Below are 141,795 nucleotides of genomic sequence, written 5' to 3'. Positions count from 1 at the left end.
ATTATCACCTACAACCGCAATTGTTGACTTTGCTATACACTCATTCCTTAATCTCCGTGCCGAAAAGGAAATGTGTGAGTAGTCCGGGACGGAGGGAGTATAATAATAAATTGCAATACACTGGAGCGCCCCCCCCCCCACACAAAAAAAAAGACGAGCTGTAATTGATGAATTGGAAAATGAAATCACATTTTTTTTTTAATAATTTATCTTGGTGGTTGGTTTTAGACGTTCCCATAGTCCTTGGAGGTTTGGACCATTAGAATATTTATGTGTCAATGTCTAAGTTAAATTTTGCGTGGTTTTAGTAGGATATGACTCAGCTCAACAATGAGAATCGAATATCATTGGCTTCTTAATTCTTACTCCCTCTATCCCACTAGCATTTCTTTCTGGCCGTGTTTTTGCGAAGGTAATAATAAATAGTTAAAATAGAGAAAAATTAAAATAAGAGAGAATAATACTCCCCCCGTCCCACGTTACTTGAGGCGTTTCTTTTTTGCACGGGATTTAAGAAAATTGTGTTTAGTGAGTTAAATAAAGTAGATGAGAGAATAAAATAAGAGAAGGAAAAGAGAGTAAAGTAAAAGAAAGAATAAAGTAGGTGAGATAAAATGTTTTGTTTTTAGTCAAAAAAAGAAATGACTCAAGTAATTTGGGACAACCCAAAAAGGAATACGACTCAAATAACTTGGGACGGAGGGAGTATAGAAGAGAGTCATTCATACATTATTATCTTAATTACTTTACTCTATCTATACTCTAACTATTTATTATCATTTTTGCAAAACAACGTCCGATTTGGAGCGCCTCAAAACGTCCGATTTGGAGTATGATTCATTGAACGTTCCACGATAGTATTAGATTTTAAAATATTTATTACGAAACAATTTATTTATTTATAAAATACACACATGCATCAGTGATCTCATCGTATGATTAAAACGAGATAATAAATTAAGTTCTACATTTTATAACTGATCAACTGCCTTAATTTTGTTTTAATTAGTGAGTTGTGACAACTTATTAATTTTGATTAGAAGAAAAGGAAAAAAAGAACTAAATATGACATAATAATCTGTATATATCAATAATATTCTTATGGAAGTAGAGTCAAGAATGGCCCATGGCGCATGGCCAATGCTATATTATTCATTTAAAATAATTAATTAGTGGAAAATATTCTAATAGGAAGATGGAAAATTGATAAAGAAAAAAGAAAATGAAGTGTGCAACTCTTTATTTACGAGGAATAGCATTTGAAGAATCCAGAATATATACGTATTATTGGAATAAAGGTGTAATTCCCTCATGAAATAAGTGAATTGATATATGAAATATTCTAGTTATATTTTATGTTACACAAGAATAACATATTTTTTCAAATATAAATGTAATAATGTCAAATATCAATACTGATTCTATATTGAAAATTCCACTCATATGTAATCTTAATTCTATTAAGAAGTGATATCAGTCTCACGAGTTCTCAAACAAATTTTAATATAGTAAACTAGTACTAGAATTTAGTTCAATAAAAAGTACTCTTGATTTCTCTTTTTTTTTTCAAGGAAGAGTTTATTAGTCCCTTTCTCTGTCCCTACAACAGATATAATTAATTTACATACACAACATCAATATTGCGACACCCCACTTAAAATATTAGTAAAAAAGTTATTTGATCATAAGAGAGGGAATTTTTTTACTAAATTATACTACAACCTAAGTTATGGAGTAGGAGACAATCATTTTTTATTCTTCAAAAAGTATTTTGCCCCATATTTTACAACTCAATGAGATGGAGTAACTATATATCCGTTTGATTGGATCACAATTATATTTTAATTATCTATAGTCTAAAGTTATGCATTTACTACCACCACGGTTCGTCATCCTTTTGAATTTGATGTGTTTTAACACACAAAAAAAAACATGATTTTCTTGGTAATTTTACCGACACAGGAAATTAGAAGTCTACTGTTTTATTTTTGGGTGAAGGGAGGGGGATAACGTAGAAATTTACTTCGAAACTATATATACGTAACTTGTAACAAAATTTCTTAATTTAACTCACTTTAAATAGGAGGTAGTATAATCTACTTAAAATCTTTCTTCATACTTAAATTACTTTTGCAAAACGTGATTTTGTCTATTGATTGATTTTGAAGAACAGATCCTAAATCTTGTTTGCCACATTAATTATTACACACCTACAGAAGAACCCATGCAATTTCAAAATACTACTTACTAAATTTTGCAAATTCCTCTGAAAAAATATGAGAGAACATATTGATTCGATCTATAAACATCATATATATTGTACTCCTCAATCGATATTGGAAACAAGTAAGTATATAGTAGTAACAAAGACATACTACTATTTTTTTAAATACAAATATCATGTTAATGTTTTCAACATAAATAGTAAACTGTACCAGCTATATATACTAGTGTACTTTGATTATTTTTATATGCAACTATACATATTACCTCTATTACCTCAAGGCTTAGATAGATATGACTCCTTCGTCTTTGTCTTAGTATAATCGAGTTATATTCTCATTTTAGTGGTCTCAATAATGTATTTGAATAATTTTCCTTTAAGACAAATAGTAATATTTTAATATTTTTAATTTAATTTATTTTTCTATTAACTTATACAACACTCAATTTTTAATTTTCGTAGAAAAATATATTCGACTAGGATCGAATTGTTTATTTTAAAAATTTATTATTGCATACAAATTTTTGAAAAGAAGTTTATTGGGCTGGGTTGTCATTTCAGGATAATCTAAATTTTCTCTAACCGTTTGGACCTAGTGTTTGTTCTCATGAATTATTCCAAATATTTGCCGCTTTCATTAACATAAACAAACACATTTTAAAGAATCAGATTCTGCCTATTGTCTAAGATACCCCATGAAAAATAAACTATCGATAGTAAATAACTACGATTTTAATTATATCGAACATGTTAAATATGTAAGTAAGTAGTATATACCTAAGTGATGTAGGAAAAAAAATAAAAAACGACAAGGTAAAAGAACCAAAAATAATTTCTCCACGTATATAAAACCCTATGTCCCATCGACCTAGAAAGAAAAAGAATAGACTATGGAGCCATCTTATGTCTAGCTACAGACTGTTTCAACACAAATTAATGGATTTATCTATGATTCTTTATTCAATTTTAACTAATTTTACTGTTTTACTCTTATAGTGATAAAATACAGGTTTGTATATAAATTTAATGATTTTAATACTAGTAATTAGTGTACAACTTAAGTTTAAATTTTGAAAAAAAAACGAGGCACAAATGAGGCTAATGGAGAAAAAAAAACAAAAAATAAGGTCAAGGGTATATAAGTCGTTTTAGTTTGTCTATTAACTCTTTATTTAATCTTGTGTGGGTAGCCATAATGTGACATTTAGCACCACTCTATTTGCTCGATTGTTCTCTCTCATTGACATTGTCACGCCACAAACAAGTAATTAAGGATTGTATATGACTCGAGAGGAATCGATTAGTATGAACTTGATTTCTAGGTTAACGGATTTAGAATAAAGGGAGTCAATTTAACCTTAAAAAAAGTATGCCAATGAACAATCTAAATAGTAACTTGGCAAACCGAACTCCTACTAACTTTTAGCAAGCCTAGACAAATATTTTTGTGACATTAAATTTGCAATCTTGATGAATATAGAGAAGTGAAAAAAGCCAAGCAATGCATTTGAATTTCTATACTACTACATCACTATAACTGGTGTGACACCCTACTGCAATGAGGCATGAGTGCCTTGGATGATGTCGCAAGACCAGCCTTGGAGGCGCAAGGCTCGGTAAACGACGACGCCGGCGATTGCTCCAACCGTCGGGGCTACAAGATACACCCATAATCTATCAAATCTCCATGTAACAAGTGCTGGTCCTAGTGATCTTGCTGGGTTCATTGATCCTCCTGAGACAGGCCTATGCAATAAATTAGTCCAAATTTTTTGTACTTGTCAAACTTCATGATTTTTCCAACTAGAGTTAAAGATGTTATACCCCGAGACAAGGACTCCCAAACATATAGCCCCTCCAGCAACAAATCCAGACACATATTTGAGCTGCAAAAATGGCTTGTTAGGACAAAATCCCAAGAAATAAATGACAATGTTGGCCTTACAGATTGCAGTTCATTGAACAATGAAGTAGTCATGAAGAGCACGATGAACGTCGCGACAAGCTCCACCAAGAAGGCGTCGATCCACCCCCGACGGGCTGGCGTCGTCAGCATCAGCTCTGGCTTGATGTCGTACACGAACTGCCCAGCATACGTCGCCAAAACGGACCCCCCTACTTGTGCAATAACATAAAACGGAACCTTAAAACACACAAACATTATACATCAAGTTAGTTATTCTTATGATATTTTAGTCTTACCTTATCATCATATCATGTTACGTACCAAAACAAGAGAACTCATCCCAAAAAAACAGACTATCAGAATAAAGGCAGAGAAAGTTCATTTGGTATTATAATTAAACCTAACATCTGTTGTCTTACACAACCGACGTGGGACAAGTTTCCTTGCACTGGCAAGTGAAGTTCGCGTTAACCTTAGACCAAGGGAAGGGGCCGGCCGTTGCAAAAGCGATGGTGACGGCAGGGTTGATATGAGCCCCGGAAATGGGGCCTATCGAGAAGACGATCACCACCACAGTAAGACCTGCGGTCGCTGCATATTCCATAAGCCCCGTTTGAATCCCCATCGAATGCAGGTTTCCGATTATCCCACAAATGCAGAACATCAACACAAACGTCCCCACAGCCTCTGCTGCCACCTGCAGTAAATATAGTAGTATAACTTAGCTAACTGTTTTTACACGGTACAAAACACTCAAGCCAAAAAGATGACGACGAGCTTTTACCATACGGACAACAAGGCTGAGATTTGTGGGAGCATCGGATGAAGGCATTTTTTATTATCTAAATTGGAGTTGGGGGCGAAGGTGATCGGATCTACAACATATTTTTTTTTCTAGATTTAGGGAGATTGAAGTTTTGGTGTGGATCAGTTTTTTTGTTGATACATTGTATTTGTTAGGATTTTAACTCAGAAAAATGGCACGCAATTCTTGTGTTGCTCCCATAATATAACTTTTCCCCTCTAAAAATGACTCATGCTTCTTGAATGTCACATTTAAACAAAACCAACCTTCTAAGTTCTAACTGCTCCTTATCGTTCACCAACTCGGGTGGCGGTTTAGGTCGATGACGAATCCAAAAGACAACTCCTCGTGCGATTGACACGATGAAGATATTAGTCGAAAATGTTAGAAGGCAAAAACAATGCGATGGGATCAATCAACACCTCCGACTCCACTTGATCTGCCATTGGTTTAGATATCGTAACGTCGCCTCCGAATCCCGACGTGTGTTGGCCTGGCCTAATTAATCATCTTGTAGCTACATATACCTATGAACTTGAAATGTAAAATTCAAAACTTGTGATTTGAAAGACATAATTCACACACTAGTGATTATGACCCCATTTCATATAACAAAACTCTAGATCTCCCATGATTTCCTCTAGCTACTCCAAAACTCCAGATAGTTGTTACATACTACATCAAGAATACATGTAACATCACACAAAAGAAGGAAACCTATAAATGTAAAATTGAAAACCTCACAAGATTAGAACTACAATCCATAACTATGCAAATCATTAGACCAAAAATGAGTCCCCTCTCCTAAACAAAGCATCACAAGATCTCCCTATCCATTGAAGATGTTTCAAAATCAGAGCACTTGTTCTCTTCCAAAACAAGATCAACAATTGGAACATTCTCCATATGTTTTGAACCAAAACACACTTCAAATGGAGCCACGGGTGGCACTAGACTCAGATACATGGAGATTGCAGCACTAACATAGGACTCAACAAGTGGGACATTTTGCGTGTGTGACATTTGCGAATTATATTTCTGAAATTATATTAATATTAGACGAATTATATTTCTGAAATTCATTATTTATTCTGGTAAAGAAAACTAGTGGGACATTTGCGATATTTTCCATGAATACCATCTCTGTTATCACGGTTTTCACATGATTATGTCATGTTAAGTTGTAAACGCTTATTTTGTCGAAAATAGGACGGATGTAAATTACTATAGTTGTAAAAATTAACATATTTTGTGATTTATAATTCAATTTTTGAATTTCTTAAAAAATTAAAAATATTTGATGAACTACTGTGCGAGAGATAAATAATTACTACTGCAATACTCCACTAATATAATTTTAATTAATATTTTTTTTATATTTAAAATTTAATTTTATAAAATTAAATCTAATATTGAAATAAAGAAACAAAGTGAAGGATGACGAAAGGGAAGAAGAATGATAATTTTGAAATAATATCATATTTAATACGTCACTGAAAGAATATCAGATTTAAAATGTTAAAAGTATAAAAAGACCAAATTGCTCAAACCCTCAAAATGGTATTTTCGTATCAAAAAATGGCAAAATGACCAATTTCGAGATAAACCCTTAGTCTAGGGATATCTGACGATATTTTTAAAGTCCAGGGACTATGGGCGAGATAAACCCATAGTCCAGAGACCATTTTTGTAGTTCACTCTTGAATTAATTCAATTTCAAACAATTTGAATGAAGACCACGTAAAATTATGTTTCGTTTTGAAAAGATTTTTTTATATCTAACTACCAAGTTTAATTCATTAAATGTTTGAAAAAATTAGGTTGCTTAATACACCCTCATTCTTTATATAATAGTCTCAATTTTTTTAAATTTTGATTCATATCATAAAATTAGTCTACTTCTATTTTTGACAAGTTGTAGTACTTTATTGAATATCGGGTATAGCCGATCAAGTGTTGGATTACTTGATACCCAGGTACTTTTTTTTCAATAACTGCATCCATCATATTTCCCTGATTATGTCGGTGATGATTTAGCGAATTTTTGATGGGAATAAATGCAAGTAATAAATGAAGATCACAACACTGAAAATTACGTGGTTCGATTTACTGAGGTAAATCTACGTCCACGGGAAGAATAGAGGGCAAATTTGTATTGCTTGATCTAGCTTACAGATTACAATACTGATTTGCTATATGAGATTCAGGATCTAGAGAACTTAACCCTGGTCTATCTGATCTAAGTTCTATTTATACATTCGAACTAAGATCGTGGTTTGCAGCCCTGGTAGGGGGGTTGATAACTGCTTAATACCACTAAATAGATCGTGGGAGTAATGGAGGTCGTGGAGATCCTGCATGGGTCCACTATCTCCTTGTTCGGTCGAATACTGAGACCGAACTGCTGAACTTTGCCGATCAGCTTTTGCCGATCTGAGAGTTGAGCTCGATTGGTCGGCTTTTACCGAGCTATAGGCTGTGACCGAACTCTTTGGTTGTGCCGAACTGATACTCTTTCTTGGGTTTTGGGCTGATGGGCCGTCACTGCTATTGGGCTCGCAATTATTGTTTAGTTGTTTAGTTCGTATCCCATCACCACCCCCCCCGAAAAGCGAAGTGAATCACTTCGGCATTTTGGATAAGTGTAAGGGGGAGGCTGACGTCAGGGGACGTGCTCTGCACGTGTCTGCATTAAATGTGACAGCAAATCCGGCCAGAGAATCCAGAAAAAGTAGAATTTGAAACGGTGCGACGAATTTGAAACGCCTCTGCGAATCTGATAAATATTTCCTTTCTTCATCATTGGAAAACTTTTGCGATTATTTCTTCTGCATTCTCTCTCTTTTTCGTAAAATTTTCTTCCGCTTCTTCAAGAATTTCTTCAGAGACTTTCGACCATCAAAGAGTAAGAATCATGTCTTCTTCTTCTGAAACTGTTTCTGAATCAGGTAGTGGTAGGAAGGGGGGTAAGGGATCTTCTGGCCGGAAAAAGTCCGGGGAGAAGACGGTAGAATATTTTCACAGCATTTTGAGTAAGGATACTGTGATATCCTTACACACAAAATATTTTCTTCCTGGGGGGTTAGTGGTGATTCCCGACGACACTCATAGGGCTAACTCGCCGCCGGAGGGTTATGCCACCGTTTACGAAGCCTGCTTAGAATGCGGGCTTCGTTTCCCTCTTCCCCCCGCCTTTGTAGAGCTTCTTGATTTTTTCCAACTTCCTTTAGGTCAGGTGACTCCAAATTCTTGGAGGCACTTATCGGCCTTTGCTGCCGAGCTGCGTAGACTAGAAAAGGATCTGTCTCTGAGGGCAATCCTTAATTTCTTTCAGTTTAAGAGAAAGGGATCCTGGTTTTACTTGATCCCTTTACAGCCCTTTAGAGCCTTCTGTAAAACCAAATGGCCGATGTGGAAAAATCGCTTCTTTTTTTACAATAGGACAGCGGCTCCGGACTTTTCCTGGAGAGGGCTGAAGTCCGTAATTCCTCATCCTCGGGTAGAACCGTTGGACGAGCTCGAGGGCGGGCTCAATAAGATTCCCATGATTAGGAAACAGTATTTGGAATCTGAGCTCGTCAAGGGTGACTTCGTGTTCGACTCCTCGTCTTCGGACGAAGAGACTGAGGGTGAGGATTTCTTTTTTATGCTTTACTGCTTTAGCGGCGAAAACTAACTTTGTTTTCTTGCTTTTTGGTAGTGAACATGCTAATCAAGCTTGGTCGCAAATCCTCCGAATCAAAGGAGCCGGAGAAACAGAAAACCACCAGCTCGGCGTCTGATGCCGAGAAGAATCCGAAGAGGCAGAAGACCTCTTCGAGTCAGTCTTCGGATCCAAAAAAGCCGGGATCGACCTCGGCAAGGGGGAAGGCGAAGACTCAGAAACCCCCAAAAGCGCCAGAGAGAGACATTGTCCAGGGGGGTTATGGATCAGGAGTGGTTACGGCCACTTCGGAACATATCTCTGAGCCCTTTTTATGGCCAAAGGACTTTGTAGAGGTGAATTTTCTTCTTGATTTTCTGGCTTTGCTTCTTTCCTATATTTTTTTTTTGTGGCCCCTCTGTTGACTTTTTCCTTTTTTCATTTTCAGAGGAACAATATGCTCTGCAAACTCGTCACAGTTGAACTCTCTAAAGCGTCCAGCGATTATGATGAGATGCAGAGGAATTTGAATGCTGCTCGTCACCAGGCCGAACAGGCTCGGGCAGACTTTGAGAGGGCAAGGGCCGCTATGATCTCGGCTCAGGATGAAGCCCAGCGTGCCAAAGACCAGCTCATCATCCAGAGAGAGCGGTCGAAACAGAGGGAGGCGGCTGCCGTGGTTGCTCAGGGGGAGGCTCTCCGTGTTTACACGGAGAAACTCTTTTTGAGCAATCAATTTTCGGCCCTTATCGGTGATCTGCTGAAATTGATGACCGATAATGTTGAGCAGGAACCCGAAGTCGTCTTGCCGCTGTATGGCCGAGAGATTGCAGCGCGTCTCCAGAGTCTGCCGCTCCTTGAGGAGCTTGCGTCTTCATCGGTCCTGCTTTCTGTTGAACGAGTCCGTAATTGCCGTGCTGACCGTGACGAGAACATGGAGGCCATCTTTGCCTCCTTGGGGCCTGTTTCACCCGCTTCAATTTTCAAAGAAGAGGGTGAGCAGGAAAATGAGGCCGGCAAGGAGACCGAGCAGAAGGATCAGCAGACCGGCGACGGGCACGCCGAGCAAGAGGTGCAGCAGATCGGCGATGGGGGCGCCGAGCAGGAGGGAGGGAGGAGGGAGGCCGAGGCTGAGACCGAGGTCGACAAGGAGAAAGAAGCTGAAACCCACAGGGAAGCCGGAGACGAAACTGGCGGAGTATGATTTCGTCTCCCTTCTCTTAGTTTAGTTTCTTTCTTTCTATTTGTAAAATGGCCTTGAAGCCCTCCTTGTGTAAATTTTTTCTTGTGAATGAAAAAAATTCTTCTTTCTACACTCGTGTCTTCCTTATAGCTTTTCTTAATCTCTTTTACTCCTATTGTGGTTTACTGCCTGCTCGGTAAACTGAAATGCCGAACTGACATAGCTGCTTCGTATTCTTAACTCTAAGGAGCTGGAGGTACTTCACTGGAAGCGGCTATACTCTTTGGCTTTAAATGAAGCTGAGAAAAAAGCTATAGATGACCAGATGAAGTATGATGAACTCTTGGCTCGTTTAGTGGAGCTGGAGTCCAACAATAAGGACTTAGAGTGCATAAAGAAAGATCTGGAGGCCGAGCTGAATACTGTCATCGCTGAGAGGACTGCATATGAAGATTTCATCTGCGGGCGCGGGGGAATGACTATATCTGAAGTTCAGAATCAAGTTGATGAACTGTGGGAGAAGCTTCATGTACTCCGGAAGAACAATGTGCTGGAGAGCTCGGCTTGCCAACAAGTTGTGAAATCATTGCGGCGCTTGGCTTCTCTGTACGACATCATTCTTTCCCGGCGTCCCTCAATCGAGAGATTCCTTAGCCGTTTCCCGCTAACAGATGCTCACACTCCAACTCAAACCTCTAATCCACTTACTCAAAATTCTACTCCAAATCAGCAACGGACTCAGGAGCAACCGGAAACGTCAAGACAAGAACGCCCTGAAGTTCGTAGAGGAGTTGTGAATATGAGTGAGCAAGATCAGCGAATGCTTCGTGAAGAGACTCTTCGCCGCCGAGGTGCTAGAACTTCCCGGACTCAGGGAAGAGGCGGTAGGTCGATCAGAGCATCTCGTCCACCTACTTATTCTTCAACTGCTCGGAACGCCCGAACTCAGCATCATGAGGATTTTTCGGATAGGTGGCTCAACTTTAGCAATCGTAGACAGTAGAATAGTCCTTTGTAATGGTGTAACGCATTCTCGTAGGGCAGCGGAATTGTATGCCCAACAAGACTTAGTAAATGAAATTTTTTCATTTCGCTTCTATCACTGCGTATTTACAGTTCAGCGATTTTTTATTTCATTTATTGTACTCGTCCTCGGTCTTATGAAGTAAACTCTTCTTTGACCGGACTTAGTTAGTGTCCTTATTTGGCGAGTTTTATCGCTTGGATTGGACTTTCCCTAGTTAACCGGAGTGGTTTTCGGCTTATTGCAGTTCGTTTCAGACGAATTGCTTGTTTCTTAAGCTGAATTGTGGAATCTTGTATCTTCCTTAGAAGCTTGGACTCACAATTGTCTTTAATACATGATCTAAAAAAAAGGGGATCAGCCTTTAAGGAACAATATACCTCAGTAACATTTATAAGAGACAAAACGCACATAGAGAGACAAATAAAAAGGACGAAAAAGATTTTAATCTTTTAAAAAACGACAAGTATAAAGAACAATAAAAATATGAAAGCACATAACCCTAGGACCGAACTAGACACAAGACTGACCGGACCTTGTCTCTTACAAATAGAACTTCTTGAGGTTGGAAATATGCATGTTCGGGGTACTTGTTCTCCTGACATGTGAGTTAATTTATAAGACCCTTTTCCCAGGACTTCTGACACCCGATACGGACCTTCCCATGTGGGTTCAAGTTTGCCCAGCTTTTCTGCTCGGCTTACTTCATTGTTTCTCAATACGAGATCTCCCACTTGAAACTGCAGCTTTTTCACCCTTTGGTTATAATACCGGGTTACTTGCTCCTTGTACTTGGCTTCTTTTATGAAGGCCAATTCTCTTCCTTCTTCGGCAAGATCTAGTTCGGCTCTCAGTCCGTCGTCATTCAGTTCTGTTGAGAAATTAAGGGTTCGGGGGCTGGGTATGCCGATCTCAACCGGAATTACGGCTTCAGTGCCGTACACTAGACTGTACGGAGTTTCACCGTTGGAGGTTTTTGGTGTAGTTCGGTAAGACCATAGGACTTGAGGAAGATTTTCTACCCATTGTCCTTTGGCTTGTTCTAACCGAGTTTTTAATCCTTTCACCAAAGTACGGTTTGTTACTTCCGTTTGTCCGTTTGCTTGTGGGTGAGAGACTGAAGTGAACCGCTGTTGAATATTCAACTCTTGGCACCAATTCTTGAATGTTTTGTCAGTAAACTGAGTCCCATTATCTGAAATGAGGATATGGGGTATGCCAAATCGGCAAACTATGTTCTTCCAGACAAAATCTAATGCCTTTGAGCTTGTTATCGTAGCTAATGGTTCAGCCTCCACCCACTTTGTGAAGTAATCCACGGCAACGATCAAGAATTTCATTTGCCGGGGAGCTTGTGGTAGTGGTCCTACTATGTCTATGCCCCATTGCATAAAAGGCCAAGGGCTTTGCATAGCACATAGATCAGTCTGCGGCGTCCTTGGGATATTTGCATGGATTTGGCATTTCGTACATTTCTTAACTAGTTGTACTGCTTCTTGTACCAAAGTTGGCCAATAATATCCCCATCTCAGAACTTTTTTAGCTAATGCTCTAGCTCCGATGTGGCTACCGCAAGATTCTTCATGAACTTCTCTAAGGATGTAATCCGTCTCTTCTGGTCCTACACATCGCAATAACGGTTGAAGGTAGGACTTTCTATATAGGACTCCTTCATGAAGTTCATACCGACGTGCTCGGCATGTGATTTTCCTTGCTTCTCTCTTATCCTCGGGCAGTTGTCCTTGATCTAGATACTTTAATATTGGCGTCATCCAGTTTGGTGAACTGGTTACCTAGTGTACTTCAGCTTCATCAATGCTTCTGTGCGGTAATTCCTCCACCTTTGAGCTCGGATATGAGGCCAACTTACTTAAAGTATCTGCTCGGCTAATTCCCGCTCTGGGAATGCGGATTATCCGAAAATAAGAGAAATTTCGGCTAATACTTTGCGCTTTGTCCAAGTATTTTTTCATCCTTTCACCACGGGCTTCACTTGTACCCAGCATGTGATTCACTATGACTTGTGAATCACAATGAATTTTGAGAGATTTGACAAGTAGACGTTGCGCTAACTGAAGTCCGGCAAGAAGGGCTTCGTATTCGGCTTCGTTATTAGTGGTTGGGAATAAGAACCGAAGTGAATAAGTTACTTCGTGTCCGTCGGGAGCGATAAGTAGAATACCAGCTCCACTTCCTGTCTTATTCGAAGCTCCATCTACGAATCCAATCCAACAGTCCGGCGGCTCTACTTCGGGTTTCTGGGGCTGTGTTAGTTCATCATTGGTAGGATTTTTCTGTTCGGCAATAATAGGGATTGCCTGATCGAACTTTGCCTCTACAAGAAAATCTGCCAAGGCTTGTCCCTTGATGGCTTTCCGAGGTAGATATTCTATTGAATGTTCTCCCAACTCTATGGCCCACTTGGCAATTCTGCCTGATGCTTCTGGCTTAGTCAAAACTTGCCGAAGTGGAAGATCGGTTAAGACGCATACTTTGTGAGCATAGAAATATGGCCGCAGTCTCCTTGCTGCATTTACTAATGCCAGAGCAATTTTTTCCAGAGGTTGATACCTTGTTTCGGGACCTCTTAATGCTCGGCTTGTAAAGTAGATAGGACGCTGTTTTAGGCCTTCTTCTCGTACAAGCACCGCGCTAATGGTTTGATCTGATGCTGCTAAATATAAGAATATCACTTCGGCATCTGTTGGAGCAGAGAGAGTAGGAAGTTCGGTTAAATAACTTTTGAGTTCGTCAAAAGCCTTTTTCTGTTCGGCTCCCCACTCAAACTTTGGTGCCTTCTTCAAAACATTGAAGAATGGCATTTGCTTTTCGGCTGCTTGGGAAAGGAATCTATTCAGTGCGGCTAGACATCCAGTTAGCCTTTGCACATCATGTATGGACTTCGGCATTGCCATGTTCTGAACAACTTGAACCTTTAGGGGATTTGCCTTGAGTCCTTCCTTTGAAACCCAACAACCCAGAAATTTTCCCGAATCTACCAAAAAGGTACATTTTTGGGGATTGAGTTTGAGGTTGGCTTTTTTGAGCGCGTCGAGAGTGGATTTGAGATTGTTTTCGTACTCCGAAGTGCTTCTGCATTTAACAACTATGTCGTCAACATATACTTCAACCTCTTTTCCGATCAGGTGCCGAAATAGCTTATCTACCATCCTTTGATATGTGGCTCCGGCATTCTTTAAACCAAATGGCATCTTTTTATAAGCAAAAATACCGAAGTCAGTAATGAAAGCCGTTTTTGAAGCATCATTCTCATCCATTAAAACTTGGTGGTATCCTTTATACAAATCAAGAAAACAGAAAATTTCGAAGCCTATCAGAGCTTCTACTTTTTTATCTATGTTGGGAAGGGGGTAGCAATCTTTAGGACAGTGCTTATTTAGATCCGTAAAATCTATGCACATCCGCCATCCTCATTCTTTTTTCTTGATCATCACAGGATTGGCCACCCAAGAAGGGTATTTTACTTCAAATAATACATCCGCTTTCAGTAATTGGCGGACTTCGTCATGGATGACTTGATTTCTTTCTGCCGCAAAGAGTCTTTGCTTCTGTTTTATAGGCCGGACTGAAGGATCAATATTTAACCGATGTGTAATTACCTCGGGAGACACTCCAGTCATGTCCAACGGAGACCACGCAAAGACATCTTTGTACTCTTTGAGGAGCTGGATGGTCTTTTCCCGGAGTAGAGGTGTTCCCGCGAAACCGATCTTGACCGTTCTGGATGGATCATCTTCGTATAACTGAACTTTCATCGAGTTCGGCTCCGGTGTGACTTCGTTCATTTCGCCTGCCTCTGACTCCGGCTGCTGTGATTGCTATGCTTGATGGTGCCGATCTGATTGTTCGGCACTTTTAAGCGCAATCTGCAACATTCTTTTGCTCTCTTTTGATCACCTCGGATGACTGCTATCCCTCCTTTAGTGGGGATCTTGATTGTGAGGTGATAAGTAGAGCAAATGGCCCGAACTGTGTTGAGCCAGTCTCTTCCCAGTATAATGTTATACGGGGATCGAGCTTTTACCACAAAAAACTCGATCACCGTACTGGAGCTAGTAGGCGCTCTTCCTACCGTAATCGGAAGGCTGATAATACCTTCAGGGCGGGTGTCCTCCTGGGCGAAACTTTTCAGAGGAAGTGGGGCCGGACTGAGCCGAGCTGGATCCACTTCCAGTTTATCAAAACATTCTTTAAAAAGAATGCTAACCGACGCTCCTGTATCCACAAACACTCTGTGGATCAGTTTGTTTGCCACTCCAGCTTGAATGACAATAGCGTCTTGATGAGGAGAAATGGCCGGGACGGGATCTGCATCTGAAAATGTAATTACTTCCTCCTTCTTCAGCCTTTTATGTGTTGGCTCCTCTCGATTGAAGCCTCTGCGCTCTGATTTTAGAGACGATTTAGTCTTCCCGGCTGGGAGAGCGTCAATAGTCTGGATTACTCCATCATATTGCGGCTCGTCATCGTCTTCGGGATCCTGTTGCCTTTTAGGATCCTGAGGAGCGCAGTTCGCACTTCTCTGTTTCTTATTCTTTTTCGGCGGCTTGCTTTGGTATTTTTTTAACGTCCCTGCTTTCACAAGAACATCAATATCTGCTGCCAAATTTCGGCACTCCTCGGTATCGTGACCGTGGTCTTGATGGAAGGAGCAATATTTATCCTGACTTCGGCGCGTGGCCGATTTCGTCATCGGCTTTGGTTTTTCGAACATATCAGAATGCAGTTCGAAAATTTCCGCTCTCGACTTGTTCAATGGTACGAACTGAGCGGGTGGTTTCTCAGGATTGAGACGTGGTCCCAATCTGTCTTGTACCGGTGCCCTTTGAATTCTTTCAAAAGGAGTTCGGCGAGGATGTCCCTGATCGCTATGATCGGGCTTCCTCTTGTCTCCTCTGGAAGAGCTGTCTAAAGACCGTTTTCGACGGTCTGCCTCATCAGCACGAGAAAACTGGTCCGCAATGTCCCACATCTCTTGAGCTGTTTGCGGACTGCATTCAACGAGCTTTCTGTAGAGAGCTCCTGGCAGAATTCCATTTTGGAATGCCGAAATGACAAGTAGATCATTGAGATCATCTACTTGTAGGCATTCCTTGTGGAATCTTGTCATGAAGTCGCTAATCTTTTCATCACGACCTTGACGTATAGAAAGCAGCTGAGCCGAAGTGATTCGGATTTCAGCTTTCTGGAAGAACCTCCTATGAAAAGCATCCATTAGATCTCTGTAAGATCTAATGCTGCCTTGAGGGAGGCTATCAAACCACCTTCTTGCGTTCCCGATGAGCAGCTCGGGAAACAGCTTACACATATGAACCTCATTGAGACCTTGGTTCGCCATATTATACTGATAGCGTCCCAGGAAATCATGAGGATCCACTAACCCGTCATAAGTCACTGACGGAGTTCGGTAATTCTGTGGCAACGGAGTTCTGGTGATATCATCCGAAAATGGAGTCTTCAGCGCTCCATACATAGCGAATCCGACATCTCTACGGTATGGTGGAGATGGAGTTCTCCTGTGATTTCGGTAACAAGGAGGAGAAGGAACATATCGGTGGTGAGGATTCTTTCTCCTGGAAGATACGACACTACTGCGGTAGTGACTTTCATGTCTGGAGGGGGAGGGAGAATCCGCCGTTTTCTTCTCCGGCTTCTGGCTCTTTTGCAGGAATGTTAAGAACTCATCCTGCTTCTCAGCCAAGAACAACTTGACAGCCTCATTCAAATCGAGCTGCTGGGGAGGCTCGGTGCGATGACTTTTTGAGTGGTTTGTTCTTTCACCGTGAGAACTGGAGGCAGACTTCTCCAGAGGCTGTTTTCCAGACCTACGGGCTGGACTAGCTTCCTCACGTTCATCACGGACGGAAGTATGGGTATTATGTGATCTGGTACGCATTTTTTGGTGGAAGAGGATCAAAAACTCGCTTTTATCACAGTTTTGGTTTTCTGTGTTCCCACAGACGGCGCCAGTGATGATTTAGCGAATTTTTGATGGGAATAAATGCAAGTAATAAATGAAGATCACAACACTGAAAATTACGTGGTTCGATTTACTGAGGTAAATCTACGTCCACGGGAAGAATAGAGGGCAAATTTGTATTGCTTGATCTAGCTTACAGATTACAATACTGATTTGCTATATGAGATTCAGGATCTAGAGAACTTAACCCTGGTCTATCTGATCTAAGTTCTATTTATACATTCGAACTAAGATCGTGGTTTGCAGCCCTGGTAGGGGGGTTGATAACTGCTTAATACCACTAAATAGATCGTGGGTGTAATGGAGGTCGTGGAGATCCTGCATGGGTCCACTATCTCCTTGTTCGGTCGAATACTGAGACCGAACTGCTGAACTTTGCCGATCAGCTTTTGCCGATCTGAGAGTTGAGCTCGATTGGTCGGCTTTTACCGAGCTATAGGCTGTGACCGAACTCTTTGGTTGTGCCGAACTGATACTCTTTCTTGGGTTTTGGGCTGATGGGCCGTCACTGCTATTGGGCTCGCAATTATTGTTTAGTTGTTTAGTTCGTATCCCATCAGTCGGATAGCGGATACTTATTATTTGTCAACTGTACAAGGGATTATCATTTTTGATTGACAACATATACATGGAATAGTTTTAACATACGACGAAGATATGCCTAATAAGACCATCTCCAACCATTTACACCATACTCAAATTCATTTTTGAGTATACGTCACACCAAAAGTAATTTTATTCCAATCATTTACACAAAATTCAAAATTTATACAATTTTTGAGTTTTTGTTTCACAAATTTTTTGCAGTAAAAATGGGTTTGCATTTAGTGTATGGTTGGAGAATATTTCTACACCCAAAACTTATTTTTGGAGTATGGTTGGAGATGGTGTAATACGAGCATATCCACTCCTTTCTTTAATATATTGGATTTCACTAAGATGCACATCACCACATCAGCATATTGTACGTCCTCCATAATACAACTGATTCAGTATGCTGATTTTATACTCCCATCTTTTTAAGTGATGTTCGATTTTATAAATTAGATAATATTGAAAATTGTTATAACGCCACCAATTTTCAAATTACTTAAAAATGGAATCTCAATTAGTTCTTTTACCCATAATTTCAAATTATACTAGAGATTATAAAATGGGTATCGGCTTGGGTTTTGCCATATTAGATTAGTCCAAGTTCCAAGTATACTTATGAAATGGGCTTTGCTTGAATATGGGCTTGGGCTTTTGTGAACTTGAATAATTATGAGGAAAAATATCGACTTGATCTAGATTGAAATTTGAAAGTGTAGCCTCTCCAGCATTGAATGTTGGCATTCTTATTAAAACAAAATTAAATTAATGTAAAATTGAGCCTAACAATCTAATCAAGCAATTAATGAATTAATAGTAGAGCTAAAAATCATCGTTAATATTGAAATAAAAATAAAAGTAGCTGAAAACTGCACAGCGCAATCACCATATATCCAGATACTTGACTTGACTGCTTCACATCACTGCGGATTCTCTGTCTCATAGAAGAAGGAAGAAGACATCTTTTTTCTCATACGAGATTCCCATTATTTCCTTCCATTCAAACTTCAAAGGGTTCGTGATCCGCTCTCAACTCATAGCTTTTAATCTCTACTGTTCATTGCGTCAGTGATTCGAATTCTTCTTTAATTCGACTATTTCAGCCCCTTTTCTTTGAGGGAAAACCAATTCTGCTCTTTCCCTCTCTGTGCGCGATCTCCTTCCTCTGATTTCCGAATGGGGCTCTTTATAGATTGATGATTATTTTGTGATAACACTCTGTTTTGTTGCTGTTGCCCTTAATATGCATTCAAACCCCATTTTCTCATCACATTTACGCTTCTGTATGTGTGTGTGCATATAGCTTTATTGTGTCATTGTTTAATTTCTTAAGCATTAGCTTTATTAGCCGATAATTTGATCAAACTATCGAATAACGAGATAGAGCCTTTTCGGATTAAATTTTGAAACGGAAGGAGGTTGAGTTTTAGATGGAATATGATAAAATCTTTAATCTCCGATGCAACACAGGTTCATCTCGGAAGGCGACAAAAGTACTGCAGAAATTTCCTTACTAGCAATGGCTGGTGATGCATATAAGGAACATGTTGCAGGACTATTGAAAGTCATCCGAGCTTCGAAAATTGTCAAAGAGGACAGCATTCCTTGCCTAATTGAAGATGTATTCGCATCTGAGATCGTTTAATGATGTTTTGTTTCCAACTAGTCTGATTTTTTCTACCTCTCGTGCAGGGCCTTTTCTTAGGATCTCTTGGAGCTGCCAATAATAAAACTGCTCTGAAAGCGTTGAACGTCACACACATATTGACCGTCGCCCATTCGCTGATCCCTTCTCACCCTAACGATTTTGTTTACAAAATTATCCAAGGCAGGTTTTCCAAGATGATTTTGCGCTTTTCATTTTTCACTGCTTGGTTTATTTTGAAATCAGTTGTGTTGTGTGATTGTGAATCTGTGGATTTTCCATCACAGTGGAGAGAACTTTGATGTTACAAACATAAGATCAATGCTTTTATTTCAAGGCATTTGTACTACATATTTTTATTATGTTAAATCAATATGCCCAGATTGTTGCCTGTAAGGTATTCGACTCGAGGAAATAATCGAAATGTCATTTTGATTTGGAACAGTTCGCGACACAGAAGATGCCAAACTATCTCAGTACTTCGACGAGTGTTTTGCATTTATAGATGAAGCTAAGGTGTCAGGAGGTGGTGTACTGGTTCACTGCTTTCTTGGACGATCAAGAAGGTATCTTTTTTGATTTCTAGTTGACAGAAGTGTGTCTTAATAAATGAGCTGATCCGTTAATGGAGATTTGGATTTTGAACTTTAAAAGGCAATTGCGTTAATATGTTACGTATTTTTTTCTGATATGAAACTAATTATCATATACCTGTTGAGATCCATTACATGTCTCTACTCTTTCATAACCAAATAAATAAATTCCTGAGTTTTAGTGTATTGTAGATGTTATTGTGCCGTCGCCCGTCAGTGCCAAAATAAACAATGTTGTTAATTTCATATGCCAAAGCTTGTTTAATTCCCTTGTGTATTAGCTGTTACGCTATAGAAAATTTCGATACTCTCTGTTGTACAGATTATTCTAAACCATGGCATCATCGAACATGATCATGGTACTATACAGGGTGGCTTGCTTTAGACTCTCAGGAAAGCATCTTAGGTACCTTTCAATAAAACAAAATCTTCAATGCTGGTTACAACATCTAAAGTTTGTTACGATCAGCAACGTTGGCATCTATTTTCTTAAAACACTATCTCTGTAAAGCAGGCACATATCTTTATAACTTCAGTAAACATGTAATTAGCTGAAATACTTTCAAACTAAAATCAAGACATTATGATTCAGAAAGAAAACTATGCCACTAAATTATTCTCTCTGCAGATAAATATAAAGAAAACTCAAAGGGTAGGGCAGTTCATCCCTTTGTGTTTGTTTGTTTGTTGTTCTGAATTTGATTTATTGATGTCCAATGCAGTGTTACCGTCGTTGTTGCTTATCTTATGTTTAAACACGGTATGAGCTTATCTGAAGCTGTGGACCACGTGAGGGTGAAAAGACCAATGATGTGTCCCAACCAAGGATTCATTTCACAACTCGAGGAGTATGCGAAATATCTTCAAGGTGATCTCTCCTCTCATATAGTTCTGATAGATATTTAAACAATGTTTAGACAACTTTCAGCATTTCCATTTGCCGGTAGATGCAAAAAACAAGGACAGAGCAGCACACGAGCCTGAAAAGTCGGGTAGCTCAGTATAGTTACAAAGACATCTCCAATGGTTACCGATGTATATATACAGAAGCATTCTTATCGCTCCTTGTTGCCTCTGTTTCCGAAGCAGCGGCAAAGTATAGACATCAAGGCTCGTTCATTTCTCTCTTTTTCCACATGGATTACGATGGACCAAACTCATTCTGTCTGAAGCAGCTCAAACAAGTAGTTGAGCTAATTCTAATCTAATCATGCCTGTATTTAGAATTTTAGCTTCTGTAATAATAACTGTTTCGTGCTCTGTTTATTTCAAATCAAAGTCACCAACAGATTATGCTGTTGTTTTCATTTTGGGTGCTGAAATGAAAATGATAGATTGCATTGTCTAAAGTATTTCGGATCTTTTGCCTTAATCATCTTCAAATAGTGTTCAATTTCTTTCTGCATTTCTAATGTGGCCAACCAAACCGGCCCTAATACTACTAACTATAAATTTAAAAACCCACCTAGCTAGTAATAAAACTAGTACCCAAATTAGTACTACTATAATCTGATGAAGCTAGGTAGCTTGATTATGAAAAGTCTTTTGATGTCTTAGGTTTTGCCACATCAAGAGTCGAATTTTTTTGTACATCCAATATACACGTAGACATGACAATGAATGAATCTAGGTAGGCTTTGGTGTAGAGCGTGGCATGCATGAGAGCACCCATCTTTCATGACTAAACATCCATAGTTTAATCATACCCTCTACCCTTCTTTATTTTATCTCACGCGTACAACGTAATTATCCCAACTTCATAAACGTGATGTATAATACTACTCTACACACATACACACATACATACATACTACACAACCATACACAATTAAAAGTGATACTCCTATATAGAGAGAAGTAAAAGAGAGTGTAAAGAGTAAAATCTCTATAAATTAACCTCACGAGAGTGTAACACATCGCATTTATTGACCAACCCTAGTTGCCATTCCCACCTACACACGACGTCGTACCTATTTAATCTAGCTACCTCTTTCTCTCTATAAATACCCTTAACTTAAACCACATTTTCCAACACACACATTACAAAATCAATCGATCGTGATACATCGTTGTCGTCGAGTTCTTGATCCAATGTCTCACATCGCCGTCGAGAGAAACCGCCGCAAGCAGATGAACGACCACCTCAAAGTCCTACGTTCCTTAACCCCGTGTTTCTACATCAAACGGGTCCGATTTTTCAACATAATCATCTTAACGATATTACAAATATGCCACTGAATACGAGTTTTCGCTCGAGTCAGACAGTCTGACACAAGTTTTTTTGCGTGTGTTTTTAGGGTGATCAAGCCTCGATTATTGGCGGAGTGATCGAGTTCATAAAGGAGTTGCATCAAGTGGTGCAGTCGTTGGAGACGAAGAAGAGGAGGAAGAGCCTGAGCCCCAGCCCGGTGCCCAGCCCTAGGCAGTTCAGGCTCAGTCCTCCTCAGCCAGAAACCCCCTTTTTTGGGGATTTCAAGGAGTTGGGAGCTTGCTGCAACTCACCGGTTGCTGATGTGGAGGCGAAGATCTCGGGCTCCAATGTGATTCTAAGAACTATATCTAAACGAATCCCGGGGCAGATCGTGAGGATCGTTGGTGTCTTGGAGAGGCTTTCCTTTGAGATTCTTCACTTGAACATTAGCACCATGGAAGATACTGTTCTTTACTCCTTTGTCGTCAAGGTATAATTTATGTGTGTCTTTAATTTGATCACACTAATTAAGAAACAATTTTGATCACATGATTGTATAGCTAGGGATACTAATTAAATCCAATAAAAACATATAAAATGTTATTCAAGAATCACAATGCAAAAATGCTTTTGATGTGTGTGTGTGTGTGTGAATTTATAGTAGTTTTTTTGTGATGACAGATAGGGTTGGAGTGCCAAGTGAGTGTGGAGGAGCTAGCATTTGAAGTTCAGCAAAGTTTCTGCTCTCAACAAGTCTACATTAGGGAACATGCACAAATTTTGTCATGAAAAATTAACAAATTAAACTTTTATGTAGTCATCAATGTAACCCTAAACCCTAAAACCTGAACCCTACATATATATATTGAGTTTGTGTGTGTGTGTTAACTAGGTTTCTCCTTATGTATGAAGGGAAAGAAAGTGAGAATATTCACTACATATGTATTGTTACTATCTAAATGTATTACAGTTTTGGGGTTACACGAGATGGAGTACTTGGTTCTTTTCTTGTACATCTTCCTCATTTTTATTAGTACTACATATTAAATTGTGGTATTTATTACGTTATCTCATTCCTTTTCAAGAATTATAAAGATCATTGAATTAGAATGAGCAAGTTTATTATCGAGCTTAAACGAGCGTTGTTAAGGTTATATAACTTATATAAGTTTTCTAAAAATTTATAAAAATATAAATCAAATATCGAATTAATATTTTATTTATTTATTTTTGAGTTAGCGCACGTCTTTACATTAACTGGTCTTACTAATTAAACAAACTTGAGTAACCTTAATTGGGTTTTAAATAGAATAATATGAAAATTACATACACAATCAAATATTTACAAAGTTTATATCATATTACGAACAAATATTTACGACTTTAATATGAAGGCCCAATATATAACGACTTTAATTCTTGGTGTATTATCAAAATTGAAGAGAGGATAAAAGCCCAGTTTAAATATTGGGCTTCTCATACTAAGAAATAAATATGGCCCAATTTAATTATTTTTCAACTAATTGTCTGAACTTGGGCTTCAGAAAATACCAAGCCCATACTTTTAAATAGAAAAATTAATTTCCCAACTCGAGACAACAAGAAACACAAGTCTTATAGAAAAAGGAACTTTTGTTTGTGAAAATTGTGCTAATTTATTACTTTTATTATGGCCCACAAAATGCAATATCCACATATAAAAATATAGTAATATTTAAATTATAATTTACAATAACTTACCCAATGAAATGATGCATATATTATTTACTTGAATATTGCACATCAATATGATTGCTGTGTCACATGAAATAGCACTGAATTGTACTATGCATCTTTGTCAATGTCCATCACATGCAAGACTATTATTTATATTTTCTTCAAATATCTGTGTGGAAACAGTTCAAAATCCCCTTTCTAAATATCAAAAATATATATTTTCTCTCATATTTTCGTGTGTGAAATAACTGTGTCTACTTATGGATAAGGAGTGATTGACCTCTGCTACTATTCTCAATTTTGTCATTAATTATTTAGAGGTAGCAAATGACAAAATGATTTATTTGATATAGCGATATATAATTCAAAATGAGAAATCACAGTGTAATAATAGAGTGCATGTGATATGCCCATTTGTGTTATAAAATATTATCGAGTGATGAGTACAGGTGATGTAACTTGAATTTTGAATATATATTATGGTCAAACAAATGGGACAAAACAATTTTTATGGAGTAAGTTAATTTATTTCCACAACCAATCAAAGTCTAAATTATTTGAATCAAATCCAATAATGCTTGAATTGATGCTAGTTTGTGGTTGGACTAATTGTTAATGTTTATACAGTGAAATGCAATTGACAGTATATTATTAGTTAGTCAAGCACGTATCTATCTAAATAATTGTTTATAGTATATAATGTGAGAATGGTTTGATGAATGTCTTTGTCAAAACCTAATTTCATTAGATTTTAATTCTCAACAAAGAACAGGAAAATCTCTGTTACATTTGTGAGAGAGGTGTCAAATCCTTCATTTTGCTTTAATATAGTACTCCTATATACATATATCACTATGAGCAGTGAAATGAGATGCAAAAATCTCTAGTCAACTTTAGCTAGAGCTGATTTAGTTAATGTTAGGGTATTTGTAATTAAGATCCAACTGAATTAAATATTAATAAGTAGCTTTTCAATACTGAATCCGACACTTCGGCTCGAAACCGATTTGTTAGGCGGTTCAAATCCGATTCCAAAAATGGAATAGTATTTAAAAACCGTGCGATTTTATACATAAATCATGAAGGTTTTATATAATTAAAAAACAAACCGTTTTGGACCCTTCATGAGCCGATTCCAGCTTCACCTTTCGTTGAACCGGAACCGACAGTTTCAGATCCGGCCCGGCCGCAGGAGTGTGTTGCACCAAAAAAAACATAAAATAAGATATTAAGATCTTATTACCTTATCTAAAAGATTTTTGGGCCCAAACTCCTCATTTTGGACAATGAAAGTAGAGAAATGAGAAAGAGTCACGAGACCTAACTAGGTAAGGACTCCCTTTTAATATGGGCGCTGGTTTTTGTCAATGAAAAAAAAAACAAGAGAATTTCCTGATTTAATTTTCGATTTACTATTATACTACTCGTATATTTTTATTATAGGCTGTGACAATTGAATCTGAGATGTCTATAATCATACATACTGTGAAATTAAACATTTGTCATTCTTTTTGATGCATGTTAACTTTCTTTGAAATTCATTCATCTATAATTTTGATAACTCAAACTATTGCTTTATTAATCGAATGAATTAAGCTATATAAGTTATATTTTGTATCTACTCGGCTATTATTAGCAATTTGACCATCACTACCACGTGACCTCATCATTTTTATCTTTTCTTGGACATGCATATATCATCATTCTTTCTCCAATGACCAAATTTTATATAACCAAAAATTAGTTTATTTGAGAAATAAATTAGTGTTTTTGTGCATTTAATTAAAATATATGGACACATATATAGTACATGGAACCTGTATAATATTATGATCATATATTAATGATTTGTGTATAATTTTTTTACTTTTTTGGAACCATAAAATGTAATTAATGCATACTTGAATTCAAATTTGAAAAACATTAGAGAGATAATTCAAATATAAAAATAAAAAATTGAAAATGAAACCAAAGACTAATAAAGTCATTTTAACTTATCCACGAACTACATTTATTATTTGAATGTATAATTACTACATCAAAATTACTAATATAATCTTATTTTGGTTGTACAAAATTTGGTTGTTTATCATTACTCTTCTTTCTTTGGCTAATTTTATTCTTAAATCTAATTTTCCTTCCTACCATACGATAATGATACATAAATCATTGGAGGCGAGCCCCTATTTTCTTAATTTCGAGTTAACAATTTCAAAAATGCATTCTGTTACAATTCAATTTGGCGATGAGAGTTTTTTCACAATGATATAAGTACTACATAAAATGTCAATAATTTTATAAAACACAAAAATAATGGCAATTGGTACTTGGTACATTACTATATTTAGTACTATCTCCACAAATCATCATTTGAATTTTGTCATCGACAAGTGTTTTGTAATCACTTTTTCTATAAATAACTTCGCTATTGTAAATTTCATGTTAAAATAAACATTCATTTTATTTAATGAAGATTTTATATTTTCAATGCGACATTTGGGATTAATTAGTGTAATTAAAAGTGTACAAGACTAGATATTATTTATTCAATAATGGAACTGATAACATAAAACTAAAATAAAATTAATATAACTCTTTCTGTCCCATAATAGATATCGCATTTTCCTTTTTAATTATCCCATAATAGATATCACATATTTCTTTTTAGTTGTCTTATAAAATATCTCACATTTCATTTTTCAGAAAAAAAATTCTCCCTCTCATCAATATATAAAAAAAACAACATTTCCATGTCATCACCAAAATATGATATTTATTATAAGGCGAAGTAAGTAATAAAAGTCAGAATAAATTCAAAGTGTAAATTGATCAAATAAAAGTGAGGGTCAAGACATAGTCAGACAATTTCATCCGAAAAATAATGTCTAAATTTATTATTTAAAATTATAATTTAAATCTCATTTAAAATATTAAAATTAATGTATAAAATGGTATTTATATGTCAGTAATTTTTATGCTAATTATCTTTTTAAAATTCGTAGTATATAAAATAAAAGTTTGACTCTAATAAATCCTGAGAAAAATGGTTATAAAAAAATAAAAATGAAAAATGGCATAGTGGGTCCCGCAAGCACTGTTTGCATAACTTACCCGTGACAGGCAAACGGACAATTCTTGCCGTTTACTAACCCCTCCAGTCTTCCGAATTTCCCATTTCGTCCTCACTTACTCACTTATTATCATTATTGCCATTCTTATTTTCCTCGACTCGGCTTGTTTCTTGTTCGGCTTCAACCGGCTTCCAACTGGCTAGGCTACCTATTTACTCCATCCGTCCCGGACTACTAGCACATTTCCTTTTCGGCACGGAGATTAAGGAATGAGTGCATAGCAAAGTCAACAATTGCGAATGTAGGTGATAATTTTTACTAAAAATAGAAAGAGTGCAAATAACTTGGGACGCCTAGAAAGGAAATAAGTACAAGTAGTCCGGGACGGAGGGAGTATTTCTTTTTCTCACTTTGTTTTCTTTTCTTGTTCATTTTCATAATGTTTTAATAAAGAGTCCAAAAAAGAGTGAAAACAATCATGAATTTTGCACGTGAGTTTTGAGTGAAATTTCAACTTAGAATCTCTATCTTTTTTGTTTGATTCAACTTTAGCCAAAATATTAAATATTCATTTAAACTTTGTATAACAAAACAAGACTCAGAAAATAAAATTTAATGCGTGCTACCACATTCCCATCTTTTATTATTATGCATTTATTTTAGATTTCATGAGCAATCAGTGAAAATTATTTTACTTTCTTCTTACTGTAACAAATAAGTAAAAAATCTTGTAAAAGCCACATCCAATGTAATGGAAAACTGTGACAATTCTGAGATACTCCCTCCGTCCCGCACTACTCGCACTTATTTCCTTTTTGGGCGTCCCAAGTTACTTGCACTCTTTTTATTTTTAGTAAAAAATTTCACCTACAGCCGTCATTTTTGACTTTCCTATACACTCATTCCTTAATCTCCGTGCCGAAAAGGAAAGGAGCGAGTAGCCCGGGACGGAGGGAGTACTACTTTTTGTCCAGATTTTGGACCTCAAAGTCAATAAGAGAAAGAAGATGAAGTGAAAAAAAATGACCATTTCAATTTTCAACGACATACACATATATAGTACAAGGTTAAATCATTTCAGTAAAATATGATTCCACATAGAAGAGGTAGAGAATTGAATGTCCATCTCTAACTGAGAGAGAGAGAGAGAGAGTTGATAGGTTGTAAGGTCAAAGTTGAGTAACATATGGAATGGAATTTGGCAGGAAAATTTGTTCTTGTGCAGAATGAATTTTGACAATAGGGATGTAGATACAATTAAATATTAAATCCAGTTTTTTCCTAGTCATGCATTCAATAATTATTGTAAATAAATGAAAATGGGAAAGATTTTGTGCAACATTATTTAGTGCAGTTTGTGCAGGTCCTCACATGTTGCAATATAAGTGGTTGACTCCTAAGTCCTATCTGCCTCCAGTAATTATATTTCAATCATAAATACGAGACTTTTTATTGGACTATGTCACTTATTTTATGTTCTTAGAATAATTACTATGAATATGAAATTAATACTCTATAGTGTCAAACAAAAACACTCACTTCCTTGAACCGATTGCATACTCACCTAGTAATTAATTAAATGATAATTTATGCTTTAATTTACACGGTTACACCCAAAATCATCGCATTAAATAAATAATAATACTACTATAACAAGTAAGAGCGAATACTGATTTTATTCTTGAATTAAGAAAGAATGGCCACGGCGGAGAAGATGGGCGGCGGTGGCGGTGGCGGTGGCGGTGGCGGTGGCGCAACCATTTCCACACATATCCCTCGTGATATTCTGCTAAAAATAATACCTTGGAATTTGAGCTTTGAATGAATAATTCCCCTCGGAATTAACCCCATCTAACCACGCTTTTTGACTTCTATCATTCAGATTCTGAATTTAAATTATTTATTTCTTCCATTATTTATTAAATTGGGCCTATCAGTACTATAATAATTTAATAATGCTAATAGTCTTATTTGGCTTAGAATTAAAATCTAAAACTCAATTTGCGGGAAACAATAGGTATCTATACACTTATTCCAAGGCCTAATTGAGGATTTTACATGTGCATTTGTATGAAATTGAATTTAGAGCACTATTGAATCATGGAAAATGATAATGATTGTCGTCTGACTTAAATCTTTACTGGGACACTTGGGAGTTTTAGGAATTATTTAAGGCTAGTTAAGGTAAATCACCAAAATTTTATAAAGTAGTGCCATCACATCATCTCATAAATCAGATATTTATAATGTAGTTCTAATGAAATACTAATGTTTAATTATATTAATTAAGATATTTAGAAGTAAAACATGTCAAAAGTGTACAAACTCATATGGAGTACAACGTTACACGCACCGCCTAATTCAATTATAGTATTTATTTTGATTATAACACCTTAAAATTTATTACTATTATTCTTATAAATGATAGAATCTAATTTTTAGATAATTGATCAACTTAAAAATGTAATAAAAATTTTAAGATATTAGATTCAAGCCTAATATATAAATATAAATAAAAAAAATTAAGTACGTAGCACAACATTTTTTTAAACTACATTGTGCAGGTTGAATTATCCTGACTTACTGTCCAATGTATACTAATTATTTGGAACTAATATTTAAGTTTTTTAACCTATTTGTGCAGGTTGAATTATCCTGACTTAATTACTGACGATGTATACTAATTAATTGGATTTAATATTTAATAATTGCAACAACCCCCTAAGGAGTAGTTACTAGTACTTTACTAAACATCACAATTTTTTATGAATTTAAAAGAGTAAACAAGTTACGCAAATTCAGAAAAAGCTGGGATTTTACAATGTGAAGTTAAGACATCCTCTGCAGCATCCTAGCTCTCTTTATTTGCTGCTACAAAGTTGACCAATTTAACCAACATTTTACAGCATTGGTTCTTTAAAACTATACCACTAAAACTAGCATTGGTATATTCAATTACAGAATGTTTATATTTTAATAATAAGACTTGTAAGTTTGTAACTCAAATGAGACACAAAACCAACTTCATTTTAGGTTTCCACACACATTTATGTATGCATCATTTTTCCGTCCCACATAATTTAACCCAGTTTTCCATTTTGGGTCGTCCCACATAATTTGACTCATTTTACTTTTACCATTTTTGGTAGTGGACCCCACATTCCACTAACTCATTCCTACTCACATTTAATTAGTAAAACTAATATATAAAAGTAGAACCCACATTCCACTAACTTTTTCAACTCATTTTTCATTACATTTCTTAAAACTCGTGCCCGGTCAAAGTGTCCCAAATTATGTGGGACGGAGGGAGTAATATTATATCTTAAGCCTATTCTCCTAGCATGTTAAATGTTATGCTTATATGGGGTTTTCTTTTTAACCGTTTCACTATTTTTTTATTGGCGGGTTAATTTTTTTAATAATTATAATGCTTGAATGGATAATGCATGTTTTTCTTGGGTATCTACCTGATAATACGCAGTATTATTATAAATTTATAAGGTTTACTTGCTTAAAGTAATGGATAGTATATTTTTTATAGGTCCGACCTTAATTAGTCAAGATGATAAATGTGATCGCTTAGGGTGAAATATGCACAAAAAAAGAGTTTATTTTGAAAAAAGAATAAAATTGATAGCTCAATTTATAGAGTATTTCAGTTTTGGGCTTCACTATAAGGGATGGTTAGATTTTAATAAAAATGTATATTAGTCCTAATTTTTTAATGTTTTTATCGTAGTCTTTGAAGCTTTAAACCTATAAAAGTGCCAAGTGTTCAAAATAGATAATAAAAACCTTACTTTATTTCGTCTAAACCTTCTAAAATGTTAAGGGTTGGACATATATATTTAATTGGAAAACTAGAAAATAAAACAAAAGTACTAAAATTCAAGTTTTATACGTACTGTAATAGTAGTATTTTATAAGGTTGCCATCGCAGCCAAAATCGCAGTATTAAAGAAAATAAAAGAATTGTTTGTGGAATTTGCTTTTGCATATATTTATATACAAAAAACAGTTCAGTTAATCTAAACATGTTTTAGATTTTCCTTTAATTCCAACGACCCAATATTTAATCGTTGATATCATTGTATTTGGCAAAAAGAACCATGGAATGAATATTTTTAAATGGAGTCACGCACATTATTGATGGATTATGCAAATAATTAGTATAATACTATATATTTCTTTTCATTTTAAAACGACAGTGGATGATCGATCGATCTTATAATATATATCGAGATAACGATGGAAGTGTGGCAATAAAAAATGCAAGTGATCTATCCATAGCTTCGAAGCAAGCAAGGAATTCCACTCTTTGTACAGTTTAATTTATAATTTTAATTATTTTATGGGTTATCCATACATATTTAGTGGTGCATGTTTTTCTACCACTTTGGGAAACCATTATTACAAGATATCAACATTCTAGTTATAGCTAAAAAGATTCGTCCAAACATTGTCTTTAGATGTTATGCAAGAAAAGCAATAGTATCAATATAGCTCAAAATTTATGTATCGATTTGAGTAGATTAGATAAAGTAGATATTATACCTCTTACGATTAATTATTTTATAATGGAATACGGGTAGAATAAAATTTTGATACTCTCGTTCAAATTTATAAGCCGCAGTTAGTCTTTTTTATTTTATCTCAATTTAGAAGTGTCAATCTGATTTAATTATTTTTAATAACCGATTCCAACATTCAACAAACGAAAATCATGTTAATTCTAAGTGTTACTCCTATTTTTTTCCCATGAAATCACTAGTAATGAAAATCTATTAAGTTTTTACTGAATATGCCCTTTTTATCTGTATTTTCGGAATTCCCTCTCATTTTGTTATGCTTCGATTCATTCATGCACCTCTTTAATTTATATATGAACCATGACTAGTACTTCCTCCACCACAAGTCATTTGAGTTGTTTTGAGTTATTTAATTCATTTCCCTTATGACTAAAAATAAAATGTGTAATCTCATTTACTTTATTATCTATTTCATTTTGAGTTGGTCTGAGATTGTACTTTTATCCCAGGTGTTACATTATTTGTTAGTAATATATCAACGACTAAAAAAGCTGAAAAACAAAGATTCCATTCTTGTAGCAGCTGGTTTTAAACGAGATAATCATTGTTAGACAGCATGATTGGTATACTTCTCATGTACAAAAAACAAGTGAATGAGGTTACAATTTGCTTATTAAAGTTGTTTTTAGAGCAGCTTTTCTTCATCTTTCATTCAACAAGAGAGAGAAAATATAAGTGTACCATAGAATTGCCATAAAATTAACATACTTCATTGTGATAGTAAAAATTAGAAGTAAATACTTCAAAAATTATACTCCGTAAATAAGAATATTAAAGAACATAATAAAAAATTCCATATAAATAAAGGTCCTTCAGACTATATCTTCGAAATGTTTATAATATCAATGGTGTCTGGATTCAATTATTGGCCCGTCTAAAAGATCTTGAAAACGTAACTCGCCAGCTGAAAAGTTAGGTCGTCACTGATTCATCACCCAAGTTAGAAAAAGCTCCCTACTTAAAGTTAGCATGCAAAATGATTACATAGTTATCCGAATCATGAAAAATCCCCTACATGTTCTGAATCACATAGCGAAAAAAAGTGTCAGGGCAGAGACGAAACTGTCGTCGAGTCAGAGGCCTATTAGTGGAATTTTATGACGGTATTATGAGCCAGCAAGCAATAGGATTGATCGTCCGCACCTGGGTACGGGCCCGATTGCCATCTAATAACAAAGAATTCTATGGCATTTCTAGATTTTGAAACGTTAGATAGTAGTAGTATGGAACAAATGTACAAGAGGCTAAGTAATTTAATATGGTAGAGTAAATTATTTAGGGTAGCTAGCCCACAAAGGAATGAGCATGGGGATGTAGCCACCACCACTACTAAGAAATTGGGACTATTCAAGAAACCAAGTTGTGATTGGATCTGGAGTTAGCTGCTGCATTTAATTTTCACTCCAAAGGATGAGAATTAGGTATTTGATTAATAATAGGCGAAAATGGAATTTGAGTGTGACATTTCTTTTTCTTGTTCTCGTCAATTTATATAAGTATTCATGGCTGTAGGGCCATAAACTATTTACTACTAATAATTTTATTTTGGTAGATCCATGTTGCAATCAAGAAATTCTTCTGTAATTGCCTAATTGTTTCTAATTTATAGTTTTGCTATAATATGATTGGCGTATTCTTCTCGGACCTAACTATTAATTCTGATTTCTGAATCTCAACGTGTGTGTCGATCATATTCTTGTGTATTTTGTTTTCTTAACTATATAGGAAAAAATATTGAAAATCCATTATATAAGTGCCTAGTGCATGAAAACATAGCCTAATCGCAAAATGCAAAACTAACCTTAGTGCATGCTATCATAACCCAACAAATTTAAATGCACAACTATATAATTTGACTCATAAAGGGGAGATTTAAATGGTAGAACCCGAAGAATGGATAATCTATTGTTTTGAAGGTCATACTCACATATAAATGGAAAAACGTACGATATTGTGATTGAAAGGTCAAAGATGATTATAATGGAAATTTCCTCCCTAAATCAAGCTAGGTAATGAAAGGGGTATTTAATTCAACGTGGAGTATTTCTTTTTTCGGTATAAAATTATACTACTCCCTCTATCCAACTAAGTTCAATCAAAATTTCCGGGAAATGAGATTAAGAAATTGTGTTGAAAAGTAGCAGAGATAAATAAAGTAGAAAAAATAAAGAGAGAGAGTAAAGTAAGTAATTGAATACAGTATAAGTGACAGAATATTTTATTTTTTGTCAAAAAAGGAAATGACTTAACTTTGTTGGGATATCCCAAAAAGGAATTCGACTTCACTTAATTGGGACGGAGGGAGTACTATGTAATATTGCGTATTGTTAATTAAATAGAGAACAAATAAATTAGAGAGAAGAATTTTCATAATTAGAAGTGTCACAATTTGAGTCAGACAATTAAAAAAGGAAAATGTGGCATGAAGCAGTGAATATTACAAAAAATAATAAACAAAATTCTTCATAAAAAACAAAAACCATATGTACGTAAAGTTTGTGCTAATTTTATTTTTTAATTTAAAATATAAATAATTTATGCAATTTTTATTATATTTTTTAAAATATAGTTTTAAATATTTTATCAGATTAGATTGAGGTCTCAGATAGAAATTATATAAATTCAAGCTTGGATGGTGATTGTAGATGAATACTCCATCCGTACCATAGTAAATGTCACACTTGGAAGATGACGCGGAATTTTAAGAGATGTTATTTTGCGTGATAAGTGGTGAGAGAAAATATAATTTTATAATTGATCTGAGAAGGAACATTTTCCAAAAGAGGAAATGTGACATCTTTTATGGGACAAACTAAAAAGGAAAGTGTGACATCTACTGTGACACAAGAGCGAGTACTATTTAGCTAAAAGTAATTAAATAAGATTGTGATAATTGATTATCACTGACATTTTTGCTATTCCCTGCTTAGGATTTCTAAATCAAAATCATGTCAGAAATCAAGGGAGGCATGTTTTGAAAGAATAATCAGACAATAAGAATTACAGTCACAGTCACATTCAACGGACCATCCACAGCACTGTCCCTATACCGTCCCTTAAATCGTCTATTAACTACTATTTAACCACTATTTGAGGGCTCCACTGTCCTTTTTTCCTCCATCCCTTAACTAAGGGATGGAACCTGCAACGCTCCGTCTCTTAACCGTCCCTTAATTACTATTCATTCAATTTCATTTATTATTCTTTTTTACAACCCAATTAAATTTAAACAAACACAATTCATTAAAATTAAAACAACATTACAACTTAAACTTTAAAAAAAAGAAAAAAAGACATAATTAAAATTCTAAAAAAATAAAAAATGAAATAATTTAATCTTCTCCGCCAAAGTTTTCCCAAATGTGCTCAATTAGATCCTCTTGGAGTTGGGTGTGGGCGCAGAGTCGCGTGTCCTTGCCCGAATAGCCAACCGTTCTTGTATAGACGGATGCGCTCTACTTCGCGGTGGACTACTTGCGGTTGAGCTTCCGGGGGATTCGGGGTCGAACCAATTTCCCGCATCGGGTCCTTCGTCTCGGACAATCATGTTGTGCAAGATTATGCACGTATACATGATGTCGACCATGCTCTCCATGAACCACGAACGAGCCGGGGCTTTGATGATGTTGAAGCGCGCTTGGAGAACCCTGAACGCCCTCTCCACATCCTTGCGCGCAGCCTTCTGCTTCTGCGCAAAAAGAGCATGCTTTGGGTTCGCATGCCTGCTGCACGTCTTCACGAAGGTCGGCCACTTCGGGTAGATGTCGTCGGCGAGATAGTACCCCATTTTATACAGCCGGTTGTTGGCGACGAAGTTGATGACCGGCGCTTTACCATCCAAAACTTCGGTAAAGAGATCGGACTAGTGGAGCACGTTTACGTCGTTGTTCGAGCCAGGGACCCCGAAGTACGCGTGCCAGATCTAAAGCCGGTTGTCGGCAACGGCCTCGAGTACAACGGTTGGGTGGGTGCCTTTGTGGCCGCTCGTGTAGGACCCCCTCCAAGCCACCGGGCAATTCTTCCATTGCCACTGCATGCAATCGACACTGCCAAGCATCCCGGGGAATCCGTGCACTTGTTCGTGCAGGTTGAGGAGGAACTGACAATCGTCCGTGCTTGGCCTCCGGAGAAATTCGTCACTGAAGGCTGCCCGGACGCCTCTGCAGAAGATGAGCAAGCACATGCGCCCAGTGGTGTCTCCGATGTGGAGGTATTCGTCGAATATGTCGGCTGTTTGTCCAGTCGCAAGCTGACGGATGGCTGCAGTACATTTCTGCAGCGTCGTGTGGCTGGGACGGCCGACCGCGTCGAACCCTTCTCGGAAGAACTCTTCCCGGGACGCCAAAGTATTTGCTATGTGGAGAAATAGCGGTTTACTCATGCGGAAACGGCGACGGAAGTAGGTATCTCCCCAAATCGGGTTATCGCAGAAGTAGTCGCTTACTAACCGTGCGGCGGCTTCCTCCCGGTTCCGATTGATGTACTTCCGGGAGCGTCGTGGGGGTGGCGCGGCTTCCTCCACCTCTCGTCGTCGATCTTCTTCAAGTGATTGTTCCATTAATTGACGCATTTGCTCAAAAGGATCCATTTGTTTGAGTTGATTTAAGATGAAAATTGGAGTGATAGAGAGGATTTGAGAGGAATAGATGTGTGTTTGTGTGTGAAATGAGTATGAAATAGGATTATTTATAGAGTAAATAAATAAAAAAAATTAAAAAAAGAAAATAAAAATTAACGGTAACATTACCGTTTGAAAAATAAATTTTTTTTATTAAAATTCGAATTTTTTTTAAAAAAATCGAATTTAAAAAAATGAATTATTGCATCATCCGTGACGACACCCACTCGCGGGCCAGCGAGTGGGCGTCACTCATGCATCGGGGGCGCGCCATGTCGCCCGGGCGCGTGACGGGCCGGCGCGTCCCTTGTCTCGCGGATACGGGCTACGGGACGGGACGAACGTTGCAACGCGTCCCGCGGCGGAACCGTCCCTCCGGGATGGAACGCGAGCCGCGCGGGACGCGTAGTGGATGCTCTAAAACTCTTCATATCCGAGACTTGAGAGCTCAAAGACCACAGTAATAGTTTGTTGCATTCATCATTATTTATTAATTATCATCATACAATCATCTTGCACATATCAAAGTAAGTGTTGAGTAATGTAAATTCATTTTATTAGGCTATATGATGTAGTTTAATCTAATTTAAATATTACATGGATTATTTAAAATCTTTATATTAATACTAGTAGTACATTGAAATTCATTATATGATCCATAATTTTTTATTATAAATGTGAGAGAAGCACATGGGGTGGGGCCCCAAAGGGGTGTAGTATTCTCTCATTTAATCTGACAAATGAGGTCAATAGATGGGGACAGTGTACAAATAAAAGGGTGGGGGTCGCCACACTGGAACACTCTTTATGATGCTATTTCAATTGAAAAGACTGGTCACGACAATTTGGTACCCGAAAAAAATGTATACCAAGGCCGTTAATATTTAGTTACATTTACTATAAGCTGTTGTCTTTGTCAAATTTTAGATTATGGTTCCTAAAAAAACAAAATGCTAATCATATATATTCACCTACATTCTTCAACTGTATAATGTATTTTGACAGTCCAATCTAATTTGAATTTTCAGATCGCACTAACACTTCTACATTCCATTCAAATCCCAAATCATGGAGTAATAAATATCAATAGTAACATAGTTTAAGCTTCTATACCATTATGTTTTAGAAATGAAGATAAACTGGGATTGGTTTGAAGTTTGATGTAATTTGATGTGTATTTATAGACGATTTTTTTTAATATATAATTTGTATATTACAGAAAAAAGAAAGGATTGCACATCACCCTGCAATTTAGCCGCTTTCGTGATCGGGCTGCATCTCACACCCAGCCTTGCACCTCCCCCTTGTTCGCCCAACAACACATGAGATCAGACTACACAATTTTAACAATCCGATCCCACTTCTTGTATGCGTTAATGTTGCCCTTTAGAGATTAAATTTGGAAAACTATTTCATACATGTTTATTGTGGTAAAGTTAGATTCTCATCCTTGTAATAGACCTAATGTGGTATGATCAAATTTTCATAAAAATTGTTGGTGTATTAGTTACTACTATTAGTGAAGAAAAGAGTCATGCATTAGGGTTAGGGATAATGTTCACAATAAGATCATCTCCAATGGCGGACGTCCGGTCGGACGTCCGCGACGGGCGACCGGGACGTCCGCCATTGGAGCGTCGAAGGTCGGATACGGACGTCCCGTGAGGACGTCGGGTGTCCTCGGACGTGCGGGCGACGGGCGGGCGGACGTCCGCCATTGTGGAGTGGGTCGGACGTCCGGGTCGGACGTCCGGTAAATATTTTTTTTTAAAACTCTATATATACGGCTCGTTGAACTTCATTTCATTCGCACCACTTGTGTTAACAAGTTTCTCTCTCTACATCTCTAATTTCAAGTCTATCTAGAATGTCTAGTGACAGTGATAGTGAGAATGAATTGGAGGTCGCTGTGGAAGGTGCGATAGATAGGCTGCTATAGCAGAGGGCGCAGCGGCGCGGCCGACATGTTCGACGAGTACCTCCACATTGGCGAGTCGACAGCCGTCGAGTGTCTGCAGAATTTTTGCACGGGCGTGAGAGCGATATTCGGTGAGCAGTATCTTCGGAGTCCGAGCCCTGAAGACTGCCAGAGTCTGATAGATATGCATGGGTCGGTGCACGGGTTCCCTGGGATGTTGGGCAGCATAGATTGTATGCATTGGGAGTGGAAGAACTGCCCCGCCGCCTAGAAGGAGATATACACTACCGGCTTCAAAGGCAAGCATCCCACGATGATCCTTGAAGTTGTAGCTGACTACCGGCTGTGGATATGGCATGCTTATTTCGGAGTCGCCGGGTCAAACAACGACATCAACGTTCTCCAGTCGTCGCCCCTGTTCAATGCTCAGTGCAATGGCGTTGGTACCGCCATCAGTTTCGTCGCCAACGGCAACCAACACAATATGGGATACTATTTGGCGGATGGGATATACCCAAACTGGCCCGTCTTTGTGAAGACAATCAAGCATCCGCTCGGGCAAAAGAAGTCATACTTTGCGAGCCGTCAGGAAGCAGCGCGCAAGGATGTGGAGCGGGCATTTGGTGTGCTCCAGAGTCGATGAGCGGTAGTCAAGGGTCCTGCACGGCAGTGGTATATTCCCAACATCGGCGATGTCATGTACGCATGTATCATAATGCACAACATGATTGTCGAAAATGAAGGTGCGGAACTGACTCAGTGGACCAATGAAGATGATACGGGTGCAGGTCCAAATCACGGCGTGGCCACCGCGAATGTGAATATGGGGGTACCTCATGGAGATGTCGAGCAGATGCGTGCATTTGCCGACATGCGGCAAGCAGATGCCCATGTTCGACTTCAGAACGATATTATCGAAGAGGTTTGGACGCGGAGGGGTTGACGTTGATGTTATTACTTTTTATTTTATTTTATTACTATGTAATTTTTTTTTTCAAATCATGTATGTTTTTTTAATGAAGTTGATAATTTTTCCCGTTCGTATTCGTGTTGAAATTTTATTTCCGTAAACGTAAATTGTTTTATTTGTGAATTTGTGATTTTTTTTTTGCGGGAAGTCCTAGTGGGAAGGGCGATGGGAAGGGCGGATTGTGCATGGGATGTCCTAGTGACGTGGCAGTGGGATGGGAAGTCCTAGTGACATGGCAGAAGGTTTTTTCGGGATGTCCTAGTGGATGTCCGAGTGGGACATCCACCCACTGGAGATGCTCTAAGTAACAAATGTATTGCAAATGAATTAAAGTGGTGAGTCACATGGTAGAAATGATATATGAAATGATATATCGAGTACAATATATTGTGAGTTAATTTTAATAAATGAAAATAAATCAATTATAACTAAAACGACAAAAAGAGATTGTCTTCTAGTGACGAAGAAAGTATGAACAACTAATTCACGAAATACTTGTAATGTTTTGATCAATTAAACGCGTGGGTGCAAACGCTCTTGGGCTAAAATAGTAAATATATCTAATTTATGGCGCAGACAATAAATACAATATAAGGATAAAAAGTGCATATGTATTATTGACACGTACGCCCTAAAAATTGAGCATTTATTTTAAGAATGGATTATAAAAATATATTACTTTTGTCTTGTAGTATAAGCATGGGCGGACCCAAGTGAGGAGGGGAGGGGCTTAGAGCATCCACAACCGTGCTCTTGCCAGCGGCACGGTTGTGGGCCCGGGCGGTACTATTCATGCCTGCTCTCTGGCAAGAGCACAACACCCACAACTGTGCTCTTCCGCAAGGACGAGCACAATTAATATAAAATTCAATTAAACAATAACATTTCTATAATATTAAAATCCATTTAAATCCATAATAAATATTACAAATTACAAATAAAATTAAAAAATACATAATTAAAATCCTAAAAATAAAAAATTACATAATTAAACTCCTTAAAATTAAAAATTACATAATTAAAATCCTAAAAATTAAAAATTACATAATTAAACTCCTAATAAGACTACGCATCCGGCGGGATCAACCCCAATTGTTTTTGGAGACCTTTTATCATGGTCTCGTGTGTTTCAAGTTGCGTGGGGGTCATAGATGACCTATCGGCCATATTGAGTTGGCTTAAGAGCATCCACAGCGAGTTGTTCGGGGGTGGAGGTGGCACATAGGGAGCGGGAGCGGCTTCGGGAGTGGCTTCGAGAGTCGAGCCGCGACGACGGTTGGCCGCCGCCTTCTTCCTTCCTTGGGGGCGGCGTTGGGAACCGCTCGGTCCGGCGTCGGGGCTACCCAAGTTAGCTCCGGCGAGTTGGCTAGCCACTTCTTCCGAGCCGGAGTCGGATAGGGCTACCGACCTTGATCGTTTGGAGGAGCCGCTAGAGGAGGATGTTATGCCTCCCTTATACTTCGGGTGCGTCCGCGTCTCCTGCCAAACGTTAAGATATTTGAACGACTTACCGTTCATGGATTGGTAGGTGCTCAGCGCGGCGGTGATGATGTCGACCTCGCTTCGGCCGCTCCCGACATTCCGGGACTCCTGGATGAAATAGCCGTTGAACTTGCCAATTTCTTCGTTGGCTCGGCCGATGCAGTTGCGCACCATACTCTCGTTGCGCTCGATCGTTCCGGGTGGCCGGTTTGCATTGTACCGGCTAGAGACGCGCCACCAAAAGTGATCGCCGGATTGGTTCGTTCCAACCACCGCATCTTCGGAGATTTCCAAGTAGCCTTGAACAATCTTTCCATCTCCGTCGGTGAGTACGGTGTGCGGACACCGGCGCGAGATGGAGGAATCGGCATTTGGGAAGGGGCGCGATGCCTAGGCTCCGGTGTCCACCCGTAGCGCCCTTCGGAGGCACCTTGGTCGTCGATTGGGTATGGACGATAGCCACCCGGAACGGCCGAATCTTGGGTTTGAGGAGGGGCCGAATATTCCATTTCCGGACTAGGAAACGGTTGTGAACCGAACCATTCGGGGTTCCAACCGTGGGAGCCCGAAGGGTTATCGTCTTGGCCGGACATAGTGATGTTGTAGGGTATGAGAGAATGAAGATGAAAATGGATATGAGAGAATGGAGATGAGAATGGATATTGGAGAATGATGATGAGAGTTGTGTAGTTTGATGTGAATTTTTGGGGTGAAATTGAGGGTATTTATAGATGAAAGTGTGTATTTTTGGAGTAAAAAAAATAAAAAATAAAATAAAAAGGTGTAAAAAACGGTTATAAACGGATATATTTTTTTGGGGAAGTGAAATTTTTTTTTTATCGATTTTTTTAATAAAAAACCGATTTAAAAAAAAAGTTTAAACACAACGGCTATGCCGTTGACGAATGGGAGCGCGACACGTGTGCGTCCGCTGGCACGGACGTGCTCGATACATCGAGCAGCGCCGTGCCAGCGGCGCGGCTGCAGCGGCGGCGATCCTTCGCCTTGCCAACGGCGCGGACGGCGGTGGCGACTTTCGCCACCGATGCGGATGCTCTTAAGCCATCATTGATATTATTTTTTTAAACCTTTTTCTATTAATTTTTTAAAAAAATTTATTAAGATTTAGTGTAAATTATTATGTAAAAGCCCCTACAAATGATCTAATTTATTCAAAAGTATACTTTAGAATAAAATTTAGAAATTCCAGCCCCTATGGATAAATATTTCTGCGTCCGTCCCTGAGTATAAGAGAATGCGCAACGATACGTACGCTATAAGAGAAAGGGATCACAAAAGATAAATTGTCCAAATTAAGGTTTACATATGTTTATATCGTGTTATTTACTTATTTTATGTTTAAATGAGCGAATAGATTGTGATGATTGTATGTCTATTTAGACAACCATAACTAGAAATAGAAGAATGTGACATAAATGGAGAACAATCGAAATAATTTGACATGGTAGTAATAACTAATAATAAAGCAAATATTGCATAACAATCAATTAATAAATATTTTACCCTCCTAAATTTAAACACATAGGATCCATCGAAATTATAGCATCCTAACATTTATGGGAGCATGTGTAAGATAGGTTTATACGACATAAATGTTCCCATTTCCTATAACTAATTCACATGCTACATATATATACAACGTCCATCTCAATTTCACTTAAAAAGAATGCACTAAATTTCCAATAATACATATATTTGGGGGCCTCGTTGACCTATTTTTGAAGGTTTTAGGTTGTTTTGTACAACTTTGAAGGTAGTAATATTTCGTTTCCAACCCCATAAATATAATAATATTTGAATGTAGTAGCACTTACGTAGTTTTCTTTGATAAAAATAGTAACCCCTCCTTTCTTTTAATAAGTTGCCCATAACCAAAAGGGGAGCAAAATTTTGTGTATTTGTAATCAAGTACGTTTTCACATGCAATGATGCATAGATTAACTTCAAAGAACTTTAATAACCGAATTCATGTAAAACATATAATGTGACCAAATTTTAGTACTACTACTTATTTCAAGTAGACTATATTGGATGTGACCAAATTTGTAAAAAGGTCCATCGTTTGTGGGTCATTTTAGTAAAATAATTAAAACAGTAAAAAAAACGTAAAACGATATTAAATTGAAATTCGTGGATTATTATAAGCATTTTTTTTATTATGAATCATAGAAGTGAGAGAGAGATGATTTACGATCCTTTTTTATGTAGTTTACACATTTCTTTAGAAATACTAGCATGAAATAATTTAAATTTGTGCGGGTGCATTATAAATGTCTTAATATTTTTGCCATTTTTTCAAAATCATCCTGAGTTAAAAATTGTACTAACATTTTAGTACTGAAAGTTTGAAACTTTGACGTATTAAAAATGTCTTGGGTAAAATTTTTGGGACTATAAATCCGACGAGTCACACGAAAGAATACGCGAAGTCCAAATCCAAAATTCACATATAGCACATTTTAGGAGATGGATTAAAATAAAAAATTAGACTATTAGTTATGAAATGGATGTAAACTCTTATAAGAGCATTAGAGCATCCACAACCGTGCTCTTGCCAGCGACACGGTTGTGGGCCCGGCCCCACTTTTTCTGCCTGCTCTCTGGCAAGAGCACAACACCCACAGCTGTGCTCTTCCGCAAGGACGAGTACAATTCAATTTAAAATTCAATTAAACAAAAACATTTCCATAATATTAAAATTCATTAAAAAACCACAATAAATAATAGAAATTACAAATAAAATAAAAAAGACATAATTAAAATCCTAAAAATTAAAAATAACATAATTAAACTCCTAAAAATTAAAAATTACATAATTAAAATCCTAAAAATTGAGATTGAGAGAGTTGTTTAGTATATTATCATTTTTTGTGTTTGAAATGAGAGTATTTATAGATGAAAGTATGAATTTTGGGGTAAAAATGATGGAAAAAAAATTAAAAGTGTGAAAAAAATGGATATATTTTATTAGGAAGTGAGACAATATTTTTTAATTAATTTTGAAATTTTCAGATTTTTTCGATATTTTTAAAAAATAAAAAATAAAAAATGATAAATCAACGGGTCAATCAGAGCATGCCACGTCGACGCCTTGCGCTCTTGCCGCTGGCACGGCCGTGCTCTTAGCTAAGAGCACGGCAGTGCCAGCGGCAAGAGCGCAGCGGCGGCGGAGCGCGTCCTTGCCAGCGGCAAGGACGGACGAGCAACATTCCACCACCGTTGGGGATGCTCTTAGCAATGGGGCGCCCTAAGGCGCGCCATATGACGCGTCACGTCAGCAGTTTTATCCTCCTATCTCCCCACCTGCAGTGGGGCGCTCTAAGGTGCGCCCTATGGCGCGCCACATCATCATTTTATTGTTTTGTTTAATTAATTTAACTGTTTTCAAATAACAAGTAACGAGTAAATAAAAAACGGTCTAAATAACAAACGGCGAAGTTTTAATTAAAAAAAGTTACATCATTGAACTAATAAAAAAAAACTAAGTCGGACCAATTCCCAACTTCCGACGCAGCTCATCGAGTAAAGCCCGGAGATATTCGGCTTCGTCGGGGTTGGTGTCGAACGAACGATAATCGTCGGGTTCTGTACCCGGCCAATGCGCCTCTGCGCTAAACGTAGGACTATTGGGGCTTGAATTCATTTCGTAGTAATTATGTAAATGTAAGTTTCGAAAATGAAATCGCGTGAAATGAAATGTTACAAATGAACGTTATTTATAAAAAAACGAAACCGTGTGCCATCGTCCGCGGTCGATTGTCCGCGACCTCCACAATGGCGCGGACGATGGCCATCGTCCGCGACAGCCGCAATGGGGCGGAGATGGCGCTGACGATGACCATCGTCCGCGCTATCCTCCGCGACCGAAGTATAGGGCGCGACTATCGTCCGCGCCCTATGGCGCGGACCCGCAATGGGTGCGGACTATGGATGGCGTGGACGATGCACTCCATCGGGCGTGCCATCATCCGCCCATTGCGGATGCTCTAATAAACTTTCCTATGAAAGTAGTGTATTTGCAAAGGAGTACATATTCACATGCATAGATTTGGCTTTACACCAAAACCAATAATACTGAACTTAACTCTATAATGAATAGATACATTAAACTATTAGGTAACTGGGGAAGGGGGTGGGTACCCTTCATCAATTAATGGACCCCAATATGTTAAGAAATTTGTACCCTACTCTCTCTCCATAATTTCCAATCACTCTCCACATACTCTTTTAGTGGAAGGCAATTCAATAATTTCAATGGCCACCACTATACACTCTATCTGCTTCAAAACAAATAACTAGAAACTAGTCATGTACACATCTCTCTCACTTATTAAGAAAAACATACTAGTAATGAAGAAAATTCCCTCAAACTTCAATTCAAACATCCCAAAATTAATTCACAAGTGTAGAATTCAAGAAATATTCCATTTTTATGATTAGATGATCTAGTGCTATCCCACCTAGTTTTATAGATTCTGCATAGAGTGAGTTAATTATTACACTAGAGTATTATTGTATGCAACATTTTCATAAATAGATTTTTATAATTTAACAAGACGCAACTGAAACTTTTTAGTATGTAGCATGATTTCTCATCATAATTATGATACATCTAAAAGTCTTAAAGCAGTGACTCTTGCCTCTCTAACACGTTTTGTTTCTCTAGATATTATGATAAAGTAAAAGGAATTAAGAGAGAATTAAAACCCCATTTCTCTATGATTTTATTTCAGTTTCTGAAGATATAAACATGATTGATATAAACATCTCCATCATCAAAACAGCCATACAACTCAATGTCTAAGGGCTTTTTTAATATTATAATATTATTATCTATGACATAAACTTCCTATCATGAAACACTAATCTAAAATTAGGGATTCATAAGGGGGGAAATATAAATAAAAATGAAAGTAAAAATATAAAAAACCATTTGAAGGTATACTATGGCATGGCATATCAAGTCGTCATCACCACCACCATCATCATCATCCATGCCTATGAAATCAAACCACACCAGCTGCCAGACTCCGGCCATTTGGGCCGGAGCGGCCGGTGGCTCACATGATCGCGCAGCTATCGGTGTTCTCATCGCTGAACATCGAATACTGATCAGCCCGCTCGCCAGGGGGCGGTGGGTAAGGGTAGGGCGGGTAGGTTGGCATGTAGTTGACCGCAGGGGTCGTGCGGGCGTACATCATTGGCTGAAACCTCTCGTTCCCCGCGGCGCGTTGCTGGTTCATCATCATTGTCGCCATCTGTTGTTGTTGTTGTTGCTGCTGCTGATAGTAAGTGTTCCCCGCCATTTGATCCGGCCCGGGACCTCCGCCCGGAAAGTAGCCGGGAGGGGGGCCAGCGCCGCCGTTCATCGGCGGGAGGCCCGAGAAGCCTGGTTGGTTTCCCATTGAGGGCAATTTGGGCATATGGCCCACATTAGCAGCAGCACCATTCATGGGCATCATCATGTTTGATGGTGGCATGCCATGACCCCCATCATTCATTCCACCCCCTCCTGCCCCTTTCTTGGCCCCATTTGCCATGACATTGTTGACATTTCCAGCCCCACCTCCACCTCCGCCGCCACCATTCTTGTTCCCGCCCCCCATTTGCGGCTGCCCGCCACCGTTTTTCCCACCTTTCCCACCACCACCACCTTGATTCCCACCATTTCCATTCCCACCACCACCTTTCTTTCCTCCTCCACCTCCACCTCCACCACCAAGATTCATCATTTGCATTGGTATATTCCCACCACCACCACCACCACCACCACCGCCACCAGCGCCGCCGCCGGCTTCTTTCTTGGCATTGGCGGCAGCCGCGGCGGCCTTCATCATAATCATCTGCTGCTGCGGAGTCATCATGTTGGGCATCATCTGCTGCCCATTGTTCATCGCCGGCGGCGGCTGCTTCATCTTCCCCTGCGGTGGAGGGCCATCATCCAGATCATCCTCAAACTCCTCATCATCCTCCTCATCATAATCATCCTCATTGTCGTAGTCATCGTCATCAAACTCATCATCGCTGAGCCCCTCCTCCGGCAGCTTCATCCCCTTTTGATGCGGCCCGCCGCCGCCGCCCACCACCGCCGGCTTCACATCCTTCATAAACTGCGGCCCCATCTTCAGATCTTGCAACGCTTTCATCTGCTGCAGCTGCTGCAACATCTGCGGCGTCATCCCCTGCGGCATCCCGCCACCGCCTCCGCCTCCGCCTCCTTTCACCTGATTGTTCCCACCACCGCCACCCTTCTGCGGCGGCGGAGGCTGAGCCTTCTTAGCAGCAGCTTTGGCATTGTCATTCTTGGGCGGATTGTTGTTGGGTTTGGGAGCGCCCCAGATTTCGGCATGCTTTCCATTTTTGGTAAGCTTCTTGATGAGAGTGGCGGCGTCGACATTGCCGGAAACGGTAACTTTCCCCTGCTCGGAATCTATGTTGGTGGTGTAAACGCCTAATCAAAAGGGAATCAGAATCTCCGTTTCAGTATCAAAATTCAAACTTTTATTTAATTAAATCAAGAAATACCATCGATTTTCTGCAGGATTTTCTTCACTTTGTGCTTACACCCATCACAGTGAATATTGACTTTGAGCACACAAGTCTGTGAGTAAAGATCCAAACTTTATTACTCAAAAGAGCCAAACAAAAGCAAGAAACTGAATAAAAATTGAATCTTTGAGATGGGGGAGAAGAAGGTACCTGGATCTTCAAGAACTCTTCTTTACTCATCGCTGAAATGAAATACTAGAAAAATGGAACACAAACAAGAGAGATGAAAAGTAGAGAACTCTTCTCTGGTTTCCTCTATTTCAGAGAGAGAGAGAGTGACCAATGTGTGTTCTCTGTGAGAGAGAAAGCAAAACAAAGTGCAGAGTGGTGCAGAAGAAAGGGTGTCACAGTCTCACTCCCTTGGTTTCGGGGCTTTATTATTTATGCCTATTCTTTATTCAATCGCCATTGATACACAGTTTATCAAAGCTGATTTGAATACAAGCATATAATACTAGTATTAGGAGCAGTGTATAAATTTTGTGGGGGAGCTTGGCTTTATAGGGTTTCTCATTCTTGGCTTGGCTTGACTCTGATTTACAAATAACCGTGGTTAGCTGGAAAAAAAATTAAAATAAATAAAATACATTTATTACCTGGGTATATAGTGAGATTCCCACTCTTAAAAACTGGTTGCTATAATAAATTTCACTCGTTTATTGATGCCTTGTTAATGAAAAAATTACAGCCTACATCTTCAGATTTCTGAAACTTGGTCCTCTTATTTTTTCTATTGTAATTTAGCTGGAGAAATTGAACGAAAATTCATGGAATTTAGCTTTGAATATAATATTTGAAAAAATATTGCTTTTGGTTGAAGAAAATAATCTATTGTACATTCTTAGAATTGAGATAGCAACTATCAGGGAGTTTATGAAATTGACTTATAATCTACAATATCTCAAGTCACAATTACATATAGTTTAAAGCCAATTTCATGAATTTCTAGTTCAAATTTAAGAAACTGCTTGATTTTAAGATTTTGCATTTATTTAGTATTTTGTTTAAAGAATAGAATTATACTATAATTGAACTTTAATGGGTGATGAACATTCATGGAATTTGCAGATCTGGAATGATTGTGTCATCATATAGCTTATAATCAGAGAAATATTTTCTGCATTGAAATAGAAACTGAAAAATTATTAGGTAATAAAAGTTTTATAGGCAAATTATTAGGTAATAAAAGTTTTATAGACACTTTTCTTGATCGACTACCGGTTTACAAAATATAGGGTTAATATTCGATCTTATTTTGTCGTTTTAGACAAATGTCTCCTCATGAGGGTAATTGGTAAAAAAGTAGTCAATGTGTCAATCTTAGATCAATATCCGACAAAAAATCTAGAAGAAGTGTCTCAAGAATATCCCAAGACTTGAATTCCTGTCGGTGATCATCGCATTTACTGCAATTCGTCTTCCGCATTTACTGCAATTCGTCGACCTTGAATTCTTGTTGGTTAGTGTTAAATACTAAAGAATTGTTTCAATCTTAGCATTTACTGCAATTCGTTGACCTTGAAAAACCCATACCCTATTTTGTCTTCCGCAAAGTCTCACCTAACTCTCTGGTGCCTAAATTCCAATCGACGATCGTGGCGATTTTATTATTGCCTTATACTATCAAATGCAGAAGAAATAAAGGAAGCCATTGAAAGAGAAAGAAAGATGTTTGTGGGATGATATTTCTCTTCATAGGCGTTGGTGAATTTATACAAGAATACAACAAGAATTGCTCCACTAATTAAGCTACTCTATAATATTTACACGCATATAATCTTCTAAACAAGGCAGAAGATAATTATCATTAACTATGAATATTTTCCCCAATATATGGTCAAAGGGAATTGCATATATTTAGGGACCAATTCCTTAATACTCCCCCTCAAGTTGGAGAGTGGGCATCAAAGACTCCCAACTTGCTTCGAAGAAAAGTGAACTGATCTTTTCCCAATGCCTTAGTAAAGATATCTGCTAACTGTAATCTTGTCGGGACATAACTTGGCTTAACATGTCCTGCTCGTAATTTTTCACGGACTATGTGGCAATCAATCTCAATATGCTTAGTGCGTTCATGAAAAACCGGATTTGCTGCAATATGAAGAGCTGCCTGATTGTCACAATACAGAGATGAAGGTTCTTCCAAGTTAACCTTTAAGTCTTGAAGTATGTATCTCAGCCAAGTCAGCTCTAAGCAACTGTTCGCCATAGACCTATACTCTGCTTCTGCCGACGAACGTGAGACATTAGACTGTTTCTTTGATTTCCAAGAAATGAGTGATGATCCCAAGAATACACAATAACCCGAAATGGACCTTCTAGTGTCACGACAACCTGCCCAATCAGAATCACAGAAGGCCTTTAATTTCAGATTATTCTTGGATGCCATCAGAATACCTTGTCCAGGCGTGCCTTTGATATAACGAACAACACGTAAAGCTGCATCCCAATGAGGCTTTCTTGGCTTGTGCATGAACTGGCTAAGGGTACGGACTGAATACATGATGTCTGGTCGCGTGACTGTTAAGTAAATTAATCGACCAACCAACCTTCTGTATTGGGTCGGATCACGCAACACGTCACCGTCATTCAAACTCAGCTGAATATTCTGTTCCATAGGAAATGTTTCTGGTCGTGACCCAGTAAGACCTGCATCTTCCAGTATATCTATAGCATATTTCCTTTGTGACATAAATATGCCTTGTTTAGAACGGGCAAATTCAATTCCCAGAAAGTATTTCAAATTTCCCAAATCCTTGATGTGAAATTTCTTAAGCAAACATGACTTGAGGCGTTGAATTTCAACCAAATCGTTGCCTACGAGCAATATATCGTCAACATAAATAAGCACAGCAGTGATGGATGTACCTTGAATCTTAGTGAATAAAGAATGATCAGCTGGAGATTGCTTGTAGCCGGCTTCCTGTATGGCATCAGTAAAAGTAGAAAACCAATTTCGGGAAGCTTGCTTCAGTCCATACAATGATTTTTTTAACCGACACACCAAATTCTCCCCCTGTCGGTTAAGACCTGGAGGCGATATCATGTAGACAGTTTCCTCTAGAGATCCATGAAGGAAGGCATTTTGGACATCGAGCTGGTGGGTGAACCAGTCGCGAGATGCTGCCACAGCAAGCAAACAACGGAGAGTGGTTATCTTAGCTGTGGGAGAAAATGTCTCACGATAGTCCACACCTTCAACCTGTGTATAGCCTTTAGCAACGAGTCGCGCCTTGTAGCGCTCTATAGAGCCATCAGACCGGTACTTAATTTTAAAAATCCATCGGCAACCAATGGGCTTATGACCAGGGGGTAAAGGAACTAGCTCCCATGTATTATTTTTTAGTAGGGCCCTCAATTCCGTAGCTATTGCTTTTCGCCAATTAGGATCAAGGATAGCTTCATCATAAGATCTAGGCACAACCTGTGTGGTAAGCATGGCAAGATATTTGCGATATGAAGGAGTAAAGCGGGACAAAGATATATAATTTGTTAGTGGATACCTTGTGCTGAGGTTAGAACTTGGCCCAAGGTTTTGACGGTTGAGCTGGGTAGGCATGAGATAATCATTAAGCCATGCAGGAGGTCGTCTATCACGAGTGGAGCGACGAATGGAGTGATCGGGCATGTTTGATGGTTGTGTAGGAGAAGACACATGATTTGGCACTGATGAATTAGGCAGAGGAGTAGTTTCCGGAGAGTTGGAGTTTATTAAGTCTGACGAAGATGTGTTAGGTGACAGAGAAAGTGCTGGTGGTGACGGAGCTTCGTTGACTGAAGGTAGTATGGGAGGTATTTCTGTTTCGGTCACCATATTGGGAAGTAGGGGTATGGAAGGAACATCGTGAGGAGCGGAAGCAGAGGTAGAGTGTTGGAAAGGAAATGTGTCTTCATGAAAGATCACATCGCGACTGACAAAAAATTGATGAGAAGTGAGATCATAGAGTTTGTATCCTTTTTGCCCCGAAGGATATCCGACAAAAATGCATTCAGTGGCTCGTGGATCAAATTTTTTTTTTGTATGGAGTATTGTAGCATAGCATTTGCACCCAAAAATGCGTAGGTGATCAAGAGTTGGTGGACGGTTGTATAACTTTTCAAAGGGTGTGCAATTGGAAAGGAGAGGCGATGGAGTGCGATTAATTAAGTAGACTGCTGTAAGAATACTTTCACCCCAAAATGACAATGGCACATTAGCTTGAAATACAAGGGACCTGGCAACATTTAAGATGTGACGGTGCTTACGTTCTACAACCCCGTTCTGTTGGGGGGTATAAACACAAGATCTTTGCAATTCGATGCCATGTTGATTAAGAAATGGTTGAAGCGATAAGAATTCCAAGCCGTTATCAGATCTAATGGCTTTGATGGTGGTACGAAATTGGACTTGGACAAATTTGATGAATTTGGTTATAAAGGATTGTGTTTCTGATTTGTGTTTCATGAGGTAAACCCACATACATCGGGTATTGTCATCAACGATAGTTAGAAAAAAACGTGCCCCGGAATGAGTAAGTGTTTTGTGTGGTCCCCATATATCACAATGAATTAATTCAAAAGATGATTTTGTTGAAATTGAACTATTTGAAAATGGAAGTCTGGTTTGTTTTGCAAGTGGGCAAATAGGACAATGACTCAACATATCACCTTTATTTAATTTTAATGAAGGGAAAAGAACATTTAAACGGGAGATAGAGGGGTGTCCTAGGCGTGAATGCCAAAGGCTAGATGTACTAGAAAAATGAAAAGCAGATGGTGTTGGTTGTGAGGAAGGAGACATGTAGTATAGACCACCTCGTTGCCTACCCGAGCCAATCGTCTTCCTCGTGGTCAAGTCCTGTAAAACACAAAAATCAGGAAAAAGGGTTATTGAACAATTTAGATCTCGGGTTAGTTTACTGGCAGACATGAGGTTTAAGTTAAATGTTGGAACACAATATACGTTTTGGAGTTGCAAATTTGGATTAAATGTGACTGTCCCTACATGTGTGATATCGGCAGTAGAACCATTAGGGAGATTTACAATGGAATTGTGTGATTGTTGTGTAGGTGATAAAAGAGATGGGTGTGAAGTGATATGATCTGTGGCTCCACTATCCAGAATCCAACAATTGGCATCAGCAATATTAACGAAAGCATGTGATGAAGTAGACGAACCTGCTGCATTAGCATGAACATCATTATTACCAGATTGGTTATTCTTGTTTAGGGCGCTCACTGCTTGTGCCAATTGCTGTAGATATTCTGGAGAAATACCATTGATGAGAGAATTTCCAGCCCCTTGTTGTGAAGCGTCAGCCATGTGGGCTGATGGTGTGTTACCGCGATGGATACCTTGAGTATATCTGGCAGCACCTCCCCCATTTTTCAATCTGCAACGATCTTCAGTATGCCCTCTTTTATTACAGAAAGTGCAGTGATACTTTAAAGTTCGACAATCAGCAATGATATGTCCACTGCGATGGCAATGGTCACAAAGTTTCTCCTTCGAATTTTTGGATGGGAATGATTTCCCTTGAACTGTAGCAGCAATGGAGAAATTTTCAGGTGTGTCAGATGATACCTGCCTTTGCATCTCCTCTTGTATCACCAAAGAGTATGCTTGTCGGACATTGGGCAGTGGATTCATCATCAAAATATTGGATCTCGCAGCTTTGAAAACATCATTTAGACCCATGAGAAATTGCATTAGTCTGTCCTCTTCCTTTTCTTCATTGTGCAGTTTTTCTTGATTGCAAGCGACATGAGTGCGGTAAGTATCAAGTTCAGCCCATAACGCCTTGAATTTTGTATAGTAAGCAGCAACAGTGGATGAACCTTGCGTAATGGTCGCAATAGATCTTTGAACCTGATAAATGGCTGGTGCATTCTTCTGCGAGAATTGATCCCGCAGATCTTCCCAAACTTGTTGCGATGTTTTGGCGTGGATGATGCCTTCGGCAATGTCTGCCTCGACTGAATGAGTGAGCCATGACATAATCATGCTGTTGCATTGTTTCCAAAGGAAATATATTGTTGGATCTTCTACTTGGGATGGCGGTGAGATCGATCCATCAATGAAACCCACCTTCGATTTTGCTGTTAAAGCGTGCAACATAGATCGACTCCATGATTGATAGTTGGTTCCATTTAATTTAGTTGGAACAAGTAAATGGCCTGGTTGATCGGAGTGATGGACATAGTAAGGATGTGAAGGATCCAAACTAGTATTTTTGGTGTTGGAACCATCTGTGTTTGACATGATGTTTGGAGGGAATAAAAAAGAAGAGATGTTTTTCAAGGTCACCAAGATTAGTGCTCTGGTACCATATCAAATGCAGAAGAAATAAAGGAAGCCATTGAAAGAGAAAGAAAGATGTTTGTGGGATGATATTTCTCTTCATAGGCGTTGGTGAATTTATACAAGAATACAACAAGAATTGCTCCACTAATTAAGCTACTCTATAATATTTACACGCATATAATCTTCTAAACAAGGCAGAAGATAATTATCATTAACTATGAATATTTTCCCCAATATATGGTCAAAGGGAATTGCATATATTTAGGGACCAATTCCTTAATATATACTCTATAATTGCAGCGCAATTCGTTGACCTTGAAAACCCCTATTTCCCCTTCCGCAAAGAGTCATACCTAACTCGTTGATGACTGAATTCATGGCGGCAATCGTCGCGACTCTATTCTTGCCTTCAACTCCACAATTACGGCACAATTCGCTGACCTTGTAAAACCCCTACCTTATTTCATCTTCCACAAAGTCATACCTAACTCTTTGGCGCTAGAATTCCTATCAACGATCTTCACAATTCAGAAAGCCATCATTGAAACGATCAGTTGTTTTGGCTCAAGATCGAAAAAAAATAATCGAAAAATTGCGAAATCAATTAATTGTGGACTAAAACCAGAATCGCCAGTTTTCAATTAAAAAACAAAACTACGAATAAGGCTACCGATCCAAATATTGTTCCACTTTCCTTGATCCATAACCAACTACAAGACTAATTCTTACTATAAAGTTGAATAAACAGAGACCGATTTACATTGACCATTATGAAAATTGAACTTTAAAAATTTATAAGCATTTAATTATGGACCGATTTATATGGAACGTAGTTATTTGCGCGCACCTTGCACAAACTGATTAATTAAGTCGAGTAGTTATTTGCGCGCATCTTGCACACACTAATTAATTAAGTCGAGTAGTTATCTGCGCTCACCTTGCACACATTGATTAATTAAGTCGAATACACCGTGACACTGTCTTTAAAAATCCATTAATTTATTTATTAATAAAAAATTAAGTCGGTCTGAAAGTAAAATTTCCAATATGTTTAATAATATCGTGAAATAATTTAACCCTAGTTAAATTATAATGATATATACCGAGTATTCTCCTATGTTTTACCTCATTGTATAATTTGACTTTTTTAAAAGGAGATGTGTAGATAAGTGCAAGTATATCCCTAGACATCTTTTCATAAGATGGGTGACTCAAATCCTTAAGTATTATAAAACGATATTTAACTTTCAGGAAAAAGTTTTTCTAGAAGCTGTCTACAAAGGATATACATACACATGAGATACTATAGTTTGTACTACATCTATATTCGTAGGTAGTAGTATTGATTTAGTATACTATAATACTATTATTCATCATATGCAATGGGCATGATTATTTTACTAAACATAAAATCTTTAGTCTTACTTTGAAATGGTGTGTTCGTCGTTGAAGACTAAAAAGCAAAGGAAAAAAAACATTTCCAATATAATTAGTATGTACAGTATCAAAGTAATTCATCATAAATTGAATAATAGTAATTTAGGTAATTTTTTCAATTTGATAATGTACGGACCTCTTCATTTTTATAAAGGGATTGGTTCAACTTAGAACTATTTTAAAATGAAAACTTGAGAATTTATCACTTGGCAGCACAAAAAATATATCAGTTGCTCTATCGAATAAATATGTTGAAAACATAGAAAATTATAATGAGTAGAGTCCAATGAATATTGGTTGTGGGATAGCATTATTGTTGAGATAATGAAGAAATAAAGATAATTGTTGGTGCCGCACAAAAATAACAAAGTAAAGATAAATTTTAGGGAGAAAATGACGAAGTAAAGATAATTGTTGGTGTGGCTAAAAAATGACAAAGTGAAGATAATTGTTAGGGAGAAAATGACGAAGTAGAGATAATTGTTGGTGTGGCACATAGGTCTAGAATAATTGGGATAAGAATACAATCAATGAGGTATAACTTTATAGTAATTTTGACTTTTTGAATTAATTAAAGATAATTCTATCGAAATGGAGTATGGTTTTTTAAAATGCATGTAAAAACAGGGATTAAAAATTACTACTATGAAATTCAAAAGTTCCTTGACTGATTTATAGGCCATGTTTGCTTGCAACCCAATTTATTTCATGTGGGACACAACTATGATGACTAAAAATTAACGTGGACACTGTATATATATGTAACTCCAAATAATTATTCTAAAATCTGCTTAGGATCCTACTTCACTTCATAAAAGCATAATATTCTTAGCGTCGTCTGCAAATTTATTCTTTTTTTCCTTGTACCTGTATATTAGTTTCTTGAAATTAATATAAATGCCTATATAACTTTAATTCTTTTTACCAATTTGCTAATTGCTTCATTAGTATTTATGGCAATGAGGTTATTTTCATTTTTTAAAATAATTATGACATTATTATATTAATATATATTGGCATGATATTTTATAGTTGATGCACATAGTATATTGTAATGATTGATGCACCGAACTAGATATTGTGCACACATTTTCTCAGATAAAATTTGGACATTCAATTTGACACTTCAAAAAATTGCTTTTAAGGTTTTGCCAAATTTGAAAATTGGTGCACTCGAGTAAAATGCATAATTTGAGTGACCCTCTTTTGACTGAATTGAACAGCTTTCCTGTTTATCCTGAAAAGTTTATTTACCTCTTATGCAAAATGGAAAATGGCATTTAAGATTGCCTCTTTTTGCATGTTATTATACCTACAATCTTCCAAAATACAACCAAATAATTTACCTTGATTTTGTATTTCTAAATATTCACAAACTGTGTTCCAACTCATCTCATCCCAAGCGCCAATAGTGTGACACGGATTAAAGATAAACCAAAATATTTTTGACTTTTGGTTTAATGATGTAATAACGCCCATGCCTCACATTTTAAAGATAAATTGGCTAAATCATCTTCGTTTTAAGGTCCTTAATTTTTACGAATAAGTTGCATTTAAGTGTTTAAATATTGACACAGTTTAAGCTATGATTTAATTTAATTGTTGGTAGTCACATTATTCCTTTTTTTATTTTTTTTACTTTTTGTGATTTACAAATCATTAATGGGTGTGGGCTGTTTTGTTTGGGAATGCTCTTTATTATGAGATTGATTCATTTGGTGAAGGAGATAGGAATGTCTTAATAAGGCTGTGTGCTTTTTCTCTAAGTTAGTTAATTTTTGTATTTTGTTACTTTTAGCGATGTTTTTTTGGTATGTTGTTGATTTTGAATTGTTTGAATTGTCTACCCTTTTGATAGGCCCTAGTCACGGGTTTGAGCATTTTACACTAAAAAGAAAATATAATAGTTGATAACTTTTTGAAAGGTAATTAATAGTGATTTATTATTTATTTGGTGATGAATTTGAGTTTTCGAACTATTAAATAGAAGAAAAGTCTTACAATCAATAGTTGATGAATTTGTTGTTCTAATTTTCAAAATAAAATCTTGTGTATAGAGTATTGATATATAAAAAGCTAACGAATCATAAGCATAGCTGTAATTAAAATTTTGAATTTCAATAGATAAGTTCACCATTAAGACACTCTACCTTGACTATTTTTTCATTAAACTTGACTTTATCTGCAATTAATTAGCTTATTATCCCCAACACGTTTTCATACCCGTGTCAATTAAATGCACGAGCCCATTTTGTAGTTAAATATTATAATATACGATAATTAAAATATTGTAATAGATTCACCACCTTTCATTTTGTAGAACAATTAAATCCCTAATTTTTTTTATAATTCAGCAACAAATTGAAAGATAATTATAGTATAAATTAATACTACTATAACATTTTAAAATCGATTTTAGGGCATATAACAAATCGTGTTAAAATTGTGCAATGGATTAGATTTTTTTATCAAATAATGATTAACTCTTTTGGAAATTGATTAGTGTAGGCATTATGTAGTAGGTGTGATTTTTGAAAGCTTAATTCATGTTAAAAGGGTTTGTATTCTAATATTGAAATAGTGTACCCTTTGAGAGGTGGGGGATCGTGTGAGTTTTGAGCTATCAAAGAAATGCATAAATGGTTGGAAAAAAAACTCAAAAACAACTTTTTACCCTTCTATAATAATGCACTTCTACTTTTGGAAATGGTTTATTTTTCAAAAGATTTTGCTAAAATGATGCTTTCATAATTATTTTCTTTCAAATTTCTACGTTTGCTTACTATTTACTCAAAAGATTGCATCTCACACCCTCAGATATTGGTTTTGCCTTTTTCTTATCCCATATTAAAAATAAAGGGGCTTTAATTAATATTTTTTTCCTCTTTTTCTCCTTTGGGGAGTGGGGGGAGAGGGGTTGTTTGTTATTATTAATATGGTTAGTAGGTGCTTTAAAAAAGTTCAAAAGTTTAATTGGTCATTTAGGTGATATGGGTTTAATTTTTGCTGATTAAAATTTTAACTGTATATTTTTTTTATCATAATCATAACTCATACAAAAAATAATGATTCAGATTGATTTCGAGCTTAATCTAAAAAAAATCTAACTAAAATTGTTATAGCTAGAGCTAAATGGGCCTTGTTAAAGGTGTACTTACTGTGTACACGGAATGACTAGAGCGGTTTGAAACGTATTAGTAAATCAAACCAATTCATATATTTGAAATATATATTTTGATTAAAACAATAGAGTGGTATGCTAGTCTCGATTCAAATACTCAACCACCGATTTAAAAGTCCCAAGTTGTTTATATGTTTACACTAAAAGTCTAAATCTCAACTAGAAACTCTATAACAAATTGAAGGGATGAATTTACTTCAAATCGATAAGTTGTGGCATTATTGAAAATCATTAAAAGTAATTTACAATAAGGTACAAACTTAAGTTTTAACTTATAATCACCACTTTTTTTTATTTTTAATGAAATGGGACCAAGTAAATGTATAATAAGTACTCCCTCCGTCCGCCATTAGGAGTCTCATTTCTTGATGGCACAGGTTTTAAGAAATGTTAAGAAAAATAGGTGGAAAAAAAAATTAATGGAATATTATTCTCACTTATATATATTAATATTAAAGGAAATGTGAGTGAAATGAATTAGAGGAATGCGAGACCTTATTACCATTTATAGTAAAAGTGAATTGTGACTCTTATTTGTGAACTTTCACATTCATTTGTGACATTAATCATTCCATCCATGACTTCTCAAATGGTCCATGAATCTTGTTTGTGGCTTCATCCGTTCATCCTACCTTCTCTTTCACCAAAATCTTCGCATAGTCGTCATTGTTCATCAATCAACCGACGAGGATCATATTAGTCAATGTATAACCACATGAACATTTTTTTGTTTATTATGAAATTGCTTATGTAAGATTGTTTTTAACTATTTATTGTAAATACATTAATATATTTATAAGCAATTTAATAATGAAAAATTAAAATATTTGAATTTAATATGCACAAGTTTTCTTCTACTTTAAAATATTAATCAAAATGTTGTGCACAAGTATCTCGCAAAATTTGTGAGCACAAAGCCTCACAAAACCATCCACAACTTTGCAACTGGAAAGGGTATTTCACGAGCACATGACCGGTGCTTGCTGAATTTCGGGAGTACTGATTTAGCGAGCACCTCTATGCTTGGAAATGTGTTCACTAATATCATTTCTTAAGTACACTCGGTTGTCAACCGAGCATTTTGATGCTCGCAAAACACTATTTTTTTATAGCTAGTGTTTGCCATTATCTGACAATAAAACTTTCAAGTATTCACATATTGACTTTATTGATAAAAGTCATGCTCATGTGAAGGCTCATGCACTATGTACACGATGAACTCGGACTGTATACAGGTCTGACATGACCTAATTATATCATATTTTTGTACAAATAGTCGCTTACAAGTATAAGAACAATCACGTTTATTCACAACAATATCTTACTCATTACTCATTAGTTACATTTACTGATTGCCAGTGTTACTTTATAAGATGGCTAATGAGATAGTCAAGTCAAACTCGTGTTAGGTTCGGTCAGGTTTGGGCGGTGTCGAGCTCGGTTGGGCCTGCCTGGCCCCCGAGCACCATAAGGATGCACTCAAGGGAGTCTTTATCTTATACTCCATCCGTCCCACGTTACTTGAGACGTTTCTTTTCGGCACGAGATTTAAGAAAGTTGTGTTTAGTGAGTTAAATAAAGTAGATGAGTGAATAAGTAAGATAGATGAGAGAATAAAGTAAAAGAAAGAGTGATTAGATATTTTGTTTTTAGCTAAAAAGAAAAATGACTCTACTAACTTGTGACAACTCAAAATGGAATACTACTCAAGTAACGTGAAACGAAGGGAGTACTTAAGAAAGAACTTTTACATTGTTAGATTTTACATAGTACTAACAAATAATACAAAATGCTAATTATTGTAAATACGTATATACTAGTATTAAAATTTTCCTATACGAAATCATATATTACTGTGGATGTTATGAAATACTCGTAATGCATACGACTTATAGCCAGCTTAATTTGATTGCGAAAACACGTGACAATTATTATTGATTTGATTAGAATCGCATAAAGTAGTCATTATTTTCAATCTTCAAGGATTATTTACTTAAAATTGCGACTTATCGTTTTTCTATGAGAACATACCACATTAATTATAATATATGTGTGAATCCAAAAGGAATATTTAGGATACAAATTGTTAGTGTGCATAGTAAAATGAGCAAGAGTCATGGGAAACATAATTATGAATATCCACGGGCGTACGGATGTGTTTGGACCAAGAAATATCTCATCTCCCAAGTCTTAAGGTCATCCACAACGCTGTCTCTATACTGTCTCTTAACTACTATTTGAGCACTATTTGAGGGCCCCACTGTCATTTTTGCCTCCATCTCTTAACTAAGAGACGGAACCTGCAACGCTCCGTCTCTTAACAATCTCTATACCGTCTCTTAATTACTATTCATTCAATTTAATTTATAATTTTTTTAAAAACCCAATTCAATTTAAACAAACACACTTTATTAAAATTAAAACAAAATAAAAAAAACACACAAAATAAAAAAAAACACACTTTATTAAAAAATATTTATTGCGTCAGCACGTGACGACGCCCACTCGCGGGCCGGCGAGTGGGCGTCACGCACGACGCCGGGCTGCGCCACGTCGCCTAGGAGCGTGGCGAGACAGCTCGTCTCGTGGCTCGCCGAGACGAGACGCGGGACGAGACGGGACGAGACGGAGGCTGCAACGCGTCTCGCCGGGGTCTCGTCTCGCCGGGACGAGACGCGAACGCCGGCGAGACCCGTTGTGGATGGTCTAATAACTTAGTACTAGTATTTAGTTTTCATGTTATTTTAACCCCTAGTCTTCACACAAATTACTTCACCGACATAAATAATTAAACAAATCATAGTGTACTAGGTTTAAGCTGAAGTTACAACGAAACTACATTTGTGATTCTATCTTAAATGCTCCCTCGGCCCGATGTCTCATTTTAGCATTATAAAATATCAGTCATCGTATGTCTCGTTTCACTTTTATTATATTTAATAAGTAGATATTCTATTAGGCCATCCACAACGCTGTCTCTATACCGTCTCTTAAACCGTCTCTTAACTACTATTTGAGCACTATTTGAGGGCCCCACTTTCCTTTTTTCCTCCATCTCTTAACTAAGAGACGGAACCTGCAACGCTCCGTCTCTTAACCGTCTCTATACCGTCTCTTAATTACTATTCATTCAATTTAATTTATAATTTTTTTTAAAACCCAATTCAATTTAAACAAACACACTTTATTAAAATTAAAACAATATTACAACTTAACATTAAAAAAAACGAAGACATAATTAAAATTCTAAAAAAATAAAAATGACATAATTTAATCTTCTCCGCCAAAGTTTTCCCAAATGTGCTCAATTAGATCTTCTTGGAGTTGGGTGTGGGCGCTAGAGTCGCGTGTCCTTGCCCGAATAGCCAACCGTTCTTGTATAGATGGATGCGCTCCACTTCGCGGCGGACTACTTGCGGTTGAGCTTCCGGGGGATTCGGGGTCGAACCAATTTCCGGCATCGGGTCCTTCGTCTCGGACAATCATGTTGTGCAAGATTATGCACGTATACATGATGTCGACCATGCTCTCCATGAACCACGAACGAGCCGGGGCTTTGATGATGTTGAAGCGCGCTTGGAGAACCCCGAACGCCCTCTCCACATCCTTGCGCGCAGCCTCCTGCTTCTGCGCAAAAAGAGCCTGCTTTGGGTTCGCTGGCCTGCCGCACGTCTTCACGAAGGTCGGCCACTTCGGGTAGATGCCGTCGGCGAGATAGTACCCCATTTTATACCGCCGGTTGTTGGCGACGAAGTTGATGGCCGGCGCTTTACCATCCAAAACTTCGGTAAAGAGGTCGGACTGGTGGAGCACGTTTACGTCGTTGTTCGAGCCAGGGACCCCGAAGTACGCGTGCCAGATCTAAAGCCGGTAGTCGGCAACGGCCTCGAGTACAACGGTTGGGTGGGTGCCTTTGTGGCCGCTCGTGTAGGACCCCCTCCAAGCCACCGGGCAATTCTTCCATTGCCAGTGCATGCAATCGACACTGCCAAGCATCCCGGGGAATCCGTGCACTTGTTCGTGCAGGTTGAGGAGGAACTGACAATCCTCCGTGGTTGGCCTCCGGAGAAATTCGTCACTGAAGGCTGCCCGGACGCCTCTGCAGAAGTTGAGCAAGCACAAGCGCCCAGTGCTGTCTCCGATGTGCAGGTATTCGTCGAATATGTCGGCCGTTTGTCCAGTCGCAAGCTGCCGGATGGCTGCAGTACATTTCTGCAGCGTCGTGTGGCTGGGACGACCGACCGCGTCGAACCCTTCTCGGAAGAACTCCTCCCTGGCCGCCAAAGTATTCGCTATGTGGAGAAATAGCGGTTTCCGCATGCGGAAACGGCGACGGAAATAGGTATCTCCCCAAATCGGGTTATCGCAGAAGTAGTCGCGTACTAACCGTGCGGCGGCTTCCTCCCGGTTCCGATTGATGTACTTCCGGGAGCGTCGTGGGGGTGGTGCGGCTTCCTCCGCCTCTCGTCGTCGATCTTCTTCGAGTGATTGTTCCATTAATTGGCGCATTTGCTCAAAAGGATCCATTTGTTTGAGTTGATTGAAGATGGAAATTGGAGTGATAGAGAGGATTTGAGAGGAATAGATGTGTGTTTGTGTTTGAAATGAGTATGGAATAGAATTATTTATAGAGTAAAAAAATTAAAAATTTCAAAAATGAAAATAAATATTTAACGGTAATATTACCGTTTGAAAAAAAATTTTTTTTATTAAAAATCGATTTTTTTTAAAAAAAAATGAATTATTGCGTCATCAGTGACGACGCCCACTCGCGGGCCAGCGAGTGGGCGTCACGCACGCATGGGGACGTGCCACGTGTCCCTGGCGCGTGGCGAGACAGCTCGTCTCGTGTCTCTCCGAGACGAGCTACGCGACGAGACGGTCGCGAGCTGGAGACGAGATGGGCGCTGCAATGCGTCTCGCGGGGGTCTCGTCTCTCCGAGACGAGACGCGAGCCCGGCGCGAGACGCGTTGTGGATGGTCTTAACCTTTTCACCGAAACTATTATAAAGCAATATAACTCACATTTTATAGCGTAGATTGTCATTTATGTGAAGTGCACATGTTCGAAAGGTTATTGATGTATGAAAGCGTATAATCCATTGGTTATCAGCGAAATTTTATTGTCTCTCTTCTGAATAACATAATTGAATACTAGTACTATAATAAAAGCAAGAGAAGGGTAATAAACCCTAACAATTAATTAATATATTACTAAAATCCAACCGCATAACAGATAAAAATCACATATTTATAAACTAATACTAAAAACATAATTGCATAAAAACACTAGAAAATAAAAGAGTTATATTAGAAGGTAAAATGTGGGTGTGCAGAAAAGGAATCTGCAAGGACAAATTGGAAATTTGCATATAGACAGCCTAAGTGGGATGGTCCCTTTTCTAGAATGACACATTTCATCTCACATCATATACATGTCCCTTGTCAATAATATTTTGCTATATGCCAACTTTTTATGCATCATTTCAAGATTTTATTGTCTACTCATTTTGTAGATACATGTATCCATCACCATCTTATTAGTAATAAGAATGAATTTTCACCCTTCACCCTAGCTTTCTTTATCATAGAGACAGAGTAATCCAACTATGTGTTTGGTGCTAAGTTAGGGATGTCAATGTAGTCTAAAATCGAGTGAATTAGCCTAAAATGTGTGATGTCAACGTAGCCTAAAACTGAGAAATTTCCCGATAAATTCCTAGCTCAAACAGACCGACATCCTTAAGCGACATAAACCAGATATAGTATCTCGTACACATACGAGTCCGCTCAGCCGTTGGCCCGGTGCCAAAGGCCTCATAAGCAAACACACCGAAGAAACTAGAGCAATTGAAGCAATGTGGAGTAATAATGGAGGAGATAAACCATAGCAAGTAATGACAAACCATATCTATAATAATACTCAACGGTCAGACAAATTTTGTAATTTTGTGTTCAGAAAAAAACACAAGTCTCGGCCCCAACAGCAAAGAGGCCAGTTTTCTATCTGCTGTTGCTAACTTCTAAGGCAAAACACTCTTTTCCAACACACCCTTTTCGGGCTGTTTCGGAGGGGTGAGTGATTGTGGCATTATTGACAGCTATTGTTGTCCGACTACGAGTAGTAAGGCAGTTAAGCTGTTATCATGGGATGTTCCTGCACGGTTCATGACGCAGCCCCTAGTATCCAACGGTTACATCTAGATATATTCGGTTATCTAATGCCACTTCCACACATCAAATTTCCCTAAATCCTCTGTTTCTTGGCTTCTTAAGCAGGCGAGTACAGAGAAGAGTGGAACTCAAAGAACTAGCTAAAACATTATGCTTTAAAATTTCGAAACATAAATCAAACGTATCGTATGTGGAGGCAGAAAGCACAATGGATCATATTTAAGAAGATGACAAAAAAGTATAAGGCAAACTATATGAATGACTATTGAGTGTACACATATATCGATATTTCTAACAAACAAGACAGCACGGCTCTGTTGAAGAGATTTCCGATATGTATAGGATATAAATAATTCTGGATAAGAGTGCAGAGAAGAAAAATGAACCATGGATGATATTGACAGTTGCAGAAACATATATACCAAACATAGAATGGCTTGGTCGTTGGAACGCATCATCTTGTAATTACGGCCTCTCAGTGATCCAAATTATCGATCCTGATTTCAAGGACTGCCTCAATGTTTTCTCTGCAGATGGGGCATTTGTTCGACTGAAGTCTCAGTGCCTTCGCACAGTTGCTGCACATACACTGGAATATAAAGAAAAATCAATTCAAACATCGAGTATGATAAAAAAAATATGAATAAAATCTATTTTCAAGGGAAAGGGAAAGGGAAACAAGGGAGAAAGATACAAACCAGAGCACTAATACAATTAAAATCAAAATATATAATGCAAGTCTCATTTCTTAAACAACTGAATTCAGAAGAAACGAACAAAAGATTATAAGCTGACTCAGGGTTATTTCTGGAAATATAGAAATATTCAAGGGGGAGGTTTGATAAGGAGATTATTTGAGCTTGAAAACAAATAATTTAGAATTTTTTCTCACCATATGTCTGCAAGGAAGCAATGCGATATCCTTCGGTTCAGTCATGCAGACAACACATTCTTTTCCCGATCCACTATCACTGAAACCTGGGCCAGATTTTCCTAGCCCATATATCTCTCTCAATTCATAGCAATCATCATCTGTCCAGAGCAACTGCCTGACAGCTTTGGGAAAAAATTGTCCCTCATTATTTTTGGGCAGAACCACCTGAGTAACCTGCATCTGAGGCGACGTATGTGCAAAAACATAGCTTCTATCATCAACTAGGTAAGGAGTCACACAAGTATCAGCCGATATTACAATTGGAAAAACATCATGTCTGGACGACGGATGTGACAAATCATCCATTGCAAAATAATGTAAGTCGATGCCAGTTCCTGAAGGCTGACGAAATTCCTGGTGAAGTCCTTTCCTGAAAGGAATTTTTATGGGAACATATGCATCTGGAAATAAGGGGACAACTCTGCGGTCGGCTTCTTCTTTGGCGAAGTAATATATCGTGATGCTGTTATAGAAACCATGACGATTAGAAAAGCTCTCAAAATGAAAGAAAATAGGCTCATTAGAATGCACTCGTTATATATCTACGCACCAAACTAATACCCTTTAGCCTTTTAAGTCTGTGGGAAATTATGAGAGCACACAACATACCAGAATGAAGCCACTATAAAATGTCTGCGCCCGGATGGCGCAATCAAATAGACAATTAACTTTTTCATAGGTTCACCAAGAAGTGAAAGGCCACAAAGAAAGGAAGTTCATGATTCTTTATAGTATGTCTTCAGGGACAAGTAAACAACTAAAGGTAAGTTGTTGAAATGCACGGGCAATTGATTAACCAACTTCCATTTCTTTTATTATAAAGAGGGATAGTGATGAGAGATATGCTGAATGAATAATAGGATGAGAGTGTGCAACGATATGAGTAATTTCTTGTAAACATTATTGTTGAATGATGTAGAGCGTGGTATATATGAATATATGCAGACAAAATGTAAACTCATCTACAGATTCAAGTGTATACATGTTAATTTACATACAAATGCACATGTGTATTTACATATATAAATGTAGGGATGAGATTATGTTGAAACTTATCCTACTAGGAAGTAGGAACCAGGAAACATGAGATATATAATAGTACTACTTCATGATAAATTGATAATACTTCTTTATTAATAAAACAAAGCGATTTCATACTATTACATTTAAAGATCATACAAATAATCAAATATCAATGGTTCAAACTAAATGCTAGCTCCTTTTTTTGAATGGATATATAAACAGAAATTTGTAAAGGCCATGCCACGGTGGACTTCAACATGTGACCTTTGGCCTCGGGCACTAACCACTCTACAACTAGGCCAACACACACATGCACACACTAATTGCTAGTTCCTATCTATATAGAGAGAAGGTCAAATAGAAACTATCCCCTCTTAGGATGGAGAGCCAGAATGATTATATAGTACCCAAGCCTCCATTGATTTTGTTTATCCAATGGGTGGGTATTTGTGTTATTCAAACAATAAACAGATTTTTAATATTAAATACTAAAATACTACGCCTACACAAAATACATACATATTGTTAAACACAAATATGAATAATGTCAAACAAAAATATGCATAAAGTAAATTCAAACATTTTATAATTTCCTGGAACTGATCTCTACACAGAAATACAAAAATACATACTTGAAATCAGAAAAAGCATGATGTTGAGCACAAAATGCATGTGTAAATTAAACAAATTAACATTTTTTGGGTTTGTTCTCTTTTTTACTTTAACTGGGTTTTCATCGTGGAGTCGAGTATAACCATATTTCATGCTAAAGTTCAATACAAAAAATTGCAAAACAGTCAGTACACATTTTGAATAATACACATGCCAGATTTAAATAAGGAAAAAAAACAAAAGGGAGGATCCACCTGAAATGCATCTGGATCGTCCAAATTTTCACAATTAATGATCATAATCGGGCAGTACTATATATTACCTAAGGCTTGGGTATCCATGAAATGACAAAAAATTTATTTTTATAATTTCATTAATTTTCAGAGCAAATTCATCAACATGTTTCACATAGAATTCAACATTCTATAATAATTTGTAGTTTCTATTGCATAGAGTCAAAACATTGGATATTGTTACTTTTTTATGAATAGAGATGTGACTAAATAGTGATTAAATGAGGTGGCTGGGTTCTTTATAAAGGGATTCAGAATCAGCAAAAACATTTGAGATGAAAAACAAATGCATTGCACAGTCACACGGTATTCATATAATTTACTAGTATGTTCTTGAAAGTATTTTATAACAGGTCAGATTTGAAGAATTCGACCTGAAACCAAGTAACAGCGACAACAACTACTGTTCCAGTCTGAAAAGCCACCACAATGAAATGAAAGCATCAATCCAATCAGTCCCCCGACTCTTTTAACTCTATTTTTTGCACTATGTGCATAGGAATAAAAGCACACAAGAGCTGCAATGCAATGACTAAACGTTTCAAAGATTAATATGAAACCGTGAATGCCTGCTTTTCATAAGAAGCATGCTACATATCATTATAGTGCATTCAGGCACTCATGCCAATTCTACCTAACATTACAAATTGGATTAGTACAGCTCTAGGGATGCAACCACAATGTAAACAAAGCATGACTACGGAGAGAGAGCTGGGAAATCTACATCAAAGTTACACAGGCAACAAAAGTTTACAAAAAGTGAATTATTTCATATAAGAATGCCGATGATGCAACCTTCAGTTAACTAAAATTAATTTTGATGTTTGACTTTGTTGCCTAAACTGAACTTTTTTGTTAGTTGGAGGGAGGTAGGGTTGAACCGTGGTCTCTCTGCTACACATAAGTGAGAAATATGAACTTTCAAGTAGTTAAAACTTAAAAGTAAAATATCAGGAACAAGTAAAACGGAAACGAGGACAAATGTAGCAGATAGGTCACAATATGGCCATTGACATACATTAATATACTAGCTCTCACCGAGTCCCTCATTATAAGCCTTCAAGCTTCTGGAGGAATCGAATTACATGTAAAACGGTAACACGTATATTCCAAAAACTCGATTTCACTCCTACGATAGCATACTTTACTGAATCAGAACATTGACATGGAGAGTAACAAAGCCTTCACAAAAAAACAAATCGACAAATTCATCAACATTACTAATCAGACACAGCAAGCTTTCTAGTTTTTCACTTGGCTTAACAAAATGTCTGATTCCCTCCTAAGAAATCGAGCTATGCAATTCAGTCCACTGTAGAAACTTATCGAATTTCAGCATGCAAAACGCATTAGAAATCCATATCGAGATCAATTTGGCCTAACAAAACTGCACCCTCAGCAAACAAAGCAATCAAACAGCAAGAAAAGCTAAATCACAAGTTTGCAGAAGTAAAAATCTCACCTTCCATCAAGCAAAGCATCAAAGACGAAACAAACCAAGGAGCGATCCGGGTTGAGCTCATCACTCTCCAGCCTCAAGGTGTCCTTATGCACATTGACATCGCTGTTCACAACCTTGGTGGGCTTCTCCTCGCCCACAACAAGTGGCGGAGGCTGCACCTCAAAGGGGCCGAAATAGGGCTGGCCCATCGCGGCGTGGTCGCACACGGCGTAGCCGTTGGACTCGTAGTAGGGGTAGTAGACGGGGGGTGAGGAGGCAGGGTAAGCATGGGGAGGGTAAGCCGGGTAGTAGTCGGCCGGGTGGGGGTGGGGGTGGGGGTGGTGGTAGGGGTGGGTGGGGGCTCTCCGCCGAGCGGTGGCGGCGGCGGTGGTGGTGGTGGTGGTGCTGAATGAAATGCCCATTTCGCTCGATTTGGGGAAAGCGGAGAGAGACGCCTCACTTCTTCAAATTGAATGTCAAATTTCATGGTTTTTGCTCTCATAAAAATTGAGTCTTTACAATTGGAAAAAGAATCGATATTACAGGTGTCAATTTTTTAATTTTATTACTGTGAATTTTCTTTTTGTAGGAAAAGTGGATTACGGCTTTAATTGTGATGATTACTGGGGTTGATTACGATGATGTAACAAAGAGAAATAGTCATGGTAGGAAATTAAAGCGAAACTTAGTAGGTAAGTGGTTGAGTGATTAAGAGTAAATAAAAAAATTATTAATGTAAAGGTGAAATATGGGACGGTTTAAAAAAATTGAGGTACAGTTCTTATGAAGGAACGCTCATTGTATGCTCATACGACCCATGGACCCCACTCGATTGATGGCGGTGGACGAGGCAAGACATATTCCAGCGCAGAGATGATTGACTTTGAAGTGTGTATATCACATGTCCGTATATCTAATTAATGTATGAGATTGATACGAATATTTAACGGATTTAATGTATTCTCATCTTCCTATCTACATATTTTTTTTAAGATAGAGAAATGTAATAAGTTTGCTATCTTTCACACATATACTATTGAGTACATCATGTGTGTATAATTGAGTGTTAGTAATCATTTTGGCGTCAATTGACTCTGAAGGTTATTACTCATTGGTCAATAATGTTAATAGTAATACAAGATAAACAAAATATTAAGTAAACTATTATTTACTCCAAATTTTAGGTATGGTTGGAGTTAACCATAAAATAAGGTATAAGGGTGAAATATGGGACGGTCTAAAAAATTTGAGGTGCACCCCCGTGAATGTGTGCTCACTATACATCCATATGACCCATGGCTCCCCCCGATTGATGGTGATGGAAGAGGCCGGGCATATTCCAATGGTGAGATGAATCAGATGATTGATTCCACGATTTGTACAACGCATGCCCATTCAAATATTTGTCAAAGTAAATTATATTATTATATGAGTCTGATATGAATGGAATATTAACTAATTTAATTCGTTCCAATCTTTTTATCTATATATTTTTTGAAGATAGAAAGTGAGGGAATGCTCATTATACGCCCATACGACCCATGGCCCCCACTGGATTGATGGCGGTGGAGGGGTGGGGCATATTCCAGAGGAGATATGATTGATTCTGCGATGTGTACAACGCATATCCACCCGTCCAAGTATTTTTAAAAATAAATTATATTATATGAGACTGATATGAATGAAATATTTAATAGATTTAATACGTTTCAATCTTCCTATCTACAAATTTTTTGAAGATAGAAAGTGAGAAAATGCTCATTATACGCCCATACGACCCTTGACCACCACACGATTGGTGGTCGTGGAGGAGGCAAGGCATATTCCAGCGCAGAGATAATTGATTCCGCAATGCGTACAACTTATGCCCATGCAACCAAGTATTTGATAAAATAAATTAGTAATGTATATTAATATATGAGACTGGTGCGACTCAAATATTTAATAAATTCAATACGTTCCAATCTCCCTATTTACATATTTTTTAACGATAGAGAGTGAATGTAACTGATTTAATAAGTTTGCACTCTTTCACACAAACATATTGACTAGTGCTGACAATTTTCAACACGACACGATAATTCGATCGGAACACAAACGAAATCAATAGGTTAAGGTCAAGCTTTATTGGTTCAGTGTCCTTATCGAGTTGACCCGTTAGGAACCCGATAATTTCAGCTTGAGTTCAGGTTGGATATGGTTGGATTTGGCATTTGGGTAATCCATAAAAAAAATATTACTGTTTTAATTATTTATAGTCTTTTATTAAAAAAAAATTATGCATTAATTTTATTCTCTAGGTTCTTGCAAATCAGGTTTAAGTTGTGTAAATCGGATTTTTAGCGTGTAGAATATCAGGGTTTAATCGTGCAATATCAGGTTCAGGTAGTTATTGTGTCGTGTCAGCTCATACTATATTGTATCGAGCGTGGGTCGTGGTCTGGTTTGAAGGTAGAAGGTCGTGTTTGTGTTCGAGTTTATAGTTTTCTTAACAGGTCAAATTCGGTTTAAACCCTATTATATTAGGTCGTTATCAGGTTCAACCCATACGATATGTCACCCCTAACTATTGAGTACATCATGTTTTATAATTGAAGTGTTATATAATCATTTTGTTGTCAATTGGCTACGAAGGTCTTTACTCATTAGCTAATTATGTTCTTAATAATAGTACGGTTAATTGCAAATTTAGGTATTGGGTAGAGGGGTAATGGTCCCTTATCTGATTGATTATTTGTTAGTTGCAATTAGTGTATCATTTACTAAACTGCGTGTTGTGTTTGTTGGAGGGTTATTTATTTATTTTCTTGCAAAATAAGCTATATAATTATCAATTACAAACTCAAAGCAAGCTTTTGGAAAAAATAAAATAAATCTAAAGTTGGTATATATAAGTGCAATAACCCAAAATGCCAATGTACATTGAGGAAATTGTGAACAATAATTGGTAATTGGTAAGGTTAGTGGACATCTTACTTTTGTGCACCTCATAATCTCTCTCTTAAAGAAAGAATTTAATTATGGTAAATAACATTATAAAATGGAGAATTGGTGATATGCCAACATCTTTTTACCAAGTCAAATATCTCTTTCACAACCATTATCTCAGCCATCTGGAAAAAGCATCACTAACAAAGTGCTTTGTAGCAACTAATTAAGAAGATATTTTAAAGTAGGTCATACATTCTTGAAGACACTTTATTATGTTCATTCCTAGTCATGCCGCTGGGCCAAAAAACCGCAAATTCCGGTTCTGAACAGTCGGTTCTCATTAAGCAGTTGTTCTTAATGAGCTGAAACTAGCGCTTTTCCACTTTTTCCCAATTCTTAGTTTTTTTTTTTCAAATTTTGAACCGAATCGTCGGTTCATGGGTCAAAAAATTTGGAGCCAAAATCAGACCACCTAGTGCGCGGTTCTAGTTACAGTTCTAAACTAACGTTGCCCGACCCGGTCTCAGATTAACCATGCATCAATATTTATTCTGACCTCAATTAAAAACACCAATCCAACTGTTGAGATCATAAACCAAAGTTGGAGCAATTTCATCAATCTAGGCGAAAGTCGAGGAGTCGGGAACACAAGGTCAATCGATCAACGGTAGAGATTCTGACGTGGACAACAACTATAGGAAGTGAAGGTAAAAGTAGACCTGGAATAACCATGAAGTTTGATGTAGCTAAAGCTAAAGATTCCAGCTGTACAGATGAATATGAAGCATCTCATAGAGGGAGTAATTACAAATGACAACTAGGAGTAGAGAGAGTATACACGAGACGAACTAGTGTTCGTGGTTGTCTTGATCGGAATCAATCTTGATTATAAGTGGTTCGTGGAGGTTGACAGAAGGATTCGATGTGAGAGGCAACGATTGTGACATGGTATCTCCGGCTAGACATTCCCCAGTTTCAGCCAATGCCTTTTCCAATGCAGCCTTTGCAACTCTTGTGACGCATGTTATCAAAACCGCTGCAAGCATAGCAAATCGACCATATATGAATTTGACGAACAACATGATTCAAAAGCAGAGCTCGTGACATTCGAGCTTTCTGGTTATGTTTTGCAACTCCATAATTTTACTAATCGAACAACGTGATTCAAAAGCACCCCAATAACTCAAAGGCATCATATATTCTGTCATGCTTCAAATAATTCATGTGATAGCCAACATTGACAATAGGTAAGCACATGACGAACAATTAATTTTTGTAACGTAAAAAGCTGGTCTGGCAATTGGCATGTCAAATTGAAATGACTAATGAGACTAGAAACTTACCAGACATCACAAGACCGAGGAAGATAAATGCCTGCATCAAAGTAGAAGACGGAGTCAAAACAACAGAATTCGAGCAATGACCATTGCATTCCAACTCTTCAGCCATCAGCAAACATGATCGTAGTGCCCAGTGTAAAATAGATTAGACTCGCAAAACATAGTTGCTCAAATATCATATGCAAGAGTAACAAATTATTCTTACATTCTAGGAAAGCACAATGACAAGGATAAGCATAGTTTATGACCAAATTTTTGTTAGTTTTGTGAAATAGGTTCTAGAGATTAAAATTTGTGAAACATTACCAATCTGGTTCTGGAGAATTCATGCCATCCATGTGTTACATCTGAAAGATCCTTTAATGTTGTTCCAACGTAGACCAATGCAAAAGTTATAGGCTGCAAAAGGACGTGAATGGACATGAGTGAATATAGAGAAACACGCATGACATAAGTAATCGCAACAAAATGAATTAAAAGTAAAATGGAGCTGTGAATATGGAAACGCTAATGCAGATTTACATACCATCATGCCCAACCATGATGCTAGCATGTAATGAGCTATAGGTACTGGAGTCACGGATAAGAGGTAGTTCATCATATTGAAGGGAAGTAGAGGAACTAGCCGGAGCAACAACACAATCTGCAAGTGCACGTCCATTCAGTGTTATATGAATCTGTAACTATCAGATATTTACTCAAGCAAAAGAATTAAATATAACTATTGACAAGCAGGTCAAGCACTGGCTTAGGAAACCAAGAATAAGATTCTAAACAGACAATAAGCACAAACCTTGAATCCTGATCTCTCAATTGCAATGGAAACTGCTCGGAACTTGGGATAATCACCTAACTTTGAAATAACAAAGGATCTTCCTATCTGTGAAACACACAAACAGAAAAACAGTAATGAGCATCCAGTAAAGGAAGCCCCCCTCCACATTGCAAAGGTATAACATCAGAACTATAAATCTAAAGATGCATCTTACGCTTGAATGTTAAACACATAATACTAATAAACAAGATATAGTTCTAGTAGAATATAGTAGAAACTTACTGTTCGCCCAAGAAGAAATGCAGCCCCAGCACCTAATGTTGCACCAATAGAATCAGCAAAGAAACCGATAGGCAAGCCAAAGAGATATCCACCACCCAGCTGAAAAACATAATAAATTCGACAAATAGTTTTAGCTCAACCAGCAAAGCTAAGATCTAAAGAGTCACCCTGTTCCAGCATATTATGGAAGAATTAAAGCAAAAACATCTCTTTAAAAAGTTGGATGACACAAAAAAAAGTTAAAACCAAGATAGAAATAAAAAAATAAATGAGGTGCCACGAACAACAGCATTACTAACTTACTAGAACAACAGTCAACATAGTATAACGAAGTATAAATCTGTACTTCACGATACTGAAGGAATTTATAATTGGACAACAGAGAAAAGACTACTATCAGAGATGCTAATCCTCACCGTCAGTATAGAAGCTGGGACAGCCAACACCGTTAAAGGAATGTATGCAACAGCCCTGCAAATTCATAACCAATGGGAAACCCAAATCAACATGTAGATTGAAAGTTCTTAAGCATTTTTTAAGAATTTAATCAGTCCATGCCTTGTACAAATACCTATAGTAACTACAAATTTCTCCCACTATTAAAACATCAATTTTCATATCGTAAGCTATCATAGAATAGATTTAATGTTTTATGAAGGCAGCTTCTAATTATGACCAATCCATGAAAATTGCATGACATGTACTGAGGCCTAGTTAGCAATAAAGAAGACAATCATAAACAAAAATTGACTGAATCACTGAGAAGTTCAACAGTAAAAATATAAGGAAAAATATGCTAGGTTATTAAGCCTTCTTCTTAGTTATCTAACATTTAATCTCGACCTCACATTCAGTGAGGTGGTCAAAGTTAGTCTCTAGTTTTACTTGAAATGAAACATGACATTACACCACTTCAGGTCCCTGAACCACTACATCAACAATTTCTTTAATAACCAACTGGAGTAATAAATGTCAATTCAGTCATCAAGCATGTTATGTCTTCAACATACAGACAACTAGACAACAAAACAACCTAGCATCTATGTGGTGTATATGTATGTATAGATACTACATAGAAATATGATCAGATTACAATGGGTTAATGCTTTGCAACTGCAAATAACCCTAGACTGAACTAATGTAACCAGAACATTTCTTTTTAATTTGCTCTTATTCTAGTTGAATAAGCATATCTTCTGTAAGTTGTCTTGGTTATTTTAGTACTATACTAGTACATTAGAAGACAACTCACAAGCATGAAGGCAATGCCTGCATATTCAGGCACGAAATAAAAATATGCAACCGAGATGAGCAAATGAAAACAACACTTACAGCACTAGGGGCTCCCAAGGACCAAGATCTTGCTCTATCCATACTAAAAAATCTTTCAGTATCTGTTCGAAATCATCAAGTAAAACCAGTATCGATCAATAACAGATAACTTACAAATATCATACTTCCAACACACATTAGAACGAAAGGTCGCTGCTACATTTCAAAGCACACAGAAAAAAAAACAATTTGCCGCATTCCAGTTATAGAGAGTCTTTTAACTAACTGACATTGACATAGTTAGCTCAGTTCATGAAAATGACTAACAAAATCAATCAAATGTAAAGACTAAACAACATGAATTACGAAAAAGGCAACCAAGATTTCCTACATTACAACATCAATAGCAGTTGACAAACCCCCTAACCAAATAAGCATAGTCAAGCGAACTAAAATATGGTCAGATCGTTAATGTCAGATGGATATGTGAAAAAGAAGCCAACCTTATCGACGGGGAGAGTAAAACAAGCAAGTAAAATAGCCCCAATCAGCAACAGAAGTAGCGAAATCTTCCAGAGCGAAACCCAACTGAATTTGAAGGCCATAGTAATCGATTGCCGCGAAAAAAATAAGATCTTTCTGCGCCACGGCCGGCACTCTTGGTCGTCTGGGTCCACGGGTGGAGCTTGCTTAAATGCTAAGCGAGGCCGCAAATTTATTCCCCCTAAATTTGCCAGATTGATTGAATTGAGAAGAACTCAGACGATTAGGGAGTAAGAGATGTTCAGAAACGATGAAAGTGATGAGGAGTTATCCCATTTTCTGTGAAAGATCGTAGAGGTTTTACTTACACAATGGTCCTCTGATCTTTCTGCGCGGAAAATATTGGTTGTTAGCAGTTGGTGAATTGATGGCTTTGTCGTCAAACAAATTCTACACTATTCACATTATTTTAATATAAAATATATTATTTTCAATATATTAACTAATTTGTACACACAATTCTATGTCACCAATCACTTTATTTTAAGTTCTAGGTCATTGTCCACTTATTTCTGGGTTTATTTTCTATTGGGATATTGTATTCAATATTATTTGCGGCTTTGGCATAATGTTTTGTACGGTTCTTTTGGATGTTTTTATATTGTGATAAATACACCGACTGATAAATTCTGTTAGGAATCTGGTATTTAAGAGGGACAGTGTCCCCGCCAGTCTTTCCAAAGAATTTATTTGGAGAAGTAATTTTATCGAGTAGACCCCATTGGGTTAACTCTGAAATTACTGAATCGGTTCATTTCACTATTTGAGAGAAAATTACCCGGTTTTCTCAACAAGTGGTATCATAGCCAAAGGTTCGTCCTTGGTTCTATTTGTTTGTAATATTGAATACTTTATTTTGAGTCTGTAATGGCGGGTAATGATCAAGAAAACAAGGCTAGTTCTTCGTCATCGTGGTCGAGGTTTCCACTGTCAAATATGAAATTGACAGTGGAGATATTTGACGGTACTGGCCATTTTGGTATGTGGCAGGGGGAGGTTCTAGACTCTCTTTTCCAGCAGGGACTTGACATTGCCATTGAAGAAAAGAAACCAGAAGATATAGATGATAAAGATTGGAGTACCATAAATCGGTTAGCTTGCGGAACAATTCGGTCGTGTCTGTCCAGGGAGCAAAAGTATGCTGTCAAGAATGAGACTTCTGCACATATATTATGGAAGACACTGGAGGACAAATTTCTGCAGAAGAGTGGTCAGAATAAGCTCCTTATGAAGAAAAGGTTGTTACGATTTGAATACCGACCAGGTACCAATATGAATGAACACATTGCTTTGTTTAACCAATTAGTAGCAGACCTGCTAAATTTAGATGTGAAATTTGAGGATGAGGATCTGGCATTGATGTTGTTGTCGTCTCTACCTGATGAATTTGAACATCTGGAGACCACATTACTCCACAGTAAAGAGAATGTGTCTTTAGATACTGTATGTTCTGCTTTGTATAGTCATAAATTGCGAAAGGCAGATAAAATGAAAGGTAAAGCAGTTACAGATGAAGCATTAGTGGCAAGAGGTCGTCAACAAGGCCGATCAAAGGAGAGAAGATGAAGGTCCAAATCGAAAAAGCGAGCTGCCAAAGATGAGTGTGCTTTCTGTTATGAGAAAGGACATTGGAAGAAAGACTGCCCAAAGTTGAAGAAGAAAGAAAAGGCTTCGCAAGATGCAAATGTTGTTGAATGCAAAAATGATGCGGAGTCAGATTGTTCTTTGACGGTTTCACCTTCAACATCGCATCCAGACGAGTGGATATTGGATTCAGGTTGCACTTATCATATGTGTCCCATCAGGGAGTGGTTCTTTGATTTCGAAGAACTCAATGGCGGACTTATTTACATGGGGAATGACATCCATGTAAGACAGCCGGGATAGGCTCAATCAAGCTACAGAATCAGGATGGATCCACCAGAATTTTGAAGGATGTGCGGTACGTGCCCCAGTTGAAGAATAATCTCATCTCATTGGGGGCCTTAGAATCTAAAGGCCTAGTTGTGATGATGCGAGATGGAATTCTTAAAGCAACTTCAGGAGCATTGGTGATGTTGAAAGGCGTGAGGAAGAACAATTTGTATTACTATCAAGGTAGTACAGTTGTTGAGACAGTAGCAACTGCAACTTCGAGTAACAAGAAGGATGCAGAGGCGACGAAGCTTTGGCATTTGCGATTGGGACATGCTGGTGAGAGATCATTGCAAATTCTCGCCAAGCAAGGATTATTGAAAGGTACGAAGTCTTGCAAATTAGATTTTTGCGAGCATTGTGTTCTGGGAAAACAGCGAAGAGTGAAATTTGGCACTGCAATCCATAATACGAAGGGAATTCTGGATTACGTGCACTCAGATGTGTGGGGACCTGCCAAGACTCCGTCACTTGGAGGTAGACACTATTTTGTCACTTTTGTTGATAATTTTTTCAGGAGAGTTTGGGTGTACACTATGAAGAGCAAAAATGAAGTCCTTGAGATTTTTCTGAAATGGAAAGCTCAAGTTGAAAATCAGATGGGGGGAAGATCAAGGTTCTCCGCTCTGACAACGGTGGAGAATACAAGAGTGATCCTTTCCAAAATATATGCCAGGAGTGTGGCATAGTTTGGCACTTCACAGTGAGAAATACACCACAACAGAATGGAGTGTCAGAGCGTATGAATCGAACACTAGTGGAGAAAGTTCGTTGTATGCTGTCTAATGCTGGGCTAGACAGGAAATTTTGGGCTGAGGCCATCACATACGCTCAACACATTGTCAATCGTTTGTCATGTTCTGCCATTGATGGGAAGACTCCTTTAGAGGTATGGTCCGGTAAACCTTCAACTGATTATGATTCTTTGCGTATTTTTGGTTCTATTGCATATTATCATGTGACTGAGTCAAAATTGGATCCACGAGCAAAGAAGGCTTTGTTTATGGGTTTCAGTGTTGGTGTTAAAGGATATCGGTTATGGTGTTTGGAGTCTAAGAAGACGATTGTAAGTAGGGATGTTACCTTTGATGAATCTTCCATGTTGAATAAGGCCCGGGACGTGGTCACGACGGATCCCACAGTTGGTACGGATCAGACCGACATTTGCTTCTGGAAGCGCGTCCTAGCCGTGTACAACGGATTCAAACCACCAGGCACCGTGCAACGTACACACGACCAGGTCCGGAAGAAGTTCAACAGGATGACTAGAGCCCTGAAGAGGTTCACTGGCATATACAACAACCAACCCTGCACTGCTGAGAGCGGCCGCAGCGAAGCCGACATACAAGCGTTGTCGTGTCAGTTGTTCAATACACAAGGGTGGCCCAAGTTCACCTACTGGGATGAGTTCCTTGTTCAACGAGACTCCCTGAAGTTCAGGGCCATCTGCGAGGAAGAGCGTGCTCCTGGTGCGATGCGGACAAGGCTCGGCGCCGCCAGCAACTACAACAGTAGTAGCGGCTCACGCACCTTCGACCTGAACAACGATGTTTCGGATGAGCCCCCCTCGTCACTCTCCAGGCGCCCACGCCCACAGGGCCATCATGCCGCAATCCGGGAAGCTAGATCCGCCTCCCAATTCTCTGCTGCGGGCGCGTCTGCATCGCGCCCAACACCAGCCGCGGCGGCGTTGACCCATACCCTAGAGGTGCAGATGATGAAGCAACTTCAGGAGAACTTGTCCTTGTACGAGAAGTCGACCGACCCGGTCACCAAGTGCATGTACTACGATCTCATACTGAGACTGAGGTCGAAGTTGGGGATGGACGATGCGGCCGAGGCGGGGGGAAGTGGCGGCGGCGGCGACGACGAAGGTGGTGAAGAAGAAGTGCCGGATTCTGATGACGCCACCGAGTAGGCGGCAGTGGCGGTGTTTTTTTAGTGTTTTTATAAAATTTTCGTTGTATAATTTTCCGCTATCTATAATACAATGAAGATTTGGTTTGAATTTGTTTTTTTTTAATTATGCAATTTTTGAAAATTTATTATAGTCCAAAAATATTTATTCTAGTTAAATTAAAATATAAGCAAAATAATAATAATAATAATAATAATAATAATAATAATAATAATAATAATTTGTAGCTTGAGCTTGTCCACTATGTGAAAATTGTTTTTTTTGTGGCCCGGCCAAGTTTTGTGGCCTTGGCCTTGGACTTAGGACTATTTGGACTATTGTGGATGCCCTAACAAAATTTGAAGATAGAAAATTTCCCTATGGGTGTCTCTGGAATCTTCTTAATTTCTTATCTTAAGAATTGTTCTTATTCTATACCAATCAGGCAATCGTTGCTAATTTATAAAAAAAAATATCCAGTATCGAAATTATTTCTTCAAATTACAATCACATTAGTTTGTATTTCTTTTTAATGTATATATAGTATTTGAGCCACGTATATGGAATATTTAATAAAAAAAAAGACAACATTACTCCTCGTAAAATCGTAGTACAATATTCGACAACATTACTGCTCGTAAAAAGACAACATTAATCTTAAAAACTTGCAATTTAGCATCAATATTTATTGTCAAAATTTTTTAATTTAGTTATTTATTTACAACGATGTAAAATAGTTATAGTATTTTATTTTTAATTTCCATTGCCAACGCCCTCTCTCAAATTTAGACTTTTTCTGATCTGTTGAAGTAATCCTTTATCGAACTAGCCCAATTTTAAAGCTCATATATACTGTTAGAGTCGGTTATTTTTCAGTTTCAGCCCACATTCTAACTTAAAATTTTCAATTCTCTAAAATTTATAAGGATATTGTTAAAGTTTAATTGTCCAATATATTCATCAAACATAATTCTACAGGGCGAACTAATGGCTGTCAGCTGATCAAACTGAATTAAAACTAGTTTTGAATTTGATTTTGATTAATTAATTAATGTATTTATTTACTATATCCACTCACTAACAAGGGTACATATAGCAGCATAAGATAAAAAGACACAATCTGTTTTTATACTACTAGTGGAAAAGAAGTTCACATAATTAGTGGTCAAAATCAACCTTTGTTAAAGGTGGCTTAATCTTATTGCACCATTTGCAATAGTCCCTTATTGAAAAAGGAGACATTGATTTCTGTGGGAATCTTGGATTCTCATTCCATTGTCATCTGTAAAGTTTTTCGTGAATTTGTGATAATTGTGCTTTTGTTAATGGTTCTATCGTCAAGAATATAACTAATCCTAAAGTTATTTTAAATAATTTTAATCTTTTGGATTGCCATCACATGATCAATAGAGTTTCTCTAGACATTTTTCTCTGGTTTCATATAGTTTAAGGTTCTGTTAGAATTATTGAGTGCAAGAAGTAAAAGCCTTCATTCTGATCATGAGTATTGTAGAAACATTAAAAACATAATCTATAGTTCTGCAGGTTGAAAAGATCCTATTGCAATAAGTCCAATTATTATATTTTGATATTAATAATGCCTTTTTGTATCTGTTGTTTGCATAAAAATAGAGTTTCCACTTTTTAGTAAAGAGACCTGTGTACAACAAAACATGTATATATAGCTTGTGATTCTGGGATTGATGAAAAAGGAATGAATATTTGATGACAGTGAAATGAGAAGTGGAATTTTGATTTATGGTTTTTTTTTCATGATCTTCATCATGATCAATTGCTATTGTGTTTGTATTTACAAGTCAATAGGAATACTCTGAGTTTGATGAATTGATGGATATTTTTTTTTGGTGGAGATGTTTCAATGACTAGTTTCTACTAAAATCATTAAATTTTTGCAGAAATTCATTCAAACAAAAACTCATCAGATCTTGGATGAGATAGATCCAAGAGTGACACTGACACATGAATTTCCCAGAACTATTATACAAATCTTATTCAATGTACAAAATTTTGGTGCTACTCAAGATTTCCTACCACTAGCTAGATTACTCCCATTTCACTTTACAATTGAGCAACACATTCTATGCATCACATCCCCAACAAATTTGTGCTTGTGTCAGTCCTCAAAGCTCACGCCTTCGAGCTTCAACCGTATGAGAATCACCGAGCATCTCCACATGATGTGAAGGCGCGTCCTCTGCTCTTGGAAGTAGCGCGAACACTTCTCCCATGCCCGGATCTTCTGTCGCGCTAAGCCCATTAATGTTGTGAATGTAGCAACAGAGAAAAGAAATTGAATTCCACTAGTTGATCTTGATGAATGTGAGGAAATAATGAGAGGTGTGTCATGTGTGAGTGTATATATAGAGGTGAAGCAATCTTGATGGATAGTGGTGGACAGGTGGCGGGGGGCGATTGGAGCGGTGGCGAGGCCAGCTCGCCACGGGGCCCGGTTTCGTCGGGGGATGCTGCAGAGTCATCAATTTGTAGTGTGTCCCACCTGGTGCCAAACTCCAACTGAAAGGGACTCATCAAATTTCATTCTCACATGTTTGTCTCAAAGTGAGTGTGTGGGAAATGGACGTATCCGAAGCCCTTAAAATCAGGGTGGGGAGTTTGGGAGTTTGCTATTGTGTGTGTACTTGTGTTTTGATTATTCAAATTTATGATGTATGTATTGTAGGGTGATGTTGGTGATATTTTTGCATTGAATGAGTGATTTTGTTTCTTTGGCTTCATTCCCTCTATAATTCCCGTGTCATGTATACAGTTGTGTTCTTACACAGTGCAACGTGCGACACGTCTTGTAAGAACACACTGTAATTCTTTGACACAACCGTCGCACATGCTCTAAGTAGAGAATAAGATACATCGATCAGATAGTATTTAACTAATAAAACAAGAAATTAAAATGAATAATTACATAAAGGGGATGAACTAAGAATATTTGTCCCAACAAAGAAGCATAGTGACACAAACTCTAATGATATAGAATTTAGCTCTCATCTCCCTCACCATTCTTCTCCACTTCCCAAATCTCTTCCCCATTTTCTTGATATGATGATAACCACAACTTCTCCCCAATTTAATAGACTTGTTTGAACTAACTGTTTGAAAAGAACTCCAAATGTAGTTCAAATTGTAGGGACAGTTTGTACCCTCACACTACACAAACATCACGTGAACTAACCCTATCTTAATACACATTTAAACCACTTTTCCACAATTCGATTTTCTACCAAAAATTGATAATTAATCATTTGTGTTCTTTCAATGCGGAAGCCCCACCAAGTTATCTCTTCTCTTGGAGATAGTCTCTTTCACTCTGTTTCAAGTTGGTTACCATTTCCTAACTCATTTCTATCAAATTTGTTGGCAAGTGTATGCCAATCTTTGTCTAATCACAACAGATCATGCAATGTTATTTTGGAGTGAACTTCAAAAGTATATCTCAAGAAAAGTGGCTCTTACACCTAAATTATAAATTTTTCTTAAAAAAATTATATATTTTTAAATAATTTTATTGTAGTACTGATTTTCTGCCGGCAACCAATTTTCTATTTCTTTTTCCTATAAGAAATTTGATAATAATCATTTGTGATCATTTGAAAGCTTAAGCCCCACCTAACTCATTATCTTATTTTGAACATGGTTCTATTCACTTTGTTTGAAGATTAGATGAATGTTGTCCCTTAACTTTCTTGAGGCCCTACTAGTATCTTCGTCTCGTTTTCTGACTAACTTCTCAAATTCGTCGAGTACTATTCTATGATTATGATTATATGTTTTTCATTTCACTGAATATGGATTTACTGTATAGCGACTCTAGAAGAGCTAAAATTCTAACCCCTATGTCAAGTTCTACGGGGTCAAGGGACAGTCTTAGGGTAGCTAGACAAATCATTTTTTACCGTCTTCGGTGGATGAGGTTGGCGGACTTTCCCCACTTTAGGGTCGGATCCGACGAGGCATCACCTACAATAAAATTGTTGTACTACCCTAAGTTTATCAAGTATGATACCACATTTATTAAAAGTGTTGCATTAATTGACTTATGAGTCATGACCTAGCATTAGTTCAAACTTAAAATGAACTAGCTAAAGAGCGTTGCCTGTATCCTATTCCTAGTCATATCACAATTTCATTGTCACTTGCCAAACAAATGTGTCCCATTTTAGCATGGAAAAAGAGAGGCACAGTAAGAAGATTAGGCTATCTCAAGTTAAAGCAAAAGAATCAAAGATAAGATATCTCTTCAACTACTATAGGACATGATAACAGTGGACCTTATGATAAAATTAAAATTTCCCATCACATTGATTACACACATACATCCAGCTAATATAAGCTCAAATACTGCATTCTTGAAATAAATTCTCAAATTTATCATGTACACATGCTCAAACAGGAACTAGAAAGTTGTGGTTACTGTCCAAGACTAGCAACACTTGTCTTAACAACATTGGGACATTTATTTCTCCCATCTCCTGTTTTGGACTCAAGAAAAAAGATTTGAGAAAATCCAGTAGTGGTGGGGGTCTGGTTATCTGTTGCATTATCCTACAAATAAAAGTACAATAATGATTCAAGAAAAACAGTTTAGTTTATGAAGATGTGACTAACTGAAACAGCTCCATCACAATATTCCCCTTGAAGTAGCACATTGGTTGAAAGGTGGACACAAAACTTGGGGGAAATGGGGTCTTACTGTTGAAGATATTGTTGCATGTGATAAGAGCAGTGGAGTTGCTGGGAAATTGCCATATATTGAATGATAGCATCTTAGGAGTAGTATACAAGATAATAATTTATTATGGCCGGTTTGTTTGATAGAAAAGTAATGGTGTCAAAGAATATGGTATCTATAGTGACAATATATATAGTACTCTATATTAAAACAATAAATATGAAATACTATAATTTTCAGAAGAGAAATCCGAACAAACAAGTCCTAAGGAGAAACTCGTAGCCGTTATTTAGTGACATATCTAGAAAATAGAATACACGAGATTGGAAGTAGTTGGAAAGAGTGAATGGTCTCATGTGTCTTTATCCCATGCAAATGGTCTCCACTCAAAAGAGAATGTGCAATAATATTTTCTGGAAAATGATTTAGTGAGTAACGTAGCTATCTGAATTATGAAATTAAAGTAATTTTAAATATATATTCTGATCACACGCTATGAGTTCAAGACAAAGTCTTAAAAGTCGCATAACAGAAAGAGAAAAGTTAGGATATAAGAGTAAATGGCGTGAAATCGGAGGTTTTCCGACAATACTATTTTAAAATGTCCACACATGTACTATTTTTACTTTCATAATTCTAAACCAAAATCAATCTTACTTGTAAATGAGAGTTTTATGCTGTCATTGACAACTCGAAAAATTTTAATTGAATGAGAGATTTATACTAGTATTCACAACTCAAAATTTCTCTAGATTGGAAATAAGTTTTAGACTATCATTTACAACTCGAAATAGTCTTGGTTGTGAATGAGAGTTTTATGCTAATATTATTTATAATTCGAAATTCATACTGGCTGTAAATGAGATCTAAATCTATTTTTCAATACTTGAACTACTACTACTCCACTTTTTAGTATTAAGAATCAGAGATTTTAGGTTATTATTCATTGTTTAAAATACTTTAAAATGTTAATGAAATTAAATTTTATGCTATTGCTTATAACTCGAAATTTATATTAGGTGTCAATGAAAGTTCAACTAGTCTCGTCTATCTCTTTCGCATATTAGAATCAGATTCTATTCTGTCTAAGACAAATGGGAGAAGACGTTTGTGGACTTGTAGGAACTTGCTCATTTATAGACGATGCTATTTTCTAAAAATGGAGTTACATTAATTTGAAGGACAAAAGGCCATTTACATCATTGAGAAATTGAATACATGTGTATATCTTTTTGGATTATTGAACATTTTCCTAATACTAGTTGTTAAATTATCTAAATTCTGTCACACATCGACTTGGTGAAGATCCAATCTAATCTATATAAGTGTGAATAACCCCCCCTTATAAGGTCTTTTAAGGGGTGAGTGGCTCATTTCTAATATGGTATCAGAGCGGGCCCAAGTCGATGATGGTTTTCTCTTATCTCTTATCTACCTCACGAGTGGAAGACCAATGTCCTTTCCGGCCCACAGCGATGATGGTTCTCTTATCTCTTGCATTGCCTACCCACGTGATGGAAGACCATGTCCTTTACGGCCCACACGTGAGGGAGCGTGTTAAATTCTCTAAATTATGCCCCACATCGATGATTGTTCTCTTATCTCTTGCATTGCCTACCCACGTGATGGAAGACCGATGTCCTTTCCGGCCCACACGTGAGGGGGCGTGTTAAATTCTCTAAATTATGTCCCACACCCTCCCCCTTATAATGTGAAGATCCAATCTAATCTATATAAGTGTGGATAACCCTCCCCCCTTATAAGATCCATGCCTACCCACGTGATGGAAGACCGATGTCCTTTCCGGCCCACACGTGAGGGGGCATGTTAAATTCTCTAAATTATGTCCCACACCCTCCCCTTATAATGTGAAGATCCAATCTAATCTATATAAGTGTGGATAACCCTCTCATTTCTAATACTAGTACGTAGGACCTTTCCTTTGTCATCAAGAATGAACACATTTTTTTCTGCAATCGAGAAAGTTATATTTTCGTTATCTATAATTGACATGCAAATTATATTCTTTAGGTTGTAGTGTTTGTTTTTGTGTTTTATACATTTATCATCATTAACATATTTATATTTCAAATTACGAATCAGTATTAATAATTTAATCAAATGTTACTCTGATAACCAGAAAAAAAATAATGTTAGTCCATTAAAATTTAATATTATCATTTTGTTTAAAATGAGAAATTACAAATAAGCTCGAGCTTCATTTACAAAAATAGTCTTATTTTCAATGTTGATCCATTAAAATTAGTTTTATCGTCATTTTTTCTTTTACTCACTCCTATTTTACACACTTTTCTTTTTCTCTTTCATACTTTATTAATATAGGCAAAATTCATCTGTCGTCTATAAATAGGATTGTTTTTTCATGATGGAGAAGTAGAATTTTATGCTATCATTAATTAATTAATAATTTAATATCATTACTCTTGCCTAACCTCTGAGCTCGGGCATTCCCTGAAAATTGGGTCTAGTCCAGAAATGAAAGTCACATATTGTAATGAATATTTTAATGGGCCAACCCAACTCAGATTGTTGAATTTCGTTGGATCTAAAATCTATTGGGCTGAATCTAGCCCATGATTTTAATCGATACAGCTAATTTTGCCTCAGTGCTTCTGGAATTTATCATCTTGATTTACATGAGCAATTATTTAACCCAAGCATTCAAATTTGGGACAATACAGCGATAAATTGAAAATAATAGTAAAATAGTAATAAAATAATTCGAATTTTGGAAAAACAATCTGCACAAGAAAGCCTAGTTTTCAACTTGCAAGGATCGGGAGCTCGAGATTTTCACTGGCATCATCATCGTTTGATTGCATAATTGTTTGAGAAACCAATAATCAAATTCCGATGTCGTGCCTGGCATCGTGCTGTGCGTCTCTGACGTGTGGATTGTGCACATCGGTGGCGTCAGGCATCACTAAGCGCTCTGCAAGAATTGCCTACTGCGGCTTGTTTGGTGTTTCCTTGATTGTTTCTTGGATTCTCAGAGAAGTCGGCGCACCTCTCCTCAAACAATTCTCCTGTAAGAGAGCATCTTTTCTCAGATTTATTTATTTATGATGTGTGATTGGTGCTTTTAGGGTTACTACGGAATTTTGTGTTGATGTCAAAATTTCCCCTGTTTTCATGTTAGTTTGGTGTATTTTGAATGCATTTATTAATACATGAGCTCACAGGTAACCAAAATGGCTGTATTGATGTTTTCAATAAAAAACATGATAGAGATGAATAATGCTTATCCTCATTAAGGTAGACACGTTTTGCAGTTGAAATTATTTTCTTTTTCTGTTAGCTGTTTAATTCATTGATACTATATTGCTAGAGTGTGTTATGAGGCAATTGATAATGTGTAAGAACTATGCATCGAATGTAGAAGCATTCCGGATAAGAGCTAATGCTTGATGCCTAGTGATTGAACTCCATTTGTGGAACTGGTCCCAGTTCGCCTCTGAAATTTGTGAACTGACATCTTTATCTTGATTGGTTTGGTAAGTTTGTAAATTTTCTTGTTGAGATAAATGGTTTTCTCCAATTCCTCTGGTCAATGACTCAATCATAGCAGTAGCTGAGTAACTCTGTGTCGTGAATAATTTGCTAAGTTTGTAAATTTTCTTGTTGAGATAAGATAAGTGATCATCTCCACTTCCTCTGGTCAATTGTTGAGTAGCTGAAAAATCTGTTGCTCATTTGGTTTGCAGGGATAAATACTTCCGATGACCTTACAGACCAATGGTTCCAAATACAGGGAGTTCTTCGTGTCAGCATGGCGAATTTCTTGTTCTTTGGAACATTAGCTCTCATTATGATTGGTGTGAAGGATCAGAATGACAGGCGCGATTCCTGGCATCATGGTGGATGGATTGCTAAGATGATAATTTGGGCTTTGCTCACCATCCTCATGTTCTTCGTTCCTAATGTTGTCATAGACGTATATGGTCAGTCTCGTTCACGCACACGTGCATATATATGGAGTATGTTACTAAGATAAGTTTAGATCCCACAAATTGAGTATAATATTCCGTGTCTTGGTAGGGATGTTAAAGAAGCACATCTTGGTAGTTCTGAGTAGCTCCTGTCGAGAAAAATAAAATAAAAAGAAAGATAGAAAAAAATCTCTCAGCTGATTCCTTGGATTGCTTTTGAATTGTGATTTACTACCTCTAAGGTCCTTGTGCATCTAAACTGCCTAATGATTTGCAAAATCTTGATCTATGGAAGCTAAGATCACACTCATGTCTTGCTATCATATATTCCAACTAATATAGTGTCAACATGACATTCCATTGAATCCCATACCAGCCTTTTTCTGTGTGCTACGTATATAGGTGAATTTTAATAACTTGTTGGCTATGCAGGAGTGATTTCAAAGTTTGGGGCCGGGTGCTTCTTATTGGTCCAGGTTTTGATATTGTTAGATGCCACACATTCGTGGAACGATTCATGGGTTGCTAAAGATGAGCAGAAGTGGTAGGGGCTACAGCTTACGATTAATATCTCCCCCGCTCTTCATGTTGGCCAAGTTCTTGATCATGTTTTGTGGCGCTGTATTCAGGTACATTGCCTTGCTCGCTGTGTCGGTGGCGTGCTACCTTGGAGCATTTACGTTTACGGGGATTCTATTCATCTGGTTCAATCCTTCCGGGAATGACTGTGGTCTCAATGTCTTCTTCCTAGTCACGAACTTCATTCTTGCTTTTGCTTTCGCTATCATCGCGCTACATCCAAAGGTAAATGTCATTCTATTTTTGTTCGACATTTGCTGGATGTTGCAACGCTTTAATACATTATCGTGAGTGATGACTTGTGATTCGGGCAGGTTAATGGCAGCCTCTTGCCTGCTTCCGTGATATCTGTCTACTGTGCTTACGTGTGCTATACCGGTCTCTCTAGTGAGCCTCGAGATTATGCCTGCAACGGTCTTCACAAGTCGACAGCCGTCTCCACGAGCACCCTCGTACTAGGGATGCTCACAACAGTGCTGTCCGTCCTATATTCTGCAGTTCGCGCTGGATCATCGACCACTTTCTTATCCCCTCCGTCTTCCCCTCGAGCAGGTACTTGAACCGACAATTCCGAGCTTTTTTCTTACAAGTTAAATCTACACATTTCAATGCTAGATTGACATCATTTTGGGTAGCGTTTACTTTGAGTGATATGATGGATTGATAAAAATTATTCGAGAGTTTACTTTGATGGATTTATTGATTTAGAGTTCTTTACTTTACTTTGAGTGATAGAATGGATTTATAAAAAGTATTTAAGGTGGTTACTGTTTACTTTGGTGATTGTCATGAATATGGGATTATTTTAGTTGGAGGCAGTGGCTATGATTAATTATCACATTATTATCCATTTAGGGGGTGTTCGGTTTGCAAGATTGTATCCGAGATTAAATATATAGTGTGTTTGGTTCATGAAATTTAATCCCCCAACTCAATCTTAGATGATATTATTTTATCTTGGCAACCGAACACCACCTTAGGATTAAGGTGTGAGATTCAATTTCATGAACCAAACACAATACATATTTAATCTCGATATATAATCTTGCAAATCAAACAACCATTTTAATGGATTAATCATTATTGAGCTTGTTTGACCATCTTATCCTTCGAATCTGAGGAAAAGACAATAAACCCGTTTCCACACAATCGCGCAGGTGACAAGAAGCCTCTTCTCAAGTCGGAGGATGTGGAGTCCGGGGGTGCAGAAGCGCGACCGGTTAGTTACTCGTACTTTTTCTTCCATATTATATTTGCTCTGGCTAGCATGTATTCGGCCATGCTTTTGTCGGGATGGACCAGCGACTCCGAGAGCACAGATCTCATTGATGTCGGTTGGACATCGGTTTGGGTCCGAATATGCACGGAGTGGATCACGGCTGGCTTGTACATTTGGTCCCTCGTGGCTCCTATAATCTTTCCCGATCGCGAGTTCTACTAGACCAATTGCATACACGTGACATGTATGGATGATGATGTTGTAATTACTCAACTTTAAAGTTGAATCAGACTTATATATGCACTATGTCAGTATATAGTAAAATGTTACAGCCTTGGAATTTGATATGTATATTACTAATATTAGTGTTTGTATTTGTGCATCATCACACCTGAACCTTTTTATGTTTAGTTTTAATATAAAATATAATTACAATGAAATTATAGATGTGTAGTATCCTATGTTTGGACATCGACATTACAAATTGTTCCGAATATACTTACGGTGAAATCCAACCAATTTTATCACAAAAACTGTTATTAAAATATACTCTGGAACAATGTACTAGCAATCTATTTGTGTGGGTGAAATCAATGGTAATCGAATGGTAATCGAATGACCCTATCAATTACTTGTGAGGGCCAAAAAATTTCATTAAACTCGACTTTTTGAACGGTAACCAAGCTGACAGTTTTCATTGAAGTTAGGTTTTAATTTTGTTCTCCATCCATTGTCTATCGCATTGCATTTGACGACAGTGCCAATTTTCTTTAATGAATCTAAGTCAAGTAATAGTAACGCAAAAATACATTCCAAAATTAAGTTGGAGATATCTTAGTTATGGGAAATTAAGTTTGAATGGCACTCATAAAACAATTTAAATCTGATAGAAATCCCACAAAATTAGGAGGGGAAAGTGCAGGCAACAAATCTCACAAAATCAAATATATCCATTAATTAATTACAGCATAGGGTCTTTGAACTACTCCAGTAACGTACGCACTCTCCCCCCGGCTGCCGCCCCCTGCTAACATGCGCACCGCCCTCTCTTCCCCCAACTTTTCCATCTGAAATCCCTTCGCCCTCTTCCCTCCCTCCCTTTTATCACTAACATGCGCCATCTCCACCACTCCATCACCGCCATGGCCCCTTCCTCCTCCCTCAAAAAAACTCCAATTCCCAAAACCCCCGCCCCTCACCACCACCCGAATTCCCCAAATTGCCCCTCCCTCTGCCGCCACTCTCCCTCCGCCACCCTCGACCTCCTCATCTTCTTCCTCGTCCTTTTCTCCGGGGCCTTCCTAATCGTCTCCTCCTTCTCCTACCTCTTCCAGTCCCTCTCTCTCATCCTGCCCCCTTTCTCCACCGTCGCCGCGCATTTCCACCGCCATCTCGCCTCCAATCCGCAGTCGCAGCTGATCTTCTTCACGCTATTCGCCGTCTCCTTCGTCGGATTTGTGATCTTCTTCGAGATCTGCTGCGGCCACAGATCGAGAAGGTGCGAGAGGAAAGGGTGCAGAGGGCTGAAGAAGGCGATGGAGTTCGATTTGCAGCTTCAAGGCGATGAGCTGCTCCGCTCCGGCAATAAGGCAGTGAGAGATGTCAATGAGCTGCCGTGGAAAGGGAGCGTTGAGGATAACCCTGATTACGAGTGCCTGCGGGCGGAGCTGAGGAAGATGGCGCAGCCTAACGGCCGCGCTGTGCTGCTCTTCCGCGACAAATGCGGCTGCCCCGTAGCCAAGCTCGAAGGCTGGGGGCCGAAACGCGGCCGGCGCCACAAGAAGTGAGTCAATTTTAAGTGTTGATTTATGAATTGCAGGATTGGTGCATTCTATCATGGTTTAGGGATTTGTGATCGATTTTGTGAAATGAATCGATGCGATGAGCATAGACTTTTGCTTGTTTGATTTGGTAGTGTCATAGTTGTGAGCTAATGAGGGTAGTAGGGATTGTCCGCTGTATCAACTATACCAAACATGTTCAAATTTATTCGTTTCGAGTTTGAAGTTATTCTCATTGGGTGGATTTTAATAGTGTGGAACTGAATGCGAATGCCAGTTTGATTAGTTTTATGTTCTACCAATTGTGTCATGATATGTTGATGTCAGTAGTTGTTTAAGGTGAACTAGTCTTCAATTTGTTGATACTTGATAGATTAGCTTTCCGATTATTGATTTTCTGTCACGACAAGTTTCTTGCTAATCTTCCGTTGTACCCTGGTTCAGAGTTTCGATAATAGTTCAATGTGGAACTTGTTGAAGTTAATTCCTTTCTCTTTGTAGTTATGTCTAGTTATCTATGGTTGGACTTTTCAGACAATAGTTTTTGGCATGGATAAGCTGATAAGTTAGTACATTTTCAAAATGCCAAGTTGACTGATTATATGTATGATGTGGCTAGTAGTTGTCTGAGGCAGAGGGTCTTTAGTTTACCGATAAAATTAGCTTTTACAGTAATTTTTAATTTGCTGAATATATCTTGATGTTCTTCTCAATCTGGATTTGGAACCTAGTTTATCCCGAACTATTGTTATGAGTTGATGAACTTAAGTAGAGTTTTTGCAAGAAGTGTTGATTCTGTTGTCGATTTAGGGTGTGTGGGGCTTATGTTGTCTGAATCTAGTACTGGTTATAGACTGAGGTCGTAACGATCCGTAAAAGATACCTCTGATCATATAATGTCTTATGACGGAACTTGAGCCCTAACATATACAGTAGAAATTCTTGTTTCATGTGATTCTATTGAATTTATGCATCTAGGTATTTCCTATTCTCCAGTTATTGAAGCATACATATATTCATTTGGTATCTCCTTAGCAAGGTAGTATTTTGTATTTAGGATGCAGATCATCATTAGTGCATAATGTCTTATTGATTGGCTGGCTTGATTTTCATACACTTGTTAAAACACCCGATGTTTGACATGTCCATTGTTTCCGTTGTTCAAGATTGACTAGCTGGAGAGGGGGGAAGTTTGCTCATTTAAAAGTTTGCATTTGACTAGCATGTGAGGTTCTTTTATCACTATTGCTAATTCGATTGGCATATTCTAACCTGAACTGAATAATCTTGTTGAAGCTACACCAAAACTTTGGTATGTATGCTTTATTATCGACGAGAATAGACAAGTTCTTCAATCGTATGCAAATTGTAACATGATAGCATGTGCTCTACTTGTACATCTAGTACCAGTTTCCAACATATGACTTAACTCTTTATTCCTTTGTATAGTGTGTGACATTCTTCATGTTACATAATCTGCCACGTTATATGCGCGTTTAATCTCTTTTTCTCTCGATTGGTGGAAATTTACATCGCTCTTCTGCTTTTATTCGATAGGAGTCTGTCTCTTAATGCTGGAGGAGATCAAAGGTGACGGGTGAGTGCCTTGCTAGGACTCCATTTTCCATTGTAGTTGGTTTCATTATTGTTACCAGTTTACATAGAAACTGAAACCTTAAACCCACATTATTGGGGAAGTATCTCTCTTTTTTATATAACAAAGTGAAAATAAATAGACAAATAAGTTAATATATCTGCATTGATATATGTTTTGCGTTGGGTTGGGTTGGGTCGGGTCGTGATCATGTCGATACAAGTGAAAGAGGGAGGCCTAGCAAATCATGTGTTGGTTATTATGTTGATACGATAACAACATGACCCGATAAGGCCAAACCTGAATACTACACAAATACTTGTACGGATACGGGAACAAAAACGATAGCAACATGGTTTAATTTGTGTTGGCGCCATAATGATGACCCAATAACAATCAATCTCACTAAATTTATTATGTATTTTGTAAAATATCTCATCCACATCTAATTATTAATGAGCATGTTATTTTTAAAAAGTTTGTAACTTTTGATGTAGTTTTAATACAAGGCACAACCCAATTAATTTGATTGTTCACTTTATTTGAATTACTGAAATAGTAATTTGTTTGTTGAGAGAATTTTTAAATCAAACTAACACAAGTCATACGCTATATAATTTCATTTGATTTTATTTGAAATAGTCCATGATTTAAGTAAAATTAGTCCTCCGTGATAAAAAAAAAACAATTTGTTACAAGATAAAACCAAATTATTATTTTTAGTATTAAATTATATACACTACAAATGAGTGAAACTACATCACACGTTACTTAAATGATAGTGCTAATATTACTTCAAAATACAACTTACAAACTTAAAAAAATAAATAGCATAATAGTACTAATTAGGATTTAATCCAATAATTGTCTTATTTAAAAAACATTTCTTTACCTTTTAGTTTTCTAGAAATATTTTTCCGAATCTTTAGATCATGAATTAAAAAGCAAAATTCCTAGAAACTCTTTCTAACTTAGTAACAACCTTTAATACAAATTTTACAGATATTTTAAGACAAAATTTTAACTAACTAACTAATACGGAGTACTAATAAACAAACGATTAGTGTTCAAGATTAGATCTTTGTTGTTGATTTGACACATATCAAACTACAAATAGTACTAATGAAATTGTGCACTGGTTGGTTGGTAGTAGTCATAAAATTGCAACTTTTGAAATTGTAAACCTTCCATTTTCTACTTTGTACACATATTTCTGTTAAAATTAGTAACTACTTATCTCCTGTACAAAGCATTCAATTGATCTACAAAATTTCCGAAGTTAGAAAACAAAGTTACAACTCACTTTCCACAACTAGCTCAGCTGCTGAGCCCATGACCCCAACTCCACCAGCTCCAAGAAGAGCGAGGGCGAGCTCGGCCTCGTGCCAGCGCTTCAGACCCTTCGACAGCCTCCTCAGCAGCCTAGCGTCCAAGTCCTGTATCCACGTAGGCGTGCATCGCACCACCAAGCTCAGGAATCCCGACACATAGGCGCGCCAAGTAGCTCGATCACACCCTACTGATATCTTCCCGTCTAGCGCACTCGCCACGAACTCCATGTGGCACCCGAGGATCTTGGGCCGGCGTTTTGAGGCTGCTGATGATGCTGATGAGTCGACGCCCCAGATGAAAGCTCCCGACAGCGCAGCTAGATATGCCAGGGCGTAGCCTCGGAGCATTGGGAGCATTCCACCCCTCTCCCCTCCTTGGTTCATTGACATGAACCAAGATGGAAGAGTTTCCTTGATCAGCGACTGCACGAGCCCCAGTCCTCCGGTCAAAAACACGACAGAAGCACCGAGCGATGCTGCTAGCTTCACCTTTGTTAAAACTGCAGCGAGAGAAGAACGCCCGCCATGGTTCTTCCCGTTGTTAGGCCTTCCCGGGAGGCCTCCGTGGACTATATCTTGTACGGTTTGCATGAGCAGAGAAACTATCTCCTCCCTCAAGAACATGATGTCTCTGATCGAGCGATGAACTCTCAGATATAAGATCCCCGGGGCGACAGCAGAGATCCCGCCATTGAAATGAGACCCGAATCCATGGCCTAAAAGAGCTCCAATCCCGCCATTGCTTGAGATGCTGGAGCTGCTGTTGAATCCTAGGATGGCACTGAAGCAGCTCCGAAGGAGCTGAACAACAGCGTCGTTGCTGTGCAGGAAGACAGTTCGAGAAGCAGAGAAGACGAGGAAGTCACTCCAACGCTTCGCCTTTTGAGTCCACAGAGATGCAACTATCGGCATGCATGGCCACGGGCAGCCTGCAGCAAGGGACTCCAGAGCTGGTCCGGCCAGATCCAGAAAACGTTGGGAGGCTTTATCGAGCTTGTAGGTTATGGTGAGGCTCACAAATGCCGCCAGAGGCAACGGAAGTGCAGCCGGAGAACTCCCTCCTACAGAAGAAGTAATAAGTTGCCACATTTATGAAGTCTATCGCTCAAGAGAATCAAATTCCTGAAAGAAAACCTGCAGCAAGACTTGGGATATCGACACCGGTGGCTGCTAATATTTTCTTGATCTGTTCCTCGACATTGGAGAGATTAGCAGCCGGACTCGGCCAATCTGTTCCGTTCATGAAAACCGTCTTCCATACTCCTCGAGTCACTTCAGCCGAGAAGTAACTCACTATGGTAGCCAAAGTTGCCGGAAGATAATCAGCCAAATCTTTCAGCCCTGTCCAGCAAGAATGCCAACCATTAAGGTTGAGTGTCAAATATTATCGAAATTGAAAAGGCAAAAGACCTGTGCAGAGTTCGCGAGGCGACAATCTTCCATGAGCGCACGCAGTTAGAGCAGCATCAGCCACGAAGGGGACAGCTTCGAGTATATCCCAAGCAGGTAACTTAGGCCTCAGATAACCATCCTCGCTTCCCGGTCCAGACGAGCTGCTACTTCCGGATGAGACAATAGTCACAGTTTGGTTTCCTCTGTTTATATTTCGGAACATCATGTTAAGTAGTGTATCAACAGTGTGAAGAACAGGAGTCCCGTTGACGAGGCCAGTGAGAGGAGAAGCTATGCAAGACAGATGCTGTCTATACCACACTTTTAGTTTGGGGAACGAGTCCACGAATATGGGTTTGGATGATGTAGAACTGGCTACCTGAGCAAGCCTCCTCCGGTTTGGATCCTTGAGTAAGTTACCTGATGAAACTAGGTACGAATTCCGTACCAGTAACAGGTATTCGGGAGTGAGCTGGGATCCTACCGGAGGCACGTCTCCTACTCCATACTCGATGGGAGGATGATTAAATCTCCACAGCTTTAGAAGAAGGGCAAATGCATTTGAAAAAACGACATGGGCTGATATTTCTTCTCCAGTGGTCAGGGTCCATGAGATGTTCGGCACACATGAACCGAAAACCTCACATATTGTCATCAATGAACCAGCAAGCTCCGGAACCTGTCAAAGGAAAGTACAGTCCTCTTTATTGACTTCCTCAGTGTCTCAAGGCTAAACTCTCTCCTTCCTAGTTATACAATATTTGAAACAGAAATATGATCACAGCGTTACATACCAAGCCATGGATGGAGAAAATCTGAACACAGTCAACTGGTGAGATTCCGACAAGGAGAACATTGAGCATGGGAGCACAGGCTATCAAGTGGCTTTCGCTCCCAGAATAGTCGACGGGAACCGGAGGAGATAGTAATCTAGTTATAAAATAAAGAATGTGCTCCTGCACAAGGAAAAGTTCATATGCAGTTAGATATGTATCATCTTTGGTAACAAGGGCCAAATTTGAAAAGCCATAACTAGCTACGTAGGAACAAGAAAATCCCCATTACCTGAATGCTCCATCCACGAATCAACGAGGCCCCACAAAGAACAGAAGCAGCAGCTGTCCTTTCATCACTTGATCCTTTGGTTGCTATCTCAAAGATTTTTTCGATCTCTGCAAAGCTTCCATTAAATCCATGAGCTCAAATTTAGTTACTCTACTCAAAAAAATTATTGAATCAACGCTCAAGGAAAAAAAATCACTTGACAAAAAGCCATTCCACAGGTTGTAAATAAAGAATGTTTTCTTAACATTTAGTTGAGTTTCTTGTTGTCGATTAACAGGGTATGAGCAAGGCGCTGCATACCTTGAAGCAGGCGTAGAGACTAAAGCACTGATCATCATGGGAGTGAGAGGTGCCCCTTTCATAAATGATGACCACCCAACTTGAGTTGGTACATTGCGCGGTAACTGGTTGATGCGACCATTTACATAACCGGGCCACAAATAGGCAGATGTGTCCAAGAGATTTCTAGCTATGCACGACTCAACAATTAAATGGTAAAGGCTTCCAGCTGCAGCAGAAAATGTAGGTTTTCATTGTTTTCTGATGTACTATATTTGTTTCGTAATAATACTGAATAAGACGATGTGTTACTTACAGCAGTTAACCGGCATGTCCATTGTGCTGATGCACTCGAAGTATGTACTGGCGTTAATGCCAGAAACAAACATCATGGCTTTAGCAGCAGCCTGATTAGCAGAAGGTATGACTGACTGTGGTGGTGTGAGCAAGCTCTGATAATCTTGTAGATTTTGGAGACTAAATATCAAATCCTTTCTTCGTTTCCCAGGAACGTGATGCTCGGCTCCAAAACCATATCCAATCTCATCCATGGCTGCACTTTCCTCTTCCCCAACAAGATCAGCAACTATGAGGGTTGTGATTGACAGCAACATGCTCAGACGAGTATCCAGTCGAGGCACCGGTCCCTCAATGGGATCCCTCTCCTGCAAATGCAATGCAGATTCACTTATGACTTATCCACTATCTGACTATCATAGCAGAGAACTAATTAGTGAAGGATATGTTCTGTTATGTTCTCACTCTCTGAACAAGGCGAAGAGCAGCCATCCAAAGTCCGAGAAAGATCTCGTCCCAAGAGGCTGCATTAGTTGCTTGAAGAGATTTAACCAAACCTGTAGAAATGAAGTCATGAACTAGAATCTTTGGTGCATTTTGTACAGAAACTTGAGCCTCAAACATAATTCTTGTTACCTGTGATGATTTCTACGGCACTTGTAGCATTCACTTGTGAACCATCCATTGCATCTTCTAGCAGCATGTCGAGAGGAAGCCAGAGAGCAGACCGGCTAGTTCCAAGACAGAGGCCAGCATAGTTAATGAGAGGTCTGGATTGTAACCCAGGATGGAACTCCTGCACTAAGCTTGGCTTGAAGTGACGATGATTGCTTCTTTCAGTGTCTGATAGAAACTGAAGTAGAGCTTCGGGTTTAATGGTTTTCGAGTTTCTCAGAAATGAGGAGTTTTCAACAAGAAGCTCCATTCGCTGAGTGAAGGTTTTCCAATGTGTACACCTGAGAGAGAGAGAGAGAGAGAGAGACATAAATGTACTTGCTACATTGCTACAAGATACTGAAACTATCAACCAATTTTGTGAAATTATGTTTATTCCCACCAAGAATCATTCAAGGGAAAAACAAAATAATATGTGAAAAATTGAAGGGAAAAATTGGTAAAAGGGATTTGAGTTCTAACATGTTTTGGCCAGCCAAGTGAAGAATCCTTGAAGTTATTTTATTTTGCAAGAACTCCCCCAATAACTCAATGGCAAAGACAGTATTAACAGCTCTCAGTCTCTCATTATATTCTTTCCTCTTCCCTTCAAAAATGCCGGGGACATTATCAACTTCCATATCTTGAGGTTTGACAGGCCATCGAGGCTCCATCTCCACAAGTTGAAGCAGCCCTTCATCATCCAATGCTGCGTCAACCAACTGCCAAACAATAGAGAAGATGAAGAGAACCAACAGCACACTAGCTTCATTGGCTTGCAAGCCAAACAGGAAAGATAACTGGAGGATTTCATCAAGTGAAAACATGGTCCTACAAGAACAAGATTGATCAACAACGACATTTAGAGTATCTTAACTCGGGCAACACTAAAAGATAGGAAATGATATGATTCACCAGTAAATGAAGCAACATGAACATGAAGATGCTTACTTCTCATAGTTTGGCAAATCTGTGTACTCTTTCAGGGAAAAAGCGTGCCTTTTGAGGAGTTCCAGGTATAACCTAAACGCTGCTGGACAAGAACCTCGATATGGGATCACTCTGTTCACGGATAGAGAAATAAGAAACTTAAGAATTCGAGCAAAACAAAATAAATGATTTTGTAACACACTTCTCCACATATTGCAGAAGATATCCTGTTTCTATAAAGCATTGGAACGCAACTTACTGAGCTTACAATAAGCAAGAAAACTTGAGACGAACACGAGATAGAGAGCAAGTAAACTTGAGACGAACACGAGATAGAGAGCATAATCGACACACTCTTCATTTTCCACCCATGCCATAATCATAATGTAAGAACACGAAGAAGGAAAAAAGAAAGCAACTGCATATGATTGTTCAAAATATTGACATTAATTATTCTATGCATCATGAAATCAAAAGCATAATACACCAACTCTAAAAAAAAGTAAATCAAACAAACTACACAATATTATCAAATTCAACCATTTAAAACCTGCCAATATCACTGCAGCCACACCACTAAAGATCAGAACAAGAAGAATAAAAAAATACAGAAAATCACAAATTACAAAAAAAAACAAAAGGTAGGAACCTTTTGCTGGCCAAACAACACCAAGTATTTTTCAAGTAGAAAAGCAGACACGGATTTCAAAGAAACCTTTGTGAAAGCAATCCAAGAACAAGAAAGGGAGGCACAATCTTGAGAGCTAATGCCTTTTCCAAGAATTTCCAAGCAATGGGCACATTGTTTTGCCAACAAATGTGAGAAACCAAATGGTTGGCTAATTCAACACAAGGCAGAGTGATTCCAGCAGAGCTCAAATAGGAGGAGATTTGGATTGACCACAGCAATGGGTCGCTGCCCTTGTCTTGGGCCACCTTAGTTTGCAACAAAATAGTGTCCCAAATGCTGCTGCAGCTCACCTCCATTGCCATCTTCTTCCTCACAAGCTCATCATTGGTTAGAAACAAAAAAGATTCCAGTTTGCGGTTGTGGGATTAAAGAAAAGGGAGAAATTCAAGAATGCAGCAAAGTGAAAAGTGGTTGGTTTCTAATGTGAATGTCAAACCCAAGGAAGTGGGATTCCAGTGGATTATGCTTCCCCAACTACTTTTTTATTAGATTAAAATACTCTCTAAATTTCCAATCATATATGGAAACTCTTGTTACTACTCTATTTTGTTTTATTATCACTGCTTAGTAACAATGTGTTCATATACATTAAGATAAGCTCTCGTCTCTCTATCATTTATGTAATGCTATCAGATACGCGACTCAATCTTGTTATCACAACGAGATCGATTCCGGAACGAGAAGAACGAATACTTGATATGAAAATGAATAAGCAAGAAAACAATTCTTGGAGAGTCAATGGAAATCTTGTGTTTTATTTGTGTGGAAGATTACAAAACTCTTGGATGAAAAAATTTTTTCTTTTTCCACAGCTCGGCTCTATTTAACTAACACTTATCTAACAACTAGTTCAAACCTAACGGCTTTCATTTAAAGCTAACTAACTAGTCGCATCCGACGACGTGCATCAGTTAATAACAACTGTCAACTCCGAACTCGTTTAAGTTCGGCCAACACCGAGCACCAACACCGAGCACTGAGCACCGAGCTCAACACCGAACATTGAGCACCGAGCTCAACACCGAACATTGAGTTCGGTTAATCCCTGAGCACGACTACAAACTCGACCAATCACCGAGCATGATTGCAGTTCGTCAGATCACTGAACAGCATATCGGTCCCTAATCGCCGAACAGTATATTGGTAACCGAACTGAACTGATTGTGCAGTTTTGCCCCAATCCTCATAACAAATCTCCACCTTGGGACATAACTGGACAATCCATAGATTTCATCCATCTTCCACAATCACTCCAGCTGAATCAGATTCACCAAATCCATGCAATACTTCAACTTAAGTCCGGGCAACACCTTTGTTAGCATATCAGCTGCATTGTGCTCAGTAGCTACCTTTTCAATCTTCACTGAGCCCATTTCAACTTCATCCCTCACAAAATGAAGCTTAACATCCACATGCTTGCTCCTCTCATGGAATGTCTGATGTTTTGACAAACATATGGCACTATTTGAATCACATAATACAGTCACAGCTCCTTGATCAACTCCAAAATCCGAGCAGATTCCTTTCAGCCACATGCTCTCCTTTACGGCCTCAGCCATGGAAATATATTCTGCCTCAGTTGTTGAGAGTGCCACCACAGATTGCAAACTCGACTTCCAACTTACAGCAGCTCCATACATGCAGAAAACATAGCCGGATTGGGACTTCCTTGTGTCAATGTTAGTAGCAAAATCAGAATCACAATATCCCAATAGAGGCTGTGCATCAAAATTCTTACTTCCATCAAACAGTATGCCATAATCCTGAGTACCATTCAGATACCTTAGTATCCATTTTAAAGCATGCCAATGCTCCATACCTGGATCTGCCATGTATCTGCTCACAACACTTATGGCTTGGCTGATGTCTGGCCTTGTACACACCATGGTGTACATGATGCTTCCCACTATGTTTGCATATGGGATTTTATCCATCTCTCTTCTCTGACTATCATCTTTAGGGCACTGATTTACACTGAGCTTAAACTGCTGGCTCAGGGGCACACTCACTGGTTTGCTTTTATCCATCTGAAATTTCTTGATCACATTCCTGATGTAATCTTTCTGAGTTAGCCATATCCTTTTCTTGTCTCTATCCCTTATGATCTCCATTCCAAGGATCTTCTTTGCATCTCCAAGATCCTTCATATCAAATTCAGATTTCAGATCACCTTTCACTAACTCCACCTCTTCCTTATGCTCTGCAGAGATCAGCATATCATCTACATACAATAGTAGATATGCCACAGCAACTCCACCTCTTCTCTTGATGAAGACACAATGATCATACAAAGACTTCTCAAAACCGATCTTATGCATGAACTCATTGAACCTGAGATACCACTGTCTTGAACTTTGTTTTAGACCATACAGGCTTCTTTTCAGCAAACACACCTTTCCTTCATTTCCTGGTTGGACAAAACCAGGAGGCTGCTCCATGTAAATTTTCTCTTCGAGCTCTCCATGAAGAAAGGCTGTTTTGACATCGAGTTGCTGCAATTCCCAATTTCTCTGAGCAACAATGGCAAGTAGAATCCTGATGGAGCTATGCTTTACCACAGGGGAGAATATTTCATTATAATCTACTCCCTCCTTTTGTGTAAAGCCTTTGGCCACCAACCTGGCTTTAAATCTGATTTGATTGTTGTTGAAGGCCTCAATTTTCTTCTTAAAAATCCATTTACAACCAACTGTTTTCTGATCAGTTGGCCTCAACACCAAAATCCATGTGTGATTTTTGTACAAGCTATCAATCTCCTCCTGCATGGCTAATAGCCACTGATCCTTCTCCGGACTCCTTATTGCTTCCTTGTAATTTGAAGGCTCATGATAGTCCATCTCCTCAGCTATGGCCAGTGCATAGTGCATCATATCAAAATCCTGAAATCTGGAAGGGAGCTTGATCCTTCTTCTGGTTCTGTCTCTTGCAACCAGTCTCTGTGGAGTCTTGATGTTACTTTCATGTTCAGAGGATCCACCAACACTGGTTTCTTGTGAATTTCTCACAGTATCTGGTGGACTTCTTACAGCATCAGATGAGGATTCCCTCTGACCCTCCACCTCAAACTCAACAGTCTGAACTTGCTTCATGAAGAAAGGCATTTCAGATTCCCTGAAAATAACATCCCTACTGATGACAACCTTCTTATTCCCTTCCTCACAGCACCATAATCTGTAACCTTTAACTCCAACCTGATAGCCTATCATCACACATCTGAGAGCCCTTGGTTCCAGCTTTCCTTGTTTGATGTGAGCATATGCTCTACACCCAAATGGTCTTAATTTTGAATAGTCTCCATAAGATCCATACCATCTACTATCCGGAGTCTGATTTTCAATGGCAGCAGAGGGGCATTTGTTGATTAAAACAACAACTGTGGAGGCTGCTTCTGCCCAAAATGGTTTTGACATTCCAGATGCTATCAACATGCATCTTACCCTTTCAAGAATGGTTCTATTTATTCTCTCGGCGACCCCATTTTGTTGTGGGTTGTGAGGCACCGTTCTATGCCTTTTAATTCCTTTTCTCTTGCAAAACTCATCAAACTCATGGGACAAAAATTCCAGCCCATTGTCAGTTCTTAGGCATCTCAAAGGCTTCCCCTTTTCTAGCTCAACTGCAGTACACCACTCCTGAAATTTCTTGAAGGTCTCTGACTTTTCTTTCATGATCATTATCCAAACCTTTCTTGAAAAATCATCAACAAATGATAAGAAATACCTGCCTCCTCCAATGCTATTTACTGGTGCAGGACCCCATATGTCACTGTGAACATATTGGAGAGGTTGTGTTGAGTTATGTTTGCCCACTCCATATGGCAGCTTCTTGTTTTTGCCAAGAATGCATTCTTCACACGATCCAATGGCTCTTTGTATCTCTGAATCAGCCATCTGAATAATGCCTTGCTTTACCAGCTGCATCAGCCCAGTGTCCCCCACATGGCCCAGCCTAGCATGCCAATTGATGGTCTTTTGTGTGTTGTTAGCTGTTCCAGCAACTGCCTCAGCTTTCAGATAATAGAGCACATTGTTTCTGACAGCCTTCATGATCATTTGGCCATCCTTTTTGACAAGCATCTCTCCACCAAAGAGAGTCAATTCGTAGCCATTCTTCTCAAGAAGACCCAAGGATATAAGATTCCTTTTAATGGATGGGATGTATCTCACATCAGTGAGAGTTCTGAAAATTCCATTGTCCATCCTCAAACATATGCTCCCAACACCCCTTACATCACACACATGGTCATCTCCCAGCAACACCGAGCCTTCAGATTCCTTTAAATCTTGGAACCAGTCGAGATTGGAGGACATATGGAAACTGCAGCCTGAGTCCATGATCCATAGCCTTGATAATGGGCTATCCTCCACCACATTGAGAGCTCTTGCCTCTTCAATTTCCTCAGTGATAGCTGCTGTACCATCTCCTTTGTGATTTTCAGATTGCTTTTTCTTCCAAGCAAAACAATTTTGCTTGATGTGTCCTGGTTTCTTACACCAGAAGCAGCTTCTAGATTCCTTTTGATCTCCTTCCTTAGATGATCTTGGCTTCCACTTGTCAGATGGGGGTTTCTTGAATTTGAATTGTTTCTTTGAAGTTGCCTTCACATTGAGGCTTTCAGCAGCTTGATCGATTGGCTTGCTGACACATTTCTGCATTGCCTTCAGCTTTAATGCAGAAAATACCTCCTCCAAAGTCACTTTCGAATCCCTTCCAAGAAGTATTGAGTCTTTGAATTGCTCAAAACTCTGAGGCAGAGCATTCAATAACATCAAAGCTTTATCCTCATCTTTCATGGGATCATCCACACCCTCAAGATCATCTATATACTTTCGAAAATCTTCCAGCTGATCCGCCAGATTCTTGGAGTCAGAAAATCTAAAGTTGAACAATCTTTGCTTGAGATGCAACCTATTGGAGATTGACTTCTCCATATATATTTTCTCCAATTTCTCCCACACTCCCGCGGCATCATCCTCTTTCTGAACCTCCCTCAAGACTCTATCGCTGAGGCACAAGACAATCGAGCTATACGCCTTGTATTCCAGTTCTTGACATTTCGCCGCATCCATCCCTTGAATCTCTTTCTTGTCCGTCTTGGATTTCACATAATCCCAGACGCCTTGCTGCATCAGAACAGCTCTCATCTTCAATCTCCACAGGCCGAAATCATTTTCGCCGGTGAATTTCTCAACGTCGAACTTTGCGGTAGACATTGTTGAATTCGTCGTCCTTCTTCGATTCCCACAGACGGCGCCAATTTGTAATGCTATCAGATACGCGACTCAATCTTGTTATCACAACGAGATCGATTCCGGAACGAGAAGAACGAATACTTGATATGAAAATGAATAAGCAAGAAAACAATTCTTGGAGAGTCAATGGAAATCTTGTGTTTTATTTGTGTGGAAGATTACAAAACTCTTGGATGAAAAAATTTTTTCTTTTTCCACAGCTCGGCTCTATTTAACTAACACTTATCTAACAACTAGTTCAAACCTAACGGCTTTCATTTAAAGCTAACTAACTAGTCGCATCCGACGACGTGCATCAGTTAATAACAACTGTCAACTCCGAACTCGTTTAAGTTCGGCCAACACCGAGCACCAACACCGAGCACTGAGCACCGAGCTCAACACCGAACATTGAGCACCGAGCTCAACACCGAACATTGAGTTCGGTTAATCCCTGAGCACGACTACAAACTCGACCAATCACCGAGCATGATTGCAGTTCGTCAGATCACTGAACAGCATATCGGTCCCTAATCGCCGAACAGTATATTGGTAACCGAACTGAACTGATTGTGCAGTTTTGCCCCAATCCTCATAACAATTTATTTCACTCCGAAATATGAGAATTGTGGTTATCTTCTTCACCATGTAAATTCTCTTTTAACACTTGAAATTTTAGACAAGAATTTTATTTTAGAGATTGTAGTATACGTGATTCGGTTCGCTGAATTCAAACCATACACCGAGGTGGGGTAATTGTTTTATGCAATTATTTTATATAATTAATAAAAAAAATTGTGCTAGAAGTTGACTCTATAAATATTTCCACTCTAACACAATTTTTTTTAAATTGCGTGCCTAAAAGAAATGTCTCCACTACTATAAAAAGGAGGAAGTGGTAATAAACTCACTTTATGTAAGACCTAAAATTCATAGGGGAGTATCATCTAGTAAAAATTCCCTCAAGCATGGATTCAATTTGTTTGAGGAAGTAATACCATAAATAAAGCATTAGAAGTGACCATTATTCCTAAGTTAGCTCAAGAACATTAGTTTTTAATGTAAACATGTGTCGATACAAATGTTCGTATAATGTAGCATCATGGATAAAATCACTTTGTTGATGAATATTAGATTTCAAGAAATTAAATGGAATAAAATTTGATAGTGGTTAGGGGTAGGTAGCGATGAAGACAAGTTGGACATCCCTATCAAAGGTTGGCCTTTGTGATGATATTGCTTTAGGGAGTAATACAAAAAATGGGTCCTTTTTGGTTTTATTAAATGATATTTTTGCAAATGGATTTGTGTGTAATTTGTATGGTGTGGCAGCTTTATTACACGTTATAATAGTTTGGTTGGTGAGTGTGACTTGGTCATGTTCATGTTCATGTTCATGCCCATGCGTACTAGCAAGTGCAAATATGGGCCCACGCATCACATACAATATGGTAAAGATTAGTCGAGAATGATAAAAATTTTGTGGAAATTAAGAATGACACATAGATACAAATTACGAATTTATAAGTATGTTAAAATAACATAATCACTGTGCAAAGATGATATGCATAAATCGATAAATATTCTTATATGTCAAAGTATTCACAAGATTATTATGTATGGAAGTTTGTACCTTGAAAGACATCTGATTATATTGGAACGAGATAGAAAAAATTAGAACAATCACTACACAAGTATGGCGCACATTACATACACTATTCATTTTCTCCTTTCTTGTTTAGAAAATAAAATGTAAATATCGAAAACTAGTTCTTAATAGAGTGTGTAACACGCGACGTCATTGATCTAAGATTCTGCAACGATACGTGACGTTCACGCCCACAACTTTGCTACAAAACTTGTTACATATTGTATAGAAGATTCTGCAACGTTGTGTTACACCTTATACCACACACTATATGCAATTTTTATACAATATTGCATATGTCTTTAGTTATCACCTATTTGACACAAAAGTAATACTTAAACAAGCACAATGAACGTATGAAAGTTATAATTATAAATATATTAAAATCACAAAGTAAAATTAGGTGGGGTGCTTAGTTTTGGTCATCTACTTAGAAGAAACATACAAAGTACAAACTAACCTGCCCTCTAATTGAGTTGGTGGGACTTTGTGGGGTTGCATGATAATCCTAAAATTGATAATTGACATTTTATCTTTGTTTATTTAGGTTTCAACTGATTTGACTATGTTGATATCGCGTTACTACTTTTTTATTAAATTGCATCAAACAGTTATCAACGGGAATTTTTTATTTCGCACTAGATTTATGTAAAAATGTGACTTTAAGTGGGAGCAAACTAACCTTAACTAATCAATATTGCCAAAGCAAGCAACAATTATTGTTGTTCTTTTTATTATTAATATTTCCAACTAACCATAAACTTAATATCGACAAATGTGTGATTATCTATTTTGTCTCATTTCGTGAAAAAAATATTTTATTTATAGTATTCAATAAATAAATAGTAAATCAGAAAGATCTGAAATATAAGCATGGTTGAACATAGAGACCTACCAAAAATTACTTTTTCTATTACTGTATATTTTTATATAAATTAAGCATTTTTAATTTTAAATTAGTGGTGAAAGAATATTTTATTATGATTAAGTATAAGGTTTGCGGGTTTGGTGTGGGTTGGTTAAGAGTTGGGTATGGGCCGAAGGCTTAAACATTTATGATTTCTTTTCTCTCGAAAAAATTAATTATGATTATAAGTGGTGCAAACAAAAGAGTGGTCAAATAGATTTTGTACCATTTCAGCTGAATATAATCTATAAAGAAAAAAACAAAGACAAAAGTAGCATATCTCATTAAATGAATTGAGCTCAAAGAGTTCAAAACCACGGCCCAAGCCCAATAAATCATATAGGAGGAAAAGGGAATTTTGATATTAATTATTAAGTGAGGTATTTAAAATTGAAATTAAAGAAATAGAAAAAAGGCTGTTTTCAAATCATTGGCTTTTAAACAATTTAAAATTTTCTTTTAAAAAAATACTACCTCCGGCCTTGAACAATAGAAACATTTGAAACAACACATGTTTTTATACACAATTGTTAAAATAAGAGATAATAATTGGTAAAGCAAGAGAGATAAAAAAATGGATAAAGTAAGAGAGAGGAAGAGAAAAAGTCGGTGAAATAGTGTTAGTGGATTGTGGGGTCCAATTCCAAAATAGAAAATTTAGAAAAAAAAGTACATATTTTTAAAGAACGGACAAAAATGAAAATAGTTTCTATTTCTAAGTGCGGAGGTAGTACGATTTTTGGATATTGAAAAAATGTCATGTGTCGTCTACTAATTAGAAGACACTACTCGTGCGTGCTCATTTATGAGCTGATGGGCACGACGTTGCTGATGCGCTTAGCTTTAGAACGATCGGGCCGGGCCGAACCCAAACCTGGTCAAAATTAGTTAGTTGGATCATGGTCAAATCTCAAACATTTAGTCCAGCTTATGCAAGCCATGACATGAGCTTGTTTTAATGGAATATTCTTAAGCATATTATAAAATTATGAAATCCTCTAATTTATAATCTTGCACTATACTGAAACTATAGCAAAGAGAAAAGAGGAGAGCAAAAATGTTGGGGCCTCACTGCACAGAAAATCCCCCAAGTCTGAGTTCAACATGTGGAGCAGGAAATATTCAAGAAATTGGAGGCCTTCAAACTTATGTAGCAGGAGATCAAAACTCCAAGCTTGCTATTCTTCTAGCTGCTGATGCCTTTGGTAATTAACAACAACATTTTCAACCAATTTCTTCATGGATCAACAGTTGACTTTTTTTTCATTTTTTTTGAGTGTAGGATATGAAGCTCCAAAGTTGAGGTATAACTTCTAAACTTTCTTGATTGTTGAGTAATTATATCTTGATTTTGTTTTCATATTTCTTGATTGAGTCAGTCTGAAAAGTATGTTCTATCAAAATCACATTTCAAATTTTCTTGATTTCACTGTATATGCTTTTATTGTTATGCTTATCATATTCTATTAAAATATCAAGTGATTTGGTACTTTCTTCTTCAAAAAGATTAATTTGGTAGTTCAATTCAGTGATGAAGACAGGCAACATTGGACTTGGGAGGTGTTTATTTTGGGTGATGACTTAAATAGATAAAATAATTTGGGCTAATTCATCAAATATTTTGATGAACTGAATAATTTTGTGATTACATTAGTACTATTGGATCTGTCCTAACAAAGATTGTCCAAACTAAACTCCACCTCTTGTAAAATGTAGGAGCCTAGCTGACAAAATTGCAGCTCTAGGTTTCTTAGTTGTGGTTCCTGACCTCTTCAACGGCGATCCATTCAGCTTCGAGAAGCCACGAGAAGCCTGGTCGACTGCTCACACCCCGGTTCGCAATCTTGCCTTCCTTCCTTTTCTCCATCACTAGACATCTAGTTAGGCCAGTTGTGAAGTGGAAAGATGACTCTTTAGCCCGTTGGCTAATAATCGCATCATGCTATCTCCACATTTTAGGAGAAAGGGTGTGAGGATGCCAAGAATGTGGTTGAAGCTTTGAGAAGCAGAGGTGTGGTGAAAGTAGGCGCTGCCGGTTTCTGTTGGGGAGGTAGCAACACTCTCTTGACCTCATTGCCTCGGACCTTTTCGTTCTATTCCTTAACTAACATGGTTGGTGCTTGTATTGTAGGAATGGCTGTGGTGAGACTAGCAAAATATGATTGCATAGATGCTGCAGTTTTGTTGCATCCTGGCCCTATTACACAAGACCAAATAAATGGTGCAAAATTTTGATTTACCTATATTCAAGTTTGATTGATTATTGACATACTGTGTTATAACCTATGATTGAAAATTTAGAGGTGAAATGTCCAATTGCAATCTTGGGAGCAGAGATTGACAACTATGCACCACCTGAGCTGTTGAAGCAGTTAGGAGAGGTTTTAGCAGAAAAATCTGAGGCAAGAATGGTTATTCATTTCAGACAGTTATTTTAAGCCTTGTTTAATTAGCAGCTGATAATTAAGGATGTGAATGTTGTGTAGGTTGATAGCTATGTGAAGATATTTCCTGGTGTCGGGCACGGATGGAGTGTGCGGTACGAGGACAACGACGAATTTGGTGTGAAGAGTGCTGAGGAATCTCATGTGGATTTGATGAACTGGTTTACCAAATACATCAAGTAAAGATGTTGGTTCAAGTTCAAACATGTGTGTTTTTATGTTATTTTGTTTCTTGTTGAGTGGTTTTTATTGTTTTCTGAAAATCTTAAAGATGGTGTGTTTAATGTTATGGTTTATGTTCTTGTGGAAAGGTTATGCTAGAAACCTTCTTTATAATAAAAATACAATACTATATATTTATTCAACGAAGTGATTGATTTTTTATGATCAAAGTGCTCTAAATTATTCATAATTTTTATTATAAGATCAAGATGTGATTTTATTTTAGTCAAAGTGGCAATGGTGCATAAAGTAAAACGTATAGCTACAATTTTGAAAATATAAAATTCTGGTCAATTTTAAGTAAATAGATTGTTCTAATTAAATAGAGCTGTAATTACAAAAAAAAGGGTTCATGTTCATTAAAAATAAGAGGTCCACCCTTTTGATTGTTTTAAAGTATCCAATATAGTTTAAGAGACTTGACAAAAACTTAGGTGCCCTCTCTTTTAAACCTATAAATTACTTGGTTCATCTTGAAACTCAAGAATAAAAAGTAAGTACTATTCAAAACGAAAAAACCAAACTGGAGTAAATCAACCACATTAAACCTATAAATTAATTGTACTACTATATTTTAGCAAATCGTCATTCTGAGTTTGTATATCATAAGAGACATCGTTACTTTATACATTAACTTTCAAAAATTTAAATCAAAACAAACCCAAACATATATTTTGTTTTTCGGACGTCCATAAAATTAAATTTTTTTATCCATGGATATTACTATTATTAAGCAATTGATCACACCCCTTATTATTAATTACCAACTAATATGTGAATCTATTTTCATTATTTATAATATTCTTACAATATACTCACTTATAATATATTTAAAAATTTGTGTTACATTTTTCTATGAATATTTTTTATTGACGGTTAAATCAGAATTATTGATTCGATTTAAATTAGATCAGTAGTTTCAGTTTTGGAACTATAACTAATTCACATAGGTTGAACAGTATCCGCTATACATGATCTATGAATATGATTCAGATTCAAGAACTTTAAAATTGTAACTGGCTATTAATTGCCCATTTTAATCCAGGATTAAGAAAAACTGGAAAACCGAACGTTGAAAATTGAAAGGAAAATGGAACAAATCGTCTATTTTGAATTGAAACGAAATCAATTCAAAATTTAAGCTATTGATTCGTTTGTTGGGTTGGTTACTAATCTACTACCTTTTTTAAACAATAACCGTTTGATCCTAAAATAAATTGATGGTCTATATTCATAAAGCAAATTATCATGCATTACGAGTCAAAACGATCGATAAGTGGAGAAAAAATAAAATACTAGATAATTGAAGCAAAAACATATATACTTGAAAATAGAATAAAGTAAGGCATACATTATATTTACCTTTGTCTCATCACAAGTTATTTATAGTAAGTAGTATTTTTTTGCATCAATTTCTATTTTAAGCAAAAAAACCACTAATTTACTCTTTATACTTTATTCTTATTCTTATTCTTATTCTTATTCTTATTTTATTAGTAGTAGTATCATTTTCTTTTCTACTATTCTATTTTTTCTCCACTTAATACAATAAATATGAATTTTTTTAATTCTTATAGAAAAAATCCATCACTTATTATAGTAGAACAATGGAATAATTTTTTGAATAGAAAAATAATTAAAGACCAAAAAGACATACTCCAAAAACTGAGTTGTTGGATTTGCTGTTTTTGCGTAGAAAATTAATTGAAGACCAAAAAAGATATACTAGTACTCCTAAAACTGAGTTGTTGGAGTTGCTGGTATGTATATAGTCCACGTCTGCTGTCTGCCCCATCCTTTTATCCCACGATAATTATTACTCTTTTCCATTCCGATCTATCCCATAATAATTATCACACTTCATTTTTACCATAAATGGTAAGTAGGTCTCACATTCTATTAACTCATTTTACTCACATTTTATTATAAAATAAATATAAAAAAGTGGATTTCACATTCTAATAACTTTTCCAATCAATTTTTCTTTACATTTAGTAAAACCTATGCCCACAATAAGAGTGACAATTATTGTGGGATGGAGGGGTAGATAATATTTGAAATGACACAGATTTTAATACATCATTAATAAAGTAAAAAAAGATAGAAAGAAAAATGATTAGGATATTGTTAGTGAAGAATGAGATCCACCTAATTAGAGAGGAATTTTTTTTTCAAATTAAATTGAATTATTTTTACTGTACATCCCAAAATATCAAATGTAGTCTATTTTTAAGGGACAAAGGGAGTACAATTTTAGAAGAGTCATATTTAAAGATAGTACTCCACGTGTCCCAACTAAGTTGAGTCGTATTCATTTTTAGGATGATCCAACTAAGTTGAATCGTATTCATAATTTAAGTCATTTCATTTTTTGATAAGAAAACAAAACATCCAATTACTCTATCTTTATCTTTTCTATTTTATTCCTCCCTTTTACTTTCACGACAACGTTTTAATTTCCATGCCTAAATGTTTTGACTCAATTTAGGTAAAAAACAAAGAATAACTCTTTAAATAATCTTATTTTGGGAACCGACACAGTGAAAAGAATCAAGAAATCCAATATGTCGGGAGCTCAGTGTTGTGAGAATCCACCAGCTCTAAACTCAGCCAGTGGAAATGGGAAAGTTGAAGAATTTGGAGGCCTTAGCTCTTACATTTCTGGCCCTGCTAATTCCAAGGCTGCTGTCATTTTGATCTCAGATGTTTTTGGTAATAATAATAATAATAAGATACCTCTGCTTTTCTTGATTTGTAATTTTGTAAAGTTTCCATCTATTTTTCTTTTCCAATCATGTTTGTGTTGAGTCAACTAGTTTTTTTTTTTGCTATTCCACTATGCACTTTTGTGTTTTCTTGCAAGCAAACAAGATGTCCTTTATGAGGTGGTGGCTTTGTATTTTTAATTAGTTCTTTTTCAATGGGATTTTGAACTTTGGTTCTAAATATTGATTAGGTTCTTGAATAGTTAGTGGTATATTGAGAGGGATTTCATGTGTTTGGTTCCAATATTCCAACATAAGGGTTTGTGCATATCATTGAGAGAGATAACCTCTTAAGTTGAGGTTATCTACTGTGAATATGAACAAACTTAGCATTGATATTGTTTTATTTAGCTTACTCATTTGGTTGTTATGTACAGGATATGAAGCTCCACATTTGAGGTACTTTTCTAGATTTTGCATTATGTGAAATTTCCAACTTGTAACTAACTCATGATAACATGGCTATTGGCTTCTTATCTCATAATGTGGGGTATATATAGGAAGATTGCAGACAAAGTCGGGGCTGCTGGATTTCGTGGCGTGGTGCCAGATTTCTTCCACGGAGATCCCTACGTACCAGATCAGAAGCCGATCACTGAATGGCTTAAAGATCATGGACCAGTCAGTTAGTTAGCCTTTTTCTATCTAGAGCCGATCAATCTGGATTGGAATTTTATTACATAACATTACTTCCACTTTAACAGGATCAAGGGTTTGAAGATGCAAAACCAGTTATTGAAGCCCTGAAAAGCAAAGGGATCACCAAGATTGGAGGTGTTGGCTTCTGCTGGGGAGGTTACTTAATTACTACATCTTATTCAGTTGCTGCTACATCTTAATAATTATTCATATTTTGATGAATTTATGACTTCAGCCAAGGTGGTTGTGGAGCTGTCGAAGCATCCTTACATCCAAGCCGCGGTGCTCATACATCCTTCCTTCGTCTCATTAGAAGATATTCAGGGTAAATTATCTTGTGTCATAATTAACGGATGAGGAAACAGCAGTGAGCAGTCCTTCCTGTTAACCCACAATAATTCTACATTGTCGATCTCAGGAGTGAAGGTCCCATTATCTTTACTTGCAGCTGAGCTTGACGATATGTGTCCACCAGAGCTTGTCAAGCAATTCGAAGCTGCCTTAAACGCAAATCCTGAGGTGAAAATTAAAGCTCGAGTCCTTTTGCATTTCATTTGCGTTAGTGTTTCTACTCTTCTTGCAATTCCGTAACACATCAAATAAAGCCAGCCTTCTCAAACATTAAAAAATGATTATGTATGTTCATACCATGTGATCTTGATAGTGCAGGTGGATAGCTTTGTGAAGATATTCAGTGGGTGCTCACACGGGTGGACTGTGAGGTACAATGACGAAGACGAAGAGGGCGTGAAGAAGGCTGAGGAGGCTCAGAAAGACATGCTGGATTGGTTTGTTAAGTATCTCAACTGAAATTGAAATTGGTTCACCTCTCTCGATTCTTATGTACCAATGGCAATAAAACTGTGGGGCTGAGGTCTTGTGGATGAGTATTTGACTATTTGTTTATCAAATCTGGAGTATGTGTAACGCAAACAAAACCAAGTACTCCGAACCCGAACCCGAACCCGAACCCGAACCCGAACCCTATAAATAAATCGCCTATTTTTAATCAAAACGAACTATTATCAATTCAAAAATTTTAGCTATTCATTTGTTTCTTAGCCTATTTACTGTTCTACTTTTTTTTAAATGATATACTCCATATTACTCTCTCCATCCTTAATTAAGTTTAGTCACTTCTTTTGGACACCGAGATTAAGAAATAGTATCGAATGAGTTAAATGATGGAGTAATAAAATAAAAAAATAAAAGAGAGTAAAGTAGATGATGAAGCAAAATAAGAGTGATTAGATGTTTTATTTTTTATCAGAAAAGGAAATGACTCAACTTTGTTGGAACGTCATAAAAAAAATATGACTCAACTTAATTGGGACGGGGGAGTATTTTCCTCGTCTCACCACAAGTTATTTACATATTTTTTTATTATCAATTTATGTTTTTGGCATAAAAAAAAAACCACTCATTTAGTCTTTATATCCTAGTGGTATATTTTTATTCTCATGTTATTTTCATTTTCCTTTTTTGTTGTATTTTTTTCACTTAAATATTATTATTTTTAATTCTTATGATAAAAAAAATCCAGAACAATTGAATAAGTTTTTGCATAGAAAAATAACAAAAGACCAAGAAAAGATATACTCCAAAAACTGAGTAGTTGGATTTGCTGTTTTTGCATAGAAAAATAATTGAAGACCAAAAAAGATAAGATCGTAACACTGATTTGTTGAATTTGCTGGTAGATATATATTCCACGTCTACCCCTTCAAATAATTTCTTAGGGCATCCACAATAATGGACGAGAGCGACCGGCGAACCGCTCGTCCGTCGCGCTCGTCCACTATTGTAACCGTCGAGAGGCTCGCGGACGAGCTGAGCGGACGACCCCTCGTCCGTCGTATATCCCGCTCGTCCATCAGCTCGTCCGCCGTTTTGTCCGCTATTGCAAGCACCCGACGGACGAGCGCACGGACGAGCAATTTTTTTATTTAAAAAAAAAACTATATTGTATTAACGAGTTTTTCTTCTTCAACTACATTTCTCGACATCCCGAAATGGCTAGGGGTAGTGGTGGTGCGGATGGTAGTGGTGCGGGTGGCAGTGGTAGTGGTGCGGGCGGTGGTGGCTGGGATAGTGAAGCATCGCGGCAAATCCGCGAACAGATACGGGCGTATATGTCCGCTGAGATAAACCGCATGATGAGGGCGGTCTCGCAGCAGCATCAACAGCCGGCGATACCTCGCCCCATCCAGCATTGAGTTGTAGTACCGCGGGACCACGTCGCGCACACCAACGGTTGTTTGAGGATTATTTCAGCGAGCAGCCGCGGTTTGGGGACAACTTCTTCCGGCGGCGTTTTAGGATGCACCGAGATCTATTTATGCGTATCGTGAATGCTTTAGAGCGTCAGTACAAGTACTTCCGGATCAGGAGGGATGCGAGTGGCAGACCCGGACACACGCCTATACAGAAGTGCAATACTGCAATTAGGCAGTTGGCTTACGGAGGCGCGACCGACATGTTCGAACGAGTACCTCTATATCGGCGAGACCACTGCCTGCGAATGTCTCCAGTATTTTTGTCAGAGCGTCATTCAAATATTCGGGGAGACGTACCTGCGGAAGCCTACCCCCCAAGACTGTCAGGAACTGATGGATATGCACGGGACGATGCACAGGTTTCCTAGGATGTTGGGCAGTATAGATTGCATGCATTGGGAGTGGAAGAACTTCCCTACCGTCTGGAAGGGTCACTACACGACCGGCTTCAAAGGCAAGAATCCGATGATGATCCTCGAAGCCGTAGCTGACTACCGGCTTTGGATTTGGCATGCACATTTTGGGGTAGCCGGAGGGAACAACGATGTCAACGTCCTCCAGTCGTCGCCCATTTTCAACGAGCAGTGCCAGGGCGTTGGTCCGACCATCAGTTTTGTCGCCAACGACAACCAGCATCATATGGGCTACTATTTGGCTGATGAGATATACCCTTGGTGGCCCGTCTTTGTGAAGACGATCAGATGTCCACTCGAAGATAAGAAGGTCTACTTTGCGAGCCGACAGAAGGTAGTGCGCAAGGATATGGAGCGGGCATTTGGTGTGCTCCACGCTCGATGGGCAGCGGTGAAGGGTCTAACCCGTTTGTGGTATGACGACTGCATTGCTGATATCATGTACGCGTGTATTATCATGCACAACATGATTGTCGAACAAGAAGGTCCAGAACTGATTGATTGGACCAATGAAGATGCCGCCGGGCCAAGCCTCGGCGTGGCCACCGCCAATGTACGCATGAGGATACCTCATGATGACGTCGGCCGGCTCCAAGCCCATGCCGACATGCGCCAACAAGAAGCCCATATTCGACTCCAACAGGATATAATTGAAGAGTTGTGGGTGCGGAAGAATGCACATTGATATTTATGATGTAATTGTTTTTTTTAATTATATATTTTTAATGTTTTTAATTTATAATGAAATTATGATTGCATTTTCCTCCTATTCGTGTCGAATTTTGAATTTCGTATTAAATTTCGTATAAAAATGTGAAATTGTGTTGTTGGAAAGTCCCAGTGCTTGTCCTAGTGGTAGTCCAAAATTGTGCAGTGGGAAGTCCTAGTGATGTGGCAGTGGGGTGGGAAGTCCTTATAACGTAGCATGAGGTGTTTTTGAGAAGTTCTAGTGCTACTCCGTGGGGAAGTCCTTGTTATTGTGGATGCTCTTAGAGCATCTGCAATGACGGACTTCGCCGCGGAATTCCCACGGATTTGCCGGAATTCTGTGGCGGACGTCCGCCATTATGCACGAATGACGCAGATACGGAATTCAGCTGAGGACGTCGCAGTTCCGCGGCCTTCCGTGGAATTCCGCAGGGACGTCCGCCATTGCGTCGACTCCCGCGGAATTCCGATTTATTTATTTATTTTTTAATTATTGAAATGTATTTTTTTAAAAATTTGGTGAAATGTTCTTTTCTTTTTTAATGGAATTTTTTCCCTATTTGTGTCGGAATTTTAATTCCGTAACTTGTTTACTTCCGGAAATTGGTTAATTTGTGAATTTGTGATTTTTTTTAATGTGAGAATTCCGTCGGGAATTCCGCAGGGAATTTCATCACTGTGCAGTGGAAAGTCCTTATGACGTGATAGAGCAGTGGGAAGTCCTTATGATGTGGCCGTGAGAATTCTGCGGGGAAGGGCGCTGGGACATCCGCACCACTGCGGAAACCCTTAAAGATAGTTTGGAGTAACTCTTCAAATAATCATATTTTGGGAACCGATACAGTGGAAACCCTTAAAGATAGTTTGGAGTAACTCTTCAAATAATCATATTTTGGGAACCGATACAGTGAAAAGAATCTCAAGAAGTCCAATATGTCGGGAGCTCAGTGTTGTGAGAATCCACCAACTCTAAACTCAGCCAGTGGAAATGGGAAAGTTGAACAATTTGGAGGCCTTAGCTCTTACATTTCTGGCCCTGCTAATTCCATCGCTGCTGTCGTTTTGATCTCTGATGTTTATGGTAAATTCATAATAACAATATACCACTGCTTTTCTTGATTTGGGATTTTGTAAAGTTTCTATCTTTTTTTCCCAATCATGTTTGTGTTGAGTCAACGGGCTTTTTTTTTGCTATTCCACTATGCCCTTTTGTGTTTTATTGCTACCAAACATGATGTTCTTTATGATGTTTTGTTTGGGTATGTGTTGATTTAGGATTGGAGGTGAGTTTCTTGTTTAGGGCTCATTTTTTGGTTTTGGTGAATTATAGTGAGGTGGTGCTTTGAATTTTTAGCAAGTCTTTGATTCTAAATATTGATTAGGTTCTTGAATAGTTAGTGTTATTCTGTTAAATATTGAGAGGGATTTCATGTGTTTAGGTCCAACATTCTAACAAAAGGGTTTCTACATATCAATGAGAGAGATAACCCCTTACATGGTCATTTACTTAAATTGATGTTACCTACTGTGAATATTAACAAATTTCTTTTTATTAGGAAACTTAGCATTGATTTTTTATTTAGCTTACTCATTTGGTTGTTATGTGCAGGATATGAAGCTCCAAGTTTGAGGTAATCACTAATTAGTTTTGTAGATTTTGCATTATGCCAAATTTCCAACTTGTAAACAACTCATGCTTCTTTTCTTGATAACATGGTTATTGGCTTCTTATCTCTTAATGTGGCATTTCAATGATATAGGAAGATTGCAGACAAAGTCGGGGCTGCTGGATTTCGTGCCGTGGTGCCAGATTTCTTCCACGGAGATCCCTACGTACCAGATCAGAAGCCGATCACTGAATGGCTTAAAGATCATGGACCAGTCAGTTTGCTTTTTAATGTCTAGAGTCGATCGATCAGCCTTCGTTTTTTGTAGGGTTGAAATTTAATTACATAAAAAACTCTTATAGGATCAGGGATTTGAAAATGCAAAACCAGTTATTGAAGCTCTGAAAAGCAAAGGGATAACCAAGATTGGAGCTGTTGGCTTCTGCTGGGGAGGTTATTTTTTTTTACATCTTATTCATATTTTGTTGACTTTCATGAATTTATGACCCGGGATTTTGTTTCAGCCAAGGTGGTTGTGGAGCTGTCGAAGCATCCTTACATCCAAGCCGCGGTGATCATACATCCTTCCTTCGTCTCATTAGAAGATATTCAGGGTAAATTATCTTGTGTCATACTTAAAAATATTGAAGTGGCGAGTGTAACGGATGAAGAAAAAAACATGAGCAATCCCGTTAACCGACAATAATTCTACATTTTCTCAGGAGTGAAGGTCCCATTAGCTTTACTTGCATCTGAGATTGACAATATGTGTCCACCAGAGGTTGCCAAACAATTCGAAGCTGCCTTAAACGCTAAGCCTGATGTAAAAAGCTCGACTCTTTTTGCAGTTCATTTGCATTTGTGTAGTTACTCTTCTTGGAATTCCTTAAGACATAAATAGAGCCTTCTCAGACATTAAGGCTGCTGCATAAAATGGAAGGGGAGCTAATGATTATGATTTATGTATGTTCATATATTATAAATATCACAAGTTACTCACTCTGTATCCAATTGTGGTGATCTTGATTGTGCAGGTGGATAGCTTTGTGAAGATATTCGCGGGGTGTTCACACGGGTGGTCCGTGAGGTACAAAGACGAAGACGAAGGGGCCGTGAAGAGTGCTGAGGAGGCTCACAGAGACATGCTGGATTGGTTTGTTAAGTATGTCAAGTGAATTTGGTTCACTATTTTATTGCTTCTCTTTCTCTGTTGCTAGTAGCTTTTGTAATACTTATACCAATAAAACTGTGGGGCAAATAATGGCTACTACTATTTGTGTATGAACTATATGTGTAATGCAAAACCAAGTTAAATTGGGGAAGCAAAATTGTCAAAATGGCCATTTATGAAATCTATTTTCCTTCTTTCTCATTTATTAATTTATACTCTAAAAATTACTCCTTAGTTATACTTTAAATAATTAATATTTTAAAACACTACACGAAAATAATATACAAAGTATGTTAGTTTTGGTCATAAATAATACTTCATCCGTCTCATAAAAATAGGTCATTTGGGTTTGACATGAGTTTTAATGTGTAATTGGTAAAGTGAGAGAGAAAGGAGAAAAATGTAACCATAAATGGATATGACTATTTGAATGGGACGGACGAATAGGGAAATATGACCTATTTCTATGGGACGGAGGGAGTATATTTTGGTCTAAAATTAATCATCCTTTAAAATACGTTTGATTTTAAGTTTTAAGTGGAATTATTAATTTTAGACCAAAATATATTGTTATGGACCTAAAGGTAACAAATTGATGTATATGACTAAAAAATATTTAGATCAAAATGCAGATGAGCAATTTTAGAATTTAATCTTTAAAATGTATAGTCATATTTGGCGACTGGCTTCATTTCCGTATTTTGACCGATGCAGAGGAATTTTTTGGAGTTTAAAAAAAATCATATTGGCGACTGGCTTAATTTCCATAATTTTAGTGTCTTTAAAGTAAGTCGTTATTTTCTGTTGAAATGGAGAAATCAATTAATTGGAATGGAGAAATCAATTAATTGGAGAACAAAAAATCAAGAGATGAAGTTATGGCAAGAATAAATAAGGGAATCAATTAAAGATTATGTAAAATCAAATAAAAAGGATATTAGTATAATTAGAATATATTTTTCATGTATAGCTAGAATTAGAGCCTATAAAGGTGGTGTAACCATTGAGAGAAATAACCCAACTCAATCACAATGTAGTCTTTAAAGTTCTCCCCGTCTTTTACTTTCTGCAATAATATTTTATTTTCCGCATTATATTTTCTAACATGGTATGAGAGCAGGTTCGATCACGTGGATCGATCGTCTCTATAGTAAAAAAAAACACTCCCAGAAAACCCTAGGCAAATTTGCCCCAACAACAATACTTAAGCCATAGAAAAAAAAAAGTTAGTCCTCTACGATAGCAACGATTGATGCTTTAGTTTAGCAATTTGATAGACAAAATAGTTACAGCCCTCTATGTGTTGACATGAAGAAGGAATTATAGTTAGATAACCACAAGAAACCAACCAATCTGGAATTGTTCGGAGAAGGGGTGAAAAGTTTCAGACCTAATAATTCCCCTCCGAATTCAGGGAAGATCTGGCGGTGGGAGAAGAACTAAACCTCTCGAGAGAGAGGGTAGAGAAGTCTGCTGTCGAGAAGGCCACTGAGAAGGCTCCAGGAGAGCAGCTCGCTGAAGAGATCGAGCGGCCTAGATGGAGATGCCAAAAAAGGAGAAACGCTTATTTCCGTGAACAGTGGAAGAAGAACAATTTCATATAGAAGGATGATGCAAGGGAGTAGCCATCCAGAGGGAGAGGATAGAGGCAGAAGAAAGATTTGATACCGCCAGCCAGAATGGCCCGAGAGAAGAACAAGTTGGTGGTTGTCGTGTAGGTAGCAGCCCGAGTCTCCGAGATAGAGACGCCAAAACAAAAAGAGTTCGTTGGTGGTCACAAATTGAGCGGCACCGCTAAACCGCTGTCAAGTGAAGAAAACAAAGGAGTCATCTGTTTGTTCGGCCGAGGGGGAGAGGAAGTATTCAACCGAACAATCCCTCTCCAAATTTATGGATGAAGCGTTTGGCTGAGGTGGAGATATCAACCATTGCCAAACGATTCAATCTCCGAATCAAGGAGATAATTGCCGAGGACGAAGGCGAAGCAGCCAACGTCTGCGTGGCGAGGGGGAGAGAGCTAATGTCACCACACAGCCGCTGTGAAGAGCTGGTGGGAATGGGATGTCATCGGGAGGACGTCGAGAAACCCGCTACCAAAAGACGATGTTGAATGAACAACCGCGGGAAAAGCCAAAGACAATAAGAGAAGATGATGCCTTCTTAAATTAAATGGGAGAAGATCATGAGATGGGGGACGCACAATGGCCGCGAACCGTCGGGTGTTGAAGAATCAGAAATCGGATTGAAGGAGTGACGGGAGGATTCTCACCGTTTGGAAAAGTTTGTGTCGGCTTCAAGTGGAATCTGTCACATGGGAGAAACTGTCACCGGAAAGCTGATACTATGGAAGTAGTCACCGAAAAGAGAACCAACGCTGGTTGATAATCAGTTGGTTGGAGAAGAGAACAGCCATGAAAGGAGAAGATCAACACCCTAGCTGTTGTTGGTGTGGCTGCGTCTGTTATTACTATGGGGATGCAGCAACCAAGGAAGATTGGGAATTGATCAGTAAAATATTTGGAGCTATTGGGAAGGTTTAGACAGCCTAGGAGAAGCTCACCGGACAGAGTGCAGTTCCTCAAGTTCTAAGGAATTGCAAATCAGTTTCTTATTTGAAGAAGATTGAATAATATTCCCAAATGCTTGAAGAATTGCAATAAGACTAAATGTCTTTTGCAAAGATCTGAAGAAGAACCAGATCAATGTTAGTAAGAAAAAAATGAAATGGCTCCTAGATACGAGCTAAAACTGTCTAAGATAGCTTCTCGATATTAGTCAAAACTGTTTGAATTAGCTCATCGACAAGAGTCAACACTGTCTGATTTAGCTCATGGATACGAGCAAAAACTACCTAAGATGACTCCTTGACACGAGTTAAAACTGCCAACCAAAATTGAAGAGCTCCTTGACACGAATTAAAACTGTCTAGAATGGCTCATTGACACGAGTTTAAACCGTAAAAATTTTTTTGAAGAGCTCCTTGAAACGAGTCTAAACTTTCAATGAAGAAAAAATAACTCCTTGGTACGAGTATAAACTATCAATGGTGAATTGAAGAAACTCTATGATACGGGCATAAACTATCAACAAAAATTGAAAAACTCCTGAATACGAGTATAAACTATTTATCAAAGTGAAGATTGTGCAAGTTAAGTTTCAAAAAATCTCGATACTCAACTTGATGAGGAGTGTTGGAATGGAGAAATCAATTAATTGAAGAACAAGAAATCAAGAGATGAAGTTATGGCAAGAATAAAGAAGTGAATCAATTAAAGATTATGCAAAATCAAATAAAAATGATATTAGTATAATTAGAATATATTTTCCATGTATAGATAGAATTAGAGCCTATAAAGGTGGTGTAACCATTGAGAGAAATAACCCAACTCAATCACAATGTAGTTTTAAATTTTCCCCGTCTTTTACTTTCTGCAATAATATTTTATTTTCCGCATTATATTTTCTAACATTTCCAATGCGATCACACACAGAAATCAAATGTCGGGAGCTGAGTGTTGAGATAATCCACCGGCTCCAAGCTCAGGCAGTGGAAGTGGGAAAGTTGAAGAGTTTGGAGGCCTTAGCTCTTACATTTCTGGCCCTGCTGATTCCAACTCTGCTGTCATTTTGATCTCTGATGTTTATGGTAATACTAATAAAAATGTACAACTGTTTTTTCTTGATTTTGTATATATTTTTCCCTGTCCAATCATGTTTGTGTTATGTGCAGGATATGAAGTTGAGGTACTCTCACTGATTAGTTTGCTAGATTTTGCATTATGACAAATGTTGAACCTGTAACTAACTCATGCTTCTTATATTGGCTTGTATGAATGATATAGGAAGGTTGCAGACAAAGTCGGGGCTGCTGGATTTGATCTTCCACAGAGATCCCACTGTGCCCGATCCGAATACGTTTACTGAATGGCTTAAAACTCATGGACCTGTCACTTAGCCTTCTTCTCTCTACGGATTTGATATTTAATTAGTACATAAACTGATAAACAACACTACTTCCACTTTAACAGGATCAAGGATTTGAAGATGCAAAACCAGTTATTGAAGCCCTGAAAAGCAAAGGGATGACCAAGATTGGAGGTGTTGGCTTCTGCTGGGGAGGTTGGTTAGTTACATCTTATTCAGTTGCTGCTACATCTTAATAATTATTCATATTTTGATGAATTTATGACTTCAGCCAAGGTGGCTGTGGAGCTGTCGAAGCATCCTTACATCCTTATCGATACTAGGAGCTGAGATTGATCTCGTGTATCTCCACCAGAGGTTGTCAAGCAATTCGAAGCTGCCTTAAACGCAAAGCCTGAGGTGAAAATTAAAGCTCGAGTCCTTTTGCGTTTGCTTTTCCACTATTCTTATCTATTTCTTGTATGTTTATAGTATATTATTACTCCCTTTCTCTCCAATGGTGCAGGTAGATAGATGGATTGCTTTGTGAAGATATTCGCCGGGTGTTCGCATGGGTATTTTTATTAATTTTTTTCGGTTCGAATTTTAGATTTTCGGATATTTCAATTTTTATGGATCAATTTAGATCGGCATAAATCCAATCCAAAAAGTTGAGCACATGAAGCCCATGCGATTGTAAATTACTGAAAAAACTTGGATTTGAATAATACTCCTACTCCTACTCCTACTATTATTATCCTGATAAACCCTGATTTCAGTTTCAGGGGATTGAGTTCATGATTCTTCCAAATTGGCGGCAAAATCTGTAAGTTCGACCGTATAACTTTTCAATTTCATTCTGGAACTCGCACGATTCTCCATCTAGACCATTTTGCGTCCCCAATTCCACGCATTCAATGCTATTCCGAAGGATCTGCTGCTCCATTTCCAAATCCTATCACAACCCATTTTCCCTCTCCCCAATACTGACGAACCCTTCTCGCAATCCAACCTCTTATTCAGTATATTCGCCCAATTTGAAAACCCTAAGATTAGCTTCGCGAAGAACCATTTCCGCAACTCCGAACAGTCTTGTTTCAGAGAGCTCCACGAATTCGCATATGGATGACTCCAGGAGACCTCCAGTGGTCCCCATTCCGCACCCTGATTCTGCGGGCCGGGCCGAAGTTTTCCGGGCCCTCGAAGCCTCTTTGGGGTCATCATTCAGCTCCGACCCCATAATCCCGGACCCTAACCCTCTGATTATCGTGATTAGCGGTCCTAGTGGTGTAGGAAAAGATGCTGTGATTAAAAGGTTGAGGGAAGTTAGGGAGGATTTGCATTTTGTGGTCACGGCAACTAGCCGGCCTAAACGGGAGGGAGAAGTTGATGGCAAAGATTACTATTTTATGAGTAAAGAGGAGTTTTTGTCGATGATTGAGAAAAATGAGCTGTTGGAGTATGCAATGGTGTATGGGGATTATAAGGGTGTTCCGAAGCAGCAGATTAGGGATTACATGGAGAAAGGGTATGATGTCGTGTTGAGGGTGGATATACAGGGTGCAGCTTATTTGAGGAAGATCTTGAGAGATAATGCTGTTTTTGTGTTTTTGGTGGCCGAGAGTGAGGAGGCGCTGGTGAAGAGATTGATAGGTAGGAAGACAGAGACGGTGGAGGCTTTGCTGATGAGAGTTGCATCGGCTAAGGAGGAGCTGAAGCATGTGAAGGATTTCGATTATGTGGTTGTGAATAAGGAGGGTGAGCTGGAGGGTTCGGTGAAGTTGATGGAATCCATCATTGATGCGGAGAAGGCGAAGGTGCAGCAGCGTAGAGCAGTGGTTTAGATATGGAATTTTGGCGATTAGGTCGGTATGGTTCCTGCTTTGAACTTACTGGCACAGTTTGCCGATATGGTGATAATGTCGTAATAATTTATTGGTTATCTTTGTTGGTTATTGGTATACTCCCTCCGTCCACCATTTAAAGAGCCATTTTGACTCGGCACGGGTTTTAAGAAATTGTTTGACTTTGTGAAGAAGAGTAAAGGCAGAAAGTGAGTGGAATGTGGGACCCATTTAAAGTATTAGTTTTATATTAGATTATGAGTGTAAAAAGTTGGTGGATCGTGGAACAAACCAAAATGGCAAAAGGGTTTTTTAAATGGTGGACGGAGGGAGTATTATGCTACTTTGTGAGGTTTTTGCTTGTGAAACTAATCACAATTGATTTAGTATTATGCTAATTTGCAAGGTCTTTGCTTGTGATTTGTGAAACTATTGATTTGTCATTTCAAATCAAATATCTTGCTGCTGATATCATAGTTGCCAATATAGGTTGATTTAGTTGTTTCACCACTAAATAACTTGGTGACTGTTTCTTAGGATAATGGAGATTCTGTGTTTTTTTATCTTTTAATGAAAGTAATGTTGGAATCATTGTGTTAGTGTTATGAAGTTATTGGCGCAAATTCGTTCAAGGTTCCCCGATTTTGGTTAGAAAGGCGTACAATATTTTGATTTATGGACAAAAGACTGATTTTTGTAATTTAAGAGGTTAAGAGGGCTAGTGAGAGAGTGATAGATGCCATTAAAGGTAAGGTTGTTTTCACTTCTTTGATTTCGGGTCTATTAAACTATGTGAATGTATATCATATGCATTCTAGAGCTGATTTTAATTCTTTAATGTTGTTTCTTGAAGGCAATCAAGGTTGTGTCTTTTGATGGATCTTCCAGTTCTGATCAAATGAAGGCCAATTTTGTAGTTCTCATCATGGAAATGCACGGTTTCGAAAGGGGACTTATTCGAGCATAGAAAAGGGGATATATCACTATCAAGCTCATCATAACATGGACTGTAAGCTTTCTGATGCCATATTACAAGTTCTTCAAGACTAGAGTAGTTATTGATTTCTTCTTCCTTGAGTATGGTTGAAAATTGAAATTGTGCTACATGAGTAATTTTGATTTGTTAGAGTAGCCTCAGACTGCAACAGTTTGTTATGAAATTTTATGTTGTTGAGTTGGCTGATGCTGACAAAAGGAAAGTGGATAGATTCTTGAAATTGATTTTGTTTATCCAATATTGTACTTGTATTTAGTTAGAGGTTTCCATTTAGTGGATTGTGTCAATATTTAGTACTCAATGAAACAAAACTAGAACTAGAAGTATGAAAGATTGTTGACAAAATTTATTTTCAGGAATTTGAATTTTGAATCACATTTCAATGAAAAACTAATATACTACTAGTACTAGATAAGACCACAATGAATTGGGCTAGCCACAATTCTTTGCAAATTTACATTGCATTTGTGTGGCAATTGATTAAATTATTACTACTACTTTTTAGAAAGATGAATTCATTTCTAAGAACTTGCATATCTTTCCATAATTGTACTCCCTTTTAGTACCAACTAAATCGATACAGACAAGCAATAAACCTTAACACACCACATATATAATAATCTATTGGCCAAACAAACAAAATTCTAGAAACATCTTTTTTAGCAAACGTAATTAGAGAAAACAGCAGTGCATTTAAGTGTGGAGGATTTTAAAAGATTTCACTTTTCTTGATTTTAGGTTTATTTGAATTGGTCCATTTTCCATAAAATGATAGGGCATTCTGTTTTACTCTAGTAAGCCAAATTATGAATTCATGATACTTGATCGGTTTAATTGACGGCCTTTTTTAAAATTTATGTAAACCAAATATATGTCATCTCATTTTCTTGTACTCAAAGAAATAATAAGTAAATGATGAGACAGAGACCCATATCTATAGCAGCCTTTAGCTTGACACAAATAGACTTGGTGTTATTGAATCGTAGAAGCCATGGCCAACTCATGTACCACAAAATTACACAATTATTGTTATTCACTAATCCAAGAATTAGTCAATAATTGAATATAGTAATTATAACAAAAATCTACACAGCCTAATCTACGATTATAAGATACTATAATATAATTTCAAGTTGACATGGCTTTAAGTACAAAATAAAGAAAATTTGGCTAACATTCTCGTAATCTTTAACTAACATCCACTCAAAATTAGTTGACTTATGCTGGAATAACTTTGGAATTTACAACTTGTATTTATGTATTTGAACGTTTATTTATAAAACAAAAAAAAGTTTCAAGTAGATTTAAAAAACTGTGTGTATTAGGGGTCAAATTACTGCTTAAATAATAATCAATTGAACATAACTTACTTAGGCATGGAATATGGCAACAGCTCTCCACTTTAGGCCATTAATTAAGGAAATTAACGATGCCTTATATTTCATGATTTTTGGATTACTAAATATAGATACACTGATACACATATTGCATTTAGGAAATGTTAGTCAATTACGAAAATTCATATAACTAAATAGAGAAAATTATTTTTTGCAATCTTTTATATAGCAAATTTTATCTAACTTTTTTCCCCTTCAACCAATTTCAAGAGATATGCATGAATTATACTAGTGTTTTTATGGTGAAACTGAATAGACTTCCCTTGTTACAAGATATATGCATGAATTAAACGATCACAACATCTCATTTTACCAGGTCAGGTTTGGTCCTAAGGGTCGACTGATCCAACCAACGTCTCATGACAACCGAAAAATTCTATTAAATTCGGTCTTTGGAGTTGTTGTCGTTCCTACTGTATGACAACATTGCTCTGATCTTTAGAGTTGTGGTTCATTTCCATTCATTCTCTATTACAACGACGAATGTCACACCGTGTTTGCCTTTCAACACCAACAACTACCTTTTTCAATGTATCTGAACCCACAATCGAGTTCCCATCGGTGTGCAAATGACTTGCAACGTGCATGTCTATAAAAAAAAATCATGAATGCAAACAATGAAACACAGAAATTTAAAATGAAAGCATAAAGAGACCCGTCTTAACCGTTATCTTTCCTCATTTGAAATGTATTTATTCAGAAAACGTGCACTCTAAGTTCAATCACATTTCACCCTATCTATATATAAACACAAGTAGAAGAATTCAACCAAAAAAAAAGAAGAAAACATTCATATCTATCAACTTGATTGAAAACATTCTCATCTTCCCAAACTAAAACCCCCAAAATTCTCAAACAAACAAACAAAAAGCAGCATGAATCACAACTCTTCACCTAGTGAAAGCCAAGGCAGCGTCCATCTCCACATTTTTGAGCTCACCAACACCCCAACCACCAGCCTCGACACGAAAGCCAGCAGCGCCACCGACGCCTCCTCCTCCCTTTCCTCTGCCCGGGCGCCAGAGAAGCAGCTGACCCTCTTCGCACTCCGCCTGGCCGTGCTGGAAAAAACCGCCTCTGGCATCGGCACGCTTGGCTTCATCTGGGCCACCGTAGTCCTCCTTGGCGGCTTCGCCATTACCCTCGACAAGACCGACTTCTGGTTCATCACTATCATCCTCCTCATCGAGGGCACCCGCATCTTCAGCCGCAGCCACGAGCTCGAGCTCCAGCAACAAGCCACATGGTCCATCACCGAAGCCGGCATTTCCACCTTCCGAGCCATCAAAACCGCCTTTTCGTCATCACGAACCGCCAAGCATCGCACAGCAAGGCAGCTACGAAGCGATTGGGGGGAGAAACGCCCCCCCACGAGGATGTGGACGAGCTCTGAGGTACCGTTGCTCTCCTACGGGAAATGGATGTTTATATCAACAAATGTCAGCAGAGTCCTCCACTGGCTGCAGCTCGCTTCCGCTGTTTCATGCGTGGTTCTGTCGATGATCAAGCTCGTCCACCGTGACTTTGGGGACATGGAGAAGGACAATTCGGATAAAAGGAACCGGGAATCGGCCTTGATCATATTCTACTCTTTATCCCTATCTGAAGCTCTGTTGTTTCTGCTCGAGAAAGCCTATTGGGAATGGAAGCTCACCTTCGACTCTTTGTTGGAAATCGTTAACAAAGAGTGTGAGTTGGGAGATTCCGGTCTGATTTCGATCCGGAGATTCTTTTACGATGCATATTCAAAATGCATTAACGGGAGTGTCTTCGATGGATTGAAAATGGACATGGTCTCCTTCGCCATGGAGCTTCTAAGCTCCAACTCCCCTGATGAGAATCTCATCGGGGCAAGAATCTTGAGGAGATTCGCGACCAGCTCGCGTTTCTCCCAAGATACCCTGCAGAAGATCGGGATCAATCTCCCTGTGGTGGAAAGGCTGGTGGAGATGTTAAACTGGAAGGATGAAGAAGAGGAAGAGATCAGATACTCCGCCGCGAAGATCTTGTCCGAGCTAGCTAGCAAGAAGCATAATTCTCAGAGGATTGCCGGGATTGCAGGGGCGCTCGAGTCTATCTCTTGCTTGCTGCATCGCTCACGCGACCATGGCCGTGTAACTGACCAGATATCCGAGAAGAAGAAGAAGAGAGGCCAGGGCCACGGCCGGCCGTGGTCGTTCAACAACGTAGGACTCGAGGTCTTGAAGAAGCTAGCTCGTGATCATGACATATGTGGCAAGATCGGCAACACAAAAGGGCTGCTGCCGAAGATCATAGACTTCGCCCACGCGGACGAGAGCCTGCTGAGGGGGCCTTCGTCGGAGACTGCCACAGTGAAGCTGTCCATGCAGGTGCTGAAGATGCTGGCGAGCACGGCTGGGGCGGCCGGGAGGCAGCTGAGGAGGGAGATCTCCGAGATTGTTTTGACGATTGGTTACATCAGAGATGTGTTGAGGTATGGTGACAGGCACCCTGAGCTTCAGATTCTGGGGATTGAGATACTGACTAGCTTGGCGATCGAGGAGGACGCGACGGAGAGGATCGGAGCCACCGGAGGGGTCGTGAAGGAGCTGTTTAGGATCTTTTCCAACGACAGCATACCAGAGGAGCAGCAGCATGTTCGTGCTGCTGCAGGCGAGGCTCTCGCGATGCTGGCGTTGGAGAGTGACAGCACCTGCAGGGGTATACTAAAGCTCGGCCTCAATGAGCGCCTCGTAACGGCAGTGGAGACGCCACTACTTCAGGTTAATGCAGCCAGGATTCTCAGAAATCTCTTTGCTTTTAGTGGAATTGACTGCTTTCACCACCTCAAGAGCCTCACTGCTGCTGCACCAACTGTGAGTATATTAACATCATCCACCTTATTGCAACCTAAATTCCTCAATTTTCAAGAAATTGGAGAATGCTAACTCAGTGTAGAGTGTTGACAGATTCTTGAAGCCATCATGAGAGAGGAGGGGAAGCTTCTGGAGGTGATGATTGGAGCAGCATCATGCATGTTCAAGTTCATGGATCATCAAGAATCAAGAAGCATGTTCAAGAGAGTTGGGATTAGAGAGATGGACCTTCCGAATCGGCTGTTCTTGATCCTAAGCAAGTATCAGCAGCCTTGTATCAAGGTTCCCAGCATGAGAAGGTACACCATAGAGCTGGCCATCTGGCTGATGAAAGAGGAGAGAGAGAACGTGAGGGCCTTCCGAGGTCTGGGGTTGGCGAGGGAGCTCGAGTCCGTGACAGAGACAACGTCGGAGCTCGAGAGCTTCAACATTTTCTCTGGAACAGTTGGCCTCTGCAGGCATAAAATGACCATGCTTGCACTTGTTGAATCTGCAATGAAGCTGTTAGAGGGATGACAACAATACAAGCGCATTTTTTCATTCTTGATATTTATGTGTATATATATAATTATATATAATGTGCAACAATTATTTCAAGATCGATTAGAAGTCAAACAAATTTGCATCATCTGTACAAAGACTTTGAAAGAATATTCAACCAATAGATACAACAAATGACACCATTTTTATCATCACATTTCAGAGTGGTAACTGTGTGGAGGTTTGCTTCAAATGCTAAACTATAAATCATCTGTTTCTGAAGATATCCCAGCGACGCAACAAACCGTCTATGATATTGGCTGTCGGGTTTTTCTCGACCTCTACGGTGACTTTCGTCCGGTCAGCCATGTCGACATCAGACTGCCTGCGATTATCCGGCGGTGCATCAATCTGAGACGTCGTTTATTCTTGCTTGGGATGTGGGGCACCCGCATTGCTTACAGTACTTGTGTCAGCCTTCGGCGTGTCATCACTAGGAGAGCAAGTTTAAGAATGTTCTGCTTCGGAAGATGGTGGATTTTGAGAAGAAGTCTCTGGTTGTAAGATTGTGCCTTCTGCTTCGTGTTTTGGTGCCGGTTCTAGGTTAGGGGGAGAACTGCTGCCAACGCCCGATGATGGTTCTTTTGAGTCCTTCAACGACTCGAATATGGCCACCATCAACATCTACCGGTTTGAGCAATATCAGCAACGAAGCTTTTAATATGTTAATAAAGGAGAACTCAAATCTATGGATATTGCTTGCATATACCCTTTCTTCTTCTTCAACATTGCTTGGAAATTCTGCCAACATATCAAGAGAGTACTCGACATATTCGTCGTCGTCTACTGATCCAGGCCCAAGCGAGCCATGAGGACTATCTCTCGAGAATTCAAGGCTTATCATGTTAGAAGTCGATGGCTGAGCATCGGAGCTCCGACTCTCCACCTGCAGAAGAAACGTGAAACGCATGATTCAGGTTGTACAACAGAACACTGCATTTCCGACTCCGAAGTTAGTTCATTAGGCCATGCTATACTTTACTGTATGAAAATTACAACGTGATCCCCATACTATCTTTTTCCTTTTTTCAAAAAAAAAAAACAAAACCATTTGAGACGGACAATTTGCTTTTTCGACGACTTGTAGTAGTCCTAAGCCGTCTCCTCTTCGTAATGGGGAGAGCTCATTTGAGTCCCTTCCCTCCTTGGAGGAGGTGGCTTTATATGGATGAATACCTCTCTATAGAAGAGTTCCATTTCTCCACTCAGAAATGAAATACAAAGTTCAAACTATATTGGTACTTCCTTCAGCATTCAATTCGATAGAGCAAAATCATGTAGTAAAGCACAAACACGAACAACTCAACAGATACAATGTTAAGTGCAAGAAAACATCTGAAAAAAAGCAAGCTCTGGTTTTCAGACAGCTACCTCAGAGTCAGGTTGATTATCTTTGGACGAGATATCTGCCGGAACCTGGAATATAACAACATACCAGTCAGCCATCACCACCAGATAACCTAAAATAGACTGCAAATACATGGAAATTTAGTAATCAACTCATGAGATGGTTTGTATCAGTTCTTCCTTGCCCGAGAAAGTTTGTAAACATAATTTTTGACACCTCAAAAACTGTAACTTACCACAGTCGCACTCATAGGCCTCCTGGAGCGAAGTTGCCTGATGGCATCCTCAGTGCTAGTAGCTGGTGGACCTGCATAAGACGAAACATGAACCAGTGCACGTCTGCTAAAAAAATGACCCTATAACTGAAAAGCATCAACACGATACGTACCAGAAGGTGAACCCAATAATTCATCTGAAAGCTCCAAATCCTGGACCGTGCTCCATCTACCCTGAAGGTTTCGAAATTAACAAAAAAAAGGATGATCGACATCAATTCAAGTTTAGTCAAAATGAAAGGAGAATAAAGTTTGAAGAAAAGCAAGCAATATACCCTGGGGAAATAGTCGTTACTCAAGTCGAAGTAGGTACTTCCTCCTTCATCCACGGGTGGTTGTAATACATTGTTGAAAAAAATACTTATAGAATCAAAATAAAACTGAGGGCGGGGAGAGTTGTGATCCCCCTCGAACTTTATAATATTCTTGTCTCCCTGTGGATCAATTTTTTTGTAAATATAGAGATACAAATGCAATAAATCAAAAAGTAACTGAAGATATTCTGGACAATGTTACAACCACAATGAGCATGATATCAATCAACAAAACTATGTATGAAGCAAAACATAGAAAAGGAAAAAGATTTCACAAGGTGGGATTATTACCACATAAGCATCGAAAACACGATCAGAGTGATGGGGTTGTATAAAATCATCTTCGATGGCATGGCCAAACAGAACTGGGACAAAGCTAGATTTTGCAACCTGAAGATGAGATAAGAGTTCCAGTTGGGTAAGTCTAGAAAATACATGGTAAAATGTCGCGTTTTGTTATAACATCTGGTAACGTTGCTGAATTTTCTATTTTTAACAAAGCCTCATGTTGGCACTGTTACTGAAACGAATCTTCTAAAGAACAATTTGCAGAGGTCAAGGAAGATACTATATTTAACTAAACAATGCACTTGATTAGAAAAATGGATGTATCAGAATTACAATGGTGTAAGACATAAGCAATTTGAAATGAATGTTCAGATACGATACCTTAATTGTGTTCAGCTCCATAATGTCGAATTTTGCCTTCCTCTGGATAGCTTTTCTCATATACTGGATGGCAAACTTAACCTACAATAAGAGAACAGCCGAAGAGAAGCCTGATCAGTGAAAGGAAGAAGGTAAAATGTTTAGGATTCTTGACTGATTCTAAGTCTTGATCAATAAACTGGTCAGCTTACGGTGAATTTGGGGAGCCGAACTTTGTATGTATCAACCAGTTCCATCATCAAATCAACCAAATCAGAAAAGGGGCTATCCAAAACCATTCCTGCAATTGAAGGATCCTCAGCTCCATACATCAAGCTGAAAGAAGAAAATATTTTCCAAGTTAACAAGTGGAAATCTAGACAATCTGAGAGCTAGAGCAAAGAATGACGCAATGATATTTAGACTTTACAAATTTAAACAACCAGAATATGGAATTTAACTAGATGGCCAGAAATGCTATCATTTTCTTTCTTATTCTGTAGCAGTGTCAAGCAAAGACATTGAGGAGCTTTTGTCACACAAATATCACATTCCAAGTTACTATTATGATTCTTCCTTTTTACAAGTAACCACAAAAGATCAGGTAAATACAAAGACACGTGTGTAAACCGCCCATCCAAACCCCCTCCCCCCCAAAAAAAGGAGAGAAAGTGAGGAACAATGAAAATTATGGGGGAAATTGAAAATCCCCAGGACTGAACAATGTAAATAATATGCATCAGAAAGAGTTCCGTCCCACCAAACTTCATTGTTAGTGGACATAGGAGATATAAAGGAATGAGAGCATAGTTTTAATACATAAGATACTCATATATAAGCATCACTAGACTAGGGAATGAAAGAGTATAATGACCTAGTAACAGCACCCATGGAGCGGCCCCACAATCCAATTAAAGAAACATTTCCATCTTCACGTAGATAATTAACCACAGCTTTGAGATCATCTTTCTGCAAATAGAAGACCAAATTAGGCTCAGAGAGATTTTGTATCTAAACTTGACTAATAGAACCATAGAACAAGAAAATAACCAGAAACATTTCCTAGTAAATCTCTGATATGTCCAAATTTACTATGTTCTTCCAATATTAATCGTTATATGTTTGACCAACGATTTGCTAAGGGCATATATAGCATCCCCAAACACTATTCACTTTAAGTTCTCTCATTATTCTTGGATGCATTATCATCTCTCTTCCTCATTGATAATGCCAATCCACAAAGTCTCACACTTTACAACACAAAATTCCAGACGGACAAGGCCGCTTAAAAACCACATCTTTTCCAAAGAAATAAAATGGACTTAATAGTTATAGCTTATAAGGGTAAAGGGCTAACATGGCTGCTCAATTCAGTTCTTGGTGTAATCGGTCCCAATTTAAACAGTAAAATGCAGTAAAAATTCGAAGAAAAAAGTCCATTCCAAAAAAATGGATCTTGTAATAGATATACAATTATATAATTGAGATGAGCAAAACCCTGAAAAATAGCCAATGATAATGAAAGATAGAAAACATGCTAAGTTTAGACCACCTCCATTCTAAAATATTTTTAATGGACTATATGCAGTGGCACTAGAATGAGGTCGGAAAAAACGAGCAGAGATGATATGACTTTCAGTCTTTCAGACCACTTACCTCATTCCAACCCAAAGTAACATGCTCTCCGCCTGATAGTCCAGAACCAGAGAAGTCAAGAGTAAAAACTGTGATGTTCGATGGCAACAATATAACAGCAGCTTCACAGGCATCTGTACGGCAACCACTGAAGATAGTCCAAGACAAAGAGCTAATTCGTGAATAGAATTGGAATAAAGTGGGAAAGTTATATGTGAAGCTTCCACATGATATGCTGAGTGTCATATAAAAAGTGAGAACTGCTTCATCAAGATATGTGACAATTCACTAAATGTGCGCTCATAACTCAAACCCAATCATTATAGTGTTTAGTTGTGCCTACCTGTCAGTACTATAAAGTTTTAATACATACGCCAATTCACCTCTCTCCTCAACACGTTCAAACTTACAAGGAAAAGTTTCAATAAATTTACTGTGCGTCGTCTAGACGATAGCATGCTAAACATACACAATCTGAGTATAACAAAGATCAAGGAAATGGCTATAGCTAAAGCCCAAGATCAAGCAGAGCTTATGGCAGAGGGAACAGTAAAGTTGAGCCGGATATATAAAAGGGGACAACCAATTATCTTCGTTAATAGAACCCATAACTACCCAGCTGGATAAGTTTAGTTGTTTAAAGAATCTTAAACAGCACATTTTTGGCCATAATGAAAATGAACTTATCTATCATAACCTTAACTACAATAGCATAAAATTCAAACAAGTCCAATAACCCTGATGAAAGGGTTCCAGAACTTTCACCAGAAGACTTCTCCAGTTAGCAGAATAACTAACCTATTTCCATGACAGTAGATTACACAGGGCAGTGTCTTTCCTTCAGGAGGGACAACGGGCATGTAATGGCTACATAGCAGAACATCTCCTCGACTATTTTTAACCTGCGAGACAAATGCATCATTTTGTCTCAGTAAATGTTTCTGGATTGGGGAGAAAACATAGAAAGTCACACCCAATACCAACCTATCAACCACGACCTAAAATACCAGTTTCGAAACATATGATCCTTCAAGAAAAAGATCACAAGGAAGAAATGAAAAAAGACAAATTGATAAGTGACCAATGAGAAAGGTAACGAGGAAGAAAAATATTTTACTTAATCATACATTAGTTCCCTAAGTGTTTCAGGGTCCATCTAAACCTCCCAAAATGAGGAAGAATAACAAATCTAATGTTACAAGAAAATCCAGCAGGAAATTAATTTTATACCCAATAGCAAGATGTTGGCATGACATCAAGAAATAGTAAGAAAGCCCGGTAGCAGCAGATATAGCATGTAGTACATAGGCAAGTATGTCGGCGAGAGCCAATCTAAGGGAAGCATATAAAAATCTAAAACTAGTGGTGATAGACACAATGCTGGCAGCAAGGAAACTGATGTGGTATGACTGGCTATGAATGAGAACAGCTTACCTCCAAATCTTTCCTCTGGTACCACTTCCCTTTTAGCAAAAATTCTTCATCTAATAAATCATTTTTTGGATTGTATTCAGCTCTGCTATCCAGATAAAGGAAGACGAGTCAGTTGGTTAGTAGTACATCATATAAACTAGAGAAAACAGAAAAAGTAGTTCAGTCATAAAGATACTGCAGCCATTATTACATTTAGAACCAGTTGCAATCTCATTTTCATATATTAATAATTTAGTATGATACATAAATGTGTGATATCTTATTCTTCAACTAAAACACACTGCACTATCTGTAAGCGGGTCTGATGCAGGACCTGAATCAGACCCTCTCAAACAATGGTCACATAAAAAGAAACACCTTTGAATGCTCCTTCATGCAAATCCAAATTAGGTATTACAGTTGACCGAGTAGTTAAACTTATGAAATTATGTTTGACAATGGAAAAACGGCCTGAACTCTGTCAAGGATTATTCTTTAATCAAGATTAATATGAAGATTTGAATCACAATTAAAGGTTTCAATCGAACCAGCAAACAGCCCCAATAAATCATTCTTACTCTGAGAAGTACAAGATCAAAGACTTCAAACTTCAGCTGATAAAACACATTATCCTAACTAGCTAACCAATTTTATAAAGAGCAGGAAAAACTTCTGCAACATATAAAGCTGCAACACAGAATTAAACAACCCCAATTCAGATATAGAAATTTCGCAAATACCTAACAATAACTTCACCAAATACAAATATAAGATCAAAGCAAAATAAGGAAAATAAATCATATTAGTAAAAATTACTGAAAAGGAAATAAAATTCACACAAAAGTGGGATATAAAATTCCCACTAATAAAAATGCACACTAAATTCGGAAGTAAATCCAAGCTCACACAGTACATGAAAATAACCAAAATTCACACCAGACTTTGCAAATGATTCATTAAACAAACACATAAACTAGTGTAAATTTTCCAGATTTGATTTTTCTCACCTGGGCGGTCGTATAATGAAGTTGATGAGCTGTTCCATTAGAGATTCAAGCAATCAAGATCTTTCCTGACCACCCCCTACTTCTCGAATTATACGAAATAAATCATGCAAATGGAACAGAAATAATGAAATACATGTATATGTGTCTATGTATATCGTCACATATTTAAAAAAAGGCTCAAAAAGCTGCACGGTTTCTTATATTTCTTCTCAAAAGAGAGAAAAAGACTGGATTCCGCCAATCGGCTCTTCAGAATTTTTTTTGTTATTGAAATCTGTAAAAAATAAAGAAAAAGGAAAAAAGCATGAAGTTTTAGGTTATTACAATTTGACCTTGCAAGTTTCCTCTATTTATGTTTAAGGAACTACATTTTGTACACAAAATTATCTCAAACGAAACATTGACAATTTAAACTAATTTGAGGTTATTAAATAAATATTTATGTTTTGTTATCTGAAGAGCCTCGACGAGCAGCTCCACCGGCATCTCATCCACGCAGAGAGAGATGACGAGGCGGAACAAGAAATAATAAGTGGGCAGCGGCGACGTCTGGAATACGGCGGCGGCTTCTCGGCGTGGAGGTAGCCACCGTAAATGAAGAAAGATTGAGATGGTGAGTGAGGAGAGAGATTGAGCTGGAGAAGTCACCCACCACTTTTTATTTTTTCTTTATTTACTTAATTAAAAAGAGTTTAGTTGGCAATATAATACTACTACTATATTGACACGTTATTTCTACTTTTAAAATGGACTTTCACATTTTATTTCTTTACTTTTATTATTCCATATAAAACAAGTAAAAATTTGTTGATTGTTTCTTTACTTTTATTATTCTTTATGGTTCAATTCTTTATAATCTTTAGTCGCACATTTTTCTTTATTCGTACTATATCTTATTCTAACTAACTAATACTCTTTCATCATTATTTACAAGTCTCTTATTTGCCATTTGTTTTATTTTATTTTACTCCACTCATATTATAAACTAAATTGTATAAAATTCGTTTATCGAATGTGAAATGTTTCATTTAGAATGAGTTAGGCGTTTATAATATTGTGAATACTTATTGTAATTAACTCATATTTTTAAATTTTACTTTACTTTATAATTTATCTTCATTATTTGAAAATTTTATGTCCCGTACATAGCACGGGTGTTAACACTAGTTACGTTAACCTGGTCACAAATCACAATATATCACACTAACATAGAGAAAAAAAAAGGTAAATGAAAATAAAAATGCTAAAAGTGGTGTATTTTAGTGCACAGCACCGTAGTAGAGTAACTTAAGCCCAACACGTGACATGATAATGTCTAACCAAATCAAAATAAAATCTAATCTTTGGAGCTCAATCATTGACCATTTACAGTAAAAATTGACACATCTAGTGACTAGTAAAGTATCTCCATATATTTGGTTCAAATGAGGAAATATATTATTTATCATTGTGCAAACGTAAAAGGAAATTAAATTACAATTTTACAATCAATAATGGTGGAAGATTATTGTGTATACTTACTTCAACTTGTGATCATTGTACACCAATTGAGAACAAATGAGTTTTAATTAATAAAGAAGGTTCTTATCCAACATTTTCCTGTTTTAGTTCTCTTGCTTGCTCATCATCTTCTAATCATTCATGCTGACAATGATACTTTCTTGTATAGTTAGTAAGAAACTAATAACAACACTATGTGAAAGATAGAGACTAGTGCCTTTTTTGTGGCAATAGAGAGACTTGTGATTAGAAACTAAACAAGTTGATTTTTTAAGCAATGACCTCAAAACTTGTTATAGTGTCAGTAGATCTATGATCTAGGGCTCCATAAATTGCAAATTAAAAGTGGACTTTGCTGTAAAAATTCAAACTTGTTAAACAAATGGTCCCAAAAAGTGCCTAAGAATGTCAGCTTCTTCAACAGCAATATAATCTTGATTGGATAATTAGATGCTTGGCTGTTAATCTCACACCTGCCAATACCATTACTGTGCCACCTAATTGCTTTTATTGCATAATTCTTTTTTTACCTTTTGATGGGTTAATATAACCAAGTTTTTGATAGTTTTGATATATCTTCACTCTCCAGTCTCCATCTTTTCTTTGGAACAGTAGGTCAGATGAACGGAATGAGTTTGGCTCTCATATTGCAGTAAAAAAGATTGAAACTTTATTGAATTTATGAGTATAGTAATTCAATATCCTTATTGGGTTTTCTTGTTTCTGTGTTTGTCTCTAACATAATTGGAACTTTCCCAAATTGAGAACAATTCATTTTGAAGGGTCCTCTTGTTTTTCTTGTAGTATTTGTTTTGATATTTGTCCTCACTCTCTATTAATTATTATTTCGTGCAGTAGGTACAGACGGGAAAATCGGGTTTGTGGGGGAGTTTACACTAAATATTACGTAAATGTACCCATTTTGTTATCTATTCCACAAATGGGAAAAACGCCAACCACATTGGCGTTTTTATTAGTAAATACGCCAACGTCATTGGCGTGTTTTAAGGTAAATACGCCAACGATGATGGCGTTTTATACTTGTGCCGTATTTTGGGTGTATGCTCTCGGATTGTAATTACGATTAAACACGCCAACTTGGTTGGCGTGTATAAATAAAAAAACGCATTTGTAAATGGCGTGTTTTCTTTGTTGAAACGCCGAACATATTGACGTTTTGTAAAAGACGCCAACCGGAGTGGCGTATTTACTTAATCATGAAAAACGCCATTCTGAGTGGCGTGTTTAATCAGACTGATATACCAGGCGTTCCTCCCCCAAATCGCGAAAACCTCACAACACACAGCCTTCGCGATTTCTCCAGCTGCGCGCCTTCTCTCCGTGATTTCGGCCTACATTCATCAATCGGTGCTATTCTCCCCCAAATTCATCTATTTTATTCGGTTAGTATGCTTACCTTTTACATAATTATAGTAATTGGTGGATAGCTAGGGTTTGTAATGGGTTGTGAATTGAGTAGAAATATTATGCATTTTGGATTGGTTGAATGATATTATTGTTGATTATTATGTTGGATTGTGTTGGGTTTAAGTTAATTTGTGTATAAATTTGATTATAAGCCTAAACCCTAGGGTTTTTATAGCTAAAAAATTGGGCAAATTGTTTTGATTTATGTGGGTTTTGGTTGATTAGTTTAGATTGTTAAATTTGTTTAGGTTAGGCAAAATTGAAATTGGTAGGTTGGGCGAATTGTTAATTGAAATTGTTAATTTTGTGTAGGTGAATTGGTTTATGATTTTGAATGTGCAATGTTGTGTAACTTGCTTATTTGATGTTGGTGTTCAATTTTGTGATATTGGATTAAATTGTATCTAATTATTGAAATGGTTTATGGTTGGTTATTGTTGAATTTGGTTTATGAAATTGGATTAAATGTTATGGTTGGTTATTGTTGAATTTGAATTATGTAGGTAAATTATGGCATCATCTTCAACCTCTCGTCGTCGGCTTGCATGTGGTCCTGCGGATCCATCTGTATTATATTTTCAGAGACAACACGTCTCTAACAACATATGGGCAGGAGTTCCATCCGAAGATGTACGCTGCCGACGATTTGAAGGAAAAATTTGGGATGTTCCCATCCAGCAACATGTCTTGACAATAGTGGACCAGATGGGGTTTGGGGGTATGTTAAGGTGTGGTAAACCAAAAGAAATTGACCACCATCTTATCACAGCTCTGATTGAACGTTGGAGGCCAGAGACTCACACGTTTCACTTTCCAGTCGGTGAAGCGACTGTGACACTGGAAGACGTGGAGGTCTTATGGGGCCTGAAAGTTGATGGAGAGGCTCTGACAACTTACATCCCCCCGACGGACGCGGGATATTGGACGGACAGGTGTATGGATTTTCTAGGATTCATACCGGAAGCATCCGAGTTGAAGGAAATGGCTTTTAAGCAGACGAGCTTATCGCGCCAATTGAGGATTGAGCTGTCTAATGACCACGAACACTACATATATGCTCAGCGGGCTCGTATCTATTGTCTGCTATTACTTGGTGGTCTGATGATCCCCAACGCCACCGGAAATAAAATTCCGTTC

At 37.9% G+C, this 141,795-nt stretch overlaps 15 protein-coding genes across 27 annotated transcripts; 9 read left to right on the top strand and 6 right to left on the bottom strand.

Annotated features, from left to right (window-relative positions):
- Nucleotides 1–3,512: 3,512 nt before the first annotated feature.
- LOC121770091 (probable aquaporin NIP7-1) lies at nt 3,513–5,123 on the bottom strand. Its single transcript, XM_042166898.1, has 5 exons — nt 4,915–5,123; nt 4,603–4,827; nt 4,170–4,367; nt 4,049–4,110; nt 3,513–3,970 (listed from the first exon to the last, which is right to left on the bottom strand). The coding sequence occupies exons 1-5, from the start codon at nt 4,960–4,962 to the stop codon at nt 3,775–3,777; spliced, it is 729 nt and encodes a 242-aa protein (XP_042022832.1). The 5' UTR covers nt 4,963–5,123; the 3' UTR covers nt 3,513–3,774.
- Nucleotides 5,124–18,236: 13,113 nt separating this feature from the next.
- On the top strand, nt 18,237–20,967 carry LOC121759446 (dual specificity protein phosphatase 1-like). The gene is made up of 6 exons (XM_042155024.1): nt 18,237–18,391; nt 18,848–18,998; nt 19,070–19,205; nt 19,468–19,588; nt 20,338–20,483; nt 20,563–20,967. Exons 2-6 carry the CDS (start codon nt 18,897–18,899, stop codon nt 20,619–20,621), a joined length of 564 nt encoding a protein of 187 aa, XP_042010958.1. The 5' UTR covers nt 18,237–18,391; nt 18,848–18,896; the 3' UTR covers nt 20,622–20,967.
- Nucleotides 20,968–21,564: 597 nt separating this feature from the next.
- On the top strand, nt 21,565–22,819 carry LOC121771395 (transcription factor MUTE-like). Its single transcript, XM_042168180.1, has 3 exons — nt 21,565–21,802; nt 21,913–22,296; nt 22,488–22,819. Exons 1-3 carry the CDS (start codon nt 21,707–21,709, stop codon nt 22,593–22,595), a joined length of 588 nt encoding a protein of 195 aa, XP_042024114.1. The 5' UTR covers nt 21,565–21,706; the 3' UTR covers nt 22,596–22,819.
- A 22,075-nt stretch (nt 22,820–44,894) lies between these two features.
- On the bottom strand, nt 44,895–47,222 carry LOC121783599 (heavy metal-associated isoprenylated plant protein 33-like). Its single transcript, XM_042181727.1, has 3 exons — nt 46,894–47,222; nt 46,720–46,795; nt 44,895–46,645 (listed from the first exon to the last, which is right to left on the bottom strand). Exons 1-3 carry the CDS (start codon nt 46,921–46,923, stop codon nt 45,255–45,257), a joined length of 1,497 nt encoding a protein of 498 aa, XP_042037661.1. The 5' UTR covers nt 46,924–47,222; the 3' UTR covers nt 44,895–45,254.
- A 16,814-nt stretch (nt 47,223–64,036) lies between these two features.
- Nucleotides 64,037–68,569, bottom strand: LOC121783592 (probable E3 ubiquitin-protein ligase LUL4). Its single transcript, XM_042181716.1, has 3 exons — nt 68,143–68,569; nt 64,711–65,215; nt 64,037–64,407 (listed from the first exon to the last, which is right to left on the bottom strand). The coding sequence occupies exons 1-3, from the start codon at nt 68,541–68,543 to the stop codon at nt 64,294–64,296; spliced, it is 1,020 nt and encodes a 339-aa protein (XP_042037650.1). The 5' UTR covers nt 68,544–68,569; the 3' UTR covers nt 64,037–64,293.
- Nucleotides 68,570–71,754: 3,185 nt separating this feature from the next.
- On the bottom strand, nt 71,755–75,636 carry LOC121759436 (TVP38/TMEM64 family membrane protein slr0305-like). Its single transcript, XM_042155015.1, has 10 exons — nt 75,573–75,636; nt 75,225–75,445; nt 74,782–74,843; nt 73,866–73,920; nt 73,450–73,548; nt 73,186–73,272; nt 72,919–73,035; nt 72,699–72,791; nt 72,396–72,426; nt 71,755–72,088 (listed from the first exon to the last, which is right to left on the bottom strand). Exons 2-10 carry the CDS (start codon nt 75,324–75,326, stop codon nt 71,901–71,903), a joined length of 834 nt encoding a protein of 277 aa, XP_042010949.1. The 5' UTR covers nt 75,327–75,445; nt 75,573–75,636; the 3' UTR covers nt 71,755–71,900.
- A 10,842-nt stretch (nt 75,637–86,478) lies between these two features.
- Nucleotides 86,479–89,968, top strand: LOC121759429 (probable serine incorporator). Its single transcript, XM_042155005.1, has 6 exons — nt 86,479–86,829; nt 87,506–87,742; nt 88,163–88,274; nt 88,360–88,534; nt 88,624–88,861; nt 89,467–89,968. The coding sequence occupies exons 1-6, from the start codon at nt 86,655–86,657 to the stop codon at nt 89,748–89,750; spliced, it is 1,221 nt and encodes a 406-aa protein (XP_042010939.1). The 5' UTR covers nt 86,479–86,654; the 3' UTR covers nt 89,751–89,968.
- Nucleotides 89,969–90,433: 465 nt separating this feature from the next.
- LOC121759418 (uncharacterized protein At5g19025-like) lies at nt 90,434–93,060 on the top strand. Its single transcript, XM_042154992.1, has 2 exons — nt 90,434–91,311; nt 92,867–93,060. The coding sequence occupies exons 1-2, from the start codon at nt 90,641–90,643 to the stop codon at nt 92,901–92,903; spliced, it is 708 nt and encodes a 235-aa protein (XP_042010926.1). The 5' UTR covers nt 90,434–90,640; the 3' UTR covers nt 92,904–93,060.
- Nucleotides 93,061–94,046: 986 nt separating this feature from the next.
- On the bottom strand, nt 94,047–100,035 carry LOC121783579 (mediator of RNA polymerase II transcription subunit 33A-like). 2 transcript variants are annotated; one of them, XM_042181696.1, is made up of 12 exons: nt 99,567–100,035; nt 98,873–98,983; nt 98,405–98,752; nt 97,904–98,223; nt 97,733–97,824; nt 97,287–97,635; nt 96,992–97,199; nt 96,692–96,806; nt 96,421–96,582; nt 95,645–96,305; nt 95,369–95,575; nt 94,047–95,295 (listed from the first exon to the last, which is right to left on the bottom strand). In XM_042181696.1, exons 1-12 carry the CDS (start codon nt 99,842–99,844, stop codon nt 94,196–94,198), a joined length of 3,951 nt encoding a protein of 1,316 aa, XP_042037630.1. In that variant the 5' UTR covers nt 99,845–100,035; the 3' UTR covers nt 94,047–94,195. The 2 variants fall into 2 exon arrangements, with proteins under 2 accessions (XP_042037630.1, XP_042037639.1); XM_042181705.1 differs by having other exon boundaries at nt 98,405–98,643; nt 99,567–99,582.
- Nucleotides 100,036–108,344: 8,309 nt separating this feature from the next.
- Nucleotides 108,345–110,137, top strand: LOC121763545 (endo-1,3;1,4-beta-D-glucanase-like). Its single transcript, XM_042159587.1, has 7 exons — nt 108,345–108,533; nt 108,611–108,632; nt 109,045–109,162; nt 109,288–109,378; nt 109,460–109,549; nt 109,630–109,730; nt 109,815–110,137. The coding sequence occupies exons 1-7, from the start codon at nt 108,386–108,388 to the stop codon at nt 109,953–109,955; spliced, it is 711 nt and encodes a 236-aa protein (XP_042015521.1). The 5' UTR covers nt 108,345–108,385; the 3' UTR covers nt 109,956–110,137.
- A 2,339-nt stretch (nt 110,138–112,476) lies between these two features.
- On the top strand, nt 112,477–114,309 carry LOC121765011 (endo-1,3;1,4-beta-D-glucanase-like). Of its 2 annotated transcripts, none has more exons than XM_042161054.1 (7): nt 112,477–112,706; nt 113,137–113,158; nt 113,260–113,380; nt 113,464–113,554; nt 113,634–113,723; nt 113,847–113,917; nt 114,068–114,309. In XM_042161054.1, exons 1-7 carry the CDS (start codon nt 112,559–112,561, stop codon nt 114,206–114,208), a joined length of 684 nt encoding a protein of 227 aa, XP_042016988.1. In that variant the 5' UTR covers nt 112,477–112,558; the 3' UTR covers nt 114,209–114,309. The 2 variants fall into 2 exon arrangements, with proteins under 2 accessions (XP_042016988.1, XP_042016981.1); XM_042161047.1 differs by having other exon boundaries at nt 112,485–112,706; nt 113,817–113,917.
- A 3,254-nt stretch (nt 114,310–117,563) lies between these two features.
- LOC121783569 (endo-1,3;1,4-beta-D-glucanase-like) lies at nt 117,564–119,724 on the top strand. The gene is made up of 7 exons (XM_042181686.1): nt 117,564–117,876; nt 118,405–118,426; nt 118,556–118,676; nt 118,765–118,855; nt 118,927–119,016; nt 119,125–119,225; nt 119,437–119,724. The coding sequence occupies exons 1-7, from the start codon at nt 117,729–117,731 to the stop codon at nt 119,575–119,577; spliced, it is 714 nt and encodes a 237-aa protein (XP_042037620.1). The 5' UTR covers nt 117,564–117,728; the 3' UTR covers nt 119,578–119,724.
- Nucleotides 119,725–123,852: 4,128 nt separating this feature from the next.
- On the top strand, nt 123,853–126,537 carry LOC121783513 (guanylate kinase 2, chloroplastic/mitochondrial-like). Of its 11 annotated transcripts, none has more exons than XM_042181620.1 (2): nt 123,853–124,051; nt 124,262–126,537. In XM_042181620.1, exon 2 carries the CDS (start codon nt 124,394–124,396, stop codon nt 125,318–125,320), a length of 927 nt encoding a protein of 308 aa, XP_042037554.1. In that variant the 5' UTR covers nt 123,853–124,051; nt 124,262–124,393; the 3' UTR covers nt 125,321–126,537. The 11 variants fall into 11 exon arrangements, 9 of the variants coding, with proteins under 9 accessions (XP_042037554.1, XP_042037542.1, XP_042037603.1 ...); XM_042181608.1 differs by having other exon boundaries at nt 124,256–126,537; XR_006046591.1 differs by lacking the exon at nt 123,853–124,051 and having other exon boundaries at nt 124,070–126,068; nt 126,238–126,537.
- A 1,871-nt stretch (nt 126,538–128,408) lies between these two features.
- On the top strand, nt 128,409–131,162 carry LOC121783495. Its single transcript, XM_042181588.1, has 2 exons — nt 128,409–130,551; nt 130,645–131,162. The coding sequence occupies exons 1-2, from the start codon at nt 128,590–128,592 to the stop codon at nt 131,065–131,067; spliced, it is 2,385 nt and encodes a 794-aa protein (XP_042037522.1). The 5' UTR covers nt 128,409–128,589; the 3' UTR covers nt 131,068–131,162.
- On the bottom strand, nt 131,132–138,391 carry LOC121783503. The gene is made up of 14 exons (XM_042181599.1): nt 137,731–138,391; nt 136,745–136,826; nt 136,109–136,212; nt 135,332–135,458; nt 134,550–134,644; nt 133,888–134,011; nt 133,697–133,777; nt 133,319–133,417; nt 132,989–133,147; nt 132,827–132,887; nt 132,675–132,745; nt 132,463–132,507; nt 131,801–131,977; nt 131,132–131,715 (listed from the first exon to the last, which is right to left on the bottom strand). The coding sequence occupies exons 1-14, from the start codon at nt 137,766–137,768 to the stop codon at nt 131,539–131,541; spliced, it is 1,440 nt and encodes a 479-aa protein (XP_042037533.1). The 5' UTR covers nt 137,769–138,391; the 3' UTR covers nt 131,132–131,538.
- Between the last annotated feature and the right edge of the window lie 3,404 nt (nt 138,392–141,795).

This window comes from Salvia splendens, chromosome 2, assembly GCF_004379255.2.
Source record: "Salvia splendens isolate huo1 chromosome 2, SspV2, whole genome shotgun sequence".
Classification (NCBI taxonomy): Eukaryota; Viridiplantae; Streptophyta; class Magnoliopsida; order Lamiales; family Lamiaceae; genus Salvia; species Salvia splendens.
The sequence above is the reverse complement of the archived record's forward strand: the minus strand, read 5'-3'. Positions and strand labels throughout refer to the sequence as shown.

Coding starts and splice junctions, on each gene's coding strand:
- LOC121770091 (XM_042166898.1), bottom strand. CDS start 4,962: ATGCCTTCATCCGATGCTCCCACAAATCTCAGCCTTGTTGTCCGTATG. Junction 4,828..4,914: donor TCAGCCTTGTTGTCCGTATG/GTAAAAGCTCGT, acceptor TATTTACTGCAG/GTGGCAGCAGAGGCTGTGGG. Junction 4,111..4,169: donor TGTTCAATGAACTGCAATCT/GTAAGGCCAACA, acceptor CCATTTTTGCAG/CTCAAATATGTGTCTGGATT.
- LOC121759446 (XM_042155024.1), top strand. CDS start 18,897: ATGGCTGGTGATGCATATAAGGAACATGTTGCAGGACTATTGAAAGTC. Junction 18,999..19,069: donor TTCCTTGCCTAATTGAAGAT/GTATTCGCATCT, acceptor CCTCTCGTGCAG/GGCCTTTTCTTAGGATCTCT. Junction 20,484..20,562: donor GTATGCGAAATATCTTCAAG/GTGATCTCTCCT, acceptor ATTTGCCGGTAG/ATGCAAAAAACAAGGACAGA.
- LOC121771395 (XM_042168180.1), top strand. CDS start 21,707: ATGTCTCACATCGCCGTCGAGAGAAACCGCCGCAAGCAGATGAACGAC. Junction 21,803..21,912: donor CGTGTTTCTACATCAAACGG/GTCCGATTTTTC, acceptor GTGTGTTTTTAG/GGTGATCAAGCCTCGATTAT. Junction 22,297..22,487: donor TTTACTCCTTTGTCGTCAAG/GTATAATTTATG, acceptor TTGTGATGACAG/ATAGGGTTGGAGTGCCAAGT.
- LOC121783599 (XM_042181727.1), bottom strand. CDS start 46,923: ATGAGTAAAGAAGAGTTCTTGAAGATCCAG. Junction 46,796..46,893: donor AAGAGTTCTTGAAGATCCAG/GTACCTTCTTCT, acceptor CTTTACTCACAG/ACTTGTGTGCTCAAAGTCAA. Junction 46,646..46,719: donor AATCCTGCAGAAAATCGATG/GTATTTCTTGAT, acceptor CCTTTTGATTAG/GCGTTTACACCACCAACATA.
- LOC121783592 (XM_042181716.1), bottom strand. CDS start 68,543: ATGGGCATTTCATTCAGCACCACCACCACCACCACCGCCGCCGCCACC. Junction 65,216..68,142: donor GATGCTTTGCTTGATGGAAG/GTGAGATTTTTA, acceptor TTTCTATAACAG/CATCACGATATATTACTTCG. Junction 64,408..64,710: donor TGCTTCCTTGCAGACATATG/GTGAGAAAAAAT, acceptor TTTATATTCCAG/TGTATGTGCAGCAACTGTGC.
- LOC121759436 (XM_042155015.1), bottom strand. CDS start 75,326: ATGGCCTTCAAATTCAGTTGGGTTTCGCTCTGGAAGATTTCGCTACTT. Junction 73,036..73,185: donor TTGAGAGATCAGGATTCAAG/GTTTGTGCTTAT, acceptor GTGCACTTGCAG/ATTGTGTTGTTGCTCCGGCT. Junction 72,427..72,698: donor AATTCTCCAGAACCAGATTG/GTAATGTTTCAC, acceptor ACTTTGATGCAG/GCATTTATCTTCCTCGGTCT.
- LOC121759429 (XM_042155005.1), top strand. CDS start 86,655: ATGTCGTGCCTGGCATCGTGCTGTGCGTCTCTGACGTGTGGATTGTGC. Junction 88,275..88,359: donor GCTAAAGATGAGCAGAAGTG/GTAGGGGCTACA, acceptor CGCTGTATTCAG/GTACATTGCCTTGCTCGCTG. Junction 88,862..89,466: donor TCCGTCTTCCCCTCGAGCAG/GTACTTGAACCG, acceptor ACAATCGCGCAG/GTGACAAGAAGCCTCTTCTC.
- LOC121759418 (XM_042154992.1), top strand. CDS start 90,641: ATGCGCCATCTCCACCACTCCATCACCGCCATGGCCCCTTCCTCCTCC. Junction 91,312..92,866: donor CGCGGCCGGCGCCACAAGAA/GTGAGTCAATTT, acceptor TTTATTCGATAG/GAGTCTGTCTCTTAATGCTG.
- LOC121783579 (XM_042181696.1), bottom strand. CDS start 99,844: ATGGCAATGGAGGTGAGCTGCAGCAGCATTTGGGACACTATTTTGTTG. Junction 97,200..97,286: donor GGACATGCCGGTTAACTGCT/GTAAGTAACACA, acceptor TTTCTGCTGCAG/CTGGAAGCCTTTACCATTTA. Junction 96,807..96,991: donor GTCTCTACGCCTGCTTCAAG/GTATGCAGCGCC, acceptor ATTTAATGGAAG/CTTTGCAGAGATCGAAAAAA.
- LOC121763545 (XM_042159587.1), top strand. CDS start 108,386: ATGTTGGGGCCTCACTGCACAGAAAATCCCCCAAGTCTGAGTTCAACA. Junction 108,534..108,610: donor TCTAGCTGCTGATGCCTTTG/GTAATTAACAAC, acceptor TTTTGAGTGTAG/GATATGAAGCTCCAAAGTTG. Junction 109,731..109,814: donor TTTTAGCAGAAAAATCTGAG/GCAAGAATGGTT, acceptor AATGTTGTGTAG/GTTGATAGCTATGTGAAGAT.
- LOC121765011 (XM_042161047.1), top strand. CDS start 112,559: ATGTCGGGAGCTCAGTGTTGTGAGAATCCACCAGCTCTAAACTCAGCC. Junction 113,159..113,259: donor TATGAAGCTCCACATTTGAG/GTACTTTTCTAG, acceptor GGGTATATATAG/GAAGATTGCAGACAAAGTCG. Junction 113,918..114,067: donor CCTTAAACGCAAATCCTGAG/GTGAAAATTAAA, acceptor TTGATAGTGCAG/GTGGATAGCTTTGTGAAGAT.
- LOC121783569 (XM_042181686.1), top strand. CDS start 117,729: ATGTCGGGAGCTCAGTGTTGTGAGAATCCACCAACTCTAAACTCAGCC. Junction 118,427..118,555: donor TATGAAGCTCCAAGTTTGAG/GTAATCACTAAT, acceptor TCAATGATATAG/GAAGATTGCAGACAAAGTCG. Junction 118,856..118,926: donor TGTTGGCTTCTGCTGGGGAG/GTTATTTTTTTT, acceptor ATTTTGTTTCAG/CCAAGGTGGTTGTGGAGCTG.
- LOC121783513 (XM_042181620.1), top strand. CDS start 124,394: ATGCTATTCCGAAGGATCTGCTGCTCCATTTCCAAATCCTATCACAAC.
- LOC121783495 (XM_042181588.1), top strand. CDS start 128,590: ATGAATCACAACTCTTCACCTAGTGAAAGCCAAGGCAGCGTCCATCTC. Junction 130,552..130,644: donor TCACTGCTGCTGCACCAACT/GTGAGTATATTA, acceptor GAGTGTTGACAG/ATTCTTGAAGCCATCATGAG.
- LOC121783503 (XM_042181599.1), bottom strand. CDS start 137,768: ATGGAACAGCTCATCAACTTCATTATACGACCGCCCAG. Junction 133,418..133,696: donor TGGAGCTGAACACAATTAAG/GTATCGTATCTG, acceptor TCTCATCTTCAG/GTTGCAAAATCTAGCTTTGT. Junction 131,978..132,462: donor ATAATCAACCTGACTCTGAG/GTAGCTGTCTGA, acceptor TTTCTTCTGCAG/GTGGAGAGTCGGAGCTCCGA.